This window comes from Nuphar pumila, chromosome 6 (assembly GCF_984573655.1).
Source record: "Nuphar pumila chromosome 6, dmNupPumi1.hap1.1, whole genome shotgun sequence".
Taxonomy (NCBI): Eukaryota; Viridiplantae; Streptophyta; class Magnoliopsida; order Nymphaeales; family Nymphaeaceae; genus Nuphar; species Nuphar pumila.
The window spans coordinates 119,695,965-119,818,185 of NC_143254.1; the positions used below are offsets into that span (position 1 = coordinate 119,695,965).

The 122,221-nt window shown below is 36.0% G+C and overlaps 3 protein-coding genes across 4 annotated transcripts; 1 reads left to right on the forward strand and 2 right to left on the reverse strand.

The window, feature by feature from the left end:
- Positions 1 to 5,722: 5,722 nt before the first annotated feature.
- On the reverse strand, positions 5,723 to 15,350 carry LOC149835928 (endoglucanase 24-like). The gene is made up of 6 exons (XM_090010718.1): positions 14,983 to 15,350; positions 11,284 to 11,567; positions 9,149 to 9,586; positions 8,593 to 8,740; positions 8,132 to 8,298; positions 5,723 to 6,594 (listed from the first exon to the last, which is right to left on the reverse strand). The coding sequence occupies exons 1-6, from the start codon at positions 15,191 to 15,193 to the stop codon at positions 6,265 to 6,267; spliced, it is 1,578 nt and encodes a 525-aa protein (XP_089866844.1). The 5' UTR covers positions 15,194 to 15,350; the 3' UTR covers positions 5,723 to 6,264.
- Positions 15,351 to 37,929: 22,579 nt separating this feature from the next.
- On the forward strand, positions 37,930 to 97,433 carry LOC149835929 (synaptotagmin-2-like). The gene is made up of 12 exons (XM_090010719.1): positions 37,930 to 38,083; positions 48,024 to 48,122; positions 48,237 to 48,287; positions 48,501 to 48,624; positions 62,573 to 62,691; positions 62,919 to 63,020; positions 63,146 to 63,220; positions 63,640 to 63,716; positions 63,800 to 64,046; positions 64,152 to 64,505; positions 65,021 to 65,149; positions 97,098 to 97,433. The coding sequence occupies exons 1-12, from the start codon at positions 37,973 to 37,975 to the stop codon at positions 97,230 to 97,232; spliced, it is 1,623 nt and encodes a 540-aa protein (XP_089866845.1). The 5' UTR covers positions 37,930 to 37,972; the 3' UTR covers positions 97,233 to 97,433.
- Positions 97,434 to 107,812: 10,379 nt separating this feature from the next.
- On the reverse strand, positions 107,813 to 115,933 carry LOC149835930 (uncharacterized). Of its 2 annotated transcripts, XM_090008862.1 has the most exons (9): positions 115,831 to 115,933; positions 115,559 to 115,685; positions 113,820 to 113,900; positions 113,605 to 113,693; positions 113,237 to 113,311; positions 108,718 to 108,779; positions 108,596 to 108,646; positions 108,349 to 108,519; positions 107,813 to 108,247 (listed from the first exon to the last, which is right to left on the reverse strand). In XM_090008862.1, exons 2-9 carry the CDS (start codon positions 115,679 to 115,681, stop codon positions 108,165 to 108,167), a joined length of 735 nt encoding a protein of 244 aa, XP_089864988.1. In that variant the 5' UTR covers positions 115,682 to 115,685; positions 115,831 to 115,933; the 3' UTR covers positions 107,813 to 108,164. The 2 variants fall into 2 exon arrangements, with proteins under 2 accessions (XP_089864988.1, XP_089864989.1); XM_090008863.1 differs by lacking the exon at positions 115,831 to 115,933 and having other exon boundaries at positions 115,559 to 115,811.
- Between the last annotated feature and the right edge of the window lie 6,288 nt (positions 115,934 to 122,221).

Here is a 122,221-nt window from a genome sequence, read left to right on the forward strand (position 1 = left end):
CCTTGACACTATACACACACCACAAAGCCAATGTGCACCTACCTGAAAAATCGGCTAGAACAAGAAAGCCACATAAATTGTTGGATGTGAGGTAGGCTTCACCACCATGTCCACCTTTTTTCACAAACTGCACATTTAATACCTATGTACTCTATCTTCAGGTGCGCGAGGAAGGAGGAGGAAGAAGAACCGAGAATAAAAGAAATAACCAAAACACCGAGAAAGTAAGAAAGAGGAGTCCTATTTATTGGCCCTCACCCCCAAGCTCTTGGCTAGAGTCCCTCATCTCAAAGAGTCCTCTCTCCCAAAATTGTGTGGGAGGAGAGAGAGTCCATGATTTCTAAAAGTTTTCCCATGAAGCTCCAATTAAGACTCCATTTTCAACATGGACTCTTAATTGATTTAGGAAAGTCCATTCTAAGTTAATTTTCAACTAAACATGAAAACCAAATTATCATAAATTTAACTTTTTTGATTAATCAAATAAAATCAAAGAGGGAGGTGTGGATGACCCATCCCCTTGGGGTCTTTAAGTGTGTAGAGTTCATTCTATATGGACTCCCTCAAGCTAAGAGGGGCCAACCTAAGGGGCGTCCCACCCCAGGTCCAATTTATTTGAATTAAATATAATTTTAACAATAATTCGATCCCCAAGTTACATTAACTAAAATCCAATTAACTCTAAATTGAGTTCCAATATACTAAATTAATTCACATTAGATCCCAATTGGAATTTTAGATCCAATCTAAAATCAGATTAAATTCTAAATTAAAAATCATATAAATATTGGACATAAAAGTTCATCTTTATTTATTATGAACATGACCCATAATATTGAACCTTGTGGTGAGATGTTTCCAGTAGCATTTGTTATTGTGGGTAAGGAGTCAAATGATTCATGGATGTGGTTTTTTGAGCATATGAAAGAAGAGTTTGTTGTTTTTGATGATTATAAGGAGACATCATAGTTTATAGTTACCTCAAATAGGCATGAATGTCTAAAGTATGTTGTCCCACACACATGACCTATGCATAAAGCACTTGACAAAGAACTTTTTTAAGAAATTTGGTTCATCATTAAGTACACTTTGGTGGAGCACAGTCTGAGAGACTACAAGACGACAATATAATTATTTTCTTCAAAAAGTTCAAAATTGTAGACTTCACTGCCTATGAGTCACAAAAAATAGTCACTGAAAATTGTTGTCAAGAAAAAGCATGTTGAGGACTACATAAAACCTTAGTTTTTGCAAAAATGGTCCTGGGGTATGGCAATCATTTTTTTATACAATGCTCGTACAAAAATCTACAAATAAGAAGGAAATTCACATTGTATTCATCTCTAATATTTTTGATATATCGAAAAATATTAAATTCCTCAAGAAATCCGCATATAAAGAGAATAATCGCACTGACATGATTTGCAATATTAATACCTAATTTTCAGACTTCTTTGTTTAGTGTGAACTTTATGCAAATTTACAACATATTATTTGTGTAGATCCCCAATACTGTGCAAACTTCTTGTAGTCGAAACTTCACACATATAATACTAAGTTTGCATAACTAAATATGTGATTTTCAATAACTAAAACCTGAAGAATCTTTATAAATATTTAATAAAATTCGCATATATAAAACAAAGTTTGCACAACAGATTATGTGAACTTCTTATAACTGAAACACATGACAAACTCTGCAAATATTGCACATGAGATTCATAAATTTTCTGAAGACTTAAATGTGAACCTCCCCATATTTTTGCAAATGTCCCTACTAGCATTAAATGTGACACTTCAATATTTAAAAAAGGATGGATCATATTTTAGGTGTTGTTTTTTCCTTTAAAAAGTGATGGTAAGCATATTGTTAATGCGTGAAATAACAATGGGAGGTTGCCATGGTTGAGGTGGAGAAGTATTTTGTAGAAGATAGGAGGTGATGAATGATGTTAATGGTCTTCAACCAAAGAAGCCCCCAATTGTTAAGAGTGCATAGGAGAATACTGAGAAGGTAAAATATGAACCTTTGGAGGAGCAAGTGCATGCTCTGAGTAGGATTGCAGGATTCAAATGATTCACAGGGTTAAGAGTTGGGTTGTAGAGGAGGCAGAGGATTCAAATCATTTGCTCAAGAGAAGAGAGGGTCTACGAAAAAAACAGTAATTCAACTGGCATTAAGAAGCCATAGATCAAACTCCTTGATATGAAGCTATGTACTGTGAATGTTTGTAACATGTTCATTTTTTAATGGATGAAATAAATATATGTATAAGCAGTTTCGTTTTTGAATGACTGAAATGAATATATATGTATGAAGTTTCATATACCATACTATGTTCCGTAGACTATGTGGACCTACAGGCACAACCCAAATATCTAAACTAGACATTTTTATTTATTACCAAACTCGGATCCTGCCAGATTTGGTACAGGTTGGAATCGATCCATACCCGACAGATGACACCCCTAGTTTTTTTTTAATGACAAAGTTCCCCACCGGTAATATCCAAATTAAATGCAAGCTACATGCCATATTATACTCCTCAGATCTGAGATCCAAAACATTCAAACATGCATGTCGAACAAAGATGAATGACAAGGTGATTGTCTCAATAGATCTTGATTCAAGATTCAAGCTCACTTAAGAATCAGTCGACATTTGGCAAAAAGAGAGAAAAAGGACCCGATGAAGTCTAAGGTTGTCAATTCATGGGATTTGTATCAGATAACTGATCCGGTCCTAACTCAAATACCCAGATATGTGCATAAAAGCTTTTGACCCGGATATTATTCAAGTCAATCTGAACCCAACCAAGCAATATGTGGGTCGGGTTTGAGGTATAACTTTGCCCATATACCCAACCCAATCAAGTTGACCCGAGTATTTTATGTATTTTGCAATTTAAGTGTATATTTTAAACATCCTTTAAAATTATACGGGAGAGGTTTAGGATTTTATTTTCATGACTCGATATAATCAGGATCGGGTACCTGAACCCGATTGATTGAAATTTAGGCAGGCCCGGGCAAACTCTTATCTGACACAGACCTGACCCATTGATAGTGTCCAAGCCTAGGCACCCAGTATTTTCTGTAAATCAATGTAAAATTCCTTCCACAACAAAATTCGACCTGAACCAATTTGGCTGACTGTGCGTGGGCAGCAAGCCGCGTATGCGCAGTCAAACTGCGGACACCACGGATGGGGTTCCATGCATCCACAGTTAAATAATAATAATAATAATAATAATAACAATAAAGTCAGGGCAAGGTGTATACCCCAAACTCCTTTCCTCGCCCTTGCCTTCCATCCCTAGGCCCTCTCGCATGATACCACTTGTGAGTTCAATGTTGTTAGTATCAGTATCGACCGATATGTATCCTATCAATAGAAAACTGATACTCGATACGCTTCACCCCTGAATCAGCTAACTTTTAATAAATGCAAAAATTTATAAAAAAAAAATATATTATTTTAATAGTTTTGACATGTGTCATGTTATGATTGATACATAATATTTTTTTTTATTTTTTGGTCGATACAGAACAATTCATTTGAGTATCAAACAGCTGAATTGGTGGCCAAACGATTCAGGGCCGATGAGTCGCCCAAATTCAGCCCATCGCCCAAATTCAGACCATTTGAGTATCAGACAGTTGAGGCACTCATAATTCTTTTGGAAAATAACTATACTATCCTTATAAAAATGGCATTTTCTTTAAATGCCTCACAATTTGCCGAAATTCTTTTTATATCCAAAATATTTCATTCTTGATGTTTTAGGACATTTTTGTCTTTCTACAAATATAGCACAATGTTTACAAATCATTTTTGTGAATGTCTTTAAATGTGTGAACCTCTTTTTACTAAAATCGCATAAAGAACACAGACAAGAGGATGTTCGCAAATGTGTGAGAACATTCACAAATGTGAAAGTATTTAATTAAAGGAAGTTCGCATATTTAGGGACATTCACAAAAATGATTTGCAAATGTTGAAATATATTTATAGAGGTACATTGAAAGTATATAATTAAAGTAGCTTTGCATGTTTTGGAAACATTTGCAAACATGATTTCTTAATATCATATTATATTTGCAAACCTCTAACTAAATACTCTCACATTTGTGAATGTCTTGACCTTCACATGTGGATGTCCTCATACATTTGCAAACATCCTCCTGCATATGCCCCTTAGGTGATTTTAGTAAAAGAAGGTTCAAACATTTTGAGACATTCGTAGAAATGATTACGAAGGTATGGTGAGAGTATTTAGTTAAAGGAGCTTCACACATTTTGAAGACATTCACAAACATGATTTGTAAAGGTCACACTATATTTGTGAACCTCCTTTAACTAAATACTCACATTTGCAAATGTCATCAAATATTTGTAAACGTCCTAATATATGTGCTCCTTATGTGATTTTAGTAAACGGAGGTTTGCAAATTTAGGAAACATTCACAAACATGATTTGCAAAAGTCATAACGTCATACTATATTAAAAGCATGTCAAAAGTATTTAGTTAAAAAAGCTCCACACATTTTGAAAACATTTGCAAACATGATTTGTGAAGGTCGTACTATATTTGCAAACCTTTAACTAAATACTCTCACATTTATGAATGTCATGATCTTCACATGCAAGCGTCCTCACACATTTGTGAATATCATTTTGCCTATACCCCTTATGCAATTTTAGTAAAAAGTTCATATATTTAAGGACATTTACAAAAATGATTTATACACATTGTACTATATTTTCAAAGGTACATCAAAAGTATTTAGTTAAAAGAGCTTTGCACGTTTTGGAGACATTTGCAAACATAATTTTCAAAGGTTACTGTATTTTGTGAACTTCCTTTAACTAAATACTTGAACATTTGCGAATGTCTTGAAGTTCACATGTGAATGTCTTCACTTTTGCAAATGTCCACCTGTTTGTGCCCCTTATTCAATTTTTTTCCGACCGAGAAAGTTGGGGTTAGGCAGAACCCTACCAGTTATGCAACCATATACCATTGGGATTCGAACTTGCAATGTCCCAACACAAGGTGATATGCATTAACTGCTCGGGACAGACACGTCCCAACACAAGGTGATATGCATTACCTGCTCGGGACAGACAAACTGAGCTCATTATGCGAAAGAAAGTTTACACATTTTAGAACATTCACAAAAATGTTTGCAAACTTCTTGCTATATTTGCGAAAGAGCAAAAATGTCCTAATAAGAATCAAACAATTTAAATATGGAGAGGATTTAGGTAAATTGTGAGGCATTTTTTATATAGCAACATTTTATGAAGACTACAAAAAATCCTTTTTTTTTTTAATCCTGCACTGCCCTGTCCTCCATGTTCCATAGGAAGAAAAGGGGGGGGGGGGGGTGCTGGAACAGCGGAGGATGCTGTTTTAGCCTCCCGCGGGATGCATCGCTGGTCGTCCACACGGACAGCCATGGGGCCCACATGCCAGGGATCCTGAACAGGCAAGGACGGCAAAGTAAACACCCACAGTGATACGTGTGACAATCCCACACGGCGGGGACACTGCAGCCCCGTGCAGGATTGTCCAGAGTTTGAAAAGAGGCATTCATTTTTAAAGGACACGCACTCAACCAAATATGCCACTCCGCATTCAATCAACCTTATAAATGAGACAGCAAACTTTACCACCACACACACACACCATTATTCTTTTGCACCCAAACATATAATTCCAAGTATGTAAAAACTCTTATAGATATCTGAAACTTCAATTGGACAGAAAAGGTCCTTCCTTCAATGACGTTTACATGAATGATCTTGGCCCCCCACGGTTCAAACTGATAATACTTAAGCTATGATCTGTGACAGGTAAATTATACATGGAAATTGCTACCAATCTCCCCATCTTTGTTGTTTGACAAAATGACCAATAATCAAAAACCACCTTGAATTTTCAAGAAATCAACTGAAATGTTGATATTCAAAAATTAAGCACGGAGGGAAATCTGAATTTCAAAAACTGCATAGAATGCCCTCAGAAACAAGTTGTGCTTCAAGTAACTAAAACCTAGCAGCAAGAATTTAAAAATGATGGGGTGTAAGATCGAGGTGGTTTTCACAAACTTTCCCATTCTTGAAAGAGGCAGTGCATTTTCAATCATGGGCCCATTTGCCTGTACTGCAAGGAGATCTCAGCAATTTCCATATGATATATCACAACAAGAATAACAATAATGACAATAAGATATGCATACGAGAGGATATGATAGCCTTAGGAGAAGGACTGAACTACCGAGGAAGTGGTCACCAGCCCAGACAGTAGGCCAACCATCACGGCAGTGTTGTATGTGGTGGGTTCAGTCTGCATCGAGTTGTTCCTGAAGTCTATAAAGCTGTCATTCTGAAACGGGCCACCCACCAATGCACCAAAAGCTATGTTTGGGTTCGGATCAGTTGAGTCAAGCCACTTGAAGCCCTTGCAGCCTGTGTTTTCGCCTACAGGAATTGAGGCACCTCTGTGGTGCACCTGAACCGGGTATTTGTCGCCATATCCCACCAAGTAACTTAGTTTCATAGGATTGTCTCCCAACACATAATCTGCCTGTTCAAGATGCAAAAGATGGAATCAGGCACAAAGAGGGAAAATAAAAAGGAGAATAGAAAACAACTACATTTCTTAAACACAACAAAAAAATAATTCAGTTTTCACAAATAACAGGGAAAGGAGAAGTTCCACAATCCGTTATTTAAAAAGCGACTTGGATAACTCATCAAACTTGGAAATTTGATGAATATAGAGAAGTGATTCTTGGAAAATAATTATCCGAATTCCAAATTCCCACAAGGAAAGAAAATTGAGAATCGGTCTTTAAGAAAATGTCAAATATAGTCTACCAAGGGACATCTTTTTAAAAGCTTGAATCTTATGCGATTTTTAGAAATAGCATCAAACGCACTTTAGGAATAAGGTGTTCAAAGGATGATACTACTAAAAGGTTCATATAAAATACCCGATTTGACATAAATCAATAGAGCATGGTTTAAAGCATTATGTGATTCACAATGTTGTTGCCTTGAGAAAGGCTAGATATGTCTATACTTAGACCTTAGCCGACACAACTTGAAGAGACTTCACAAGACTATACGAGTACAAGAGGTGACCAAAACTCTACGAAGCTCATGACAGGAGCTAGGCGATAATGCAACAAAACAAAGTATGAGATACACAAAACACTCACAAGAATCATATATATGTGCTCATGAATGTGACAAATGTGCATTGCCTTAGACTAACAAACTTATGCTTGAGTTCAAAGCATACTTGTCTATGCATAGGCCAAATGCCCTATAGACATATATACTAACAAATACATGCATAAGCCGCATATGTTGCATAAATGCCAATAATACCTACATAGAATGTTAGTTCATCTATTTGCATCTAAACTACTATGCTATAAATTGATGCAATGAGGCATAATGAACATCTCTTGACTTATGTTTGAAATGAACTAACTGCGAAAGGCATTAGTGCTCTAATGAGAGCTTGGGTGGGCTGCGACCCCACGCTGTGAGAAAAAGTCTCACTGCATGTACTAACTACCACACATTAAATCTTGGATATATGCTTTCACTGATGCCTTCACTGGCAAGGTGCTTGTTTGAGAAGCACGTGAATTGGGTTGGGCATAGACCTTGTCATGACATACTTCCCTGCAGGAAGTATGGGGGAGAGCATTGGGCTATTGAGCCTTAACACCTCGTGGTGATGATGATGAGGATGATGCTTCCAAGCAAATACTACATGCATGGCCACAAAAGACGGATCTATAATTTTTCCCTATCTTTCTGCTGAACAAATTTTTCACACAAGTTCCAGAAATATTTTACAGCTTTTCTTTTTTAATTTCAATAGACATCCCATATAGTAATTAGCTATGTTCCACGCATGGAGCTCGGCAAAGGTGAATTTTGATGAAGAAAGACATGGGAATGGCATTTAACTCAGTAATGTGATGAAAATAACCCAAACTCTGCTCTTCATTGAAAGATGATGGCCAAACAGTCCATTCTTCACAAACTGTCGTATCAGAAACTAAAAATTTTCTGCTTAGTCACTTTTCTGCAACTTAAGTTACCTGAGAAGCAGCAAAGTTACGAAGGTCAGTAGGTGAGAAGGCCTTGTCATCACAGTACATGCTTGGGGTCCCTGATGTGAGCATGTAATCACTGTAAAGTACAGCAAGAAATGCAGAGGCTACTGGATGTTGCAGAGCGTCCCATTCTGAAATCCAGACAATGCCCCCTGCATTCAACAAGTTTCAAAGAACTAACATTAGAAAATTAGCAAGCACGCATTAGTTGAACTACCAAATGGTAGCAGCACCAAAGTTTCTGTAGGGAGTATCTTTTGACTTCCTAAACCAGAGATCACTGGAAACATAAACCTAACAATAACCAGATCAACTACACCAAAATGGATAAGAATTCTCATGATCTGTGGTCACTATTTTCGTGAAACTAGCTGAAAGATCTGCTTTACTCAAACCTTGAGCAAACTACAGATGCAAATGTGAATGCAATAACAATCCTTCATTACCATTGGTTCTACTGGTTGTGGCGGAGGGTGAATCTGGTAAAAGCATGCATATAACAGCCGCCGCTGCTTTCTTGTAATTCTGAAGGCCCTGGTTCTCTGCACTTGATGCCTTTCCTGAGCCAAAGAAGGCATTTCTGGATAAAAGAACCTGCATAAAAATCATTTAATTAAATCAAACTGCTATTGTAGTTACAGATTTTCGTTTCTTCTACAATAGATAGTGAATAAACGAGACCTCCACACAGAACAAAAAATTGTATGAGGCCTAAATTAACTGAATGTAACAACCACTTTAAATAATTATGGATCACAGAACAACAAAGGCTTAATAGCTCATGAAGAAAATATATAGAATAAGAGTAACAAGTTAAGGAAGAAACTTAGATGCCAATATCCGACGGCTATACTTGGTACTACTATCATTTGCATATTCCCAATAAACTTGACAAATATAATCATCAAGAAAGCAACCAACATGTTGTCAAAGGAAGGAAACAAATCGATGATGAAGGCACAAATGAGAAAAAGCAAGTCTATGTTGCATAAAAAACATTACCTGTGCTCCTGCAAGCTTATTATCCCAGCTAAACCAGCTTGGATCTCCCCACCCTGCAAATGATTGACCGTTCTGAACAGTAACGTAACTCAAATATGTGGGGTCTTGAGTTGCATGATAGAGCCATGCGGCTGCCCATAGCAATTCATCCTTGTACCCAGTAGAATTATAGAATTGCTGGACTTGAGGGATGCTAACACTATACGAAACTCTATGAGTATCAGCGAAAGTAAATAACTGCTTTGCATGCTGAAGAAGCAAAACTGAATATGTAGGATTAGTTGTTTTGAAGACCAAAGAAGCAGATGCCAAAGCAGCAGCAGTCTCTGCCGCAACTTCTGTTCCAGGAGAAGATGTGTTGACCTGTGTGAGAGGCCTTTCCTCTGTCATATCTTCAGGCCTTTCCCAACAGGCATGGTCTTTCTTTGCGTCCCCAACCTGTAAACAGAAGCAACACTTTCCTTTTATACAAGAATATTGGTATTATTGTCAGAAATTTAGTCAGATAGCCAAAGAAAAAACTTATGAAAAAATGGAGAATTTCTCATGCATGGGTAATGATGTCATAAAGCAGCAGAGGCTCCTGATCAGATCCTATGGTGGGATGATGAATTTACTGCATTTGCAAGAATTACAGCTTCAAACCCAGCCAAATGACAATCCCTAGAATGGGACTTAAAGAATAATAAATCCAAAGAGCATATATCACATCTGAGAAGTAAAATAAGCGTATGTAAGCATCAAGCACAGACAAAGTAACTCTTGAGAACTGTCAGCTGGCTATAAAAATTGAACAATAGAAAAAGGTGCTTAAAAGCTTTTATACTGTTGCACAAGAGAATAGTTGCTGCCAAAAGCTGATTCAGTAACCAAGATGCAAGCATTCAATATCAATCGCAGCTAGGAATTCAGGTTGAACAGATTAATCAGATTTGTTTCAAGAGGAACCGATCAAAGCCGTGCCAAATTTTCCATAGATTCATGTCTAACAGGTGAAAATGTAAATGATTGCGATATAGGTACAACCACATCTGATCCAATTGGATTTAAGCATAAATGGTTCAGTTCAGATTCTGATATGAGACTATTACCAGATTCAAGGTCAATTGGTTTCCCTTTGGATCTTTGTCAAATTTGAATATTTTTTGGATTTTTGTCAGATTTAAAAACCTGCATAGCACATCACACCATTTATCTTCAGATATAGAAGGGGCTTACCATATCTAAAAGAAATGTATTCAGTTTAGTCAGATATCCAAACCAAGCCCACAACATTGGCATCATTTTGAACTCACCCACTGAGGACCAGGTACACTGTGGTCTCATTAGACAGCCAGAACAAGACTCACTTTATGGCAGGCAAATTTAGAAGATTTGACAGCAACAATGGTTCACTGAACAGTAAATGTGGCAAATCGTTCTCAAATGAACTATCTTTTTCATTCAAAAGCAACCTTTTTTGTGATCAATTAAGGGCAAGGTTTTTATTATCCACTGACTCAACTAGTTAACTTGTCATAGTCCACCCAGAACTCCCATTCACTGGTCAAGGCCCAGTTCACAGTAAATTGGGAATTGTGATATTATTATTTATTATTCTTATGTTGGACTTGAAGATCTTAATTACATTAGGACTTCATACTTAACAACGTCACAAACTTAACAGTTATGAACTTTCAATTTTCAAGCTTCATGATAGTTGATTTTTTGTTTTGGATACTTATTCAAGTTGTACAATACCTTAGTTGCCCAATTCACAGTGTACAATAATGTGATTCAAGTTAAAGCATTACATTTTGCTTGATTGTTACTCAAAGTAATGTTATTTGTTGATGTTATAGATATTTTTGGCATTATACAGCTTTCTCTGCACCAATATGGTCACAATTTTACTATTTCTATATACAAATTAGAAGTTAACAAAACCTAGCTGACACTGGATTGACCTACACGAGCCCTGAGTCAAGCCTAGACAAGCCTTATCCCGAGTTTATGGGTTCTTGAACCACGAATCAGAGAAAAAAAATCCAGCTGTCCACACTCCATATCCAGCACCAGTGGCCAAGAGATAACCCAACATCCACTTGCATATTCAGTGTTATTTAAAACTAATACATGCTAAACTTTAATAATACCTGAATATACAAAACATTGTCCTTTGGATGTGCATTAATGAGATAATCAGTTATCCATTTCAGTGATTCTTGAGCAGGAGCAAGCTGTTTTGCTGCACTCATCTGATCTCCATATTCCAGAATCGCCCATGAAAGCACAGTTGCAGTAAATGCCATAGGAAAGCCAAACTTAACATGATCTCCAGCATCATACAATCCTTTTGACAGATCCAACTGTGCTTCTTGCCCGTCCTTCACTGCAGAATCGCCTCGCCAAGGAATTGAGTTACCCTGCAGCTTTCCAGCTGCATAAATTAATAAATATTAGCATAACTTAGAGACCATTTCTGTGCATATTGTTAAAATGTATTATATATATATATATATATATATATATATATATATATATATATATATATATATTTTCTTGTAATACCCTATAAAGGTAAAACTGTCATTTCCTATTTTACACATATTCCCCTTGGAATATGTTTGTAATTTTTTCCTTTTATTTTTTTCCTTTTTCTTTTCCTTTTCTTTTTCTTTTTCCTTTTCTTTTTGAGCCATTGGGGAGCCCACCATATTGACGTTGGGCCCCTCCAAAGTCTATATGGAGCCCCTCCAAGGTCTCCTCCCTTTTTGTATCATAAATAGGGGTTAACCCCCTTTGTATTCTTTAAGCTTTTGGGAAAAGTTCTTCATTATTCAATAAACATTTTATTTTATGCCCTTGTGCATTTGTGATCTATTCTATGTGTTGTGCCTTTGAGCACACTTATTTCAAGTATTCTTCTTGTGCCTTTGTGCACACATTACACCTAGTGCTTTTTGTGCACTTTGTCTCTTTGAAGACATTTTTACACATATATACACCAACCACCTAGCCATCCAAAAGGAAATGACCAGGAAAACACACACACACACACCTCTAGTTGCAGCAATAGGGATATCACATGAACCAATCATAATATTAAGTTGTCACTGTGAGGTACAAACAGCTTAACATAGAAATTGTGAATGATGCACATTGAGTGAGTAGATATAACTGGCAAGACAAGTAAAGAAGTTTACTTGATAAAAAACAATACTAGTGGTATTAGTAATAATAAAACTAGACCCAGAATATTTATTGAACCACTTCTTTTTAAATGGAAAAAAAAACACAAAAAAAAAAAATTGAAGTATGTCACGCCATGTTTGGAATGGCAAGTATAATAATCATGGTTAAGAAATATTACAAGTGGAAATCTATTTTAACTTCTAAAACTGAAAATCTGCCTTTTCTAAAGGAGTTTGGAGAAGAAAATTGAACTTCTCCAACCTCACTTTTTCATAGTGGACAAAATTAAGCAGATTTTCTCATGAAATTTTAGCATAAAATTCCACTCTGCTGAAGGGCGACAAGCATAAATTATGTCCAGAGAAAGGACAGATGGCATGAAATTTTAGCATAAAATTCCACTCTGCTGAAGGGGGGTGAGCATAAATTACATCCAGAGAAAGGACAGATGCCATGAAATTTTAGCATAAAATTCCACTCTGCTGAAGGGGGATGAGCATAAATTACGTCCAGAGAAACGACAGATGCCCATGAAATTTTAGCATAAAATTCCACTCTGATGAAGGTGGATGAGAATAAATTACTTCTAGAGAAAGGACAGATGCTTTTCAATTTAAATATCTAAGTCTGTATCCAACAAGTATAGGACATAATTGAACTTCAGTAGAGTACACTTTCTCAAATATGGACCATGTGGTGCATATCCTAAAACAGAATGTCGTGCTGAATGAGAAGGAAATTATAAAAACAAAAACAAACCCAGGAAGCAAATAAGAAATCCTGCATGTGGCACCAGTATTATTCCCCAAAACTATGGCAATATATTAAAAGAGACTAAGAAAGAAAAAAAGCAGAAGAGGAGAAGAAGAAGAAATCAGTGTAAACATAATTCTCACATAGTGAAGAACCAGAATTCAGTCCTAAACTGCTTAGTAAAGAACCACAAGATTTTGTGTATTTTTGCACTTGTGTGTGTGTGTGTGCACGCACACCCGCGTGAGAGAGAGAGAGAGAGTCTAGATCTACAAAATTAAGGGCACGCTATTGCAAAACTAAATAGAACAAAAGAAAATTAATCAAAACTTAAATACATTATGAAATATGATCTGCACGTTAAACAATTGAAATACTGCCTAACAAAGATTGGCTTAGTATCTTTCACAGGCTAGATATCAAGATTGTCGCGTTAAAAAAGAAACACTTTCAGATTTGCACATCCGAGGCTATATTTCCGAAAAAATGAGGGGAAAAAGAAGAAAATATAACTAACAAAGGTACATTTTGCAAAACTAATGTGTAACCACAAGATTTTGTGTATTTTCGCACCTGTGTGTGTGTGTGTGCGCACGAGAGAGAGAGAGAGAGAGAGAGAGAGAGAGAGAGAGAGAGTCTAGATCTACAAAATTAAAGGCATGCTTTTGCAAAACTAAATAAAACAAAAGAAAATTAATCAAAACTTAAATACATTATGAAATATGATCTGCACGTTAAACAATTGAAATGCTACCTAACAAAGATTGGCTTAGTCTCTTTCGCACGCTAGATATCAACATTGTCCCGTTAAAAAAAAAACACTTCAGATTTGCACATCCGAGGCTATATTTCCGAAAAAAATGAGGGGAAAAAGAAGAAAATATAACTAACAAAGGCACATTTGCTAATTTCTCGCAATAGAAGTATTAAAATATTTCTTTGCAGAGTTGGACAGGGATTCTGAATCCTATTCGAAAGAGAAGAAAGACAAGACCAAAAACGAACGTGATGATCTCCAAGAGGAATGGATGGATTCGAAGGAATGTAAATGCACGTCTCCCAACCAAATCATGGCAAAAAACCATCGACATTTTGAACAAAAGAGGCACGGAAAGCACAATAATCTTTTTTTTTTGCATCAAAAGAACTAAAATTGCATATTAACATATTTAAACATGCAATTGCAAAGCCGAGGAAAAAAAAGGAGTATTTCCAAGAGGGAAAGAGAAATGATACAGATCCGAAGGAACAACTTCGCAAAATGCGCCATTTCTAACTACATTATCTCAAAAAACATCCACCGAACAAAATATGAGAAATTCGAAGCACATCTGTGGATGTTCTTCACATGGAAGGATTAAAATAGATCTTCACAAAATTTCAACATAGAAACGGAAATCCTCTCAGAAAAAAAATATATATATATATATATATATATATATATATATATATATATATATATATATATATATATACATATATATATATATATATGACAACAGGAAAAGAAATATGTAACTGATAATAATACTGGATCTCCACAGAGATAAAGGAGAAATTCTACAGCTTCAAGCGAGAGATTCCATGAAAATGCGCCACGCCTAACGAATCATAGGCCAAAAGCGTGCACGTTTAGAGTTAAAGAAAAGCAAAATTAATCAAAATATGCTTTTTTTCTTCGTGTAGAATAATCAGAAGATAACTTTACAAATCTTGACTCAGAAACGCAAATCAAGTCAGGAAATACCCTAAAAACCAGTCAAAATCATCTCCAGAGAAGGAAAACACGGTAAACTCTACAGATCCGGGCGAGGACTCTCCCTAAATGCACCGAAACCGACCAAATCACCGGAGAAAACCGCCTACATTTTGATCAAGACAGGGGAAAAAGAATCACATTACGCTACATTTTTGGACGTCGAAGAATTGGAGCGCGATCCTGAGGGCGTCGGCGTATTTCTCCGAGACGGCGCCGGGAGGGCCGGGGACGGGGAGCGCGCCTGATTTGGACCGCTTCCTCGAGTGAGAAATGGTGATCACGGCGGCCGCCAAGACGAGCGCGGCGATGACGAAGGTGACGAACCACCAGAGGCAGCCCCTCGAAGACTTGGCTCCCATCGGAGTCTTCCCCTCGCGCAGAGCCGCTCCGGCGAGAGCGAGACGAAAAGGAGGAAGAAGAAGACGAGCGCTCGTAGGGTTAGGGCCTTCCGGGGAAAGATGACCGTACGGCGAGAGAGGGAGGGGGCGGAACAAAACCACCACCGCAGCCGGGCCAGCAACCGAAGGGGACGCAGAGAATGTAGAAATTTAAATAAATAAAATTTTGTTATAAATAATGGTAATTTTTCTTTCTGGGCGCTCAAGTACCAGAATATCCCTAGTCTTTCCACGTATATATTAGCGTATCGTTTTTTTTAAGTTTGACGTGGATTAACAACCGCTAATGGTCTGGAATTAGCACGTCACGTACGCGTTATGGGCTGAGAAGTAAACAGATCGGATTCGAATCAACTAAATACATAAGAGAGTCGGATCTGGATCGGGTCAAAACAGCCAAAAATCATAATAGCCCAGCACTGAATCTGACCCATTCGCGTCCTTACTGAGAAGCAGCCCGTATCTGTAATGTAAAACTCTACGAGCAGGGGCGTAGCTAGGATTCATGTGAGGGGGAGGGGGTGTTATTTGGTGTGATAGTCTGGGGTTCGTGGGCAGCGCCCCCGCTACAAATTGTTTTTGAGATAAAATAAAAAATAGCTACAATTATTAATAAAAATTTATTTTATATGAACCAATAAAACTATTTGCTGTAGTCTTTTTCAACTTCAACGGAAAGTTCTTAAACATTATATAATTAACTAAGGGCAATATATAGCATGGTGTGATAATTTGAAGTTCATAATAATGCATAAATTTTATTTATGACAAAATAAATCAAAATACAAAAATACCAACTAAAATGGACCGCGACGGTTAGCATAAAAATCATCTATAAAAGAATCTATAAGTAAAGTCATAGTATATTCCCGTTCGATGTAAAATATCATACAGTTAGCAAGAAAATAGTCTTCATTTTGGTACGAATTTCTGTCTTCACATGCTTTATCACTGAAAATGTTCGTTCTGTAGTGGTCGTAGAAACTGGTAATGTCAATACAAGAAGAAATAATCTAGTTAGCATGACATAACTTTTTTACCTTCCACTTGCAACCAACTTTTGATACAAATCAGGTAAAGTAGGTACTTGAAATCGAGGATTAGAAACCACATCAATTTGATAATGTTGTAACTCTTCTTTCAAGTAAAATATATCTTATGGTGTAAAATGTTGAGGATAGAACTTCTCTGCAAGCTTGCAAATATCAGCTATATTAAAGGATTCAAATGAGTTTCTAGGATTCAATGTCGCATTGGGAGAAAGAAGTTTGACTAAAGCTCGAAGAAGGGCTATTATCAAGAAAAAGAAAGCAATAAAAACAATATGATTTATCTTCTGTCGAAAAATACTCTAGCCAATGAAACTTATCATACCAATGTTCTTAACATCGATGCACTTGTTTACCATACTGTCTACTTGGGTATTGTGCAAGTTTTGGTTAAAAAGGTCTCGCCCTCAGATAAGCTCATCTAATTCGTTCTATTTCATTAACAGAGTGATCACACATACGCTTTCTTTTACCCGGATCTCTTTCAATATAAAAATCAGATTTTGAAGTTGGATTCGAAGATGAAATATACTCAGGTGATGAAGGAATGGTTGGAGTAGGACTTGGAGTTTCTTCAACTTGTCCATCTGAAGAGTTGTCTAACTTTAAAAAAAATGATAACAAGTTTTTTCTTTTCTTAGTGCTCGAAGATTGTTCTCTTTTCATTTCAAATTCTACAAATAAATAAGATACTACATGAGCATAACTTTGAGTGTTTCAATTTATAGAAGTATTACTTTAACTGTTCAACATAACAATTATACATAAGTACACCGAATCAGATACAATTACTGATTGGTGATAAATAATAAAAAAATAATTAAATAACATCATGTTAAGGTAGTGAAAAAAAACTAGAGAGAAGCAAGTATAAATTTTTTACCGAATCAGATACAATTATTGATTGGTGATAAAATTATTAATCAAACACGTAAACTATCAATAATCTACACAATTAATCATTACAATTCTACACAAGTACACTGAATCAGATACAGTTATTGATTGGTGATAAAATTATTAATCAAACACATAAACTATCAATAATCTACATAATTAATCATTACAATTCTACATAAGTACACCGAATCAGATACAATTACTGATTGGTGATAAAAATATTAATCAAACACGTAAACTATCAATAATCTACATAATTAATCATTACAATTCTACACAAGTACACTGAATCAGATACAGTTACTAATTGGTGATAAATGACAAAAAAATACCAATATAACACTATAAGTATATACCGATTAACAAATTAACACTATAACAATTAACACTTAACAACTATAATAAACTAATAATTGTACATAGGGTATGAATTAGGACAAATAACAACAATAAATTTGTAATTTGCAACTAGATAAGAGTTAAGTATATACTCACAAGTCACTAGGCGAGTAACTAGATAAGAATTAACACTGCTGAAACGATATTCACTAATTCACAACCTTCAAATATATCTTCTTGTCCTTTAAATAAATTCACTGATTCACAATCTTCTCCTACTGTCCAAAGATAATTAATTTGGATATGAGAACATTAAAACACAAGTTAGAAGTCAGGATTTTTCTATAATTTTATATAATTTGAATAGATAAAGTAGATAATTGATTCTATAATTCATAAATCAGGTCTTATTCTAAAATTCGGAAGTTACTGATTCACAACCTTCTCCTAGCTTTGTTCCAACTAAAATGAGTAGATAAAGTAGATTCATTTCACCAAAAAAACACAAATTACCATCAACAGTCAACATTCATCTTCCACTTTAATTTAATTTGTGAGTCAAACAATTAACATGAGATAAAAGACTAAGAGACATCTGCATATATGTATATAATATATACATATATACATAGGAATATATGCACGTGAGCTCATTCAGGAACAAAAAATAGGATTTATCCTTAAAATGGGTAAATTATTTTTTTTATTTTAAATAAAATTTGATAAAAAATAAATGCAGTGAATTGTTTCAGGTCAGGATCAACCCTACTTTGGAGTTGATTTGATTAAATCCACTCCAATCCACCTATAATTTGATTAAATCAAAATAGCACATATTTGATTAGTCAAATTACCCAAAAGATCGGTGTCTCATCGTCGTGCTCGATCGATGTCTCGTCATCTCGCTCACACAGGAGCATGGGAGCAGCGCCAGAGGCTTGGAGGAGAAGCATGGGCAGCCGGCGTCAGAGGAGAAACTCGGTCGACGTCGGAGAAGAAGCTGGGCGGCTGACGAAGTTGGATCGATCGTCGGGAGTCAGGGGATTTGGGGAAGACAAGGGCAAGGGCTAGGTCACTTAAAATCAAGATCGAAGAAGAAGAGGGACTGAGGGGTAATAAGTTAAACGGGTCAAATCCAGCACGGGCGGGTGTCTGCCCTCGCTAGGTGCTGGATATCCGACTCGGGAATCAGGGCTCTGTTAGGACTCGGCTTTTAAAAGAAAATAATTTTTTTTAACTGGGTCGGGAGGCAGGGCTGGGCTATAACCCTCACCAAAATGCACCAGCGTTTATTGTTTGAAATGACGCACACGCACTCCTTGTTGAACAAAGGTAGACTGCAGCAAAATTATTTTATTTTTTTTAACTGTGCCGGGAGCTGCCCCCCTCCCCCAGCTCTACCTTTGTCTATGAATACACCAACGGGGAGCGTGGTTGGTAGGAGCTGTCAATATGCATCTCGTTGTGGTGGGACGTTGTAGGTTCAAAACCCAGTGATACATTGAATAATAACTGGTGGAATCTGCCTAACCCCAGCTTGCTTTTCAAAACAAATAAAACTCTACTAGCACTGCCTTCCCACCCACTGATATGATAGTTTTCCATTTGGCTTTGGCCTTGTGGCCAAAAAATGCACAGCTCAGCTATCGAACTTTTATCCTGATATCCCTAAGCCGACCCACCTTGATAAGCACTTAGAGCCCATGGGCTCGTATCATAGTTATGCTTTTGCAAACCATGTCACTGATACACGCCATTTGGGGCTAAGAACATGGCACAACACAACAAACTATATATTGTTTAAATATTCATTTATATTTTTAATCATTTATATAGGTGTATATTTATGTACTTTTTGATATTTTAAATATATTTTTAAAATAAAAGGAAAATTTATAATTTTATACATTATTTTTTTTGTTACACTAAGAGAAAACCCCATTAGTGACCACTAAGGTTGCAAACGGGTAGGATTCAGGAAGCTAAATTTATAAGATTTGTCGGTCCTGAATCCGAATCCGAATGGATCCAACTTTCCAATGTATTTGGGATCCGAGATCCCTTGCAATACATTGGGAGGCCACTGGTAAAAACCCTTGAGGTCCTTCCTGCTTACAAGTTTCAATCTCGTCAACTTAAGGTACTTTCAGGTGTCCGCGTGTTTTAGGATCAGCAAATCTCAAGGCAACCCGCCCTCATCACCATGTCATTTGTGCAATGCGCTTTTTCTATATATTTCATTCAGAAATAAAAAAAAAAACTTAAAAAACTCATTTAGCACGTACCCGTTCATACTGGAAAATGTTAACATCCTGTAGAAGCAAGGTTGAAGCTAAGGGTGACAATCGGGTCGGGTCGACGGGTTGGTGGGTCGGGTTAACGGGTTGGTGGGTCAGAATACCTCAACACAAACATGACCCATTTATTAAACGGGTCGAATGTGGCAAACACAAACATGACTTATTTATTAAACAGGTAACCTGACACGACACGGTTAACCCATTTAATAAACAGGTCGGGTCGACATGACACAATTACATGACACGGCTAACCCATTTAATAAACGGGTCGGGTCAACATGACACAATTACATGACACGGCGACTCATTTATTAAATGGGTTGACCCGATAACTTGAAGCATAAAAACCCGAGTTTATCTTTCTTTTCTCCTTCTCAGTTCTCAGTGATCACACGAAGACAACGGGTCGACCCGATGACTTGTAGGTCAGCTTGCTTGAGTTCATGTTCTTTGACGGGTTTGTGTAAACGGGTTGACCCGCCTGCCTAACCTGTTTATTAAAGGAGTCAAACGGGTTGGCATACCCCTAACACAAACACGAACCGTTTAATAAATGGGTTAGGTGGGTTGACCCGTTTACAACACGAACCCGTTTAAGCCAAACCCTAACCCAGCTAAGAAGCGGGTTGGCTGGTCGGGTCAGATTTTGCCACCCCTAGTTGAAGCTGACCGATCCATTCGATGGACGGGAAACTTCCATAATTTTACCAATCGGAGGCTTATCAATGGTGAAAAGATCAGGTGATGCATTAAGCATCTGATCACCCTTGGCCTTCGGGGGATAAGCCTGTTAGGTGTGGGACCCGTGACCTGATGGAGGGTACACAATTTTTGTGCAATCATATTGCACCCGATGATTTGATGGGGTTTCTTTTCTTTTAACCGGAAAAAAAAAAATAGTGGAGCGTCAATATCTGGTCCCATAGCCACTTAGTGAATACGATCAATCTTGAGATAGACGTGCTCTCTCTGCAACACTTTATTTCTCTACCAATTTTCTATTAGTTGACATGTCTCTGTCCCTTATTTATTATAATCACAATAATTAACGTTATTAATATCATTGTTGTTGCTGATAGATATATGGAACTGAGACCAAGGATGATAGGGTAACCACCATTAATTATATTTAATCCACATATAAATTTGTCATTTTATATAATTAACGAGGAGAAACCACCATTATAGTTCAGACATCCTGTTATGGGTCAAGGTTTACCACATTGACCGTGACCTTGTTCTAATGTCCATGCTTGACACACTCACTGGGCTGAACCGGCAAACTCGGCAAGTCACTTTGACTGCGGTCCCAACCGAACGGCGTTTTGAGTTCTGCTCGTTTTTTACAGAAACTCTGTTGGGACCCGGTGTTAACTGCTTTGACCAAATACATTCAGCCGTAGGGGTGGGCATCGGGCCGGCCTGACCTGGGCCCGTTTAGAGCTCAGCACTAGGCTTAAGTGTGGCCCGGCCCGGAGATAACTCAGTCCATTTAATAACAGGTCGGGTTTTGACCCAGTTCTTAACAGATTCAGATTTAAAGATTAGCCCATGGTCTATAGCTCATTGGCCCGTTGGGCCAATGTAAAGCGGTCCGGGTCTGGCCTGGCCTGAACCAAATCTATTTATAAATAATAACAATTAACAAGTTTTCAACTTCCGGTATACCCAACTAATTATCTTTCTAGTTTTCATAAAATTAATGCAACTAATTGGGTAAAGTAGTATAGTTACTATGTAATAGTTAATTTTAAAAAAAAAATTATATTATTAAAAATAATAAATAACTCATGCCGGCCCGAGCTTAACTATGCATAGGCGACGAGTTCTCTGATTCTGAGAATGGTTTTCAGGTCCTTTATGGAAAAACAAAAAGCAGTTGGTGGGAGTAAGTGCAAAAAAAAGAAAAAGATTGAGGAAAATTTGGCAAAAAAAAAAATTTGTAGAAAATGTAGCAGTGGATGGGCTTACGACCCATTAGCAAGCCACGGGCTGGATTTTGGCCGATCTGGAAGTGGTAAGAACCTATATAATACAGGCACCCATAAAATATGGATCCGGGTCTTCATACCATATTACTGTTGGAATTAAGGGCATTAATGGAATAGACTAAGTTAGACCTATAATAGCAAAATATGAATGACAAACTCATCATATAAGTATATTTTTTATTTTTTATACTCTATCAATTTTTTGAATAGTTTAAAATTATGTTTTTTATATTTTAAAAAAATTATTTTATTTTTTGGGTTGGCAAAGAATTTTATTTTTAAAATATATAAAAAATAAAAAAATCGGTTCGATCGTTCTCTCTTGTCTATAGGAGAGGCCCTCCTCTTCACTAGCCTCAGATCGAAGCTCTCTCTCTCTCTAGAAGGCTCTCTGCATCTGTACGGAAACCCTAACCCTAAGGTTCCCAAGAAGGAAGAGAAGGAGAGGATGGTGGAAGCATAGTGACAAATATCAGGAGATTTATGAAAAATCTCGCGATAATATCGTGAGAAATTGCCTAAAAGTTTACAACAGTAATTTCTCGTGAGATTTTCAAAATATCGCAAGATTTATGAAAAAACTTAAATACCGCGACTATTTATAGTAAAAAATATGTATTCCACTGCTTAGCTGATTTGACCCTCATATGCTTGATTTGATTTCAAGACTTGGGCAAAAAATAACCATGGTTTGGACATTTATCTGTGCTGACATTGCATGCATTTTTCAGACTTCTATTTGTACTTGGCAACATAGGCTTCCTGATGTATGCATCTTTTATTGACGCATGCATGTTTCTTGGTTCTTCTATTTGATATATGCTTTGTGGCCTTGCGGTTCTTCCAAATGAAGCATTCTCTGTTTTCATGGCTTGCCGCCATAGATTTATTTGCGATTAACAATACTTACTTTTCTAATTGATTGTTGCTCTGGTAGTATTTTTATATTTAATATCCTATGTAAAAATTTAGGTAGGGTACAATAGATTTAAACAAAGAATTTTCCTTTTCGGTCTCGTATTAACATACGCCAAATCTATCTGCTCATATTCTTAAGTTCATTAGTTTTCACTACTTGACTTTATAACAGTTGTTCTCTAAGCTTACTGGGCTCGCCCAAGTGGCAGTAGGTCTTATGAGAAGTTGCTGAACCCCCTAGCCTCAAGTTCGACACCTACCGGGGGTATGCCTGTGTAATTAACTAGTGGGTTCGAACTAAATCCTCCATATTTGTTCTTTTCTTTTCTTTTTTGAACCCGAACAGGTACAGTTCCAATGGGGACTGTTCTAAGTTTCTAACCCATTCAAATTCGATTTTTAGGTCTGATCCAAAATTGGATCAGTCCTTTAAATTCATATTGTCATGCGACTATTATATATATATATATATATATATATATATATATTTTACAGAATAACGGGTTTATTGAACCGGATCAGACCCAGTCCCAATAGGGACTGTTCTGACCTATTTTGAATCCGGACTTAGGTATGATCCATAATTGGATCAGACCCATGAATCAACTTGTCTGTAATCAGTTAATCGTTCAGTTTGGGCCTTTTATTCAACATTGAGAAACAACCGAGTTGAAGTACGTGACATCTATTACTTTCAAACCTTTTGCTGGGTTCATCATGTATTGTAGTGTCTCCTTGTGCTAAAACGAATTCCAACGTTAAGTAGATCCATTTATGGCTCATGTGAGCCCAATGACCCATTTTTCAACCTACATTAGTTTTTTTTTTATGATACTTAAAACCATCAGGCCCTGTCCCAACGGGGACTGGTGTGGTCCACTTCAGCATTTTGGTGCAGGCCTAAACCGGTCAAACCCATGGATTTCACCACCAATATATATATATATATATATATATATATATATATATATATATATATATATATATATATATTACATGGGCATGATTATGGACATGCATATGCGTGAGTGCAAAAACGATAAAAACATAGTTACTATCAGCAATGTTAACATAGTTGAACATGATTTCAAATGTAAATGGTAATCCATGAAATAACTCGATTTTTATGATACCCAAATGTCTAACATGCTTTATTAAATAGAATACAATCCATTATGAGCGCATGGCCACAACGTGATATTTAGTTATCATGATTGATGGTCATGTGAGCATGCTATAGCTTACATGTCCAAAATAGGCTATGGTTACGCTCCCCCATTGGAAACCGGTAAAACCTCCAAATCAAGAGAGACATCGTGAAATAATGATGGGAAAACATACTATTAATAATAAAGACACTATTGACTTCACATGACCATTAGTTATGATGCAACATGTGTGGGCTCATATACGGGTGAACCGTGATTACATAATAAAAAAAAACATCATCTTATTTTAAATCTGAACTAATACGAGTACCAATTTTATTAGGACTGATATGCGGGTTTAATAACGGTATTTTACCCAACTTATGCTCGTGCATACGGATTCCAATTCACCCATATCAGTTTAGAACCCCTACCTTAAAAAAGCCGAAAACCATAGTGAAATCATGAGCCAGATCCCACAGTAGGTTCCTCCTCTTGCAGCCTCACCTCTTCCTTTGATGCAGGTCGACCCTCCCTTAGGGAGAAGAGAGAGGGAGAGAGAGAATAAGCCAAATAGGAAAGGAGGGCGTGTGACCTCTTTTATACTTAACTTGAGACTAGACCTATTCCCTTTCTTGCCTTTTTCATCCTATTTCCAGCGTTATTTAATGCTATCAGAAAAAAAAAATTGAGATATTTAGTCTTAGGTTTTATTTAAACTTTTAGTAACATGGTGACTTTATTTATCTTATTTTTTTTAGGTGCTCCAGCCACATAAAGAGGGCCTATTAGGGAGGGACGTCCCACCCTAGAAGTCCTCTTTCCAATCTAATAAGGCAAAGAGTTCTAAGCTTCATTTCATTGCTTAATAACCTAAATTTTTAATTAGGCAACTTTATGATATTTATTAACTTTAGGCTCAAGTAAATTTTCTTCTTAAAATTTTCAAAAATTTCAATATAGGAAGGTGCCACATAGGATGGACCCACATAGGGGGTGTCCTACCCTATTAGACTCCTACAATTCCATAAAATTTGGTTAATTTTAAAATTTTCTTTCCACTAAATTGCCTAATTAAATTTTATATGGATTTTTTTTATTTTGGATTTTAAATTTGATTGAGATCCAAATCTATTTAAGAGATTCTAAATTAGATCCATATCTAAATAATAATCCAGTTTTTTCTTAAATTTAATTTATATTAATTCCTAATGCAAATTCACTTGAAATAAATTAAATTCTAAATATAATCTAAATCCAATTTAGCATTGAATTTAAACCTAATTTCATCCCTTGATTAATTTTTTACTCTTAATACACAATTTAAATTTCAATTTAGCATTAATTAAGATTCTATATTTTACCTAAATTAAATATAAAAAATTATATTTAATTATTTATTAATTACCAAAAATCATAGCTATTACATTAAATTTCAAATTCAAATTAATGAGTAATTCAAATTCGAACTAGATTAAAACTCCAAATTCAATTCGCAACAAACTCCAAAATTAGACCTAAATTAAATCCAACATAAATTCATATTAAATCCGATTAAAAATCAAAACCTAATTCGAAATAAATTCTTAATTTAAAATTTATTTTAAATTCAAATTAAAGCTCAAATTATAATTTAATCTCATCTTAAGTTCAAATAATATTTCAACATTAAATTCACTCTTATTTTTCACAAAATATTAAAAATTTATGGGTTTTGCACATCAATATTTAAAAATACAAAAATAAGATATAATCATTACGAGGCCACAATGCTACACATACGCACAAGTGAGCACAAACTCACTTAGACATACAACTTAAACAAGCAATCACTGTTCATAAAGTATCCCTACTCAAACTACTACCCAAGTAAACAGGGTAAGGCGGTTGGCAGAATGCGGATCTCAAATTTCTGGATATGATCTTAGACTATTCTAGGAACTCTACTCTGATTCCAAGACTGTAATGCTCTAAAAAATCAGGCCATTTTTTTCGTTTTTTTTGTTCAAAACACAATAAAAGAAATACACTTCAACGGATTTTCTTTATAAAACCAACAAGATGGAAAATAACTTCATTCATAACAAGGGAATTCTTTGCACAATAGAAAAATACAAAATAATTTCATTCATTGAATACTGCAAGTTTCAAGCTATATACAAAATTCATCTTTTCTAAAAACAATGTTCACCTAAACAAAAACTTGGTGAACAATCAATATTGTTTACAAAATGAATGCACCCAACATGGGGTAACAAAACAAAAAGAAACAAGGGTCCTAATACATAATCGACCCAATATACAAAACCGTACAAAAAGGTAACTGTGGTCCCAGAAATAGAAGACTCCAGAATCAAATCCAGGGGATGATCGAGTCTTCAACATCCATCACCTCGATGCACATTTTTTCACGAGTACTTGAAAAGGAGAAAATAAGCAGGAGTGAGACTAATCACATGTCTCAGCACGAACAAGACTATTCATCCCACAATAACAGACACAGTTAGGTCACTAGACTAACCGGACTCAACCTAAGTTTGTGGCTTAACACGAGTCTAAACTTTTGACTTCCTACAAAAAATACTCGTCTCAACCTCTAAGAGATTGAAATCACACATGCATGAACATATTTTATTGATCTTTCATTTATCTTTTTCTTTTGCTCTTTACATGATGCATTAAATTTACCTTTCTCTTTATTATAATCTTCTTCACAGGGGCACCACTCTCTAGGCTGCTCTAGGCTCACCAGTCTACTTGGGGTATATATTCACACATTTGTGTTTTTAGCATATTTATTTATTATCCCTCAAGCAAAACTCGGATTCGCCAACACCAGGAGTTCAGAACCCTTCATCAAGGCATTCTTTTCCTTGAAAAGTTGTAATTTTCTATCACTAGTGTACGTAGCCAGAACTTCCAACTAAAAAGGAGTCCTCATCCCCTAAGTCATTGTGATTAGGGACTGGTCCATCCTCAGTGACCAGGACGGGGCCTAGCAGAACCACCATGGCCTCCAACACAACATCCACGAGGTTGGTGCTGACTCACTCATTGAGCTGAGTACATTAAATGGTCACCCATCTTTCAGAGCATGACTCTCAATTTTGTGTAACTTGTTTCATCTTTAATTAATATGCATTATTAATTTAATTCTCGTAATATCCCTTGGGCACACAGGGCATTACCCAACAAGTTATGTTAAGTTCTTTACTTATGAGATTCTTAATTTGAGAGCAAGAACATCTCATTGGTCCCTAGGTCATCAGAGTTAGAGGGGGTGGACTATCAATTATATCTTAGGTGGTGGGTTCATGTCTTCTACAAAATTGTTAGGATTCATCATGTTTGCCTCTACTAGTGGGGTCTCTCTCGGTCATTATATTGCTCTTAGTAGAAACCCAGTTTAGTAAGTCATTTATAGAAATTAAAATACATAGCATAATAAACACCTGAGTGATCTCCTCTGCTATAATGGTGTGTTCTGTGTTTGCTTGCAGGAGTGGTGAAAAGAGAAATAAAGACCGTACACTTGAATACATTTATTCTGTTAAAACTTATGTAAAAATATGTGTTAATAATTCAGATGGATATTCATGAGCTTGTTCTTATTTTGTGGCACATTGCATAAAAGTATTGGCTATGTATGTTCAGTTGAATGCCTTGTAATGATTATATGCGGTATACATGTTTTTAATGATGTTTGGTTCCATGTATTCTTGATTTTCATACATGCATGAGTTGTTATTGTGTTCTTACTGAGACTTGATGAATTAGCTGGAGTGATGATGAAATGAAGTCGGTATGCCCAAGAACTCAATTCTAGTGGACTATTAAACGCTAGTGTTTGTGCACAAGTTGATTCCCTATAGCTTAGTTTGGATAGAGCAATGCCATATATATGGTATTGTATAAAAAAATCATGTATTTTTGGTTTATAAATTTTAGGGTGTTACAAATTATATGTGAACTTCCTGTTAAACTTGAACAAAATGAGGAAGTCTACATATATTTTATGTGAACTTCATGTTGGAATCTAATGTAAAGAGGGCCTACCACTATCCTGGTGGTGTATATCTCAATGACCCACTACTCAAGTGGGTCATTGGATTCTATGTGAGATTCATTGGCCACACTAGATCCGTACCAGTATCCAACATCTCTCACTTGGTCATATGGGGCGAACACCCACATTATATCATAACTAATGCATTATGTATTGCACTCATGACATTATGTTATTTTATATACGCTAGTTGGATTTCTCCTTTATGATATATCCCTATCATGAGGCTATTCGCAAACAAGGTTGTTTTTCTATCATGTCATAAATTTTATCATAACCTTTAATTTGTGTATCAGTTTATTTCAAGTATTCACCATTTACTGCATACTAAGTTATGTAGTTCATAGATAAAAAATGAATATATTATAATGTGGGTTTCACATAGTCATGGGATTCTTGTGGCTCTTTCATGATTATACTATAGGCATGCACTCTAGTAGAGTACTATAAAATTTATTAACTCATAAATCCATGATTTGCTAAATATAGCAAATAGTCTCACTTTTCAATTTTTTACCATAGTTTATACTCTCACTTTACATGTGCATTATCACATGTTGATCACCACCAGTTCATTTTATATCAGTATATTCAGAACCAAATAGACATAAATGTGCATGACCAACACCATTTAGCATTTCATACATGAAATCAAATTATCCCTTCATGCACTTATACAAGCTTACCATATGAAACATTATTTATAATGATTATTTATCATCATATACAAATAAATATCCTCACATGCATATGTAAAATTATACTTCAGCTCCAACTTTTCCAATGCATTGCATTTAAGTATGTAAGCCATGACATCACGAGGGTTTTACATACACTAGCTAGACTTTTCCTTCATGATATATCACTGTCATGGTGATATTCACAAACTAAGTTGATTTTCCATCATGAAGTAAAGCATAAATCTCTATATCCAAAACCAATTTTGGATATACACCAGATCCATATCCAATAAGAGTTATCTCATTATCATTTGGATATGCCAAATATGATCAACCAATTCTAAGGCTTTAATCAAATCACAAGCTTGAACATCTAAGTTTAAATTCATTATCAGATCCACGTATATATATATATATATCCAAATTTATTAGATTTTTAGGATTCTATATCTAAATCCGACTTGAGATATTATCTATCAAGTCCAACACAATCTATATTAAAATGGATCTCTATACAAGCTTAAATAAAACCATGGACCACTCAGGATTTGATCATAATCTAAATTCATATCCAAAACTATATATTTCAAATGCAAATGGATCCATATTATACATCCAGTATTCTACTTATCTGGATCTAACTGTGTCAATCCCGAACCTATACAAAATATATGTCATTATTAGGTCTAAATATTTGAGTTGGTTCTATCCAGATTCAATATAAAACTTGGATTAAATCTAGATTCATATAATATATCTAACACTATATATATGTATATATATATATAGATTTATCTCTAGATCAATTCTGGATCCATATATCATATCCGGGCATAACACTTATCCGGATCCAATCATAAATCTTGAATCAAATCTAGATCCATATTCCATATATACTTATTTGGATCTAAATATAAATCAAATTTAGATCCATATCTCATATATACTTATCTGGATCCAAGCATGAATCAAATCTAGATCCATATCCCATATATACTTATCCAGATCCAAACATGGATCAAATCTAGATCCATATTCCATATGGTAATTATATATATATTCGGATCAAACACAAACTTGGATCAAATCTAGATCCATACAAGTTCAACAAAACCCAATAACATTGTTTGGATCTAAAACTAATTCAACTGGAACTATACTCAATCAATTTGATCTATCATGATCCATATATGTTCAATCAAATCTAATATATTTTACTAGATCCATGTCAACTTACTAGATCCAAACATCTGATCTAATACCGATCATATTGAATCTTGACCCAAACATTATATTTAATAGATCTTACAATTAAACTTGATCTAAATAAAAATTAGATGAATGCAAACCATACTGGATCCAGATATAATATGATCCAAAATATAAACATATTGTTAAGCATATAAAAAATTGCAATAACAAAAATAATTTAAGGATCCAAACATGTCTTTATGAAACTACATGTACTAACTAGATCCAAACATGTCCAGATAACGTTCTAGGAGGTATTCCGCTAACCAGAAGCATTTTTCTGCAAAATCATAAAAGTCAAAACAGTTTTGGGTAAAATCAACAATCTAGAACACTAAAACTAGAGGTGGCAAAACCTGACACGACCCGCCAACTCGCCTCTTAGGCGGGTTCGGGTTTGGAAAAAATGAACCTGTTTAATAAACGGGTCGACCCACCTAACCCGTTTATTAAATGGGTCGGGTTCGTGTTAGGGGTACGCCAACCTGGCTGACCCGTTTAATAAACAGGTTAGGCGGGTGGGTCAACCCGCCAACTCGACCCGCCAACCCGACCCGCCAACCTGACCTGCAAACCTGAGAACCCGTTTACCCGACCCAACCCATTTATTAAATGGGTTGGTGAGTCGTGTCGGGTTACCCGTTTATTAAATGGGTCGGGTTCGTGTTTGCCATAGCCGACCCGTTTAATAAATGGGTCTGGTTCGGGTTGAGGTATGCTGACCCGCCAACCCGTCGGGTCGACCCACCAACCCGACACGATTGCCACCCCTAACTAAAACATAATTTTCTTAGTTAAACAAAAAATTCTAAGTACTTTTTTGTAATTTTAAAAAAGTTCAAAAACCAGTTATGAGAAAATCCTCAAACTATAACCATGACTCTAATAATTTTCAGAGAACTGGTATGTTTCTGAAATTTCTCAGAAAGAGAGCCCTTGGTATATAAAAAAATACAAGCATAATTAATAGAAAAGAAAGAGGCATAATGGTAAAAACCACTTAAGAAAAAAGGAAAAAATGAGTGGATTCTAGATTCGTTCTTGAAACACTAACTTTTTTTTTGTTACCCTTTTCGTAAAATGACTATTTGGAGAGGAACAAAAAAAAAATAGCGGAGGGGGGGGGGGGGGGAGAGGGGGGATGGGGACGACGGTCATCGTCCTCACCGAGAGATTTAATAACTGTCGGCCTTCGACACTGGGGGATCTTCTCCACCCTCTGGCTATCGTCGACCAACATCAAAACTCCACCATCTCCCAGCGATCAGTCGACCAAAGACCTGCTGCTCGTTGGCAGTATCAACACACTTTCGTCTGCTTATTGCCGAAAGAGGACTTCTTTCTAGGGAAAATCTCCACATTGGAGCTCTCCAACCGTTCCTTCAAGTTGGGATCGTCTTTTGCGAGGATCAGACATCGTAACAGGGGAGGAAGTATGAATTCTCTGCGATGAGCTTTTCCAAATCGGCGATGGCGATGACCTCGCGCCGATGACCTCGAGCCCGCATCTTCTCCATCTCTTGGCTTCACTTCTGCATCTCCAAGTTCTTCTCGGAACCCAACTCCTCTGCTGGCACCGCCTCCCATCTCTCTATGTCGTCAAAGGAGGAGCATCAGGACAGCTGGATCCTCTGTCGAGTTTTCTAACCCCTACGGCTCGACCATGACCTGAGCAATCTAGTGGAAGTTGAGGGTGCTGGTGAGGTGTCAGAGCATCTTCTTCAGCTGTTGGATCTCGTGGATGACCCCTTGCATCATCAGCTTACACCGAAATAGGGGAATCTCCTTTGCTCTATTCTGCCAGCGTACCCGACGGGCAACAGTCACACCTTTAGTGCTACCAATCGACAGGTTGTAGGTCATCGGTTGGGGCCTCTTCCCACTAATGGCGCACAAGACCAACAAGGTCCCTTTCCATCCGATAATGAAGAAGCATCGATTGTGCCCCTTTTTAGTCTTTTTTTATTTTTTGTTTATTTCTCAGTTGGTGAGAGAAGAATTCAGGCATCCGACGACGAAAATCAATCAGACAATGATGAAGAACCTGATCAGTTGGTTCGATCACCTTGTCGGGGTGTCGTCAGGAAAAAAATTCTGCAGTGATGAGGCGAGCGACTGTATTTCACCTAAACGGTGATGGTCGGAGCGGCGACCTGGTTCAGCTTGGCACTCCACTTTTGGACCAGCATACTGCATGACCTCATCTCCCACTCCACTGAGTCAGTGGTGCTGCCACCGACAGTTCTGCTCCCGTTCATCAACACCGTCAGAGTCACGCTCTTCATCATAATTTGCATAATCTTTTTTCTTTCTTTCTTTTGAAAACTAGATAGACTCTTCTCGCCATTTCGATTCGAATACAAAAATGCTAAGTCGCTCAGGAACTCTGAGCCTTAAGCGAGATGGTAAACAACCACTACCGAGCTTGAAAAGCAAAGAAAAACCCGTAAAGATCATCTCTTTTCTATGAGAGGCACGAGAGAACTTAGAGCAACAGTCAGCAAACCAGATATCGACAATTTTTTTTGTTGCTTCATTGGCAGTAATGTCTATAGGACACTGGCATCCGACAGACGAGGCTTTTCACGTTGAACTCCCTTTCACGGTAGCCTCTTTCTGGTTGTTGCAACTGTCATGCACCATTGCACCACTACGCACATCAGAACCTTACTCTGATACCATTGAAAAACTTTAATCGTGGTGTATATAGTGAAAACAAGAGGAGAAGAGAATTGAGAAATAGATTAAACGGCCTACTTCACGAGGGATCCTCGATATGAATATCGAGTTCTCTCTTTTTCTGTAGAGTTTGGGGTTGAGATATTTATCGTTTCCTGGGTAGCTGTTACTTAGTCATAACCGTTTCATTGGATTCTCAATCATACTGAGAATCCAATGTAAAGAGGTCCCACCACTATCTTGGTGATGCAGATCTCAATGTCCCACTACTCAGGTGGGTCATTGGATTTCATGTGAGACCCATTGGCCATACTGGATCTGTACTAGGATCCAACAAGATCATCCTCTAAAACAAGAGTTCAATTCACTATGCTTGGAAATGAACAATGGTGCTGTCGTATTTTGAATATTTTGTATATGCTTCTTCAGTTAGTCAGTCATCTTCAAGGCATGCATGTTTCCAAGGAGACTGCTGACTGCTGTAGTCTTATGCATTCTCATGCTTCGCAGTTTCAAGCATGTGGATGACATTAAAGTCTATGTTTTGGCCGGGTTGCATGGATCAAGCCATCTAAAGACATTGGATAAGAAATGGACAAATTTTTCCTGCAATATTTCTGCAAACTGAATCAAGCAGCTCCCCCAACACTCTCATCCAAATTTTGTCCCAACCATAAAAAATGATGCCAACTATCAACTCCCACCATATAAGCCAAATGAACTGTACAAGTTAAGCGAAGGCTTGATAGGAAAATAAACATGGATTTAGATAGTTCAGAGTAGCCATAATTTATGAGTTGCAGTAAATAAAACACTTGCCTTCGTATAGTTTCATTGACCAGAAAAAAAATTATCAAAAATCCAGCAACAATAATCTCCAAATCCTTCTTTCTGACATGCAATAATTTATGTTGTCATGTCCATGTTGGAATACACTTCACAAGAAGCTGTCATATTATTAGAATACTATTAAGGCAATAATTCTCATATTGCATCTTCATAAGGCCAGTGGGTGGCTTCTTATCCCTTAGTTCTGAAAATCAACTTCAGGGTAAACTTCCTCTTCTTTATCTTCACCACCCTCTTCACTAGTAACCGGTGACCTATGCTGACAACATAATGAATTTTAGAAAGAAAGTTACAGCTATAACAGATTGAAAAGTTTCATTCATAAACAAAAGATAACTTTAAAAAATCCTAAAATAAGTGTTAAATAATTGAGATATGAAAGAGCATAGGAAAATCAAGCAGTAATCTCTAAAAGTTGCCACAAATTCGGGATGCACAACGAAAGGAGCCGGCTCAAGCTCGACTCAGTTAAGCTTGACTCAAAGCTTGTCTGTGCTTTTAATGAGCCGAGCTTGAACATGGTTCTAAGGCTCAGACGAGCAAACAAGCATAGCTTGATCAGCCTACCGAGCTCGGTAAAGCCCGGTAGGCTCGGATATAAGTATATATATATATATATAATATATTTGCAATTTTATACTTACTGTTAGTGCAATGGGTAGGCCATTGGGTTTTTATCAAAAGCCTTGTAGTTGGAATCTCATTTTTCACTTTTCTGCTGTTAATATAGAGTACTTTTAATATGTATATTTTATTTTTGGTGACAATGTTTAAAATATATGCTTTGGCTTAGCGGTGGGTCACTAGGGAAACTTGAGAGAGGTTTGGGTTGAAAACCCACATTCAACAATATTTTTAAAAATTGATTTTTTTTTTGGAATGCCTTTAAGCTTGGCTCAACTCAACCTCGGAACCAAGCCGAGTTTGGACAAAGCCATTCAAGTTCGGCTTTGAGCTCGAGCAAATCTTGGACAGATATATTTTGCATCGAGTCGAGTTCGAACAGCCTAGGCTCAGCTCGAGCTTGGCTTGTGTGCATCCCTAGCCATACTTAGCAACAATATCGAAGCTCTTTAGGCTTAAGTTTGAAACCCATGACACAAGACTCATAACCCCACAACATACCAGGGTCCTATAGGCACATGACCCTTGAGTAATTTGGTGGGATGGGCTTGATTTTCATGTTATCGCACGTTGAGATAGCCCACTAGATGACCAAGTTCTACACCAATCATAGTCAAAATTTAAAATTTTCATCTCTTATTCGGCATATTATGCAAATTATTTCTTGCTATTTTTTCGTACAATTGGAAAAGTTTCAAAAAAAAAAATTATCTTAGAAAGTTTTGATGATTTATTGTTTTCCACCAAAAAAGTACTTTGAAAATGTTTAGTCCCATCTCTAAGATGAAGGGATATTTTTGGTGGTTTAAATAAAGACTTTGCTCTTTATCTTATATGTGTAAGAGTGTTTGAGGTAGAATGTGACACTTTGATGGTGTATTTTGCACACTCGTAATGTCAGGAGGTGCATGTGAGGCGTTGAGGTCTACTTTAACAGCACCTTACCCATTGACCAAGCTGCTTTTGACTTTTCATTTTCTCTATTGGTTTGGTCGCTTGAAAAACTTTAAAAAGGCATTTATATGACCTTTATAAGGCGTTGTGACTATTGGATGGTTTTGAAGGTCCTTGATCATTGTGTGATCGTTCAAGATTATTTTTGTCTAATTTTCAAATCATTGAATTTATCGCTTTTAATATCATTTATCTTATAAAAATGTGTTGGCCTTCTTAAAGCCTATAAATCTCTTCATTTTCAGTTTTTTTAATATCATATCTTTTGATTCTCAATTTTTTTTTTATTCTTTTGCTTTTGTTTTGGCTTACAAAATTCACTTCGAGGAGAGGTCACTTGATCTTGAGAAACAGTGACACTTTTTAGGTCCAAACTTGGTTGTATCAAACTCAGTCGAGAACAAACCTTATTCGCACTGGGCGATTGAAGTTCTAAAGATAGCGATCCCTCTAAGCTTGGGATCTCATTTTTTTGAAATCCTGTTTTTGACCATTGTTCGTTCCAACCCTAGTTAGTATGAAATTACTTCACCATGAACAGAAAGAAAGCATGGAAAAATTTATATTGTATACGCTAGGCAAATTCTCGATTGTTCAGTTGATATTTGATTTTTCACTGGCTAGTTCCAAACCATCCACTTAGTGTCTCAAAATGTGTGGCTTCATGCTTCCCCCAAATGATTCAGACCACCAATAAACTCGTTCAATCGCTGATCGTACCAAAGCAAGTAATACAAGAAAACCAACACTCATCGACAAAAGAATTTCGGGACAGCTGAAAAAGGCACAGATTTTCAACTGGAGCTCAAACAACAAGACTCTTTGATCAGGATAGTGAGAGGTGCCAAAACTGATCTTCAGAGATTTTTTAAAATGTTCATAATTTTCAGAACGATGACATTAACTGTAGAGGCCAGGCAGTGAAGTAAACAATAGTACAAAAAGAAAGCAAAGACAAACACCAGAGTTAGATCTGGCTCGACAGCAAGTGGAAGTAAAACTCAATGACATTAATTCATACGGGGTGAAGAGCGAAAGAAATTAAACACCTCAAACAACATTGAACTAAGAACAATTGATTCCTAAAACTGAGAACGATTTCGCTGAGTTAAACCTAACTCCCACGAACTCCACCGCAAATGAACACATTGGCAATCGTCGAAATGGTCGATATAGCAATTCGAATTTTCAAGATAGGGAAGAGAAGGGCATGAGAGAGAGCGAACACAATCGATTGGAAGAAGAAGAAGGGGATAACGAAGAGAAAGAGGGAGAAAGAGGGCAATGAAGAGAAGGCGGGCGATGGGGAAGGGGAAGAGGGAGGGTTCGGGGAGGGAGAAGCGGCCGTCGCTGGTGGTGGTGGAAAAGCCCTTCTGGACGATGTAGCCGACGAGCTTCGACGTTTCCGTCGGCAGCATCGCTGAAGCAGTCGGCAGCATATCCCTACCCATCACCATCGTTCAGAGAGAGAGAGAGAGAGAGCTAATCAAATAATTTTACTAATCTTAACCAGGAGTTAACTATGGTAAACACTTGAGTTAAGGGAAGCGGGTATTTGAAAATTATTTTGGTAACCTAGACGTGCATTTGTAAATATGCCAGTGGTGCATTTGTAAAATTTTCATACTAGATTTTTTCCTGCTATCTCACGAATACATGCAAACCATAAAAGTCATCTCCCAATGTAAAACTCAATGCTTTTCAAGAGAAACTAACCAAACAAATAATGATATGGATCTAAGTTTTAAAAGCAAAATTTAACCTTTGAACCATTTTTAACATATTCTATTTATTATTTTCATGTATTAAAATTGACTCAAATATAATTTTTTATACCATTTTTAAATCACCCTGATTTTTATGAATTGTGAGCAATTAATTTTCACTGTCTCAAAAATACAATCTTATGGTGGATTAAACATGATAAAACCTTCTAATCTAATAAATAAAACATATGTATGGTTAGATTTATGTAAACATAGCCTCAAAGTTTTACACAGATATAGGTATGACAGGCTGAGCCAACGTGATCAGGTCTTCATGCCTAGAGCTGTTTTTCGGGTTATAAATTCAAAAAAAAAGATGTAAACAAGAGTGTGTACCACCTATGGTATCATGGTATAAAACCACCATATATATATATATATGTTACAAGACTAATGAGATGAAAACCATAAGTTCAAGCTGCATCTATTCATAGATGTATTGAACATGGCTTGAATGTTATGGATCAAACTTTGAGAATTGTGTTTTTTTTATATAAAAATATGATTTTTTAATCATGAAATTTTGGTATATTGTGAGCAGTTGATTTTTAAAACATTTGAAAAAGCTTAAAGCCACTTGTCACCATCACATGATCCAAAGCTGCTTTTCTACTAAACCAACCTTACAGATCACATCCATAAGGTCTGATCAGCAAAAAAAATTTAAAAACATAAAAAATGTATTTTTAATTCACTAGTTTGTACCTCAATAGCACCTAATATTAACCATGTATATAATAATATATACACACACGCTAGTAATAACAATATTAGGAGAGCGAAATAACCACATTGTTCACGTCTTCCTCGTTGGCATGGCAGCAGCAGTCAGAACCATGGGATACCCGAGTAATTATGTAAACAATTAAACGAATGTATGAGCTGCCCATACTCCATAATAGGCCAGTGGACAAAGAATGGAATCCCAAGCGAAACGGAAACGCAATGGTTGATCTGCCCGTTATAAAATTTGCCCATGCAATAATGATTCCATTTACTGCACTGTCTCGTATCTCATGAGCGGGCCGAGAGGCTCTCTCTCTCTCTCTCAATCCCACGACCCTTCTTTGCGTTACCGACACCATCACGTTCTATTCTGAGGATATGATCCAATAACTCCGGAGGCCTACACGGGGGTAGAGGACAAGATGGTTCTCTAGCTAAGACTGTTTCTTTTGAGAGAGAGAGAGAGAGAGAGAGAGAGAGAGAGAGAGAGAGAGAGAGAGATGGGTTTTGTGAGTGCTTTGTTGGGTTTCATCGGTTTCGGCGTGGGGATTTCGGTAGGACTCATAATTGGGTACTATCTGTTCATCTTCTTCCAGCCAGATGACGTGAAGGTATGCCTCTGTTTTCTTTTGGCTGATTTTTGGTTTCTTTTGGCTGTTATGTTTTTTGGGGAGATGGTGTTTCTGCACGATTGGTTTGTGGTTCCTGTGAAAGGAAACTTGTGGTTCGAATTCGTGTAGTTCGTTTTGAACTTTGATGGCATGTTTGGTATGGGAATGTGGATAATTTTTTCCTTTTTTTTGGGAGGGGGAGGAAGGAAGAGAGGGGGTGAGGTTTTGAAGTGGTTAATCCGAACATGGAAAGCTATTTTGGTGGTGAATTGTGGTCTTCGATTTTTCATCTCGGAGACCACAAACAACAAAGGATTGGCATTGAAGTCAGTATGGAGAAATCGTGATTGTGTAAATTGAATTTGGCAATACATTTCGTCCATGGCGATGAATGCATTTTTATGCATTCGTACGTGCTAATCTAGCTATGTGCCGGAATTAATATTAATATTATTATTGTCCTTTTTGTTATAATTAGGGTTACCAGAAACTCTACTTACATATGGAAAACTCTAAACAGATTCCAAAACCGGAAACTAAGCATCTCAGAAACTTGTGGGATACTTGCAAAAAGGCATGGGAAACCAGTTTCCCGTCGAGCGGGAAACTCATTTCACATCACATGGGAAACCTACCTACTTTACTTAAGAGGCTCGTTCCCCTCATTTGGGAAACATGTTCCTCATAAGTTTCTTGAATATTTCTCTGGAATAAGAAATTTTATTTTCTACGGAAAAAAGTTGAGATACACGTTATTCAAAATTTTTATTATTTATTTTGAAAATTCATACGTTTTCTAAATAATTTTAATATTAAGAAGGATCTAATGTGTTGAATGAAATAGAGAAAACTCAAAATTTAATATAGCCATATTTCACTTTAGGTCTTAAATCTATTCTATCTAAACCAGATGTTGCATTTAAACACTTTGTTCATGATATTCATTATTTTATTAAAAGTAGGTTGATTGTGCATTCATCTACATAAAGTATAAACAACTTGTGTGATTGATTCATAGTTGAAATAAATATAGTATTCTTACTAGTTATCATAATATCAGTAATAAAATTTAACTTTGTGTAAAATTATAATATTTTTCATGCTTATCATTAATATTTGTACTTTTGCTATATATATGTCATCGATATCGGTGATATCTTGAAATTATCGCTATAATATCAGCAAAATAGGGTAAGCCAATAATATCGTTAAAATATTGTGATATTTTTAAATTATCGCCAGATATGAAAATTTCATGATATTATCATGATATTTTCGTGATATTTTTGGAAAAAGTTTCTTAGTTTATATATTTTAAGCTAGTTTTTTTAGTTTTTTGTTTCTTTTGTATTTTAAACCCTTTCCGAACTTATTTTCTTATATTTTTTGCAAGAAAATTTGATACAAAACCTATTATTTTCTTATCTTTCTTATTATTTATATATATTTTTTCTAGAACTCCCAATATTTTCCTGAGAAAAAATAGTTTTTGAAAATCTCTCTGAGAATAACCTTTGCTAAGAAATTACCTTGAGCGATATAGGTTACTATGACACACACACACACACACACACACACACACACACACACACACACACACACACACACACACACACACACACACACACACACACACATATATATATATATATACGAGTTTCCCATTTCACATGAATTTAAAAAGCCTTGTTTCCTATTTATGTTTCCTTTTCTGGCAATGTTGATGCTAATAGTAATAAATATTATTGTTGTTGTTGCTGTGATTATTATATGATGATGCTTGAAATCTCTCTATGGAGAACTTGGTGAGTGATTACTTTGGTAGTTTATTTTTTAAGGTCTAAAGTCTTTTTTTCTTTTTCCTTTAAAAATGTTGATTCAAGTTCTACTTAGGCCCAAATAGTTGAGGGTTGCTTGTGTGCTGTCAAAGAGGTGGAAAGTTTTGGCCAGGGTTTGTTTGCTCATTGGTACATTGGTTGTGTGTGCTCAAGGGTTTCTCTCCTTTTGTTTCTTTGGGCAGTTGGAAGTGATCAGGGACTGGGGGTGGCAGCTTGAGCGCATAATCATGGAGCTTCCCTTTCGAGTTGTTACTTTTTTATGCATTTGATGTTAGTGGATTGAAATGATTGATATTTGAGGAGATGAATGTTGACAAACATTTGGAGGATATTGGGGATGAATAAGAGGATTTCTATTAGGCACTCACCTAGACGCCTAGATGACCAAGTCACTAGCCTAATGCCTAGCAGTGCCTAGGTGGTTAGACGAGCACCTAGATAGGAGGCATCTAAGATATACCTGTGTATTTTTTATAATATTGAAAAATATGATCTTAAAATAAGTATAGATCTTTTTAGATTTTTCTTAATGTTTTTAATTATTTTGATGTATTTTATTTTCAAGGATATGTAGCTGACATCTAATGCTTGGGTGGGCAATGCCCAAGCATTGCCTAGCACTTTTAACTACCAAGGTAGGTAGAAACCGTGTTGTGGATACTCTCCCTTTTGTTAGTAATGATGGTACTTAGATATTGGTGAACATGTTAAGGATAATTTGGCCTTTCAGCTCCTCAAGCATTTGGAAAGGTGCCTATCTTGTTTGTATTGGTTTAAATAGAGAGTTGCTTTGATGACTTTTTTGTTGGATTATGATGATAGTAATCTAGAATAAGTGAGGATTGTATAGAGGTGAAATTTCATTATTCTTGTTCTTGATTGGTTACCTTTTCCTGCTGTTAGGTGCCTGAGCCCACGGGGTAGGTTGGGGTTCAAGGGTAGGTCTAGGTAGATTGGATTGTGAAATTCTCAGGACTTGGAGCTGAATAAATCTTGAAACTGGGGGAGTGGGTCACATACACTTTGAAGAACCTAAGGTCCAAATTTCAGACCAAGATTCCTCATGGTTTGGCTAGCTTAGGTGGAGCTCATATTGGGAATTGGTTTTCTGAGGTAGCATTATGGTGACCAGGTTATGCTTTGATACCAAGTTGTTGCATGCCGGGGCCTATGGGGTAGGTCTAGATTCAAGGGTAGGTCTAGGTAGGTTGGCTAGGTTAGAAACATGGTTAGGTTTTGTTTGTGTTTTGACAGGTTTTTAGAAAAATTACAGAACACTCAAATTACAACAGATAAAATGTAATCTTTTGAAATTGGGTGTCATTTGGAGAAATATTTTATAGTGAGGAAGAAGTCATTCTATTTATTAAATATGTTGAAATCAAAACGGCTTCGGCCTAAATTTTCTTAGGAATATTCTTGCAAATAAGGTTCTAGCGGTTTCCATGATATTTCAATGTTTTCTTTCCGCCAACCCATTCTATTGAGGAATTCTAGGGCAAGATCTTTGATGACAATTTTTATTTTTTAAGTAATTTTGAAATTTTTGTGACATATATTCTCCTCCCGAGTCGGACCTAAGAATAGAGATATCATTTTGAAATTGATTTTTAACCATCACGTGGAATTCTTCAAAGAAAGAGAAAACATCTGATTTTAAATTAAGGAAGTAGATCCATTGCATATCTTGTGAAATCATCAATAAAAATAACATAATAAGAATATCCACCCTTTGATATGACCGAAGAGGGTCCCCATACATCCGAATGCACCAACTCAAAAGGCCATTTGGAAATAAAAGTTATAGGAGGAAACAATATATATTTCATTTTCCCAAAGATGCAATCTTTACAAATAATATCTTTTTCATTCCAACAAGTCTTATAAATGAAAAAATATTTATCTTTGAGAAATTAGAATGTCCAAGTCTCTTATGTCATGTTTCAATATCCTTTTCTTGGGCATAATTACAACATGACTTAGAATGAATAGACAAAAAATCCATGTAGTAAAGATCTCCTCTCCTATGACCTTGCCCAATCTGATTCCCGTTTCATTTGCTTTTCTAAACTTAGGTATATTGACACATATCTTAATGTCAACATTATTCATAAACCATGCAATAATCTTTGCATGATTACTCTCTCAATCTTCCACTTTAGATTTATAATCACAAATGGTTTTGACACGATCATCTCCTTCAATGGCTTTAACTTGCTCTCCTTCAATCTTGGTAAGCACTAATTAAAGCTTGGGGATAGTACCCATTACGTATCCCCAAAGCTTCTTACCTTTAAGATTGTTTTCCATGGTAGAAGCCCACATCATGTAGTTTGTGCCATTAAGTTTGAAAGAGAGGTCTATCTTGTGATCATGCTTTATTTTTAAGAAGGTAGAGAGAGAGAAAGAGAGAGATGTAAAAAAGAAGAGAGCTTCTACAAGAGTTACCACAATAAACATAAATTTTCAACAAACAAGAGTTTTCAAAGAGCAAGAGCTTCCAACGAACACTTGATTGAAAAGAAGCTCTTCCACTAGAATCACGGCAAGCCACACGAACACTTGATGATGATTTTCCACATGTCCAAGAGCGCTATGGCTTTGATACCATGTAATGAAATATGCAAAAAGGTAAATATAATGTGCACAATCCCTATCACAAGTCCAATAGCAACACGAAGCACTAAGGCACAAAAGTGCATATGCACAACTCACAAGAGTCAAGAGAAGAACACAACAATGTAAAAATATAAGGGTCACAAATGCTTAAGAGAAGCATTGAATACAAGAGAGGGGGTGATCCCCTGTTTATACAAAAAGGAGAGCCATGAGCTCCATTGGGGAGCTCTCAATAGAGGTGTTGGGAGCTCCCAACGGTCATAAATATGACCATTGGGTAGCCCCCAACTATTAAAATATATGGATATCATATATACATGTGTGTTTACACATGTATATTATGTATTTATGATATATATCTATACATATATTATATATATATATATATCTTTTGTAATGCCCAATAGGGGCAATTTAGTCTTTTTGCTCATATACAAAAGACATGTCTACTAGGGACATTTTTGGGCTTCTTTATTTTTATTTCTTCTTTTTCTTTTTCTTATTTGACCAAGGGCATAAGAGTCATCCCCCTTAGAGTCTTTGGGACCCTCCCCAATGGTCATAAATATGATCGTTAGGGAGCTCCCCTTGGTCCCCATGAGTTGTATAAATAAGGGTCAAAACCTCCTTCATTCTTAATGTTTTTTCAAGCATTTCTCAATATATTATTTCTTATATTTTTAGTTCTCTATTCTCACTTTATGTGTGTTAGGTGATTGCCCTTTGTGTCTCATTGTATTTTGTCCATTAGTGACATCTTGCTTATGTGTTTATGCCTTCTTTGTAGTCACTTTGTGACATTGTTCTTGACACTTGTATTTCATTACATGGTATCAGAGCCCCTAAGTGTTTAAACACTCTAGGGACTCCTTTCTTTTGTATTTAAGTGTGTTTAAGTTTCACGTTCTTGTTCTTCTTCAACTCTTCCACAATGGCCGATAAAGATGCAAAGATTGACCTCATTCAAATTGAATGAGATCGACTATAGAATGTGGGCGGCCGCTATGGAAAACAACCTCAAAAGCGAGAAACTTTGGGAATATGTATGTGGCACCATTCTACAACCATAATTAAAGCTCACCAAGAAGGAAGGAAACGAAGAAAAAACCTTGAAAGATGAAGAAAAAACCAAGGTCATTCAAGAATATCAATCCAAAGTTGAAGATTGAGAAAGTGAGCATGTCAAAATATTGGCATGGTTCATAAATAACGTTGATCTCAAAATTTATCCTAACCTAGCAAAATTTATGAAGGCAAATAAAGCATGGTTCTTTATGAAATATATGTATACTCAAAAGGACTTTGCTAGGCATTTCTTTTTACAAGAAAAAGTAAGACGAACCAAGTAAGAGAATATGGTATTAGAGATTATTATAGCACTTTATCCCCTCTATGGGATGAGCTTACTCTTGAACCACAATGGAAAGAAAGTGATATTGCCATGAGGCAAGAATAAATAGAAAGATTTTTTCAATTTATTCATGGGCTTCGACCCGAATTTGAGCAACTAAGAGGATCCCTTCGTCATAGGGTTTCTACTCCTCTTAGTGAAGTTCTTGCTGATTTATGCCAAGAAGAAACTCAATAATCATTTGTTTTCACGATCGATGGTACATCCTTAGATGTTAAAGGAATAAGAAACTTTGAAAAGATTTTAAGCAAAGACAAAAAATTTTATGTTTCAAAAGTTAGAATTATCCCAAAACTCAATTTAAATCTTTTTTCGGTTTCTCAAATAACCGATCTTGATTGTAACTTTTCACTTATAAATTTCTATATGTAAGATCTCTAGTGTAGGAAGCGAATTGGGCAAGGTCATGGAAGAAAAAACCTATATTATATGGAGTTTTTGTCTTTACCATCTAAATCATTTTGTAATTATGTTCAATCTAAAGATGTTATTACTTGGCAAAAAGGGCTTGGTCATCCTAGTGTCTCTAAGTTATATTTTTTTCTTTTCTTAGAAAAATTTTGTAATGAAAAGAAATTTACATGAAATGATTGTATTCTTGGAAAAATGCATTTTCTTCCTTTTCAACATAGCAACTTCATTTCTAAAAGACCTTTTGAGCTAGTTTATTCAGATATATGGGGACCGACACCCATCATGTCTAAAGAAGGATATTGATATTATGTTGTTTTTATTGTTGATTTCACTATATACACTTGAGTTTACTTTCTTAAATACAAATCCAATGTTTTTTATTTTTAAAAAAATTTATATCCTTATTCAAAATCAATTTCAAAATAGTATAGCTATCTTTAGATTTGATTATGGAGGAGAACACATGTCAGATGAATTCAAACATTACCTTAAACAAAATGACATTATTCATCAAAGATCTTATCCCAAAACTCCCAAACAAAATGGCCTTGCCGAAAGAAAGCATAGGCATCATATTGAAACCACAAAAACTCTTTTTATTTCTAAGAATGTTCCAAAGAATTTTTGGGTCGAAGCCACTCTTTCCATAATATATCTTATAAATAGTATGCCATCCTCATCTTTAAAAAATGTTTCCTCCTTTGAAAAATTATTCAAAATATCTCCGGATTTCAAAAGATTAAGAATTTTTGGTTGCAAATGTTTTGTTCTTTTTTAAGGACAAGATAAACTTTCACCAAAAGCTCTTTAATATGCTTTTATTGGCTATATTGAAAATTAAAAGGGATATAGGTGTTATGATATTAAAGATAACAAACTTTATATTTCAAGAAATGTGACTTTTCTTTTGGACCAAAATGGATTTGAACATCCAAAACCCAAGGAAGATGTTGAATATTCTTTTTCTATTTGACTTATTACCTAGAAATGAGTCTAAATTTTTTAATGATACTATTTGTAATAATGAAAATGTTTATGATAACAATTCCTATCAAAATGATGATTCTCCTAATGAGAGTCCTAATGATATTTATGGAAAAAAGGATATTGGGTGTAGATGGGTTTATAAAATCAAGATTAAAAGTGATGGGTCATTAGAAAGATATAAAGTTAGGTTAGTTGCTAAGGGATATGCACAAGAATATGAAATTGATTATGAGAAAACTTTTGCTCTGGTTGTTAGGATGACTAGTGTAAGAACATTAATATCTATTAAACAATGACCTATCTACCAATTAGATGTCAAAAATGCTTTTTTAAATGGGGATTTGTTTTAAGAAGTCTATATGGATCCCCCGTTAAGTCTTGAGATAGAGAAAGAAAAAATTCTTAAGCTTAATAAAACTCTTTATGGTGTTAAATATGCTCTAAAAGCTTGGTATGACCATTTTAGTAAAGTTGTTCTTGATAGTGGATTTACTTCTTGTTATAATGATACTGCTCTTTTTTGTTAAGAATGCAGGTGATGACATAACTATTTCATTGTTATATGTTGATGATATGATCATGGCTGAGAATGAGGCATTGAACCTATTAAAAAAGTTCTTAAAAATAATTTTGATATGTCTGACCTTGGATTTCTAAGGTATTTTTTAGGGATTGAAGTTGCATATTCTCCTAGAGGATATGGTATTTCTCAAATGAAGCTTGCATTAGATATTATTGCTAAGTTTGGTTTAAATGACAAAAAGAAAATGAAGACTCCATAAGTAATCAATGCTAAGATGAGAGTCGATAATGAAACTCTTTTAGAAAATCCTTCGTCAATTGCTTGGGTCACTAACATATTTGTCTATTACCAAGCCAGGTATTGCTCATGCCATTTAAAGTGCAAGTCAATTTCAAAATGCTCCTGCTACTATTCACAAGGCTATTGTTATGCAAATTATCAGATATTTGAAGGAAACAATAACAAAAGGATTATTCTTATCTTCTTTTTCATCTCCCAATTTAAATGCTTATACTGACTCTAATTGGGGTGGTAATCCCAAGGATCGTATTTCTAACACAGGTTGTTGTGTTTTTCTTGGAGAACAATTAATTTCTTGGAGATGTAAGAAATAACAAAAGATGTCTTTGTCTTTCACAGTAGTCGAGTAAAGGGTAATGGCCACAACTATAACTGAACTTGTCTGGTTAAGAAGTCTGCTCAAAGATATGAGAGTCGTCATCTCCATTGCTTCGAAGTTGTGTTGCGACAACAAAAGTGCTATCTACATTGCTAGCAAGCACACCTTCGTGAACAAACAAACCCTATCAAGATGGACTGTCATTATGTTCAGGATAAATTTTTGTGTGGCACCATTCAATTGCCATATGTCATTCAGAGTATCAACTTGCAATTTTTTTTACCAAAGCTTTGCCAACCCTCTATTTCTATTTTCTCCTAAGCAAACTCTCTGTGATCTCACCGTCACTTTGAGGGAGTGTGTGTGTGTGTGTGTGTATATATATATATATATATATCTTTTGTAATGCCTACTATGGGCAATTTAGTCTTTTTCTCATATGTTAACAGACATGTCCACTAGGGACATTTTTGGTTTTCTTTTTCTTATTTGACCAAGGGCATAAGAGTCATCCCCATTAAAGTCGTTGGGACCCTCCCCAACGGTCATAAGTATGACCATTTGGGAGCTCCTAACGACTCTATGGGAGCTCCCCTTGGCCCCAAGGGGTCAAAACACCCTTCTTCTCCCTTCTCACTTTATGTGTGTTTGGTGATTGCCCTTTATGGCCATTATATGTTGTTCATGAGTGAGATCTTGCATATGTGTCACCAATGACTCTATGGTCTTTTGACCATAGAGCCCATGCTCCAATACAATAATGACCAAAAAAATAAACTATAAAATATTGTTCCTTAGTACATGAGGTGAAAAGATAGGAATACCCCTAAGGGGCAATACAAACATAAATACGTATATATATAACCTATCTTAACAATCCATTTTGTGCAGATATTATTCCATTTTATATTTTGATTGTTTTTCTTCAAACTAGAAAATTTACTTAGTTTTTCTCTTTACAAGGACAGTTTGTAATTTTCTGATCTTTCAAGAGGCCTATACCTATGGTCTTATAACATGTTATGGTCTGACTAATCAAATTTCTGTTTGGTTGATGGATACATAAGTTTTGCAAGTTCACAATTTCTATTGTAAGAATCATGAATGAGCACTTCAAACATTTAAGAGCTACAACAGCTTATGAAGCTTATGTAGTTCTGTCATAAGAAAAATCTTCATGTTTATGCATGCCTACAGGCCTGTTTTTTGGTTACCCATTACAGTCTAGAAAACTCATTTTTGCGCTTGGTTCTGTCTTGTTTTTCGGTTGTTTAATTACCAGAATATGTTTATTGACATATCATTTAATATTGTACAATTACAAGTGCACTTGCCTGGATTTGTTGCAGTTGTTGGAAATTCTAAAGAGTACGAGCTATTTCCAAAACGCCTCTTGTGTGGTTTTTGTTTGTCCAATTTCCCAACCTATATAGCAGTTAACTATACTTTCATGCTTCTAGTAGGTGATGTTTTTTTATTTTGCAAGTTGCAACTGCACTAATTTGGTGCTATTCTTTTATATTGAGCAGGATCCTATAGTTCGACCTCTTATTGAAGAAGACTTGAAAACCTTGCAGCGCATGCTCCCTGAGATACCCTTATGGGTGAAAAATCCTGATTATGATAGAGTGCGTATAACTTTTATTCTGATAGCTAGCATTCCAAAGTTGAAGGTAGTGGATTGTCTGGAGCTGAATAGTATGATTGCTGATTAGTCTTCCTGAATGCTTTGTTTCATTAAGGTTGATTGGTTGAACAAATTTCTCGGAAATATGTGGCCGTATTTGGACAAGGTATTGCTGTTTGGACCATTTGTCATAAGAATGTAAGATCTTGCATAGGTTTTCCTTCTTGTTTAACTTTACCCTTTTGGTTATAGTGAAATTAAATTTCTCCCTCGTTATCATGGCCTTGTATCAATAACTTATGACCTTTTTTATGTCTTAATTTATATTTATTTACATTCTTGTGTATTACCTGTAAAAAAATGATTTTTTATTTTCTAGGCTATATGTAAGATGGCAAAGGAGATGGCAAAGCCAATTATTGCAGAGCAGATTCCGAAGTTCAAGATTGATTCAGTTGAGTTCGAAACTCTTACACTCGGCACCCTTCCACCAACTTTTCAAGGTTAGCTTGGTTTATAATTTTCATCTCGCATGACATCTTTGTGAAAGTATCTTCAATAAGATACTATGATCAAGACCTCAATATTCTTGATAACAAACACGTGCACAATAAGAACACTTAGAGCACTTATGCACAAAAGCGCAACTCATATAATATCACAAATGCATAAAGGCATAAAAATGAATAACAAACTTCATAAATCACTTGGGCTTTGACTCAAACAACAACAACAACAACAGCTACGCCTTCATCTTAAAACAATTGGGGTCGGCGATATGAACCAACAAAGAAAATCATTCTGGGTCTTCCACATGAATCCTTCTCCTCCATTCATTTCTATTCAATGCCATGTCCTCGGTGAGGTTCAAAGCATTCATATCCTTTCCTATCACCTCCATCCATGTCTTCCTAGGCCTACCCCGACCTCTTTTAACTAATATATTTTCTCATTTCTCCATCCTTCTAACTAGAGCATCATTAGGCCTTCGTCGAATATGTCCAAACCACCGTAAACGATTCTCTCTTATCTTATTTTCAATGGGTGCAACGCCTACCTTCTTACGTATCTCCTCGTTCCGAATCTTATCTTTTATTGTATTTCCACACATCCATCTCAGCATACGCATCTCAGCTACACTCAAAGCCATATAAATACAATAGGGGGAATACCCCTTTTTATAGAGGAGGTGGAAGCCTTGGAGGGGCTCCACTTCTAGTCATTCGTGCCCCTCCAACGGTCACAAATGTGATCGTTGGAAAGGGCCCAACGACTAGATGGTGGGCCCCTCCAAGGTGTACACTACCTTTTACAAAATAAAAAGAAAATAAAGAAAAAAAATAATTAAAAGAAAAATAATTACAACATATTTGAAAAAAGAATATGCGCAAAATGACTAAACTACCCTACGACTATTACAAGAAATAAATATATATACTTTATATATATATATGTATGTAGGTACATGTACATATATATGAAATATATCTGCGCATGTATCTTCTTATATATATAAAAAATATATATATAATTACATTGATTTGATATTACAACACCCCCCTCAAACTTAGGGCATGATGATCGAAAGTTTGTCAAGAAGGAAGTTGAACTGCGGAGAACATAGTGCTTTGGTGAATAAATCTGCCAACTGATATTCTGAAGTGACATACGGAAGTTCTATAATTCCTTTCAGATAGGCTTCTCGAACATAGTGACAGTCCATCTCAATGTGTTTAGTCCGTTCATGAAACCTATGATTTTTGACAATATATATTGCACTCTTATTATCACAACATAGCTTGGTGGGCCCTTCTATTGTGATCCTCATCTCTTCTAACAGTTGACGAATCCATACAATTTCCATGGTAGTAGTTACCATGACACGATATTCATCTTCAGTTGAGGATAGAGACACTTTTTGCTGCTTCTTGCATCTCCATGAGATCAGTGAGTCTCCTAAAAACATATAAAAACCAGTAGTGAAGTGACGATTATTTGGGTCACCTCCTCAGTTAGAGTCAGTATAAGCAATTAACTTTAATTCAGAAGAAAAGGACAAGAATACTCCCTTATTTAGTATGCCCTTTATGTATCTTACGACCTGCAAGATGACACTCATGTGAACTGATGTTGGTGCATGTTGAAACTGACTTGCAGTATGAACTGCATGAGAGATATCTGGTCTAGTAATACTCAGATACATGACAATCCTTGCATTGGTTTTTCTAACAAATAAGGCAGTGTCAGTGAAACAGGATGAAAATCCATTTTCTAACATTACGGAGTTAAACCTATCATACCAAGCCTTGGGGGCTTGTTTTAAACCATAAAGTGTTTTTCAAAGACGAAGTACTTTCCCTTTGGGAGTCTCCATTCTTGGTGGAGCATCCATATATACCTCTTCATTCAGATCACCATTTAGGAAGACGTTTTTAACATCAATTTGATAGATGTTTCATTTGTTGATTGAGGCGACGATAATGAGACATCAGACAGTGACCATTCGAGTCACAGGGGCAAAAGTTTCTTCATAGTTAATCCCGTATTCTTGACTATATCTCTTTGCTACTAATCGAGCCTTATATCTCTCAAGAGATCCATCGCTCTTAGTTTTTACCTTAAATACTTATCTACATCCTATGGCTTTCTTACCCTTAGAAAGATCTTGGAATTCCCAAGTTTTTGTCCTGTTGAGAGCTGAAAGCTCACATTCTATTGCTTTCAGTCATTCATCATTCTTTTTGGCTTCTTCGAAGTTTCTGGGTTCTATATAGGAATGAATGGCGCTGAGGCAGACTATGTTTAGGAGTAAAGGAATCATATGAAATAAACCTAAAGGCATCTTTCTACTTCTCTCAGTCCTTCGTAGGTTTTCATCATTTGTTGAGTTGGAACAACTAGGTTCACTGTATTTTTCAATTGCACTCCTAAAACTGTTTCTATCTCTATGAGTATATGTTACAGGATCTCTCAATGCTCCTTCATTACTATGTTGAGAGATAGGAGGATGGGAAAAACCATCTTCTTTATCATTGACATCATTATGAATGAAATCGTCATCACTATCATCATCATGTGCTAACATTTCAAATAAAAATGAGTAATCCATGTTATCTTCAAAGGGTTCACTCCTTTCAAAACCATTAACATTTTTCAGAAAACTCACATTTCTGGAAACATATAGCTTATCATTCTTAATATCATAACAACGAAACCCTTTTTGGGTTTCAGAATATCCAAGAAAGGCGCAGACAATGGCTTTTGGTGAAAGCTTGTCGTTCTTGTCAGTAAGAACGAAACATTTACAACCGAAAATTCTCAATCCACTATAGTCGGGTTCTTTGGTATACAATTTTTCAAAAGGCGAGATATTGTTCAAGCTTTTAGAAGGTAGCCGATTTATCAGATAGGCATGTGCTAAAGCCGCTTCAGCCCAAAAACCTTTTGGGATGTTTTGAGAAACAAGTAATGTTCGAGTTATCTCTATTATATGTCTATGCTTCCTTTCGGCTAATCCATTTTGTTGAGGGGTTTTCAGACAAGATCTTTGGTGAAGAATACCATAACTTTCAAGATAAATTTTTAATTCACTTGAAAGGTATTCTCCACCAGAGTCAACTCTAAAAATTTTTAGGTTCTTATTAAATTAATTTTTAATCATCATATGATAGGTTTTAAAAATCGAGAAAACTTCATATTTATGTTTAAGAAAATAAATCCAACAATATCTCGTGTAGTCGTCAACAAAAATGACATAATATGCGAAGCCTCATTTTGATAAAACGGGTGTTGATCCCCATACATCCGAATGGACAATTTCAAAAGGTCTTGTTGTAAACATAGATCTTTGACAAAAAGACAATTTTTTCATTTTCCCAAGTATACAGTCGTTACAAGTGAAATCACTTTTACATAGACTTTTAACAAAAGGTAAATGAGAAATTTTTACAATATTTGGATGTCCAAGTCTCTTGTTCCACACATTAATATCCTTTTGTTGGACAACATTACAAAACAGGTTCTTTGGAATTTGAAGGAAATCGATATAGTATAAATCGCCCTTCCTAGAGCCTTCCCCAATCAATCTCCTGGACCAGCGATCTTATATCCAACATTTGTTAGATGAAAACTTTATATCACACCCATGATCCAAGAGTTGAGAGACGGAAAACAAAGTAAAGTTTAATTTTGGTATAAATCTAATTTTTGAAATAAAGAACCCTTGTTTTTCAAAATTTCTTATTTCTTTTACTTCAAGAGATGTTTCATCTATGGTTGAAACAAAAGAATGAGATGAATTTTTTGAATATTCGGAAAAAGGACTAAAACTTGGGGTCATGTAAAAAGAAGCACCTGAATATAAAAGCCAAGAGGTCTTATCGGGAGGAGAAGAGGTTGTCATGGCGGCTCCAGAAATAACCCCTTTTAGAAGAGGCTGAAGTGCATCTACGGTTTGTTGCAATAAGAGAGCTCCATTTGAAGATGACGAGCACTCTTCCTTTTGAGGTTGGGATGTAGTAGCCATGGCTAGTAACTTTTTCCACTTTGGGCAAATAGGCTTGATGTGTCTCGGTTCCTTACAAAAGTGGCGTAAAAGCTTGCTATAATCTCTCTTCACTCTTTGACCACTTGAGTTTTGATTCTTGAAGTGAGGAGGCTTGTAGGTCTTTAAGTTACTCCCCGATCTTGAGACGACATTTACACCTTCATTTCCTTCATTATTGGAAGGTGTAGCTAGAACACTTGGGTTGTTCTTGCTTATACTCATACGAGTCTCTTCCTCACTTAGTTTAGTAATTACATCTTCAAGAGAGGGGGAAGTTAAGGCGGATAAAAGAAAAGACTTGATTTGTTCGAATTCGGGCCTAAGCCCATTCAAAAAATTGAAAAATCTATCTTCTTCCAATTGTTTATGACAAAGCTCTATGGCTTTTCCACTCCACTTGGGTTCGAGCATAGCAAGCTCGTTCCAAATAGAAGAGAGTTCGGTAAAATACTACCTTAGAGTCATCTCTTCTTGATGAAGAGTTAGCGCCTTCTTTTGGAGGTAATACTTATGGGACAAGTCCCTAGAGGTGTGCATCTTCTCAAGGTACTCCCACGCTTGAGAAACCTTCTTAAACTTAATAATATTGACGTTAATTCTTGTTTCTATGGATGAGAAAATCCATGAGAGGATTTTAAAATTCTTCATCTCCCATCCTTCATGCTTTTTGGTGTAGTCTTCAAGAGCCATGGCTCTTTCTTCGCGTTCAAGGATTTTTATTTCTCCTTTCTCCATCAAGGTTATCTTTGGATTCGGTTCGGGAATCAAGCCTTGGACATAGCCCCAAAACCCTTTTCCTTTAATATGAGTCTCCATGTTTCCGGCCCAAATGTGATAGTTGAACCCATTGAGTTTGAAGCCGAGAGAGAAATGAGTCTTTTTCACCCATTAGAGAGGAGAGATGATGAAAAAGAATACGTACCACAAAGAATTTTTAGATCTTTTTTTATAGAAGAGTCTTCTAAAATATTGGATGAACAAGCGGATCCACTTCAATCTCCAAAAAATTGAGAGCACGCTTTTTGAGGCACCAGAAAAAGAAAGAATCCACACTATCTTTCTCCAACCTTGCTTTGATACCATGTGAAAGTATCTTCAATAAGATACTATGATCAAGACCTCAATATTCTTGATAACAAACATGTGCACACATGCACAATAAAAACACTTAGAGCACTTGTGCACAAAAGCACAACTCACAAAATATCACAAATGCACAAAGTCATAAAAATGAATAACAAACTTCATAAATCACTTGGGCTTTAACTCAAAGCCATATAAATACAATAGGGGGAATACCCCTTTTTATAGAGGAGGTGGAAGCCTTGGAGGGGCTCCACTTCTAGTCGTTGGAGCCCCTCCAACGGTCACAAATGTGACCGTTGGAAGGGGCCCAACAACTAGATGGTGCCCCCCTCCAAGGTGTACACTACCTTTTACAAAATAAAAAGAAAATAAAGAATAAAAAAAATAATAAAAAAATAATAATACAACATATTCGAAAAAAGAATATGTGCAAAATGACTAAACTACCCCTACAACTATTACAAGAAATAAATATATATACTTTATATATATGTAGGTAGGTACATGTACATATATATGTGCATGTATCTTCCTATATATAATTACATTGATTTGATATTACAATTTAACAATCTTAGTAGGTGATTTAATTTGGTTGACTTCAAAATTGTCCTGGTTGAACTTGAGGCCCTTCCCTATGCAGCCTGCAACCACCTCTTCAAATTTCATCTTGCAGGATAAGTGCTTGTGCTTATACAATTTAATTTGATCAATATCTGATTATATTTTGGGAAACTGTGTTACTCTTCCTTGATAGAAAAGGTTGATTTGCAATTTCTGCCATGAAGTATTAAAAATGCAACAGCACATTGTGGAAAACATTCAGACAATAATTTATACTAAATAGCTTTTTCTGCATCTGTTTTGCATGCTTTAATTTTTTTAGCTTATTGCTCACTATTTCTTTTGGTAAATAAGCTACGATGATGCTCTTCACTGATGGTATCATCATCTTTATGGATTTAAGCTTTTCTCGTTCCTCTCTATATTAATTCCATATAAAGACACAAGGACCAATTTTGAATACTATTACTAGCTTTCTTTGTGCTTTCTTCTTCTTTTTTACTGCAAATGATGTAGGTCATTAGATTTTATATGTGCATATATTAGCACTTTTCATGTGCATTAGATTTTATCGCCGTTTCATGTGCATTACATATGCTTTAATTGCATGATGCATATATGTGTATATTTCATATTAATTAGCTTGGTTCATATAATTGTATGCATGAATTTAATTAGCTCATCTTTTTTATTATATGCATATTTGAAATGCTTAGGGTATGATTTATGCATAATTATTTATCTCTTCTTGATGATTCATTATGTCTGTTCATGATCAGATTTTCTTATGATCAATATTATATCTTCTTGAAAAATATGTTGATTTTAAGATTATGGTTTGATTTCATAAAAAATTATCCTTGAGGAATACCCTTCTTATCTTTCTTAATGATTATCTAATGTTTCTAAAAAATTTATTACTAGTTTGTTTGAAAAATTCTACTTAAGTGTTATTCTTGTTTTTAAAATATATTGGCTTTTAAAACTTTATAACTATTGGGTTAGAATGTTTTCCGTGTGTAGTTGATTTTTTTTGTTCTCTCTACATGTTCTTAAAGATGCAATGGATTGAGAAAGGATATCTTTGATGCATCATGGTATGAAGATGGAGATGGCCGATGAAGGCGTTTGGGGATGATCACCAATAAAAACATTTGAAGTCTTGTATTTGCGAAATTCTTTATGTGATAACGATGGAGAATTCCGTTAAAGACACTTGAAGACTTGAGTCCTTCCCATTGAATCTTTGTTGCATTTCAAAACTTTCGGTATATCACACTGTAAGTTTGAGGGGGAGTGTTACGTGTGTATGCATTTTCATACATATATATATTTGTTTCATATGGTACATATATATGTATATATATTATTTATAATGATGTAATAGGTAAATATCCTCTAGGAGTATTTTCGTATTTTCACTAGTCATGTAATAGGTTGTGCACATTAGGGACACAATAGTCTTTTATTTATTTTTTGTACAAACTAGATATTTAGTTTGTAGTTGAGGGCATATTGGTCAAAGCCACATAGAGTCGTTGGGACCTCCCCAATGTCTCCATTTCTAGCCGTTGGGGAGTATCCAATGGCTCTATGACTCCTTTGTGTGTATAAATAGGGGTGTTCCCCCTCCTTGAATCCAATGCTTCTCTTAAGCATTCATGCTCAATAAAGATGAATATTTTTTGCATTTTGTGTTTTTCTATTTAGTTTCTTAATGTTTTATATGCACTTAGTGCTTGTGTTGTTGCCCCTTGATGGCTATGTCACATCTATGTCACATGGGTGCGGGTGCTGGGGTGCGGCACTTTCAAAAAACTTGGGTGTGGGGGTGCGGCAATATATATATATATATATATATATATATATATATATATATATATATATATATATATATATAATTTGTGCAGGGGAGGGGTCGAGCTGATGAGTTATGGAGCTTGATTCAGAGTTTTTGCCCTTGCAGAAAGGGGGTCTGGGGGCTCACCCGGTGCGGGTCCCGTTGCGCAGTCATCGGGCGGGGGTCCAGGGGGGGTGCTGTTAAATTATGTAATCAAACTTGTAATTTCGCATATATATTTTATATATATAAGGTAATACATATACATATATATAATATATGTATATGTATTTACCAATTATATATATAAAAAATATATATTCCTAGTAAGGGTAGTTTAGGAATTTTACACATATTCTTTTTCAAGAATATGTTTTTGTATTTATTTTCTTTTTCTTTATTTATTTTCTTTTTCGCATTTAATGCATTGTACTTGCATTGGGAGGGGCCCAACCCACTAGTCGTTGGACCCCTCCAACGGTCACATTTGTGACCGTTGGAGGGGCTCCAACGACTATGTGGAGCCCCTCCCAAGGCCTCCTCCAAGCCCTATATATATGGGCAGCTCCTCTTGTATTTTCTTAAGGGATTTGGGATTATAGCCCAACCTCTTTAGTTGTTTATGAAACTTATGAGTGCTTTTGCACATTTGTGATTCAGTGTGTTGTGCTTGTTGTGCACAAGTGTTCTTGGGTGTGTATGTTCACACGTTTGTTCTCAAGGTTGTTGCGTTATCAACTAAAGTATCTTGTTGAAGATACTTTAACATGGTATCAAAGCCTCGTTGAAGAAGAAGAATTGCGATTCGCCTTCCCGTGCATTCCTCGAAAAGCGTGCCTTCAAGTTTCTTAAAATCAAAGAGGATCACCTTCTTCGAGCAATATTTTAGGGGCCTCTCTTGTCAAGAAAGACACAAAAAGTAATTAAGGTGCGTACTATCCATTGCATTCTTTCCTCTCTAATGGGCGAAAAAGACTCCCATTTTTCTCTTGGGTTTAAGCTTAATGGCTCAAACTATCATGTTTGGGCCGGTAATATGGAAGCCCATATTAAAGGAAAGGGGCTTTGGGGTTACGTTCATGGATCCATACCGGAACCGGAACCCAAAATTACCATTATTGAAGGAGGGGATATCAAGATCCTTGAAGGGGATGAAAGACAAAAGGCCCTTGAAGAGTATTCTAAGAAACATGATGATTGGGAAATGAAGAACTTCAAGATCTTATCTTGGATTTTTTCATCCGTTGAGACCAAGATAAACGCCAATATCATCAAATTTAAAAGGGCTTCCGAAGCTTGGGTATATCTTGAGAAAATGTACACCTCAAGAGATCTATCCCACAAGTACTTTCTCCAAAAGAGGGCTTTGACTCTCCAACAAAATGACATGACAATTCGGGAGTACTTTGCCGAATTATCCTCTATTTGGGACGAGCTCGCAATCCTTGAACCTAAATGGAGTGGTGAGGCAATCGAATTAAGGCACAAACAACTTGAAGAAGACCGGTTCTTCAATTTTTTAAATGGCCTTAGACCCGAATTGGAACAAGTTCGGTCCTCTCTTCTCTCCGCCTTCACATCCCCCTCACTTGAAGATGTTATCACCAAGCTAAGTGGTGAAGAAACCCGTATGGGGATTGGAAAAAATAATCCTAGCATTCTTGTTGCTTCCTCTACTCAAGAAGATGGTGAAATGGTTAATGCCGTGTCAAGACCAGGAAATAACATGAGGACCTATAGACCTCCTCATTTCAAGAATCAAGGGCAAGGAGGAAATGATCGGTATGGCAAAAGAGACTATAGCAAAGTGACTTACTATCATTGTAAAGAACCCGGACATATCAAACCTTTGTGTCCTAAATGGAAGAAATTGATTGCAACGGCTATGGCATCTCAAGTTGAAGAACGACCTTCTTCATCAAGTGAGTCCTTTTCCCTTCAACAAATCGTAGAAGCTCTACAACCTCTTCTCAAGGGAGGTACTTCCGGAGCCGCTATGTCATCCTCTTCCCCCGGTAAGTCATCTTGGCTTTTAGATTCCGGGGCATCCTTTCACATGACCCCTAGCTATTGCTCTCTTTCAAATTTTTCTAAAAATTCCTTTCCATTCTTTGTATCAACCGCGGACGGAACATCTCTTGAGATTAAAGGAATAGGTAATTTTGAAAAACAAAACTTCTTTGTTCCAAAAATTCGTTTTATCCCAAACCTTAATCTAAATCTTCTTTCCGTTTCCCAACTCACGGACCATGGTTGCGATATAAAATTTTCTTCTAATAAATGTTAGATACAGGATCGCCAGTCCGGGAGATTGATTGGGGAAGGCTCTAGAAGAGGAGACCTCTACTACATAGATTTTCTTCAAGTTCCCAAGAGTCAATTTTGCAACGTCGTCCAAAACAAAGATATTCATGTATGGCATAAGAGATTGGATCATCCCAATATTGTTAAAATCTCCTATTTGCCCTTTGTTAAACATCTTTGTAAAAGTGACTTTTTGTGTAATGAATGCATTATTGGGAAAATGAAATGTTTGCCTTTTCCTCAAAGATCCATGTTTACGACAAAACCATTTGAAATTGTCCATTCTGATGTATGGGGACCGGCTCCGGTAATGTCAAAAGGAGGATTTTCATATTATGTGATCTTTGTGGATGACTATACTAGGTTTTGTTGGATTTATTTCCTTAAACATAAACATGAAGTTTTTTCAACCTTTAAAAATTTTCACACGATGATTTCAAATCAATTCAATGGAAGTTTAAAAATCTTTAGGTCTGACTCTGGAGGAGAATATCTCTCAAATGAATTTAAGAGTTATCTTGAAAATTTTGGTATTCTTCACCAAAAATCTTGTCCGAAAACCCCTCAACAAAATGGGTTAGCCGAACGAAAGCACAGGCAGATTATTGAAACAACTAGGACTTTGCTCATTTCTCAAAACATTCCAAAAAATCTTTGGGTTGAGGCAGCCCTTACTTCTGTCTATCTCATAAACCGTCTCCCATCGAAAAATTTAAACAAAATTTCTCCTTTTGAAAAATTGTATGATAAGGAACCTGATTATAGCAGGTTAAGGGTCTTTGGGTGTAAATGTTTTGTTCTCACTGATAAGAATGACAAACTTTCTCCTAAAGCCATTCCATGTGCCTTTCTTGGCTATTCTGAAACCCAAAAAGGGTTTCGTTGTTATGATATCAAAAGTGACAAATTGTATGTTTCCAGAAATGTGAGTTTTTTGGAAAATATTAGTGGATTTGAACATTGTGACCCCCATAATAAAGAAATGGATTATTCCTTTCTATTTGATTTACTAAATAAGGACGATGATACTAGTGATAATGAGTCAGATCAAAGTAACCCAAATGAATTTGAAACCGAGGAAAACATCTCCTTGCCTCCTTTGTCACATCAATCTATTGAATTACCTAGAGATCCTATCACCTACTCTCATAGAGATCAAAACAACTTTAGGAGTGCTCTTGACAGATATAATGATGCCAGTTCCAGTGCCTCTCAGAATGAAGTGATCCCTCGTAGAACTGAGAGAAGTAGAAGGCCTCCTTCTAGGTTCATCTCCTATGACTCTTTTTTGCCAAGATATAGAGCCTCCTTAGTGCCATCCACTCTTATATAGAACCTAGAAATTTTGAAGAAGCACGAAAGTGCCCTGAATGGATTAATGCCATGGACAATGAACTTGAGGCTCTAAGAAGAGCCAAAACCTGAGAATTTCAAAATCTTCCTGTAGGCAAGAAAACAATAGGGTGCAGATGAGTTTTCAAAGTAAAAACTAAAAGTGATGGATCCCTTGAAAGGTATAAAGCTTGCTTGGTTGCAAAAGGATATAGTCAAGAATATGATATTGACTATGAAGAAACTTTTGCTCCTGTAGCTCGTATGGTCACTGTTCGATGTCTTATAACTATTGCCTCTATCAACAAATGGAACATCTATCAAATGGATGTGAAAAATGCCTTTTTAAATGGCGACTTAAGCGAAGAAGTTTACATGGATGCCCCTTCTGGAATGGAGACTCCTAAGGGAAAGGTGCTTCGTCTTCAGAAAGCACTCTATGGCCTAAAACAAGCTCCCAAGGCTTGGTATGATAGATTTAACTCTGTTATGATTGAGAATGGTTTTTCCTCTTGTTTTACTGACACTGCTCTATTTGTTAGAAAATCCAATGCAGGGATTGTAATTTTACTTCTGTATGTTGATGACATGCTCATCACTGAGAGTGATTCTAACGGGGTTAAGAGCATAAAATCTATCTTAAAAGATAAATTTGAAATGTCTGACTTGGGTTTTCTAACTTATTTTTTGGGAATTGAAGTAGCATACTCTCTTAGAGGATATTTCTTATCTCAAACTAAACTTGCTTCTGAGATCATTGACAGGTCAGGTATTACAGATGAGAAGCTTTGTGAAACTCCTGCAGTGGTAGGAGCAAAGATGAAAATTGATGATGGGGTTCCCCTTTTAGATCCTACACCCTGCAGACAACTTGTAGGATCTCTGATGTATCTGAGTATTACCAGACCAGATATATCCCATGCAGTCCATACTGCAAGTCAGTTTCAGCATGCGCCTACATCCGTTCACATGAGTGCCATCTTACGAGTCGTAAGATACATAAAGGGTACTCTAAATAAGGGAGTTTTTCTGTCCTCTTCTTCTGACTTAAAATTGATTGCGTATACTGACTCGGATTGGGGAGGTGACTCAAATAACCGTCACTCCACCACTGGCTTTTGTGTGTTCTTAGGAGACTCACTAATTTCGTGGAGATGCAAGAAGCAACAAAAGGTGTCGCTCTCCTCAACTGAAGCTGAATATCGTTCCATGGCAACTACTACCATGGAGATTGTTTGGATTCACCAATTGTTAGAAGACATGGGGATCAAAATTGAAGGACCCACCAAGCTATGCTGCGACAACAAGAGTGCAATCTACATTGCAAAGAATCACACCTTTCATGAGCGGACTAAACACATCGAAATGGACTGTCACTATGTTCGTGAAGCATATCTCCGAGGAGTTATTGATCTCCCTTATGTCACGTCCGAATATCAGTTGACAGATTTCTTTACTAAAGCCTTGTGTACTCCGCGGTTCAACTTCCTTCTTGGCAAACTTTCGGTCATCTTGCCCTAAGTTTGAGGGGGGGTGTTAAATTATGTAATCAAACTTGTAATTTCGCATATATATTTTATATATATAAGGTAATACATATACATATATATATATAATATATGTATATGTATTTACCAATTATATATATAAAATATATATATTCCTAGTAAGGGTAGTTTAGGAATTTTACACATATTCTTTTTCAAGAATATGTTTTTGTATTTATTTTCTTTTTCTTTTTCTTTATTTCTTTTCTTTTTCGCATTTAATGCATTGTACTTGCATTGGGAGGGGCCCAACCCACTAGTCGTTGGACCCCTCCAACGGTCACATTTGTGGCCGTTGGAGGGGCTCCAACGACTATGTGGAGCCCCTCCCAAGGCTTCCTCCAAGCCCTATATATATGGGCAGCTCCTCTTGTATTTTCTTAAGGGATTTGGGATTATAGCCCAACCTCTTTAGTTGTTTATGAAACTTATGAGTGCTTTTGCACATTTGTGATTCGGTGTGTTGTGCTTGTTGTGAACAAGTGTTCTTGGGTGTGTATGTTCACACGTTTGTTCTCAAGGTTGTTGCGCTATCAACTAAAGTATCTTGTTGAAGATACTTTAACAGGTGCCGCCCCGGGCGCGGGGGGGGGGGGGGGAGCAGCACCCCCTAGAACAAAAATTTTTTTAATAAAAAAATTGGACACAAATTTTTTTTTAATAAAAAATTGGACACAAATGACCTTGGGTGCGGTCAACGCACCCAGGGTCAGGTTGACCGCACCCGGTGCCGAGTCGCATCGACGCGGGTCGGCACCCTGCTAGCCGAATCCCTGTGACATAGCTTGATGGCTATTGTTTTGTCCTATAGTGGACTTGTGCTTGTGCACATTATGTTACGATCTTGTAAGCCTTGGCATTGGTTTGTGCTTATGCACTTTTGTGATTGTAATCTTGTAAAGCTCTTAGTGACATTGTTTTTGTATTTTCCGCTATTTCATTACAATTATCAAAGTTGCATTGTTTATCAGCATTTTGTTTGGGTGTCCTTAGTAAGAACTCTATTATCTCTTTTTCAGTGTCTTAATATTTTATATCTTTTCACTTTAGTCCATTAGTTTGTCTTTCTAATTTCTGTTTGTGACCCATTCTAGCCTATGCGATCAATAGTCCAAGTTTTCAGTTGCATAAAAGTTCTTTATAGTGGCTATTTTTATCTCTTGATTCACATGCCATTTAACGTTCAATATTTTTATTCAGAATTGCCACTCATGTTGTAATTTGAACATTAGGAATGAAAGTTTATACCACTGATGAGAAGGAGCTGATTATGGAGCCATCATTTAAATGGGCAGGGAATCCAAATGTTATTGTGGCAATCAAAGCTTTTGGGCTAAAAGCAACTGTGCAGGTTATTCCATTATCTTACAATACAAGTAGATTATTAGTAGCACTGCACCTGAATTTGGATAACCTTTTTTACTTTTTTAATGACCAGATGCCTTGGTAGGATTTATCTATTTATTTAAATTTTTAGGTTCATGAATGACCAGAATAAGAAAGCTTGATATGCTGATATGCTGTGAACTTTTCTGTCAAAGGATGGTTGATATTAACTGTTTTTTGGCACTATCTCAGTTGGTGGATTTGCAAGTCTTTGCTGCTCTACGAATCACCTTGAAGCCTTTGGTGCCAACATTTCCTTGTTTCGCAAAAATTCTTGTCTCTCTAATGGAGAAGGTACCTAACTCAGTTTCTTAGATACTGCTTCTGATGTATTTATCTAGATTTTATCTTGCCTTTTTCCCTTTGATCCTTTGGTTACTAAATGCATACACTTAACTGCTTATATTTTGTTGCTGTAGCCACATGTTGATTTTGGACTAAAACTTCTTGGAGCAGATGTAATGTCAATTCCTGGCCTTTACAGATTTGTTCAGGTAGGTTTACGTTTCTATTGATATTTGGGTCCTTGTTTTGGCACTCCCTGGTATTTGTGGCTTAAATTTCTTCATGAGGATCTCAATGCAAACCCTGCTGGCAGTTATCCTTATCCATTTAAAATGAACTTAATTTTGGAATCCTTAGGAATTTCTAGTGCTGGGATGCATCCGTACTTTGCCTATGATGTTGGTCAATAATTAGACCCATCAGATTTGTTTATCATACTTTTGCATGTGTGCAAAGTTCTATTGCATATTTACTGAAAGGCTCTAGTTCAGCGACCACCTTTCACGAAATATGACAACATTTGGGACCTAGAAGATAACTACTGTTGACAAAATCTTTGAGAGAAATTTTTAGTGTTCTAACATTGTGTAATTGCTGCTGTCATTTTTCTTATATCATTCTTCTGCAGGAGACCATCAAGGATCAGGTTGCCAACATGTATCTATGGCCTAAAACATTGGAAGTGCCAATCATGGATCCTGCAAAGTACATTATTCATTAACTTACTCATTCACCTTGTTATTTGTGATCGGTTGTGACTAAGATAAAGCTTTCCTATGAATATCCAGGGCGATGCAGAAACCTGTGGGCATTCTCCATGTCAAGGTTGTCAAAGCAACTAAGCTAAAAAAGAAAGACTTAATGGGTAAATCCGACCCTTATGTGAAACTGAAGCTTACAGAGGACACACTTTCATCTAAGAAAACAACTGTCAAGCATAGTAATCTAAACCCTGAATGGAATGAGGAATTTAATTTCCCTGTGAAGGACCCGCAGTCTCAAACCCTTGAGTGGTCTGTTTATGACTGGGAACAGGTATCATCATTCAATCTTTTTTGTCCTTTGTAATTTCTTGCTTTTTGTCATTCATCATATGATGAGTGCTTTCTTCAATATTTGCATTTATATAATTTTGTTTAGGTTGGTAAGCATGACAAGATGGGAATGAATGCTATTCCTTTAAAAGATCTAACTCCAGATGAGCAAAAAACGTTGACACTTGACTTGCTTAAAAATATGGATCCTAATGATCCACAAAACGAGAAGTCACGTGGACAGATCACCTTGGACGTTATGTACAAGCCTTTTAAAGCAGAGGATTTAGCAAATGAATTTAATGAAGAATTAGGAGCAGTTGAGAGAGCTCCTGAAGGAACACCTGCTGGTGGGGGTTTGCTTGTAGTAACTATACATGAAGCTCAAGATGTTGAAGGCAAGCATCACACCAATCCATATGTACGGCTTCTCTTCAAGGGAGAGGAGAAAAAAACTAAGGTATTATCAGTTACACACACACACAGACACACACACACACACACATATATATATATATACATATAAAGAGTGAGGGAAACATGCTAAATGGGGGTTTTCCAGTGCTTCTTTTGTGATTCTGACCCCAAAGATGTGTTTAACATGGTCAATTTACTAGGAATCGATGTCTGGACCATGTGTTTTTGATGAAAAAATGATATTTGGAGCCTAAAAAATTTACAAAGATTTTGGATCGTTGATTTTTCGAACCTTATAAAAAGTAAAAACCCACCCATGTGGCGGAATCGAACGCTCCAAGAGATGATCCCTATAAAATTGAGTACGTAGATCACATCTGTATGGTCAGAATAAAAAAGAGAGCCCAAATAACCCATTTATCATGTTTCATTTAGCATATTTCATTTATCATGTTTCCTTCACTCTATATATCAATATATATGTATTTGCTTACTAGTCAGTATAATCTTTGGTGTTTCTAATTATCTATTGAAAATGTTTTCCTATTGTGGCTTTAGCATATCAAGAAAAACAGAGATCCAAGGTGGGAGGAGGAGTTTTCTTTTACACTGGAAGAACCACCAACTAATGAACGAATCCATGTGGAGGTTATCAGTCGGCCACCTAGCATTGGTTTGTATTCAAAGGTAACAAAAACTTTATCATTTCAGCTCAGGATGGATGAGCCTGATAATTCTTTGGCTGTAGCAAGATGTTTGACATTTTCTTAATTGTCACTATCGTAGTTTTGAATGGCTGCAGTGGAGCTTTTTTGGCGCTATTTATTTTCATGTATTATGTTTTTGTTAGCTATCTCTATTCTCTAGTCTTGTATGGAAGTCTGCCTGATGACCATGATTAGCGATTGTTGAAATTACTGAGTTCCTAAAACGTGTACTGCTGATAACAGTGGCAATGGCGTATTTGTTTCCTAGTCTATATATATCATGTTTTGCTGTTCTTCCCACAAGCAGCAAGCATAATCATGAATGCAACATATAATGGATGAACATTTTTTAGATTCTGCTCCAGACGGTCCATTTAAATATTGGATACTCATTATTTGGTGGATAATCTGAATAGAGAAGATTTTTCATTGTTCAGCAGTATCTGTTCAGAATCCAGATGAATCATATTTTAGTTGACATTTATCACCACAGAGATGGTATTGAGTCTCTTTTATTGGCTAATGTTCTTGACATATTTTATTATTGTTGCTGGAAATTTCTCATTTTTTAATTTTCTTTCTCACGTTTCTCTTAGAATTTTCTGGCTGAAAGCAGATGTATATAGACTTAGGATTAAAAGACATTCAGAATGTTTGTATACAAAAGTTTAGCTGGACTAGCTTTCCAGTGTCTTTTATATCTTTGATACAATTAGGCAATCATCATCATAATCATAGTGTTGTCATGGAAACATATGATAAACTTGGGAAGACCCCATATGATTATGAGAACAAGCATTAGACTCATGGACAGTATGAAATCAACTGGGGATCTTCAGTTAGTTGCAGGAAAGAAAGCAAGTTTTATATTGTCACAAAATATTTGATGGGGATTATCAATTATGTTTGTCTGTTTTGATAAGAGTTTTGAAACTTTCTTTCTGGAAAAAAAGCAATGAAATGGGAGCATAATGGACTAGGGTCAGTATATTAGCTTTTTATAAAGTTTCAGCAAGCATAAAACTTTATCAAGGGTATTCTAAATCAATAATTTAATCTATATTTTCAAGAAGTTTAAAGAATATGTAGCTGTATTTAACTTCAATGAACGTGAATCTTTGATAGTCAATAATCAAGAAGAAGGATCAAGTTTTAGTATGCACTTTCCTTAACTAGGATCAAGAAATCATATCTTTGTGAATCCAGGAATCAGGAAAATCAGGAAATTATTCTACATTTTCGTATATAATGGAAACCAATAAGTCATGATTTGTGCATTATGACGGATGGAGATCAGAGATTGTAACAAATTCACAATAGAGGAGATTTAGTACTTTGACAAAATAAATCTTACAAAAAGTTAGGGAAATGGGATCACTTTTGTTGTCTAGGGTTCCTATTGAGGCTAGTTCAAGGTTCAACTGACAAATCCTGTTTGATTAATTCACACAAAATGCATCAGATTTACATGATCATTACATGGTTAACCATACAGTGGACATGAGTTAATATGTGTGCACTTAGATTAACAAATCCAAGCACTCAGAGAACCAGAATAGTGGAAATTATGAAACATGATGAAAAAAAACATTGTTCTATCAAAATGATAATGCAAACTCAAAATGGCATTTATATCCTTTGGATATGAACAAATGTGATCCCATTAAAGCATAAACAAGGTGGCTAGGATTTTGGTCTTCATTTTGATTGTGTCATTATAGGATGCCAATTTATGTGTATACCACAATGATGGGTGTGGCCGATTGCTGCATCATGTGGTTCTCCCAAATTACCTGTCCAATCCAACCATTAGAAGGCAGATGAGCTTAAGACATTGTCTTGGCCTTGGGGTGCCAAACCTTTTTTTCATTGATCTGTATTTGTGTGACTTGATTTGCTTAACTTGGTGGTTTTTTTTCAGCATGTTTGCTTTTAGTAGTTTTTTCCCATTTAGAAAAAAGAGAAGATCCGTGGTTGACTTCTGTATGAATGTGGAATTGCTGCACAAATAACATGAAGGTTTTTCTTGACCTAGGTCTTTGTACTGTCATATGAGTTAGATGTTCCATGCATAACTTGAAGCATGACTTAGTCTAGCTATATAGTGTACATTAGACAATTATGTCAGATGACCTAAGTGCATTATTTCCAGTATATTAAAAAAAACAAGGATATTGGTGTTTCTTCGTTTGCCATTTATTTCTGAATTATGAGTTGAATCTTTTTGTATCTGTTATCTGTAAAGAGTAAGGGTCTGGTTGCTAATTTTCTTACTTCACAATTTAAATGGATCTCATCGGACATTTTTAGTGGTTTAATGATGGAGATTATCTGGATCTGATGATTCATAAGATTAGGGTTTTGTATCCTAGAGAGCCAGTCTTGATGCTACACGTGCATATGCGCACATACATACATAATACATATGTTGATACTGTTAAGTTGTACATGTATATATATGTATTACCATACATATATATATATATATATATATATATATATATTGTTTCATGTTGTACATATATACATATATATTCATATATATATATATGTATATATATTTTATTTATAATGATGTAATAGGTAATACCCTCTGGGGTATTTTTGTCATTTCACAATATTATAATAGGTTGTGCCCATTATGGGTACTTTAGTTCTTTTACTTTATTTTGTGTTTTTTGTCTTTTTCTGTTTTTATAGGAACTATTTAGTCAAAGACCAAATGAAGATGTTGGGTTCTTTTTGGACTAGTCAACATAGAGTTGACTAGTCAATAGAGCTATAGGAACAATCCAACAACTATATTTATAGTTGTTGAAACAACTCAACAACTCTATTTCATACTAGCTCTTATGTATAAATAGGGGTGAACTCCCTTCTTATTCTCCAATTGTAACGCCCCAAAAATCTCGAACTTGTAACTTTTAAGAAAAATTTTGAAAGCCTTGAAATCATTTATTTATCAGAGTTTTAAATAGTAATTAAGTAAAAATGGTATTTTTGAAACAAGTCAACGGACCTTGGGAGCATTACAACGTAAACTTTCTTTCACAGACATATTTGGAACTCCGTACATTTAAGAAACCAAATAGATTATGAAAATGCAATTTATAATAGTTTAAAACTTGTACAATAGATAGATTTTTCAAAAAAAACTTTATGTAAATTTACCAAAATGTCCTCAAGAGTGAAACGTTAGGTAAAGAGTCTCATCTTGATCTTATCACGCCATTGTGTCATCGTCTCTCCTGTAAACCTAAACATCACTTGTACCCATAAAATGGATCGGTTTCATGAAAAACTGGTAAGTGCACAAGTAAAACAATATGAAACCGAAATAAACAATTTTAACAAGTAATAAGTTATGTCTAGCATGATTAGTTGACTTGTTCCAACAAACAAGCTATCTCTAGCGGGAGCAATAGATTATGCAAATGAACAATTGATTATACATGCCCGCCAGTGTTTCTAATGTAAGCAATTAATTATGAAATCAAGTGAGTTATTAACTATCACAAGGTAAGAGTTCATGCATCACAAGATATATGCAATTTCACGACAAGTAGATACATAAGATGCAAGCAATTACACAAGTAATTATATTAATCACAAGATATAAGCAGTTTGTAAGGCAAACAATTATATTAGTCATAAGTTGTAAACAGATCGTAGATTACGAATTGTAAACAATTGCACAAACAGTTCTATTAGTCATAAGAGACTCATGCCAATAAGTGTTGTGAACAAGATATTTATTGTTTCGATATTAGTTGGCCTTGCGGGTACGCACAAGGCACGACACGTAGAAACAGTTGCGACTAATCTGAGGGTTTATTATGCCATGTATTTTACATACCCTGGGTAGCTAACTGAGTCTGCTCCTAAAAGGACGACCAGTGATTGAAAGAGAATTCCCAAATTCATTTGTAGACAACGAATGCATCATACTTCTGCAGAAGTCTATGGGATCTACCACCTATGATAATTTTTGGTAGTCCCGTCTCCTAACTCTGATGACCGAGAACACCGAGTCATTTGCCTGAGAAGTGATTGTTAACAACCTGTCCATCGGAGTTTTGTACCAATCCATCATCTCCCTTGATGAACACATTGGGTCGAATGGGTGCATCAGGTGTTATTTAACTGAAGACCCATTCTATATGCTTTGGTCTTTCAACCCACTCGAGCATCTTGCCTATGAAGGCGAACATCATCATTATGTGATTTCAACAGTGTGCCATTGCATGTTTCGAGGTTACCATAGACCTCTCATCCTACTCATCGTAGTACAAACATATCATACCTATCTAAAAGTACAACCATGATGCGAGGGGTCAACTTACTTGTTAGGGTAAAAACTGAAAAAAGTGTGTTTATTGTATTTTTTGGGCCTGGATATCATATCAGACCCGGGTCCATATTATGTATAGTCTTTATTTCATTCTGGATCTGGATGTTATACCAGACTCGGACCCATATTGTACACTAACACATATTAATACATGGTTCTAGGTCACGATTTCAGCCGCAGCCTCTATTCTTCTTTTTCTTTCTCTTCTCACAAAACAGGTTCAGAGGGAAAATCTCACATGGTATCAAAGCAGAGATCCACCTAGGGTTTGAAGGGGGCTTCCAAAAGGTGCAACCAGAGGTTTGAGATCTCTTCATCTCTCTCGTTTTTCTTCACTTTCAATTTTCTTCATCTCTCTTTTCGTTTATTTCCTGGAGGATTCACATCTCACGTGAATCCCTAACATGAATCTCTAAATCATCACGTGAATCTCTTAAATATCCTACTTCTTATCCTTGTATTAAAAAAAATCACGTCTCACGTGAATCCATTGTTTCACGTGATACCCTAAAGTCAACCCATTTTCTTATTCGTCTAGTGTATTTAGATCTGATCGTGCTTTTGCACTATATCTAGAGCACTTCTCCCCTGCGCATCCTTCTACCACTTGGAATTCAGATCTGAGCGTGAAGTTGCATCAGATCTGAAATATCAAGTTTTTGCTGTCCAGATTTGATATTTGACAGCAGAATTTTAATTTGTTTTCATTTCTACTAAGTGTCTCCACCTTTCAGCCTATTTTCTTCTCACTGTCACAACTGGTACTCACATAACAGTTGTCTGTCAACGTCATCCTCATCTGTTTTTTGTCCAGATCTGAAAACACAATTAGTTTCAACTTCTGTTCAACGTGTGAGAAATTCCTATTGCGTCAATCTCAAATTTTATAAAAAAAAGGGAAGGGAAAATTCAGATCTGATCTCTCTTTGAATCTGATAGTCTCTAATCGCTAGTTTCTCGAAGGTTGCTCAACTCTAAAAAGGGGGGTGGGGGGGCGACCAGCAAACCTCTTTGGCAGTAGACTGGGCACTTTGTGAACACCCGAATATCCTTGTTCAATTCTTTTTCCTTCATGGATTCTCATTCTTCTCAATCGAGTCTTTCTTTAAGTTTTGCTCAATCAACTTGTTTTCGAAAAGTTAACCACCTTAAACTTCTTGATTTGGAAGAGACAAATCATTCCTTTTATAAGGAGCCAAGGTCTCTTAGGTCACTTGGATGGAACCACCCGAGTCCCACTAGAATTTGTTGCGAGAGAAGAGAAAGATGATAAAGGGGCAAGTTTAATTGTGTATGTCGAAAATGCCGAATATCTCAACTGGGAAAGGAAAGACCAATCAGTAGTTGCATACATTACATCTACCTTGTCTCAAAAGGTTCTTGTTGCAATTCCTGACAATTGTACAACCCTGCAACTTTGAGAGAGATTGGTTCAGACGTATTCGCAAGTTTCACAGGCGAGGATGGTTTTTCTCAAGAGGGAATTTCAGCTGCTGAGAAAAGACTCCATGACCATCATGGAATATCTAAACAAGATGAAGACTATCATAGACCAACTTGCAGTTATAGGATGTGCAGTGAGTAACGGTGATATGGTGCAACAAACTCTGAGGTCATGATAGTGCAAGGACTCAAAAATGAGCATGAGGGTCTGCAAAACCTTTTGTGGTGACACACGAGCACTTATGATATTTTGTGTGTATTATAAATTTTGTATATGGTTTAGTGGTATACTTTGTACACCTGTGTTGCCCCGTGATTGATCTTGTGGTTTAAACTGACCTACGGGGTACCATGTGTACACCCAAGGTAGCTAAATTGATAAGTTGTATGTATACAATTTTAATAAAATGTCTTGCTGGTTTAAATGTACTGAGGATTTCTTTCGACATTTGTTGGTTTTAATTCACCATGAGTTCACTTGATGGGTGATCCGAACATACCAAATAAGAATATAAATATTCTTGACAACCTCTTTCGTGTAGTTTGCATTCTGGCCAGGCTGGTATACTATGTACCCAAAGTGGTATTGGGATCCGACTATAACATGATTGTCACTTCACTGCTGTGCTTACCTGTCCTTCCTACTTTTGATGAGTTGCAAGCTAAATTAATTCGGTATGAAATGACTCTGAAGGGATTTTCTGAAGGAACCCACGCTCATGCAAATTCTCAAGAAGTTTTTGCCACATGGGTGACTTATGGTCGAAATATGTTGACCCATGCTCAGGGACAAAGATCTATCCCCACTTGCTTTCTTTGTAACAAAAGGGGGCATATCAAAGCGAATTGTTGGCACAATCCTGAAAATAAATGAAAGACTCCATAGGCAGAACCAAAAAGAAAGTTTAGCAATATCAGAAACAGTGGAGAGATTAGAGATTTGTTGATATCCTCCTTGTCAGAATTGAATTTAAAGCAGAATGATCAAGGAACCTGGTTCGTTGACTCAGGAGCAGCAACTCACGTGACTGGTGATGCAGGTAAACTTTCTAAACCTATTCCTTAATTTAGCAAAAGTAAGATTGTCACTGGAGACGGATCCTACCATCTTGTTTCTCATATTGGAAAATCTGTCATTCCCATGTCACATTCTACTCTTGAACTTTCTGATGTCTTTCATGCTCCCAATATCAAGAAAAATATTGTCTCTGTTTCTAAACTTGTTGATGATAATCATGCTTTAGTCGAATTTACTCCTTTCTTTGTACAGGTCAAGGACCTTCGCACGAGGAAAACATTCGCTAAAGGAAAGAGACGAGGCAATATGTATGTCTTTCAAGAAGCTCCATGTCATCTTGTCCAACATACTCACCTAGATTTGAAGTCTTCATTAGAGTCATGTTCTTTGTCTTCTGTAAATGTTTTTAGTATTTCTGAATGTAATAAGCCTTTCCTATGACACAGTCGGTTAGGACATTGTGGGAGTCATTTTATTGAGAAACTTGTTTCTAATAATCTCATTCCAAAAGAAAGTCTCCATGTGGATGAGAAAAGTCAGAAGTGTTTCAGTTGTCTTTTATGCAAAAGTCATGTATTGTCGTTTCACTCTGTTAATAAGAGAGCTTCAAAGCCTTTTGAGATAATATGTTCTGATGTATGGGGTCCTGCTCCAGTTGCCTCTGGATCTGGAAGCAGATACTACTTAATTTTTGTTGATAGCTACTCCCGATACACTTGGATATACTTCATAAAAAATAAGTCGGAAGTTTTCTTTTTGTTTCAAAACTTTCTTTCCTTAGTAAAAAATCAATCCTCTGAGTCCATCCTATTCTTCCAATGTGATGGAGGTGGAGAGTTCTCATCTAGTGACTATTTTTTTCCTCCAAAATAATGGGATAGGAAGAAGGGTGTCATGTTCACACACACCTCAACAAAATGGGATTGCTGAGCGAAAACACAGGCATATCGTCGAAAGTGCCATGAGATTGCTCCATGACAGTAATATTCCCATTAATCCGTGGACAAAAGCTTTTCATTCTGCCGTACATGTGATAAATAGATTGCCTATGGTTGTTTTGGAAGATAAGTCTTCTTATTACTGTCTTTTTGGAGTTCATCCTAGTTATCATGATTTACGTGCCTTCGGATGTGTTTGTTATGTGCACATTGATTGGTCCTTGAGAAACAAGTTTCAGGACAAGGCTCAGAAGTGTAGATTTGTGGGATATGCAGACGACTACAAAGGATATAGGTGTTATGATCCTGCCAACGGACGCATCAAAATCTTAAGAAATGTTGTCTTTGATGAGCAAAATTTTGATCACAAAGCTGGCACAACAGATATGTCCCCTAACACAATCGAAGTTTATTATCCTTGGTTGAATTCAGAACTTTTTGCTAATTTCAATGAAGTCTGTTCTCTAGACTGTGTGCAGCAGGAAGAAGAAATGTTTGAGACTACTGGTACATCGGGATCACAAAATTAGGAAGAAGTACCATCATCGGTACCGGGCAGATACTGTTAAAATATGTTGATCCTTAAATGTACATATATATATTTATATATATATATAAAGATACGTATACATATATATATATGTATACATATCTCTATTTATTTATATATAAATATATATATTTTATCTTCCTAAAATACCCTCAAGGGTATTCTTGTAAATTAGCATTTTACGCATATTCCAATTGGAATATGCATTGTAATTTTTGTTTTATTTTTATTTTTTTGTTTTTTATATTTTTGGATTTCGTACCACATTGGGGGCCTCCCAAAAGTGACGTTGGGAGCCCCCAAGGTGGTCCCTTTTCATGCTTATAAATAGGGGATTTCCCCTTTGTATTTGGTATTCTTGGGGGAGCTTATGCTCCATTGTAATGGGGTTTTCACCCCTTCTCCATTATTCTTCAATGATATGTAACTTATGACTAAGTCATATTTTTCCCTTTTTATGGGTTTTTATGTATTGGCACATTATGTGCGTGTGTTGTTTCCCTTTAATGGGTATATTTGCACTTTACGTGCATAAATATGGGTTCATTATTGAACCCAAGGTATTCCAAGTCACTTTCTAACATGGTATCAGAGCAAGGTCACGATGGGGTTGTCTCTTGGTGCAACGGAAAGCGTGTCGCTCAAGAAATGGTGAAGTATTCATTGCTCTTCCTAAAGTATTATGCTTTTGAAGTTATTCGGTATGTATCCCTTTTCTCAAAAAGTATTATGCATTTGAAAGTATGTTTCTTGCATATAGTTTGTTCGTTTTGATGGTCATGATAGTTGAATTATTTCTTTTCACATTTCGTGTGCTCATATATTTTGAAAATATCTCCTAAATTTGGTGAAATCGTTTGTTGTCCAAATATAAAATTCGTGTCTATTTATCGAACTACTCATAGCATATAATAGTAATTTATGTTTTTAAAAATTACCTTCAATTATGTGAGATTTATAGTTCTTAAATAAGTATTTCATGATTGACCTATAAGTTAACTTTTAAAATTATATATGATCTCTTGCTAAAATAATGATCTTTGCTTAAAATTTCTTAATTCTCATATGAACCCTAATTTGATTTGAGTTCCTCTATTGATTATGGATTTTAGTGCATTTTTTGAAAAATTTGATATAATCATTATATGAGAATCTCTCACATCTAAAATCTTTGTTGAATCCTAAAGTAGTTCTTGTTAATGATAACTTATAAGAACTCCTAAAAAGTTTTTCAATGTTTCTTTTTTGAAAAATTATTTATGATAAACCATTAGGAAAGATTGTTTTTAAAAAAAAAGGAATTTCCCACATAGAATGCATAGTTCATCTATTGCATCCTTTTTTGGTATAAATGATTTCATTTTTCATCCTTATAAACTTGTTGGTTTGTATTTTTCATAAGGTTTCGAAATCTCTTAATAATATCTTTAAAAATGCCTACATTGGCCATAATATAGTTTTAGTTGTCCTCAATTGCACTTGTCAAGCATGTAATTACATAATTAAAACTTGAGAATTTCAAGCATTGCTCTTTTTATAAAGTGCTTACTTGCTCACTTTTGTGTATTTTTGTATTTTGTGCACATTTGCTTCTCAAAATATTTGCGCTTGTATGCATTCCCTCTTTTTTATGATATACATGCCTTAGTGCATGTTTGTTTACACCTTGGTGTGTATTTGTTCAAGTATTGTATGAATGCTTTCGTGCACATCTTTTATAAAGCCTTGTGTGCTTACATGTGTATTGTCTCTTCGTAGACATTTTTGCATTATGGAGCCTTTATGCACATTTCTTATTGTGAAAAACATAATGAATTTAGATATTGAGTCCTTTTTAAATCATTGTAAGTGCTTATAGCACTTTGTACGTTTTTGCATATCTCATCTCAATCAAAGAATATTTAAAACTTGTTGTATGGGATTTAATCCCAAATCTATAAATTTTCAAGTACTTTTTCCTTGAGTATTGTGTTAAAGCCTTCTTTGTGAACCATTACGGTTCTTATGATTTCTTTGATTAAAAGCTTCTTGTGAAACATTCTATGAAGTGAAATATATTTTTTATCTCTTTTTTGTGCTTGACCACTTTTGTGGTTTATTTTGCCCTTTAGTGGCCTCTTGTGTATGTGCGTGCTTCCGTGCTTTCGCTTGGAGACGTTGCTCTTTTAAAGATTAGGCATAATTCATGTTTATGCAAAATTGTTTTTGATGGATTATATTGGACCTTTGATTCAATTTGTTAATCGGTCCTCTTTGTAAAAACTTTTTGGAAAATGATTCCTTATGTGTTTATTGCCCTTTTGTGGCATTTATATTTGTCCATCACATGTTATTTAATGCATCATTTATTTGGCCTTATTATTGTCATATTAGAGATATTTGTCGAGGTGAGTTATGGGCACCTCGTGTTGTATCATTTTAGATTGTCCACCTTCCATATTATAGATGGTTGTTGAGGTGAGTTATGGGCACCTTGGGACTCTAAAATGAGTTGTTATTTGATCTCTAATTATGAGTGTGTCACTCATTTTTTCTCTTGTGGCCATTGATATTATGGATGCTTCTATGTAAATGTGATGGACATATGGTGTTTGAAACCTTAAATGCTTTAAGGTATATTTAAAATCAAGGTGTTTTGGGATTATAGCCCAACCTTTTATTTATGAATCTTATGAGTGCATTTGCACATTTGTGATTCCGAATGTTGTGCTTATTGTGCACATGTGTTCTTGTGTTTTTTCACAAGTGTTCTTGGTGTGTGTATGTTCACACATTTGTTCTAAAGAAAATTATTTTATCATCTTGTTGAAGATACTTTTACATGCATTTATTCCAAAATGTTATTGTTATGAGTATTCATGTTTTAAAAGGAATATTGTTTCATTCGAGGTTTATTTTCATTACAAGTTTATTGCCTCAAAAGTCTTTTCCTTTTATGCCCATTATCTAAGTGTCATCATATGTAGACAAGAATTTTATTACACCTTCGTGTGTTTTTAGCCCTTTGTTGGCTTTTGCTCTCTTGGTCTAGTAGCTGAACACACTTGTCTTGAGTGTTTTTATATGTAGACAAGGCACGTTGATTCACACCATGGTGTGCGATTTTTAGCCTATGTTGGCGTTTGTGTCCTTGTTCTAGTCGCTTAAGATGTAAGCCCATGGTTGGCTTATTACTCTTGTTCTAGTAGCTGAACATACTTGGTTTTAAGTGTATTTTTTACGTAGACAAAAGATACTTTTTAGTCCATGTTGGCATGTATTCTCTTGTTCTTGTCGTAGATGCACTTATTTCAAGTATTATTATATGTAGACAAGAGGTTCTTTTACACACCTTTGTGTGTGTCTTTGGCCTTTAATGGCTTTATATTCTTGATCTAGTAGCTTATACACTTGATTTATGGTTTTTGGAGGACTAATGAGGAAGATGTTTGTAATGGATAAACTATTGTTGAAATTTGCAAAATTTCATTCATGACTTGTGTTTTTCAAGCAAATCATATTTTTGATATGCATATCAAGTTGATTTCTTAGCATTTAATCTATATATTAAGTGCTTATGGTTTTTGCCACCCTTATATGCAAAATGAGTATTATGTATGTCTTTCATAAATGATTTTAAAACCTTGTGAACTCTTGGGTTTATTTTGCCTAAAGTATGCTTGGAGACTTTGTTTCTCTTGTTTGGCACTTCATTACATGTTTGAAGCATGTTCATTAATGAGTTCTTTGAGTATTAATTCTTTTCATGATAAGTATATGCATATGCTCTTTATGGCCTTTTTGAGCCCTTATTCAATAATGTTTATGTATATCATGCATCTTCGTAGGCTTATTGTGGTGTCCCTTAGTGGACCATTTTATTATTCCCCAATATGGGGTTATATTTGTCCAACGTTGGACCTTATGAATGCATTATGTATTCTTGCAATTTATTTCTGCATAATTTGCTTCCACTCATTTTGTTTTAAACATGATATATGATTTTGAAACTTTGGTATCATTTTTGCATAATGTGCATCTCTTCTAACCTGTGCTAGTTAGAAATGTTCCATTTGAATAATAGTACAAAGATTTGTTTTACTTGTTTCTTTGTTGTTATTTCACAGGATCTTGGAGATAGGACAAAGAGAAGTACCCCCGATAGTTCGGGAAATTTGAAGACAATAGGAGGAAGGCCTTTTCAAGTTCCATTGCATCCTTGCCGGAGCCTCTTGGAGTCTTGCCCTTTGTTCAATCTTTTCGTTTCCCCGCAAAGATTGAGGGGAGGTGTTAAAATATGTTGATCCTTAAATGTACATATATATATTTATATATATATATAAAGATACGTATACATATATATATATATATGTATACATATCTCTATTTATTTATATATAAATATATATATTTTATCTTCCTAAAATACCCTCAAGGGTATTCTTGTAAATTAGCATTTTACGCATATTCCAATTGGAATATGCATTGTAATTTTTGTTTTGTTTTTATTTTTTTGTTTTTTATATTTTTGGATTTCGTACCACATTGGGGGCCTCCCAAAAGTGACGTTGGGAGCCCCCAAGGTGGTCCCTTTTCATGCTTATAAATAGGGGATTTCCCCTTTGTATTTGGTATTCTTGGGGGAGCTTATGCTCCATTGTAATGGGGTTTTCACCCCTTCTCCATTATTCTTCAATGATATGTAACTTATGACTTTAAGTCATATTTTTCCCTTTTTATGGGTTTTTATGTATTGGCACATTATGTGCGTGTGTTGTTTCCCTTTAATGGGTATATTTGCACTTTACGTGCATAAATATGGGTTCATTATTGAACCCAAGGTATTCCAAGTCACTTTCTAACAGATACAAGGGCATTTCCTTTACTAGACAGAGAACGACAACGCCAAGCCTTCTAAATTGCGCTTCAGTAGTTGATCCTACTTCCTCTCATACTCTTGAGGTCAGAAGATCCAATCGCATGCGACATCCTATTGATAGGTGGGTCAGCTATAACAACTTCTTGGATTTTCAGCTCTTTTTAACTGCCCTCAATAAGGAAGATGAACCTATTATGTACTATTAAACAACCACGTCTACCAAATGGGTAGAAGCCATGAATGATGAAATGCAAGCCTTACATGAATGTGGAACCTGGGAAATTGTTCGCAGACCACCTGACAGAAATGTTGTCGGATGCAAATGGGTCTACAAAATAAAGTATAAACCAGATGAAACCATTGAACGATACAAGGCAAGACTAGTGGCAAAAGGGTTCACTCAAGAAGCAGGGCAAGACTATGATGAGACTTTTAGCCCAGTGGTGAGAATGGGAACAATTCAAATTATTCTTTCCTTGACTGTCGAATATGGATAGAAGTTGAGTCAGCTTGATGTGAAAAATGCATTCTTGCATGGGGATTTGAAGGAGGAAGTCTACATGGAACAACCCCCTAGATATCACGAGCAAAACTGTAAAACCCATGCGTGCAGGCTAAAAAGAGCTATATATGGCCTAAAACAAGCATCTCGTTCTTGGTTTGACAACTTCTCACTTGAGATTCATAAGCATGGATTTTCACGTTCTCTACTGGATCACTCATTATTCATTTTTAGAAGTCAGAATGTGATCACCCTATTATTAATTTATGTTGACGATATTGTCATCATAGGAAACTTTGAAGCTCACATCAAAGAAGTAAAAAACCTATTAGGTCAGAGGTTCAAAATGAAAGATCTTGGTGCCTTGCGCTATTTTCTTGGTGTAGAAGTTGACAGCTAGGCTCATGGCTTGACTCTAACTCAACACAAGTATACCATAGATGTTCTCAGCAAGGTAGGTATGAAAGACTGCAAGCCTCTAGGAACTCTAAGTGTGCTCCACCAAAAACTCAGTACTCATGATGGAGATCTGTGTGAGGACTGTTAAATTATGTACATAATCATATAATGTAATATATATATTTTATATATATATATATATATGGTAATACATATACATATATTAATATATATGTATATGTATCTACTCAAATATATATATAAAATATATATTTCTATTTGTTTAGTCATAAGGGTAGTTTAGTCTTTTCCTCTATTTTTGCGCACATTCACTTTATGGATGTGATTGTAATTATTTTTATTTTTGTTTTTTTCATTTCTTTTTGTATGTGTACCAAAAAGGTACCTTGGGGGGCCCACCAACATAGTCGTTGGGCCCTCTCCAACGGTCACATTTGTGACCGTTGGAGGGGCTCCAACGACTATGGGTGGAGCCCCTCCAAGGCCCCTCTTGTGGTGTTATAAATAGGGGCTCTCCCCTTTGTATTTTCTCATGGCTTTGAGTCAAAGCCCAAGTTCTCAATAAATTGATTCCATTATTTTTTATGCCTTTGTGCATTTGTGAGTTATTTGTGGGTTGTGCTTTTTGTGCACAAGCGTTCTAAAGTGTTCTTATTGTGCTTTCGTGGTGGGTTCAATATCAAGAATATTAAGGTCTTGATATTAGTATCTTGTTGGAGATACTTTCACATGGTATCAGAGCCTCGTTGGAAGAAAGAAGATCGTGTATCTCGCCTCTTGTGAAGCATCTCGAAAATCGTGCCCTCAAGCTAGTGAAGTTTTTGAGTAAAGCATTTGCTCCGGGCAATATTTTAGAAGCAACTTTTGTCAAGAAAAGGTTGAAAATCCGTTAAGGTACGCTTTATTTTTCATCTTCTCCTCTCCATAATGGGTGAAAAAGACTCCCACTTCTCCCTTGGTTTTAAACTTAGTGGTTCAAACTACCATGTTTGGGCCGGCAACATGGAAGCCCATATCAAAGGGAAAGGTCTTTGGGGTTATGTTCAAGGTTCCATATCGGAACCCGAACCCAAGCTTTCTATTATAGAGAAAGGGGAAATCAAAATTCTTGAAGGAGAAGATAGACAAAAGGCCTTAGAAGAATATTCCAAAAGGCATGATGAGTGGGAAATGAAGAACTTCAAAATATTGTCTTGGATTTTTTCGTCCGTAGAAACCAAGATCAATGCCAACATCATCAAATTTAAAAGGGCCTCCGAAGCTTGGTTATACCTTGAAAAAATGTATACGTCAAGGGACTTGTCTCACAAATACTACCTCCAAAAGAAAGCCTTGACTCTTCAACAAAATAATTTATCTATTCGGGAATATTTTGCCGAATTATCATCTATTTGGGACGAGCTTGCCATGCTCGAACCAAAATGGAGTGGAGAAGCTATTGAGTTAAGGCACAAACAACTTGAGGAAGATCGTTTCTTCAACTTCTTAAATGGTCTTAGACCCGAATTTGAGCAAATTCGGTCCTCTCTTCTATCGGCTTTTACCTCTCCATCTATTGAAGATGTCATCACCAAGCTAAGTGGTGAGGAAACACGTACGGGGATTAGTAAAAATAACCCAAGCATTCTTGCTACACCTTCTTAAAATGACTATGAAGTGGTCAATGCCGTGTCAAGACCCGGTAATAATTTGAAGACCTACAAACCGCCCCATTTCAAAAATCAAGGGCAAAATGATCGATATGGCAAGAGAGATTATAGCAAATTAACTTGCCATTTTTGTAAAGAACCGGGACATATCAAACCCAATTGTCCCAAATGGAAGAAATTCCTCGCCGCGGCTTTAGCATCCCAATCGGAGGAACGGCCTTCAACATCAAATGAACCTCTTTCGCTTCATCAAATTATGGATGCTCTTCAACCCCTTCTCAAAGGAGGCACTTCTGGAGCCGCCATGTCATCTTCTTCCTCTCTTGGTAAGACATCTTGGCTACTTGATTCTGGTGCTTCGTTTCATATGACTCCAAGTCATTGTTTTCTTTCTAATTATTCTGAAAATCGCCTTCCATCTTTTGTCTCAACCGCGGATGGAACCCCTCTTGAAATTAAATGAATGGGCAATTTTGAAAAACAAGATTTTTTTATCCCAAAAATTCGTCTTATTCCAAAACTAAACTTAAATTTACTTTCCGTTTCTCAACTCTCGGACTATGGTTGCGATATAAAGTTCTCTTCTAATAAATGTTGGGTACAGGATCGCCAGTCCGGGAAATTGATTGGGGAAGGCTCTAGGAGAGGAGACCTCTACTATGTTGATTTTCTTAAAATTCCCAAGAATCAATTTTGTAATGTTGCTCAAAACAAAGATATTCATGTATGGCATAAGAGATTGGGTCATCCCAACATTGTTAAAATCTCTTATTTGCCTTTTATTAAGCATCTTTGTAATGAAATTTTTGTTTGTAATGAATGTATTCTTGGAAAAATGAGAAGTCTTCCTTTTCCTCAAAGATCCATGTTTACAACAAAACCTTTTGAAATCGTTCACTCCGATGTATGGGGTCCAGCTCCGGTGATATCCAAGGGAGGCTTTTCTTACTATGTTATCTTTGTGGATGATTTCACTAGGTTTAGTTGGATATATTTTCTTAAACATAAATATGAAGTTTTTTCAACCTTTAAAACATTTCATATGATGGTTTTAAATCAATTCAATGGAAATTTTAAAATTTTTAGAACCGATTCGGGTGGCGAATACCTTTCCAATGAATTTAAAAGCTATCTTGAAAACTATGGAATTCTTCATCAAAAGTCTTGTCCCAAAACCCCCCAACAAAATGGGTTGGCTGAACGGAAACATAGGCATATTATTGAAACCACACGAACTTTGCTCATTTCTTAAAATATACCGAAAAAACTTTGGGCGGAGGCCGCTCTTACTTCTGTCTATCTCATAAATAGACTTCCATCTAAAAACTTGAACAAGATTTCCCCGTTTGAAAAATTATACGAAAAAGAACCTGATTATAGCAGGTTAAGGGTTTTTGGATGTAAATGTTTTGTCCTTACTGATAAAAATGACAAACTCTCCCCTAAGGTCATTCCTTGTGCCTTTCTTGGTTACTCTGAAACTCATAAAGGTTTTCGCTGTTATGATGTTAAGAGTGATAAACTTTATGTTTCCAGAAATGTAAGCTTCTTGGAAAATGTTAGTGGTTTCGAAAAACTTGAAACTAATGATGAGAATATAGATTATTCTTTTCTGTTTGATTTATTAACTGAAGATGATGATACTAGCGATGATGAAACAAATCAAAATGATGAAACTCATACTGATCAACCCATTAATGAAGAACCACATAGAGATCCTATAACCTACTCTCATAGAGATAGGAGTACTTTTAGAAGTGCCCTCGAAAGATATGATAGTGAGTCTACCCCTTCAAGTGAAGGAAATCTTCGTAGGACCGAAAGATCAAGAAAACCCCCTTCTAGGTTCATCTCATATGAGTCTTTTTCACCAAAATATAGAGCCTGTCTAAGCGCCATTCACTCATACATAGAACCTAGGGATTTTGAGGAAGCACGAAAATACCCAGAATGGATAGTTGCTATGAATAATGAACTTGAAGCCCTAAAGAAAGCAAAAACCTGGGAGTTTCAAGACCTTCCTAAAGATAAGAAAGCAATAGGGTGTAGATGGGTGTTTAAAGTCAAAACTAAGAGTGATGGGTCTCTTGAGAGATATAAGGCCCGCTTAGTTGCAAAAGGATATGGTCAAAAATATGGGATTGATTATGAGGAGACTTTTGCCCCCGTTGCTCGGATGGTCACCGTCTGATGTCTTATAACCGTTGCTTCAATAAATAAATGGAACATCTATCAGATGGATGTTAAGAATGCGTTTTTAAACGGAGATCTAAACGAAGAAGTATATATGGATGCTCCTCCTGGAATGGAGTATCCTAAAGGGAAAGTGCTTCGTCTTTGGAAAACAGTGTATGGTTTAAAACAAGCTCCCAAAGCTTGGTATGATAGGTTTAACTCTGTGATGTTAGATAATGGTTTTTCATCATGCTTTACTGATACTGCTTTGTTTGTTAGAAAGTCTAATGTAGGGATTGTTATTCTGTTGCTATATGTGGATGACATGCTTATTACTGGGAGTGATTCTAAAGGGATTAAAAGCATAAAATCCATGTTAAAGGATAAGTTTGAAATGTCTGACTTGGGTTTCTTAACTTATTTTTTGGGTATTGAGGTTGCATACTCTCATAGAGGGTATTTTTTGTCTCAAACTAAGCTTGCATCTGAGATTATTGACAGGTCAGGTATTACAGATGATAAAGTTTGTGAAACTCCTGCTATAGTAGGAGCAAAAATGAAGATTGATGATGGTGTTCCTCTCTCCGATCCTACTCCCTACAGGCAACTAGTAGGCTCGTTGATGTATCTAAGTATCACCAGACCAGATATCTCACATGCGGTGCATACGGCAAGTCAATTTCAGCATGCACCAACTTCTGTTCACATGGGTGCTATCTTGCGTGTCGTGAGATACCTAAAGCACACTATTAATAAGGGAGTTTTTCTGTCTTCCTTTTCTGAGTTAAAATTAATTGCTTATACTGACTCTGATTGGGGAGGTGACCCAAATAACCGTCACTCTATCACTGGTTTTTGTGTATTCTTAGGGGACTCATTGATCTCATGGAGATGCAAGAAGCAGCAAAAGGTATCTCTATCATCAACTGAAGCTGAATATCGTGCCATGGCGACTACTACCATGGAAATTGTTTGGATTCATCAGTTGCTGGAAGATATGGGAATCAAAATTGAAGGGCCTACCAAGCTTTGCTGTGACAACAAAAGTGCGATTTATATTGCTAAAAATCACACTTTTCATGAGCGGACCAAACATATAGAGATGGACTGTCACTATGTTCGGGAGGCGTATCTCCAAGGAATCATTGACCTTCCATATGTCACGTCCGAGTATCAGTTGGCGGACTTCTTCACTAAAGCCTTGTGTGCTCCGCGCTTCAACTTCCTTCTTAGCAAACTCTCGGTCATCCTGCCCTAAGTTTGAGGGGGGGTGTTAAATTATGTACATAATCATATAATGTAATATATATATTTTATATATATATATATGGTAATACATATACATATATTAATATATATGTATATGTATCTACTCAAATATATATATAAAATATATATTTCTATTTGTTTAGTCATAAGGGTAGTTTAGTCTTTTCCTCTATTTTTGCGCACATTCACTTTATGGATGTGATTGTAATTATTTTTATTTTTGTTTTTTTCATTTCTATTTGTATGTGTACCAAAAAGGTACCTTGGGGGGCCCACCAACATAGTCGTTGGGCCCTCTCCAACGGACACATTTGTGACCGTTGGAGGGGCTCCAACGACTATGGGTGGAGCCCCTCCAAGGCCCCTCTTGTGGTGTTATAAATAGGGGCTCTCCCCTTTGTATTTTCTCATGACTTTGAGTCAAAGCCCAAGTTCTCAATAAATTGATTCCATTATTTTTTATGCCTTTGTGCATTTGTGAGTTATTTGTGGGTTGTGCTTTTTGTGCACAAGCGTTCTAAAGTGTTCTTATTGTGCTTTCGTGGTGGGTTCAATATCAAGAATATTAAGGTCTTGATATTAGTATCTTGTTGGAGATACTTTCACAAGGACCCCACCAGGTATCGCAGTCTAATAGTGATGTTATAATATCTCACATTCACTGGTCCTGATATTGTTTATTCAGTCAATCAAGTGTCTTAGTTTATGCATGCACCACGTACTGGACATAGGGAGGCGGTTAAGAGGATACTCAGATATCTAAAAGGGACCATTGGGGACGGGTTGATATATTCTCCACAGTCGTCTGGCAAGGATGTGCGTGAACTTATTATATATTGTGATGCAGACTGGGCAGGGGATCCTGATGAACGAATATCTACATCAGGATATTGTGTCTTTATTGGAAGAAACTTAGTCTCTTGGAGTAGTAGAAAACAAAGGTTGTTACTAGATAAAGCACTGAGGCTGAGTATAGATCCATGGCTGCCGCTACTGCCGAAGTCACCTGGGTCAGGCATCTACTAACTGAAGTGGGAGAAACGATCTCTCGGTTTACCTTGTTGTGTGACAATCAAAGTGCTCTCAACATGTCATTCAATCCAGTACATCATAGTCGTGCTAAGCATATTGAGATCGACCAACATTTTGTAAGACAAAAAGTTGAAGAAAAAGAGGTCGAGCCTGAGTTTGTTAATACTGAAAGACAAGTTGCAGATATATTTACAAAGGGCTTGACAAAAGATCGCTTTTGGATGCTTAAAGGCAAGTTGTTCATGGTTCAAGACCATGATCAACTTGAGGGGAGGTGAAAAAAGTGTGTTTATTGTATTTTTTGGGTCTGGATATCATATCAGACCCGGGTCCATATTATGTATAGTCTTTATTTCATTCTGGGTCTGGATGTTATACCAAACCCGGACCCATATTGTACACTAACACATATTAATACATGGTTCTAGGTCACTATTTCATTATTGAAATCGTGACAGCCGCAACCTCTATTCTTCTTTTTCTTTCTCTTCTCACAAAACAAGTTCAGAGGGAAAATCTCACAAAAACAACACCATTATGTGATTTCAATTATGTGTCATTGCACGTTCGAGGTAATCATAGACCTCTCATCCTACTCATCGTAGTACGTAACGTACCTGTCTAAAAGTACAACCACGATGATAGAGGTCAACTTATGAGGGTGAAAACATCACCATTATATAATTTCAATCACGTGCCATTGCACGTTCGAGGTAATCATAGACCTCTCATCCTACTCATCGTAGTACGCAACGTACATGTCTAAAAGTACAACCACGATGAGAGGGGTGTAGGTTTCTCGAAGACAATCTAGCACAAAGTTTTGCAACAATATAATGTACAACAGGTAAGTCTGACATGCTAAAACTTTGCGAAACAGATAACATCATACGTGTTCTACGATCGCCACAGATCTGACATATTTCTCCCAAGTGCATCGACTCGGGGTGGGGCCAAATGCTAGAACCTGCTCAACTGTGCTCGAGAAGTTGAAGTCCTGTACGGAAACTCTCTTCTCGAGACTAAAGCACATGTACGCAACTTTACGTCTTTCTTGAAAAGAGCGAAATTGGTAGGTGTCCCTGCGAGTCTTGCATGGGAGGAGTTACAAGAAGCAAGTCTATGCCCAAGGTAGGGCAGCAAGAAAAGAGGTGGAAAATAACAGTACAAAAGCAATGCGGCAACAAGCAACGGTAAAGTCAGGAAAGTAAAGACAAGTAAAACAGGAATGTAAAGACAGGAACTAAATGCGAAAAGAGCTTGTGCACATCAAGTGTAATGGCAAAGAAATGACAAGAACAGTAGAAAGCAGTAGAGACAGAAAAATAAATACAACAAGGAAAAGCTTGAGCATATAAAGCGCGGCGGCAACAGAAAGCAGTAAAAGACAAGAAAATAAATGCAGAAAGAAAAATCTAGGCACATTAAGCGCGGCGACGACAGAAAACAATAAAAAACAGGAAAGTAAAAGGACAAGGATCGCAAAACTGCATCCTAGAGTTAAATTCATACATATATAGATATACGTATATTGTCCTTAGTCCTTTCTTTTCCCATTTTAGGTTGTAATTACTTAATTTAAGTTTGTCCATTGTTCTTTATGCAACTTTCCCCTACCTTGGGGGTTTCGGGGGTTGCGCACGTCTTGGGTGTACGAGCTAAAGGTCTCGGGCCGTGAGCGAGCTCCGTTGTGCAAGCTACAAAAAATAAATTGTTAGCATGGTAAAAACAGAATGAAAGAAAGATAAGGGGCAGGGGATATGCCCCTGTCGGTCTGAGAAAACGAAAAGGGGGCAAGGGGCGAAGCTTTTTTGCCAGAAACCTAAATGCAGCAGGGGGGCTCGCCTCTGCCTGCTGAATGCGTAAATGAGGTAGGGGCTCGCCCCTACCGAAAAAATCCGAGAAGGTAGGGTCTCGGCCCTTGCCTGCTGAAAATCAAAGCAGGCAGGGGTCTTGCCCCTGACGACTTGACTGCGCTGAAAGGATAACCGGAGCAGGGGCGAGGCCTCTGCTAGAAAATCCTAGGAGGCAGGGGCCTCTTCTAAAACATTCTAACTCACTTTGTGTGTATATTATGAATAAAATGTTTATTTTATTCTTGATTTTGTGCTTTAATGCATGCTATTGCCCTTAATGGATGTTTGTATTGCCGATGTTGGCACCTTGTATTATCCCATGGTGGACTTGTGCATGTGGACATTGTGTTTGTGTTATTGTAAGCCGTTTGTGGTTTTTGCTTTTGTTTTTTCATATTCCGTGACATGATATCAGAGCGAGAGATTCTTGATCTTGGTATCTTGTTCGAGTTCGTGCTTTGAAAGAAAATTTTGGATTGATATATATATATATATATAACTTGGACTCTCATATTTTGGTACATATCTCTTGTTTAATTAGAAAAATGTATTTATAATATATATTTCCTTTCTTTTCTTTTCAAAATTTGTTTATAATATTATGGTTATTTATTGGGTATGTAAAATGTGTTTTTTGAATCAATTGGAATTAGAGTTTTGTGAAATGTCTTTTAATGAAATATTATTTTAATGGCTCTTGTGTTTGTTTCTTTTGACTCCTTATGGTAAGTTCTCCATGTCATCGTTATTTTTAATACAAAAAATATATAATTTTATGATCTCATATACGTATATATATTGGGTTTCTTGGACATCATTATGATTATTGGTGACTTTATGCAAGTGTCAAAATATGTTCTTTGAATTCTATTTAGTGTTTTCATTGAGATGTGCTCATTAAGAATTTTAAATTATTGTATATTTTATATCTTGAGTCATCATAATTTTAAGTCCATTAGTCATGCCATGGATGTTTTGTATGCTACCATGAGATTTCTCTATCGGCATATCATCTTCATATTTATTAGTTATGGACATATGTCTATGCATGTTTTATGTATCATTAATGATTATGTGCCATTTCAAAATTGTTTTGGTATTTTGGGTTAAAAAAATAGACATTTTGGGTATTGTTTTATGGTCTCAAATTAAATTGAAATTAAAGTTTTATCTTAAAATGTAACGCCCCAAAATTTCAAACTTGCAAACCTTTAAGAAAACATGCAAGAGACTAGAAGAAAATCTATTTCCTTTCAGAGTTTGTTTATGTAATCAACGGAAGATAATTCTTTTGTTGAATTTAGAAAGGCAAGCTGACAACTTTGGGCACGTTAGCTAAAAGAACCAAAAAGTACAAAATTCGGATATCCAAAGGAAAATTCGTGACAAAACCCAAAAACGTCCAGGACGCGAGCTAAGAGCAGGAAAAAGGAAATCTTGAAGTCATCTTGTCATCGTGCCATCGCCCGTGGTATACCTAATCATCACTTGTACCCATAGAATGTGTTAGTTTTGCGAAAAACTAGTAGGTGCACAGAGACTACAGGAAACTGAATTAAGATAATTTAATTCAGCATGCTAAGCAGTTTAAAGCAGATCAATAGTTATTTAGGTAAGCTGTTCAAAGCAAGTAAGCAGTGCAACTGTCAAACGCAACATGACGATTCATTTGATCATAAGTTGTGAACTATCACGCAACTAGCAAGTTTTATGATCCATCAATCAGTGTGAACAGACTTATGTTTCGATATTACTGGCCTGCGGGTATGAGCAGACAAATCGTAGAAACAACTGAGACTAGTTCGGGCGTCTGTTATTCTATGTATTTTCAATAACCCGAATAACTAGTTGAGTCCGCTCCTAAGGAGACGACTTTAGCCGAGAGAGGATTCCCCAAAGGCAGGTACTTGGCAACGGATGCATCCAACTTCTGTAGAAGTCCATGGGATCTACTACCTAGGATAATGTCTGGTAGTCCCTTCCTCTAACTCCAATGACTGGGGAGGTCGGATCTTTGCCCGTGGGGTGGTTATTAACAACCTGTCCATTGGAGTGTGTATCGCTCTGTCCTCTCTCTTGACAGACTACAAGAAGCGAATGAGTGTGTCATTGATAAATTAACTGACGGCTCATTCTATATGCTCTGGTCTTTTGACTAAATGGGCATCTTACCTGTGAAGGCGATCCCATGTTTATTTGTTTACAACATTGTGCATTTAGCACCGTTCGAGGTCGCACGACCGTCTCATCCGATCATCGCAGTACTGTAATGAAAAAGGGCGGAAGCACCAATAAAGCAAACCACTCTTGAAGAGTGATCTCAAGAGCCAAGAACACAAACACTAAAAGTGTATACAAAACCCACTAAAGGGAAAAATGACTAAAAGTCATAAGTAGGATATTATTGAAGAAAGAAAGAAGAGGGTGAAAAACCCTTGCAAATACAAGAGAAAGCCTCCTCTATTTATAGAGGAGGAAACCAAAGAGGAGGGACCACAAGGGGGCTCCCATCTAGTCGTTAGGAGCCCCAACGGTCATAAATATGACTGTTGAGGCCCCAACGACAAGATGAGTGGGGCCCCTTGTAGTCTTACAATATGCAAAACAAAAAAGAAAAAAAGAAAAAGTAAAAAAGAAGAGAAAAGGAAAAGGGGAAGGATTACATGGGGATTTACCAAAATACCCCTATCAGGTATTTGGAGAAAAAGAAAACAAAAAAGGAAATATGTATATATATACTTATATATATATATATATACTTTAACAAGTACTAGCGTGTAGTGCATGACTACAAGTACTCTAGGATGAAAAGGGTATAGTTCCTCAATAGGAGCCTCAACAAAAGTGTTTCACAAAGATGTAATGTTTCTCAAACTTTACTTTTGACATTATTTATCTTTTGAAACAACTAACAGCTTGTGCCAACATTTGACATGCAATTTTCTAGAATCTCATCCGCTATCGTGGTATCTACATGCCTCGCATGACTCAATGAATGGGATACGGGTTTCTCAACAGAACCCTCGCTATGAAGTTCGCTCAAGCCCCAATTCGGGGTTTCCCGAGATATGTCGAATAGACGAACAAAACCAGCCAATCACATCCTTTCAAATACTTCAATTTGGGCAGTCTTTGATACTTTTGCGCAGCTCCCAAAATTCTCAAGTCTACTTTGCAGGACTGCTCACTCTAAAACCCAGGATCCCTGCTAGGAATCCCTCTTCTTAGACGATGATGTATCGTTAAGCTCCTGACTCAACTCTTGTGGTAAGAGGGAGAGTACTAAATGCCTCTTGCATCCTCCACGAAGATGCCTTTTATAGAACATGCAATGAGCGAAAACTTGAGTGTCATTTGTAATGGCTAGGCAAAAACGAAACATTTGCAAAAGCAGGAGTCTGGGCGCAAAGCGTGATGGCAAAGTAAAGACACGACAGAAAGTAAAGGACAAGGATCGCGAAACCGCGTCCTTAAGTTAAATACGTACTCGTATAAATATATATATATATATATATATATATTTATTTAATTATCCTTTTTAGTTAATTGAACTCAATTCAATTGTCCAAGTCCTCCGTGCAATTTTTTCCTACTTTGGAGAGTTGCGCTCTGCGACTATAAGCGATTGACGGCCCGGGTCGCGGGCGCGAGCGGGATCCATCGTACGAGTTGCAAAAGCGAGACGTCAACATGCTATCTCAATCAGAAAGGTAGAGAGGACAGGGGCGTTGCCGTTGTCCTGACGTGAAAGAAGCAGATGTAGGGGCATCGTGCCCCTGCTAACCTGCTGAACACGTAAAACGGGGAGGCATGGGTTTGCACCCCTGCCTAACGATGGTTCATACAGAGGCAGGGGTTGCGCCCCTGCCTTTCGAAAAATCGGACAAAGGCAGGAGTTGCGCCCCTGCCTTTCGAAAGCGAGAGTAGGCAGGGGTTGTGCCCCTGCCTGACAAGGTGACAAAAACAAGGGAGGAAGGGGGCTTCACCCCTGCCTGCCGAAGGAGCAAGGAGGTAGGGGCGAGACCCCTGGCCGTCGATCACAAAGGGGGAGGCAGGGGGCTTCACCCCTGCCTGCCAAAGTTAGTGGAGGCAGGGGCGATGCCCCTGCCTACTAGAAGAAGAAGGCACAGGGAGGGGGCTCGACCCCTCCCCTGCTAAACTAAGGGTGCAGGGAGGGGGCTCGGCCCCTCCTCTGCAAAACGAGTGCACAAGGAGGGGCTTGGCCCCATCCCTGCCAAAGGGTACGCAGGGAGCATTAAGGAGGCTGGGCCCCTCCCCTGCTAAAGGTGGTGCAGGGAGGGGGTTCGACCCCTCCCTTGGTTGCAGGGAGCACAGGGAGGGCTCGGCCCCTCCCTTGCCGAAAGGCGACACAAGGAAGGGGCTTGGCCCCTCCCTTGCCTACAAGGGTGTAGGGAGGGGCTCGACCCCTCCCCTGCAAACAGAGGCCACCGTGAGGGGGCTCGGCCCCTCACTTTCAAAATACGGCACAGGGAGGGGCTCAACCCCTCTCTAGCTAAAAGGAGTCGCAGGGAGGGGGCTCTGCCCCTCCCTTGCGATTTAGGGCAGCAGGGAGGCGGCTCAGCCCCCCTCTTTGCGCAACAGAAAGGTGAGGGAGAGAAAAATGAACGAAGGAGAGGAGGAGGAGGTGCGTACCTGGAGGGTCGTCGGCGTGCTAGCGTCGCCGGAGGCCGCTGCTCAACAAACACAAGGAGAGTGGGAGAGAGGGTCGGGTACCGAGAGAGCGAGAGGCGGTGGCGAGGGTGCAGAGAGAGAGAAAACGGGAGAACAGAGGGGAAGGAGGTTTCGAGAAACCTCCCCCCCTTGCCGCTATGTGCTTTTATAAGCACACAGCCGACTAACACCTGACGGATCCAGGACGGGTCTGGGTTCGGCTCGGGTCCAAATAATTTTATTTTTATTTTTTTTGTGGGTTTTACATAAAAACCTTTTTTTAAGTGACCTATTATTTTATTAGATCTTGTCTAAGCATGATAAGTCAAAATATATTTTGGGTATGTTAATATCTTATGTGAAATCATGGTGTTCATATGCATATCTTATGTGTTCCTTCATAATTTTTTATGGCTTTAAAGTTATTAGATTATTGCATATACATGAATTTTGATCTCTTTGAGAGTATTCATGATTAGTTGTACTTATGTATACTCTTGGTTTTCCATATGGTTTTTTAAAAATCTCTACATATTTTTTTGGCCATCTTTATTGTTGTATGCCATTGTTGTCTCATGGTAGACTTGCTTATATTGACCATACATATAATTGCATATGTTTGCATCATTTGATATCTTGTTATGCATATGATTGCACTATACTCATTCTAAAGTTTTCACTTTGTTTTTTCAAATTGGTTCGTGTATATGAACTCACTTATTTGGAAACTGATTTTCGTAAGTATGTATTGCCTTCTTATAGCATTTTTTTTGTCTATCACAAATTTTTATATGATGCATCATTTATTGTTGGCCTTGTTGTTGTTGAACCAAAGTTGTTTGTAGGGGTGAGTTATGTGCACCTCAATTTTTTGTCAGTTTAGATTGTCAGTTTATAGTTTGGCTCTAACTGACGGTTGTTTTGATCTTTGATTTTGTGGGTATGTTGTATCATTCATTTGTTTGTTTGGCCATTGTTATTACGGATGCTTATAATTATGTTTATCTGTGATGATTATCTATTTTGAAATCATGGTGTTCCGAAAGATTGTTAAAATTGATAATTTTATTCTTCTTGATGACATTAGTTTATTTTTATTACAAGTTCTCTTACCTCGTGTGTTGCTCCTATTGTACCTATCATTTAAGTGTCATTATATGTAGATAAGAGATGTTTGTTCATACCTTCGTGTGTGTTTTTAGCCCATTGTTGGCATTGTGATTATACTCTTGATATAGCGCTGATACACTTAATTTTTTAGTGTCATTATATGTAGACAAACGATGTTTATTCACATCTTCGTGTGTGATTTTAGCTCATCGTTGGCATTGTGATTATGCTCTTGTTATAGTCGTTGATACACTTGTTTTGAGTGTCATTATATGTAGACAAAAGATGTTTATACACACATTCGGGTATATCTTTGTCCCTTTAGTGACATTATATCTATGCTCTTGTTCTGGTCGCTGATATACTTGATTTTTGAGGTTTAGAGGCCTAGTGAGGTGATTGCTTGTGGTGGTCGAACTATTGTTGAGATTTGCAAAATATCATTTTTTGATATTTGTGGGATTTAAATCTCTTCACATCTTTCGCAAATTGGTGTTGATTTGCATATATCATTCCCTTTGTTATGTCGGATTTTTTTAAATCTTTCCATGAATAAACTTTTATTAGTTTTTCCTTGTATGAAAAAATGTTTATTGATAAAATTTCATGCATTTCATTCGTAACATATATATGTTTTAAAATTGTTATTTGGTCCTCTGTACTTGAACTCATTCTAGGATGTGTGAGTGAATTTTAATGGGTTGTGATTTATGAGATTGATCTCATTCATTATTATGTGCATTATATATATATATATATATATATATATATATATATATATATATATATATATATATATGCTTCTAATTGATTATCTTGTCCACATTGTTGTATGCATAAATTTAATTAAGTCCTCTTTTAGGGTTCTTTTTTGAAGTGTTATACTTTATATGCATGTTATTTTTAGTATAAATTGATGATTTGTTCTATTTGAAGTGTTTTTCTAAAAAATTGGGATATTATTAGTATATGATTGTTTATCTCTTCTTGATAATTTAAATGTTTTTTAAGTGATTAAATTCTCTTGTAATCAATATTTATATTTTCTTGAAAAATATGTTGATTATGGGCTTATGCTTGTCTAAAATTATTTTTATAAATTTTATATTTGAGGTATGCTCCTCTTATCTTGCTTGAATTGTTGCTAATGTTTCTAAAAATCTTAAAGTTATTACTTTGTTCTATTTGAGTGTTATTTTTGTTCAAAATATACATATTAATTTTTTTTAAACTATATAACTATTTGGTTAAGATATCTTCTTTTTTTGTAGTTGGAATCTGTGTTTTGTTCTCTTTGCATGTTCTTAAAGATACGATGGATTGAGAAGGGAATATTTTTGATACATCATATCATAAAGATGGAGATAGCCGATGAAGGCATTTGGGGATGATCACCAATGAAGACATTTAAAGACTTATATTTGCAAAATTATCTGTTGTGTCATAAAGATGGAAACTCTCAATAAAAACACTTGAAGACTTGGATCCTCTCCATTGATTCTTTTTTGTATTTCCAAACTTTTGCTATATCACATCGTAAGTTTAAGGAGTGTTAAGTTGTACATGTATATATATGTATTACTAGTGTTATCAAAAACGCGCCTTGAGGCGCAAAAGGCGCGCCTCGCCTTGAGGCGCGGCCCTCTGTGCCTCAAGGCGCAAGCCTGAGGTGCATTTTTTTTTTTTTACAACAAGATTTCTGAAGCATATGTTTATTCTTTTGAAAGTTTTCTGCTGCAAAGTTGGTTAGTCCAGCTTATGCTATTAGTTACATTAGGGTTATTTCACTGCAGTCTATACAACTGTAACAGTTGAACTGTTCTTGCTTTCTCAATAGCATCCACACTGGGAGTGTTGTATTTTGCACGCTGTCTCATAAAAAGATGCAAATCACAGTTGGATCAGTAAAGAGAACCATAGCTTCACTGGTTACTTAGCTTATAGAAACGTAGTTTTCAACACATAATTTGACAAGTATAACTAATTCAGGAATTAAATCCAATAGTCTAACTTCAAGCACATGGTATAGGTTTGGGAATATATAGGATTCTGGCTAATTGTATTGGATCGCTTCTTATGTCATAAAAAAATATCAGATCTCTTTTCATGTTGGGGATCCCTCTCATGTCTTCTTTACCTTTTTACTTTACTTTATTTAGAGTTTCCATTCATTGGCCAGAACACTGTGTGCACATGCAAACAAACTTATTTTATGGCATAATAATGTAAATGCTCTTGATACTAAGTATTTAATCAATTTTATCAATCTTTAATTATTCCACAATACAATAACTAAGTTCTTTGTGGCTAAATTTACATCTACTGTCATGGTTTGATGTTAGGTGTATGATATACTGTCATGGTTTGATGTTAGGTTTTATATGTTAATCTCATATTTTCACACTATACCGTTGTTCATATTCCTTAACAAAACATTTAACACTCATTTATGAATTACGCATGCTAGATATGCGTTGAGTAATACGAGTGTATAATATAAGTTGTGTGTGGTGTCTACTACTTATGTCACCAATAGGTCTTCTTTAACAACATTAGATAGGATCCATAATATTATAGTTTCAAACTCCTGTTGATTACTTCAATTTGAAGATATTTAGTTGTGATGCTCATGTTGTGGTTCCAAAATAAGGGTGACCCTAAGTCCAAGAAATGTATATCGTTGACTAGATCATATTGTACGCAAATTAATCATAAGCCAATATGTGCATTTTGATCTTAGGCACCTTTCAAGATTAATGAGAAGTAGATCATTTAGAATTTAATCCTGAGTTTCTTAGTTCGAAAGTTGTTGATTTCAATCAATGAACACATAGCCAATGAGAATGATCATGAAATCAGATAACTTAATGGTTAGGATCTTCAAGCACCATTACCATTATTGAATAGACCAAGTCATGAAAGCTAGTTGCTAGCACGTCTTAAAGTGTCTGTAGATCCTAATCGATAAGTTATCATGAAGCATCTCTCCATTCAGTTCGTTTTCATTTAGAAGAAAAACAGAATTTGTGTTTTCATGTTTTCATTATGGTTTGATGGAGCGACTACTTTGATATGTTTGTATAGCTGGAAAAGCAAACGGTTCAACAGGCCAGGTTTTACTCCAACTACTTGAGATGCATTTGGATAACATCCTTTTTCAATTGGGTATGGCTTCAACTAGTCTTGGAGCCAGGCAATTAGTTAACCGTGGACATATTTTAATTAATGGTCGTCTAGTAGATATACCAAGTTATTGCTGCAAACCTCAAGTTATTATCACTTTGTCTTCTCTATGTATCAAATTGAGATGAACTTGATGGTTTGCCAATGACAAGTGGATGATTTTCTATCAAGGTGTATGGAGATTGTTGGGTTAGGTAATATCAAATCAGCAATCTTTTGTCTCTTGAGGTTGCTAGGTCTTTTTCCTTTTATATGAGTATTTTGATCATTGGGTCATTAGTAACATTTAGAAAAAGGTCAGTCCTCTTGCTTAAGGTGGCTTCTCATTGTATAGATGATGGAAAAAGATGGTTTTCTCTTGTAAACCTTTTCACATTTAGACCTTATGGCCCAAAGGTGTTCTGTGGATGCTTGCCGTCACAGCGCTTTCTTGAATTGTGTATACAAATGTGAAACAGATTGTGTGTTCTCTTTTTTCTGGAGTTTTGGTTGCTAGTGTTGGGGGTTCTCACTAGATTGAGAAGGTAAGGTTTTTTATCCTTAATCTTATGATTTTTTGGAATCTCATTGTTGATAATGGATCATTGCTTACCGGCATTGCTGATTGATGTGGCCCCTTTGTGGGTGAACTGCACAAAACCCTCATGTTATTGTTTGTGCTCTCTTGAATCTCTATTCCTCTGATACTAGTGTGCATGCGTCTTGGAATCTTTCAATGGTTTACTTGACTTGATTCATAGATTGATTCTTTGTGATGTATTCTCTTTTCTTCTTTTTTCCTTTCTAATGATCTTGGCTCTTCTTGAACAGTCTCAAGCATTACATTTGTTGACATTTTTATTATGGTTTTCATATAAATGGACACTAGTATCTTACTTGGAAGTATTTCCGTCTTTTTATCAGGAGGCACTGGGTTATGTAGATATCAATCTCTCAGATGTTGTCAGCAACAGAAGAATCAATGCGAAATACCACCTTATTGATTCAAAGAATGGAAGAATTCAGATCGAGTTGCAATGGAGAACCGTAGGTGTCTAAGTTTCGGTCATCAATGGGTCTTTAGTCCATTGTCAAATTAGTTGTTTTATTGGGTTGTTTTCTGTTTCTTTTAGTTCCTTTTGTTTTTGGACATGGATAAAATGGTTTTTGCATCCACCAATAATTGGAAGGTAAACCCTTGTAAATACAGATCTCTGATTTGTTAATTCTATTGCTAAGCATTTGCCTGCTCTTCTCTAATGTCTCTGCTTTTATGAATGAGATAGAGGTGGACTAGATGTTGTAGCACCGTTCAGAATTTTATGTCATCATGTCGTGTCGGAAACCAGCTTCCGTCCACTTAATAGAGAACAGTTTAACAAATTACATAAAGAAAGCATATGTAGGAAAAAAGCATTCATTAAGTGCTGTGAGAAGTTAATTATTGTGTCTTTGCAATTGAAATGCATGCTGTGCATCTAAAAAGAAACTTCTGCAGTAGAAAGGAAGAGTCATTTGTTGAGGAGCATAACAGCACACGCTCTAGCTTTCATCAGTCTGGATGAACTTGGCTTTTGGTGATGTACATGATGCTGGCTGAACATTGAGCACACCAAATTTTTTTCTAGCATGAATTATGTGGCTGGACTTTGCTTAATCGGGTGCAGCTGGACCATACCAGCCCCTTTCAACAATCATTGATATACTCAAAATGTGTTCAAGATGTTCGCATTTTATCTGCACAATTCATACGACCAGGTTTAAGGTTTTGTTTATGAGTATAACGGGCCGTTCGCATTCGAGTCCGCCACCCGATCCATGATGCACAAGCTGATCCAGACCGTCCAAGCAACAGAATTGGTAGTCCTGGCCATGCACTGAGCTCATGCCATCTTAAGAAATTTTTGAATGCCTCGTGGGTGGGGACTGTTTGGACAATCTGCAACTGCATCTGTTTTCGCCAGAGCAGGTGCAAATTTTGACCTGACCTGGGTTTGGTGATAAAGATTTGACCCAGGATTTGTGATATACTAGGTCAGGTCAAAATGGGTTAAGCATGACTTATCACTACTGCTCTTGCATGTAGAAAGATAGTGGTCCGATTCTGACCCGGATCTATTTGCACCAGATCTGACCTGAATTCTGTAAGGGGCTACCTAGATCTGTTAATAGGGACAAAGATCTGATCTGACCCACATGCTCTTCTTTTGCCATTGTGCTTAGCATCCTCGTGTATAATTATTCTAAGCCTGCATATCTGAATAATATGAGAGAGTATTGAGGGGGGTTGAGCTGTGGACGTATGTTCCTGAGAACCGAACCACGTATACTGGTGTCTCTTTTGTGCACGTGCATTTCTCTCCTCACTTGTGTCATTGTGTGGAGGACGTCTTGCTTTGTATGCCTGCCAAAGTTTGTCTGTGTGCGTGTGCGTGTCTCGGTTTGCTTTATAAGAGTTTTTGTTTCTTGGATAAACAAGCTGGAGTTGTAATATCCACAATTTTTTTTTTATTATGGTTGAGACATTAATGAAAAAAAAAAGAGAGAGGCTTTGCTGACTATTGAGTGGGTTTCTTCTCATGAAATTCGGTTTGTTCTAGCTAGTAATTTTAAGATATGATTACCTTGATATTTGATTAAGTTCTTCATGTGGCTAATTAAGCTTGTGAAATTGAGGTAATGTCTAGTTAATATCTACGATATATCATGATTGGAGTTGCTTATTTCAAAATTATTATGACATTCTTCCTTTGATTACAATTTAGTCGATTTTATGGTTGTTTTGTTTTGGTAAGATAATTGTTGTTTTAAATGAAGCAATATTAACTATGTTGATATGGATCCATGGTCTTTTAGATACACGGCTCATAGATGGACCTAAGTTAGGGTTTATTTTGTAAGCCAAAGACTCAAGCCATGGTGATTTACCAAAATTTAGTAATTATGGCAAAATATCTATTCTTTTAGGCTATGGTGATGGTAGAAATTTTATTCACCTAAGCTTTATAACAAATTCTTCGGTATTGTAATTATCAAACTTATTTAGACAAAAACTTGGGTTTTGACGTATGAGTAATTGACCATGTGCTACATTTTCTTTTTAAGAAACTTAAAAAAAAACGAGTTTTGTCTTTTATGAGCTTTTAGAGAATTTGAATTCTAAATAGAAGCCTCCATTTGTGAAAACAGTTTCGAGTGTGCCCCCATTTGGAAGGCCTCTACACTCCCAAGCTCTTGGGAAGAGAGAAGCACGATGAGATATGCTCATCATGCAAGATTTTTAGATAAAAAGAGAAGCTGCCAATATTTTGCCCAATAGACAGAGTAGAGCATATTGTGAGGAGATCTCCTTTTGGAATGGGTGTTGGATTAGATCCTCACCATTCATTTTCTTCTTTTTTGATCTCCACCCTCCATCTCTACTTCCTAGGGGGTTTAAGACCACTTCTCATTTTGTGTAGTTCTTCTCTCCCCTTAGCCCAGTCCTCTTAGAAGGGCTTCTTCAAGGCAAATAGATTTTTTTTTGGTGCAGTGACTGGAGCTTTATCACTACAAGTTCAAGTGTATAGGGTGAGGAACCATTTAGGGACTTCACTCTATACTTTTGAAGGACAAGAATCTCATTCTTTCCCACCTTTTTCTCTATCTTTTTCAAAAACAATATAAGTTGTTCTAAACCAAATCTATAGTTATGTAGTTGTAGAATGCTCCAACCGTGGCCCATGGTTGTGTGGTTCTTATACACACCAGCAATGAGACACCTCTATGTTTGTGGAGGGAAAAAAATAAGTATTTTCTACTTGTTTAAAAAAGAAGAAGGGAACCTATGTTTAGATGCTTGAATCTTGGTGGGTAGTATTTTGAGAAAGTTTTGTATAGTGAGTATTGACTCTCGCTTGGAGTCGCAAGGCACCTCTATGTTTGTGGAGGCGTTCTCTAGTATTTTTGTAAGAATTAAATGTTTTTGCAAGAGGTAAAGGTTTTTTTAAATTTCACACATACATGATTCATTTAATTTCATGGTTTACGTTTTATGGGTTTTTTTCTAAGAAACATTCATGTGTAAATATGAAGTTTAGTTCTAAGTAGAAGCTTCCCGTGGAGTTGAATCTTGTGCTAAGGAGGTATCTTGTTTTAGTGTTCCATTAAAAAGAAAAATGTGTGTATATATATATATATATATATATATATATATATATATGTGCATATGCTTTGGATTATCCTTAAAATTTTAGTAGCCATTCCTTGTTTTGAAAGAAAATACATAGTTTTCATGTGACATATATATATCATCCATAGTTTTCATGTATGAATGATGATGAAATGCCTATGTCTATATGTTTTTAGATGATACACATGCGGAAACTCGGTTCCCTTATCCACCGTTTTGCTTTGGTAATAAGTTATTCTCTAACCTTACCTATGAATGGAAACAATAAGTAGATATATTTCAAATATCAAATGCAATGTCTTAGGCAAAATTTACGTGAGCTTATAGCCATCGTTTTTACTTCAGTTTTGACTACCACGAATTCCTCAAGAAACTCTATATGAATCTATAAACCGGTTGTTCTTGTAAATGAAAAAAAAAAAAACTGTTTGAAAAATGTGATCCAGATCCTGTCTTTTTTTTTTAAAACCTGTTTTTTTTATTAAGACTTGGTGTTGGTCTGGCAGACCAGGTCGGTCTGACCAGACTGACGTGACCCTGATCTGATCCCATTTGGGTCAGACCCAGGTTCGTTCTAGTGACCGAGCAGCTGCCAAGCGGAAAACACACCCACTCGGCTGGGCCGAGTTGGGTGCAGTCCATGAAACTGAACCATTAAAAAGGGTCTGCCTGAATATACATATGTATATATTTATTGAAAAATATATATATTAAAATATCTTTATCACTTGATCTGGTTGGAACAGACCAGTTTTAGTCAATGTTTGGTTTGGATTAGGTCTAACCAAACTAGATGGGACTCGAACCCAGTCCAGGTGTAAACCTCAGCTGAAAGCTGACTGGACTCATTTGGTCACACTTATGTTGGACCCAAGGTGAGGTGTAGACCCAAATTGCCTCTTGCCGGATATATATATATATATATATATATATATATATATATATATATATATATATATATATATATAAAATTTGTGAAGGGTTTTTATGGTTAAGAGCTTGGTCGACCACCTCTTGTTGTAACACTCCAATAGGTGAGCTAGCTCAGCCGCCCAAAAATTTCTTTTATCAACCAAAAGATATATATATATATATAACCTTCACTTCCTTAAAGCAAACTGATTGTATATGTATATATACACACATGGTGTATGTATATGTGATAAATTCAAGTGATTCTGTTGGTAATGAATCCTTGTATGATAAAATTTAGTTTTGACAATCGGTTAAGCCTGCTTTAAACTTATGAAGGCAGACAGCTATTTAAATTATGCTTGAGTGTTCAAATATGAATGCATACTATATGGATGAGCTCACTTATTATGCTTATATATATTGACACATGCTAACCTCATCACTTAAATATCTTAGTTCTAGCACAATAAAGAATTGGGTGAGTGTATACATAATTGACACGGCCTACTTATAGAGGTAGGTGGTACAACCTCGAGTGGCAATTGAATGTGTGTGAGTTGCAACCATATGACATATCATTCAATTGTTCTTTGGAGCGAGAGCGTCCAATAGCCTGCAACTACTTAAAGTTAGGAAGACAGGGTTTATCGATGTCTCTTAGGTGATAAACCTCAAACCATCTATAGTGGTTAAAATTTTTGGGATATCCTATTGTTGTTAGCCCATTGAGATTTTCTGCCAGTTGAACGGACCGTCTCTTTGGGATACTTAGCCATTTGAATGGCTTCAAATAATTAAGATGGCATGGCATAATAGACCCCGAAGTACCTTGGTGGCGCACCCTTCGTACCAAAGGATTATAATGAAAGTGAAAACTTAAGTGATGCATGCACAAAATTTGTGAAAAATCTTCTTGAATATTAAATATATTCTCACCTTGTGACACATTTTTGTGATACACTTTAATAATCTTGTCATATTGATTGATTGATCATTGTTATGCACAAAATTGATGAGAATTCTTCTTGAATATTGAATATATGTGAATGTTTATATTCTCACCTTATTGTTTGTAATATTCTTGAATAATCGTGTCATATTAATTGATTGATTGATCACTGTTATGTACATAAATTTTTCTTAAATATTTAATACATGTGAATGTTTATATTCTCACCTTATGACACGTAGTTGTGGTATCTCTTGAATGATTTTGTTATATTGATTGATTGATCATTGCTATGACCACGGTATGGTATGGTGAATGTTCTACATAGCACTTCTATATTTTTGGTTTTCAACTTACTGACTATTTGCATAGCTGACCCCGTATTATGGGGCAGGAAATGAGGAATGCTAGCAATGGTGGATGTGATGCGATGATGGAGTCACGGACCCTTTATGGAAGTTGGAACCATGCATGTTTTTGGGTTTTTGCTTTTTAGGTATCATTATTATTATAAACTCTGAAAATTTTAATGGTTGGGTTGTAATTATATTCTACCATATTATCCTAAATCCTTTTTGAATGATCGCTACTTTTGATGATGTCTTTGATGATAAATTTGATTATATGTTGTCATTTCGCATGTAACCCACCCAGGATCATCTAGCTTTTAAAACAAGTTTTTCGGGTTTTGTTTTTCTAAAGTTACTTATAAAAATAAAAAAAATCCTTAAAATTCTGAGGCGTTACAGGAGTTGGGCAGACCCTTATCGGTACAAAAAGAAAAGAATGAAAAGAAAAAGATCATAAAAATAAAATCTCAAACCCAGATCCATGTAATTTCAGAAGTATACTTTTACTTAAAATGCATATAAAACACTCAGGTTGGGTACCCATCCAAAAAACCGGGTCGAGCATCCCACAAAAATAATAACCCAAACCCAGCTCGCATATTGCTCAGGTCAGGTTCAGGTCAGTTTTTTTTTTTTTTTTGCCCATACTTGGGAATTCAGGTTCGGGTAAGGTTGGGTAGCCGGTACAAACCCGACCCATTGGCTGCCCTAAGTAAATTTACCAGCTCAAGCTCATTTTGTTTAGCTCAGGCTCGTCATGAGTGCAAGCGCGGCTACACTTGCCATAAACATAAGCCAAACTTAAACACCTCAAGCCCAGCCCGTTCGGCTAGTTTACCCGCCCTTCTAGCAATGAAAGAAAGATACCAAAGGAGATGAACCAATATGTTGTTTGTGCTCATGCAAACAATCAAGTAACTTTGGACCATTCTGACTGCCATCTTTAGCCTATCACCTGAAATTATACATGGTTTAATTAATGGACTATAGAATGTAACTGGCCAACTCAGTCAAGCCAAGAACCAACTGTGGTGTGTTACCGAGTGACTCGAGACTCGAGGCAGGCCGAGCCTGACAGTGTCCAGAACAAGGCTCTGTGCATGTTGTAGCTAGGGCTACAGTTGCTTGTTACTTGCCCTAACCCCTCATTAGAGAAGCAAAATGAAAGTGGCCCTTAGAACCAAATTTTGTTCCCGTACAAAATGTCACTGATCTCAGTAGTGGGGGTTTTTCAACAAGGTAAAATCTAATGGCAAATTAATAAATACAAAAAAAAATTGTTTTTTACATCAGCATATAGAAAAATGTAAATATTTAGCAAACATTTAAAGCATAAAAAAAAAAAAAAACTGAAACAGGTGTTAATAGCATATGATTAATTTGCAATAAAATCAAGTTTTTATAAATAAGCAGCATGCACAACACAGTGGGCATCGATTGGCCATAGGCTGAAGTCGGTCTTGAGTTAATAGGCGATCCTCACATGCCAGATATAGCGTCCAAGCTGCTAGAGGAAGGTGGTGTTATGTTGAGGCAATCTTTCTCCTTCCATCTCAGCATACTGAAGATTGATGGGATGTGCATCGATGCCCAAAGAAGAATCCAACAGCAAATGTCATCACTATTTCAGTAAAGGAAAGTGGCCTCAAATGCCATGAGATGAAACTCAATGGCCATATTGTTCCGGTGTGATGGCATCAACAAGGAGCTGTGATGACTCCATTACCAATATGTCATTTCACATCTTTTGCCATACAATTCCAGCTCCAATTGAGTCCCTTCCATGGATAAGACCCTCTAGAAACAGTTTTATGACACCAGCCCTTGCTCCATTACCAATATGCCATTTCACATCTTTTGCTATGCAATTCCAGCTCTAATTGAGTCCCTTCCATGGATAAGACCCTCTAGAAACAGTTTTATAACACCACATACTTTTCCTTTTTAAGTACTTGTTGCTAATAAATCTTGCCTTTGAAAGTAATGCATTGAATGCCTATATAGGAAATATTTGCTTAATTAACTTTTGAAATTTTTTCTTAGGCTAACATAATTGATTTCATTTTATCAAATGAAGTTTCGGGTTGAATCCAGCACCATCACATAAAAAATTGCTGAAGATTCTCTTTAAGTCCTTTTATAAGAGAGATAAGGTGGAGACCACCCAATTAGGGCAACCATGGAGGGAAGGAAGGAGAAGCTTCTCACTTCCTCTCCCCTAGCAGCCACCCACTCTCTACCCCAAAACTCGAGTTGCCCTCTTCCCTTCTCATTTTCAAAAAAAAAAAAAATGAACTATTTCTAGCCTTCCATCTCCCATCTCATCTCCATCACTCAAGCCAAACCCCTATTCATGATTTTTGGAGTCCCTCTCTTGGGAAGAAATCCCATCACCAGTCTCTTGAGGATATGAATTGGGAGTTAAGTGGGTTGAGTTTCATCTTAGCAAATTGTTCAAACTCAATCAATATGTTTTTGAAAAGGCTAATAGAGGTCTTATTAGACTCGCAAAAAAACAAAGCATCGTCAGCAAACATGAGGGAGGTAACGTCTTACTTGACCAGAATCAAAGAGATCCTTGTTCCGAGATAAGTGTGCTGCTTGTTTCCATACTCATTTCTTATGTACTTTATGGATTTGATTTGGCGCAGAAGGATTTGAACCTCTATGTAACAGGACCAAAACCCGTTGCATTACCACCTCGCCATGCCCCCCCATTTCTCTTTCTAATCGAAACAAAGAAAGACAGGTGGTTGCCCTTCATTCTTTGGAAGAAGTTGTAATTGTTTTATGTTATCATTTTATGACTAGAATCCACATAATTATATTTATCTTTATTTTTAGTTTCTTTTAGCTTTTTTGATATTTAAATATATTTTTATTTACATAAAATTTTATTTTTTAAATGTATAAAAAAAATCAAGTTTGTTGAGTCATCTGAGTTGATTCACCAACTCACGAGTTAGACTCGTAACGGTTTTGCCCGTCATCGGTCTGGCCAACCATGGTCGTTTATTTTGGTGATGATTAATGACTTTAAGGAGTAGAAAACCATCGTAATATATTATTTTTGCCATAATAGTGTATGATTATCAATTTTAGGAAAATAAATAATAACTATTAATAACAACAATAATAGTGTTAATATAGGGAAGCTAGGGGATAATTCCCATATATGAGTACTTTGAGATCCCATAGTTATGATATGTCAGTGTTTTGCTTTGCTAAGATGCTGATTTTTAAGATTCTTTTACTTTTACTAGACCAAGGGAAAACGCCTCATCACCCAACGCACATTGACCGGTTGGTAAAATCTTTAAGTTCAGATCCAGACCCGAACCATATAGTTTATCGCCAGTTGGGGTGACCATCCATATGAATCTGGATTCATTTTTGTGTCAGATTTCATCTGATCCAGATGCGGTCCATATAGCTAGTCACAAGTTGGCCAACTGGCGACAATCCATATGGATTTGGGTCTCGTTCAGGTAAAAAACCCAATTTGGTTTTGGATCCATTATGACACGTCCTAGGAAAAATGCATATATCTCAAGTTTTATAAGTTTATTTGACAAATTATTTGATGTATTGAAAAGCTAACATCATGCTCTATAATTGGTCTTCAGACAAGCTTGCATGTTTATTTTATATCATTTTATACTTGTATTTATATCATTTCTTATTTGCTTCTTTTTGCGCAAAATATTGTTTTCTATGTGTTTCCTTTTTATTTTTCATGCACTTGCATAATCACTTCAAAACCATATCCTGCTTCATACTATTTTTTAACATACTTCTCTGCTTCCACTTCACGCATCACTTCTTGTATCCATTTTGGTTTCTTGGTAACTATGTTCCAAACAGGGGCGTAGCTAGGATTCATGTGTGTGTTTGTGTTTGGGGGGGAGGGGGGCAGATAGGGGTGTAGCAAAAAAAAAATTGGTGTGATACTCGGGGGTTCTGCCTGAAAAAAAAAATCTATAAAAGACCAAGTGTGCATGTTTTTGATCACTTGCAGGAGTTGCTTAAATAACAGGACAACTGATTTTGTCAACCCACCCAAAGGATAGGCGACTACCACAGTAGGGATGGCAGTGGACCGGGGAAAAATGGAGCCCTGTCCCGCCTCACCCTGTTTGGACCAGGATGGAGGACATGAGGCCGGGATGGAGGTTAAAATCAAAACCCGTGTGGGGATGGACATACGCCTTTCCCCGCCCCGTCCCGATCTTCAATCCCCACTTTGCCATGCCCCTTCCCCCTCTTCAATCCCCACCTTGCCCTGCCCCACCCCATCTCATCCCCATCCCCGATCCTTCTTTAGGGATGGCAGTGGACTGAGGGGGAAACGTGTCCCACCCCACCTCACCACCATTTGAACTGGGGATGAAGGACATGAAATGAGCAAGAATAGAATTTAAAATCAAAACCGTGCAGAGATGAAGGGCAGGATTTTGAGACGGGGCAGGGGTGGAGACCCACCTTGCCCCAGTCCACTGCCATCCCTATACTGCTGAAACAAGAGCATAAGTTTTGGAAGTCTGTAGTAGTCGACTGAACAATAGGCAACATCCATAAGGTGACTCCAGCGAAGTGGACCAAAAAGGGAGGGGCACATAAATTAAAAATTAGTGAAGTTACCGACTGGGCTCCGCTTGTAAGGCAGGAGCAGTTAGTGCACGCCTTGTGTTGGGGACGTTGCAAGTTCGAACCTCAATGGTATATGGTTATATAACTGGTAGGAGTCTGACTACAGCTTTCTCTGTCAAACAATTTTAAAAGAAAAGCTCGCTATTCGGCTTCTATCACCGTTTACCAGACTTTCCAGGCGAGAAGGGCAAAAGTTTCAAACAAAACAAAAACCAAAATTTTCGTTATACTCGATAAACTTTACTGAAGCTATGATTTTTATAAAATACTAATATTTCGATGGCTATTGGCTTGTGCAGTCATGTTCCCTTTATTTTATAAGCACAACATTCAAGCTAATTAGTTAATACTGTTTTCAGCTACTAAATCTTCTATTGTTAGATACATTGGGATATTGGCTAACAAACAGGGATAAGAGCCAAACAGCCGTACTATCTTGGATTAAAAAGGAGAGAGAGAGAGTATGACATTATGTCATATTGCCATGCACAAACCCCTTTAGGAGGCCCCTAAATCTCCAAAGTTCACCGACCTATTGTGATGAGAGTTGAAGGTCCCCCCCCCCCCTGTCAAACATGGTTCTCTTCGATAGGATCCGAGCAAGTATCTCAAACAAAAATTTATCCATTAAAAAGCCACTGTGTTGTTGCATGTAACAACTAAAGAATCAACATGGCAAAAAAATGAAAAAATGTACTGCTCTGTTAGGTTAGTTCTAGAATGGGTTGTATGCAAATCAGACCAATTGCAACTCCAACACTACAACCTGCCTACCTAGAAAAGAACACAAGCCACAAAGGCAAAATGGCTAGGACCGGAATGAAAATACACCAATTTTGGGTTGGATTAAAAATGGAAACGGTAACTAACATAACTAACAACGATAAGAACTCAGGAGCAGGCATCCAATAAAAGCATAAAGCAGAGAGACCATGCACTCAAACATGACCAACCAGCTAGGCAGATACAGTGTCTGCAGTTGCCCTGACTATACCATTCGATCTAAAATCTCGACCCCTTCCGCGACCACGACCACGCCCTGCAATCACATGACAAGTTCAGGCACCAAAAGAATACACAACCAAAACAATTAAAAAAAAAAAACTAGTTGGACAGAAAATTGTTGGCTGAATGCACCACCTCGGCCTCGGGTAGGTGCTTCATCATTGTAACCACCAGATTCATGGTGGGTATCTGCTGGGCCACCATAACTTCTTCCACGGCCACGAAAGCCACGGCCCCTACCACGGTTATAACCTCGTCCCCTGTCCCAGTCACCATCTCCGTGATCACCACCAACATTACCATTTCCTGCAATGCATAACTTAATTAACAGACTTTAAAGTGAAAGCCTGCATACACGATTAAAATTCAACGTCCAACTTACCTCTAGCTCTCCCCCTCCCACGGCCTCTGCCCCTCGCACCAGGAGAGCCCTCTAAACATTGAGAGATGTCAGAGGTTTGTATTTAGCAGGTGTGGCTAAAGACAGAAAGACTGCTAAATTACCTGCTCCATAGTCAAAATCATTCAACGGCTTGACCTGTTCTGCGGGTAAAGGTGGTTGGTATCTGCATGAAGAACACAATTGTATCAAGAATTAGAAGAATCTACTCTAATCATCATATAACTACCCTAGAGGTTGTAAAACAGAAACACTTGCCAAGCCAATGAACAAAGGCAAAAAAAATGAGTTCAGAGAAAATACAGGTAAAAATTTATTTCATCATTGGAACTAAAATACATGGTTGGTCTCAAGATTCATCCCATAGAATTTCTCCTAGAAAAATGGGGACTATAGGTACCAAGTACCACAACAGCAATATAGCATGAATACAAATCAACAGACAAGTTCGGAAAATTTTTGTGTGTATTCTAACAGTAAAACAATGCTTAGCAAATGTATAAACATAGGAGAAAAATTATGGAAGTATCAAAAAAGATTTAATGCACATTCAAAATCTAACTTTTTCATATAACGCTGAATGTATTTTCTAGAGAATCAGTATCATCTGTTACCGATAGATTTAAAGTAATAGAAGTCTCAGTGTGATCCCAAGAGAGGAGAGGGGGAAAGGGTTCTGATAATCAAATGGACAGCCAAACTAAAAAAAATCAGCATTATTTATTTACCTTCCAATAGAGAAAGTTAAGGCAAGAATCTAATTACATTTTCTTATGAGACCAGAATCTGACAGTGAGCAATAGGCGTACGAGTAGCAAGTATCACTATTGCCAAAGACACTGCTGCAAGGATTTGAAACATCATTTATTGCCATAGAAGGTGCTGGAGTTGGTCATAGTTGAAGCTCGGAATAAGCAACAATCTTACCCAAGAACACATCCATCTCACCAACAAAAGGCTCAATTTCCATGATTAAAAGGAAGAAAAGGTGACATGCAGATCCTTGGAGAAGCAGGCACTTGACAAAGGCCTTTGTCAAAGCATATTAGGAAAAGCTATCAATTGCCACTATGTAAGCCTCCAGCAAAAGCACCCAACCATCTAATAGGAACAATGGTCATTAGCTTTCATATCATGCCAAAAAATGAATCAAGCAAGCAATAAACCCTTTTTCTGGAGGTGGTTGAACAAAAGTTACCAGCTATTTTTGGGAAAAATTACAAAGTGGGTCCAAAAAATGGACTTTCAATATTTCTAACAATCTAAAAACAAAACAACGTAGAAAGAGTTGCAAAAGGTGTGGCTGATGAACCATATTAACAGTTATAACTTATAACAGTAATTTCTCATCGCAACAAACTAGGGAAAGGGGAAGCAAGAAGATTATTTTTTAGGGGAACATAAAAAATAAACAACAAAGAAAAATAGAGAAAATGTTGAATAGTTCAATAATCTATAATACAGGTCATTCCCCAGCATAATGTTCATGCTAGCTCTAATTTACATGTGAGAACACCCACAATAAGCAACACTCTTGACAATCACATCCTAGTGAAAAGCAAAGCAAGCAAACATGGACAGACTCCCGACAAGCGACCGCAGAAGAGTGATGCCCAATATTTTGGGCATGACATCAAGAAATAACAGAAAAAGAGTGCCAGGTGGGCAGAAGTAATGAGGAACAAAAGTAAATATAATGCAGGTTAAGAGGTAAAAAGAAAAAACAAGAACGCAAGGGATAACAAGGATGGGATGAAGATTTGGTATACAAGAAAAGAGTAATTTATTTTATTAAAAAAATATAAAAGAATAGAGAGTTTAGTTGATAATACTTGAAAGTAATAGCATAGATATGCTTGAAAATATTTAATATGGAATTATTTCAAGAATACTAGCACACAACCTCAAACCAAGTTACGAACTTACGAAGGACTGGAAGAAGAATTTTGGCACCAGAAGAACATGAGAGCTATCAATTTACAGATAGCATACTACAAAGTAATGATGTAAATGGGAAAGAAAGAAATGGCAAGAAGCAGAGATAGGAGGATAGATGGAAGACACAGATTAGGGATAGAAATGAAACATGCAAACAATTCTTGGTTTCTTCTTTTTTTAAGACAAAAAAAGGTGGTATATTGGCAAATATTTAAATGAAAAAGGAACAGAAGTATGACCAGTTTCTAGATACATAAAATAGCAAAAAGAAAGATCAAAAGACTATATGGAACACTAAACACAAAGTATGCATTACACTCCATATCAAAGACGTAAAGAAAGAAAGATGCCTGATCACCAAGGTTAAAGAAATGAAAACCATTAGCATCCTAGGTGTTGTCCAGACAAAGATCAAAGTATAATGACATTAATGAGATATTGATAAAGTATGGCCTAATAAATGAAAACACAAGGGAAATGAAAATGAAAATGGCATATTGAATACTTGGTGGAAATTCAACAATATTTCAACAAGAAAAATGTCCAAATATTGCAACATGAACACCTAGATTCTTCTGTTTGTGTGCATAAGCATGCACTTTCTAGAATGTGCACGTCAAGCTTCTCCTCCCTCTCTTTCCCCTTGTCCTCTCCATGAATCACAAGAGAAACATCCAAATGAGCGTACACAATCTTCCACATTAAGAGCTATGTTACTTGGACACTGACACGGGTGTTGGTGTCGAACACAGGAAGAAGTGTGAGACACGGCGGGTCTTAAAAAACTAGATACTTGGACACAGCAATATATATAAGAGATAAAAGAGAGATTTAAAGAATTATGCAAACAAAATCATAAAATATAAAATGCACATTCCTTTCCCATTTGTAATTTCATCTTTGATAATTTACAGTTTTATGAACATGTAAGATTGTAAGTACAAAAAGTAAAAAACAAATCATCAAAACTAATGGGAGTGTCAATGTGTGATGGATACTTCCCAGATAAGTATCTTCCACACCCTAGAATAGTGTCCATAAAGCTGGACACCCCTGTCCTTTATGCAAGAAACTGCACACTCCTTGGACACGGCATGTCCAAACACAATTTAAGGTGTCTGACCCCACATGGGTGTCCAAGTTTTTGGACACTTCTAATTTTAAAATCGGCGTGTCGGTGTCGTGTCGAAGAATGTCGGTGTCGGAAAGTCTCTAACACTGACACTTCAGCTTAGATGAAGTGTCCATGTAACATAGATTAGGAGTCTACGAAATTGAGAAAAACCACTTGAAGCCTTTCCATCCTTTTTTGTTCCATAACCCTAACTTGGTCCATATTCCTCTCCCTCTCCCTCTCCTTCTCTAACTGCCCACAAAAATATGAGAAAAAACTCCAAAGTACATACAATTCCTTACATTCACTTTCTAGGGCAAAGAAGAATTTCTGAAAGAAAAAAAAGGGCATAAAATATACTTTTTGGAAAGATGATTCTTTTGTTTGAATATAGAGATGGGTTTCAAATTTCTGATTTTTCATTCAAATACCCGAACCAGGTCATTTTACTCCTAGAAAAATGAAGGTACACAGACTGAAAAAAGAAAATCTAACAAAAACCCTCATTATATAGCAACTGAAAATCTAAATCCATCATTAACCTAAAATATGGGTCATCAATCGTCATGCTTCATTTCCCCATTCTATTAATTTATTAAAGAATGTGAAGGATAGTTGCAGCAATGGATTCTCATTCCCCTAACCTCCCATCAGCGACAACACAGTAGAATCATAGAGGAAAAGAAAATATAAGTTATTCATCAAACAAACATCACTCAACTCACTACGAAATGCAGAAAACATACATTTAAAGAGTTCAAAAGAAAATGCACATAACTTGTGAAACTAGTAATTATTAATACTTTCAACTACAAGAGACATCCTCGGAAGTGCTATAATGCACTGGCAAAAATGTGTAGATAACGTACATTACACATTAAACTTGTAAATGTATATTGTAACTTCAATGTATATATTATACCTTTTCAATATTGCACAAGGATTTTTTTTAATGATACATGTGATGATAATACTAATTATGAAGATAATTAGCAAGACAAAAGCCAGCATAGACAAGTCTTTGTAAATAACTGAATGCTACACATAGAATCATCTGAACACTTAAGTAGAAGCCACTAGAGTAAAAAAAAACTAAGCATCAAAAAGCCATAACCTAGATATGCAAGTAAAAAAAGTTTCTGGCTCCATTATTAAGTACTAGATTTATTGAAGCCCCATCCCCAACCTTTAGAGAAGCAGTAAAACCTCAATAAAACTTAAGGTGGCCATAATAAACATACAGGTTACCAACTGATTCTGATAGATGCATGTCCAAAACACACACACAGAGAGAGAGAGAGGATAAATCAAATACGCATTCAAACCAATAAATGTGCTGGTGTCATTCCTTGAACATTTGCAATAAAACAACCATAAAGATAAGATATTTAAATGCATATTTTATGTATTTCTTCCAAGATAAGCAGATAAACTTTAGAGACATTTTATATCATCTTGAGAACATTACTGAGATTAATGGGGAAAAGAAATCTGCAGCCAGCTCTTGCAATGATCCAACATTCAATAGCTCATAAACATCATACACAAAGAAAAGAAGGGAATGCACTCACCCAACAGCTGATTTATCCAATTCCTTTTTCGACAAGACTACTGTAATCATTGAGACATGCCGAGTAGTTTCCAACCTAAGAAAACAAGAGTAATTACAGGTAAAAATACAGGAAAAATAACAAGCTTTAGTAAGATTTAACATTTCTTGCATGACTGTAAACCCCCATAAAAGCAGGGTGGATGAGCTAAGCTGCACTGCTCCACAGGATTTACCTGGGATGCCAGCTTGGAGACCACTTTCTTGTAAAAACACTTTCAGTGATTCACTTGAAATCCTGGCAACCAAGGGTTCCTAAATTTTAGCAGTCCACTAAGCCAAGTTCCCATCATCAAAAAATAAAGGAAAGATGGTGTAACGCCTTCTTACGGAAGGAGGCCTTCTTCTAGTGGCTCCCATGTATCTGTTATGTCAATTGACCCAATTGATGTATTTTGATGAAGACCAACAATCCTTCTCTACAAGTAGAAGCATCCTCAACTTATATACATTGCCATGCAAATAACTATTGACAGATGAAGAACGAAGGATGATAATTTGAAAAATGACCACAGGAATATCTTGACAGACCAATCATAACCTACCTTAATCAGCTCAACAATCATCACAGTCTTGTTGATTGCCCTTCCCATTGCCTTTAAGACGATTTCATTCGAACCTTTTTCCTTTATAAATCAGAGTTGCAAGGCATTTAGTTATGACGATGCAATAGAATGAAGACCAGATATAGATAGAAGTAAAAATAAGGTCGTTACAATCAAAATAAGCCAATATAGAATGATACAAATGAAAATATTTTAAGAAAAATAACCAACAGAGGCATAAATAAGCAAGTTCAATCATAGCATTGCTTTCTTCAGAACAGAAGTTTAGAAGAGCATTAAATGCATACATAGCAAACTAGAAATTTAAATATCAAGGATGCTACTAATAAGAAGAAATTTAATGAAACCATTATCCTTACTACAAAAGTTAAATTTGTATAAGTTCAGTGGAAAAAACAACAATGTGGGACCCTTATATTGGATAAATGCTCTTCCTCACAAATATATTGGATAAATGCTAAAGTGCTGCCCTTTTAGAAGCATCTCCATCATGTGTTTAAGATGGTTAATTGAAAGAGCAGGATCACATTTAAAACATTAACAGCATGCATGGCTGCAGACATATGCATGTATACCTACATGATAAAATTTACAAGCACGGGAACCATCAGGATAACATTAACATAACAATTTTTGGTCAAAATGCCTAGAAGACACTATAAGAATGGAATGATATGAAAATGATAACCATATAAACATCATCAGAGCATAATCATGATGGATCAAGTGGTTCCGTGATATGCAGAAAGAACTTCACATGGACCCATGGTGGAGCTGCATCTGACTAAGGACCATAGCTAATTAAATTATTCTTCAGCTTTTCTCCTAGATTCTTTGGTTTTTTTACAGTTTATATTTAAAACAATCTTTGACAACTGCCAGGTGCTGACTAGACTTTAACTAGATAGTCCATAATAAGCATATGCAAATTATCAGAAAGACAAACTTGATCAAGGATCAAAAATCACTAAAAAGCTGCAAGATTTCAAATTGCTAACACAAGTATGAAGCTTTCCTGAAACTTTGAAGATAGAGAAGTAATTATTGGCGGAAGAATCAGATGTATAATTGAGATTTGACCAACAACATATGAAGCCAACCTTTTCATGTGAATAAGAGTGAAAGCACGTGGAAACGAGGAGAGTATAGTTAACATCCTTTCCTATACATGCCTTCATTGCGAGCAGAAGCATGTAAATTTTCACCAAAACCATGTTGGAAATAAAATACATATCAGTGACCATCAAAAATCTCAGGTTGTCCCTTTTCCTCAATCCCATCCATGAAGCTGGGATATTGATAGAATCCCCGTCAAGAGGATGAAGATTTAGATCATTTGAAGGGTTTCTTATTATTTCTCTGGAAGAATTATGGAGTACTGCTTCTGATGGCAACATACTACTGTGTGGTGGCCCCACTTATGGGGTCACCCAAAAACAGTTTACCAACAACGCTGATTCATCAAAACTACTTTTCCCTTTCATTATCTGTGTTTCCTATGTCGCTTTAAACTCCTATTCTGCGATATAAATCCATTAATTTCAATCACCGACTCAATTTCTCAAAAAAAAAACAGAAAAAATACTAATGAACGAGAACAAAAGACGCCATTTTGGGACATAAACAATCGAATAAATCGCTAACAAACAACACAAAACCGACATCGGATTCACTAACAAACATCAGCCAGAAGAAAGTCAGGATTTTGGGAAGCTTACCTGAAGCAAAGTAGTTGCGTACGTGATGTAGCTCCGCATTCTCCCTTGTGTGGTGATCCTGATCTCGTTCTCGCTTATCGGCGTATCCTGCCGTGGCTTCTCCACCCTCTGATACCGATCCATCTTCCTAAACCCAGCAAAATCACAAAAATTGAACCAAACTAAAGAAAATAAACAGATCCCCCAACACAATCACGGTGGCAGACGAGAACAATCCCCAAATTAGAAAAACAAAGGAAATTTGAGGGAGAAAATATGAAGATTTTGCCTACCTTCGTTCCTCTCCTTTTTAGCCCTAGAACGGCTACGTTTGTCTCTTCCGCCCTAAAACCCTAATTTCCCTCCTAACCCGCTTTTGCAGATGACACATGCCCTATTTTCTTTTAAAAAATTTATTAGTTTTTTATTGGTAGAAACTAGAAAATAAAGAGGTAAAAAATGGGGCTTTCTGCTGATTTTTTGAATTAATTAATTGGTTTAATTTAGATTATTGGGGGATCTTATCCCTTGCAAAGGGCTGGCTTGTCCCTTTCTCTCCAGGCTTGGGCTCCACGTATTATCCAACGGTCAAGGGAAGGGAAGGTCTCTAGGGTTGAAAAACATGATTTGCCCTGCTCATGGCTTTGCGCATTAAGCACTATTTGGATTCAGGGAATTTGGGAGTTCTCAAGGACTCGAATTCTTTCATTTGAATTCTGTGGTGAAATTTCAACTTGATCATGATTCTTCCTTGTAATTCAATTGTGGAAGCCAAATCCAAATTCCAATTTCAGTTTTCTAATTTTATATTTGGCCTCAGCCCAACCTTTTTTTTTTTTAGAAAGGCAAGCTGGGGTTAGGCAGTCCCCTACCAGTTATACAACTGTATCATTGGGTTTTGAACCTGCAACATCCCAACACAAGGTGACTTGCACTCACTGTTCCTAGCAGACAAGCCGATGAATAAGCCAATAAGGTCTAAAAGCTCTCTCTCTCTCTCTCTCTCTCCAACAAAAAAAAATCATGATCATGTGCATATGGGATATAATAAATAAATTTCATAAAACAAATTTTCAATAATAAATTGAAATGTTACTCTCTTTCTTGATACAAATTTTTTTATACACATACCTTAAGGCCTTGTTTGGATGACAAGGTTGCAACTTGGGTTTTGAGATTGTATCTGAACCTAGGGGTGGCAAAATCTGTCACGACCTACCAACCCGCTTCTTAGCTGGGTTCGGGTTTGGCTTAAACGTGTTCGTGTCATAAAGGGGTCGACCCTCCTAACATGTTTATTAAACGGGTCGGGTTTGTGTTAGGGGTATGCCAACCCGCCAACCCGACTCACCCGTTTAATAAACGGGTTAGGCGGGCGGGTCAACCTGTTTACCCAACCCCGACCCACCAACCCGTTTACCCAACCCCGACCCGCCCGCCAACCCGTTTACCTGAACCCGACCCACCAACCCGCCCGCTAACTTGTCAACTTATTTACCCGACCCGACCCATTTATTAAACGGGTTAACCGTGTCGTGTCGGGTTACCCGTTTAATAAATGGGTCGGGTTCGTGTTTGCCACAGCCGACCCATTTAATAAACGGGTTGGGCTTGTGTTGAGGTATGCTGACCCGCCAACCCAACCCGATTGCCACCCCTCTTTGAACCAGACTCCGAATGACTTAGCTCCACTTAGAACATTAAAATTTGAATTTTCAACTGCGAATCACACTTCACTACTCGACAAATGTTGTTATTCGAACCTGAAACCAACAAAGGTTAAATTTTTATTATTATATTATATATTCATATGTACCAATATTTTAGAAAAAAAACTTATAGAAAAATTTTACTTTTCAAAATAATGCAAGATTTTCTTTGTCGATATTTTCTAACAAGGAGGTTTTTGAGTGTGACTATGATTCATATTGCACAACACAAATATCACCTCATCTCCAAGAGTTGGTGTTTTATCATAAATTATAAAGGCAATCTTTTGTAAATATCATTAACTTACGAAAATATGGATTAATATGATAAAAATCATTTTAACTTTCAAAATATTTTCAGATATTTTATTATTGGAGAATTCTTTTACTATGGTTTAACCCATAATGTTTGTTTTATTATTATTAATTTAATGGTTATGCCACACAAATCAATACATTAGTTACATTAATTTTGCTTGAAAAAACAACAATTGATTGGGTTTTAAAAACTAAAAAAAGAAAACCAACAACCTCTTGAATTTTTAAAAATGTAGTGTAAAAGGAGATATAGGAAGCTTATTATGATAATAACATGAATAGAAGTAAATAATTTACAACTAATTTAATATATTGAATTAAGAAATATAATGTAAACTCAAAATAAAATTAAATCATAGTGTAAACCATGCTAAACACTTGTCTATTTTCTACTAATTTTGAGATATTATTAGATTGAGTTCTTCCACATGTTGTGGGTTATGGAAGTAACATAACATTGTGTTATTTAATTATGTTTCTATTATATATTTTTTCATGTTTTATGCATAGTGGAATCTAATATACCTAAACAAAATAAATAAGTTGGCATAATCTAAGTATAGATTAAATTATGTTGGCATATATTAAGTTGGTATAATTAAGTTAGCATTATTAAGTTTATATGTCTAATGATTTACATATTTAAGACTAACTTTTTAGCTAGCTAAAAAGATCGGTAGGAATATGACATTACAAATACTTTATACAAGTTCGTACTTATTTGTTTTTTTACTTATAATTGCATTAGGTAAAGCAAACTAATTATTCGAAAAAGGTTTACAATATTTCATGCCCATTTTATTTAGGAGATCCATCGTGTATTTGTGTTAAGTTAAAATAAGGGAATCAACATGTCGATCTACCTCTATCCCAAGAAAATACCATAATAGACCAAGATCTTTCATTTTATTTTATTTTTGCAAGAACCACTTCACTTCTTAATATGTTCACTACCTATCAGTAACAATTATATCGTCAATATAAATTAGTAACATAATGATAAAATTGTTACCTTTGTAAATTAAAAGTGAATGATCTAACAGGGATCAAGTAAAATCATAGCCTTGAATTACAACAAAAAAACTCTTAAATCAAGCCCTTAAAGCTTGCTTCAATCCATAAATAACTATTTTTAACCTGTAGAAGTAAATATACTTTGGTGGCTGCTCTATATAAACTTTCTTCTTAAGATGCCAATGTAAGAACACATTCTTTACATCCAACTAACTTAGTTGTCACCCATGATCAAATACTAGAGAAAGGGTGATTCGTATAATGCCTATTTTGACAACAGGATTGGAGGTCTCGTCATAATCATGCCCATATTCTTGATTGAATGCTTTTGGTACTAGGCAAACTTTATATCTCTCGATAGTTTCATCTGGTTTATATTTTATTTTATACACTGATTTCGAACCAACTATATTTTTATTAGGCAATCTTTTCACTATATCTCATGTCTAGTATTCATGCAAGGCATGCATTTCTTCATTCATAGCTTCTATCCACCTATTTGACTACTATGCATGCTAAAATATTTTGAGTTATTGTTGCTATCTGATTTGAGTAAGGAAGCACTAAAATTCTATGATGAAATTTTCCTAACTCACCCATCTTTCAATTGAATGTCTCACCCTGCTTGATCTTCTTATTGACTGAAGTTGTCTCTCTTGATTTGACGTTTGTTGTTGTCCTTGAAGAATCTTATGGCTTTGATTATGCCTTATATAAATGCATTCCTCTTTGAATATTCATGATGTGCTTTTTACATTGCATGAATCGGTTTTTGTGTTACAATCTAATTTGGCTGGTGGATCTTCTATGACATCTTGGCTTTGATCAGAAAAAAGATCAAGATGTTGTACCCTATCATTCATAGCTGAAAATAGGTTATTATCCAACCAAGGCTAATATACTTCAATATTATTCTTGTCCTACAAAACATAATGGTTGCACTGATCATTAGAAAAGTTGCACTCATAAAAAATAACATTTCTATATATTTTAATTATGCCTAACTTGGAATCATATTTAATAGCCTCAACCCCTATATCAATTCAAATCCCAAAAAACCTAAGATATACAAGACATGATAAGTTGTTGAATATTCAAAATTAGCCCTATACATACACACGCATATAACACATTCCCATGTATCTTTCTTTTTAATCATTTTTATCTTATAGTTAGAACATTATATTTTTTTATTGACTAAATCTGTATTTTATAATCTTGCATCTTACAATTTTTGTGTAAGTAATTAATATTACGTGTGATCATGTTTCGTCATCTTTTCCTTTCCTTTGCTATTTATTTTTACTTTATCTAAGTACGCAACATGAACATTTCTTTTTCTTTTTGTTTATTACATTTATACTCTTAGTGCTTATAGTTTTATTGGATTTTTTAGTATTAAATAAAAGAGAAAATTTGTTTTATCATGTTTTGATTCTTTTATTTTATATTATTGTGCAATTTTGTATTGTAAGTAAAAATGATTTATTATGTAAGGTTGTGTTTGTGCATGTATATATGTATGTATATACACAAACTCAATATTAGTGTACTACTCAATTTATGCTTTTACTTTTGTTGTATGTTTCATACTTTTGTCATCTCTATTATAAAATAAGTGCATTAATTTTGTCTATCAACAAAAGTCTATGTTGTAATAATTTTTTATGCTAGTTTAAAATTATGTGATATTTTTATTTGTTATTTTTTAAAGTAAAAGTTTACTTAATTTCTTAAAAGTTTTTGACATATGCAGTTTTAGGATTTGCTATGTCTAGTGCTAATATATCTAACCTAACATCTAAAATCTCTTTATTTCTCTCTCATGCAATAAGTAGCATAAGTTTTTTGAAAAATAAGAAATTAGCAACATCAATTTTAAAAAATGTTTTAAGATCTTTCTACTTCTAATATAAATTACATGTTTGAACAAATGTATGTATTTCTAAACATTTTAATATTTTTGTTTACAAGAATAACAATGTAATACTTGAAAAAATCATCCTACCACCAAAGATCAAGTCAAATACACTATCAATGATGTTTTATATATTGTTTATACTGAAAAGATACTAAGAAGCATTCTAGCTAATAAAATTAGTATTTCAACATTCTTAGCATAATTTAAATGCCAAAGTTGTTTTTTTGTGACTAATATTTCAATACTAATATATATATTTTCAACTTTTAAGATAAAAATCTTATCGTATAAAAAATACATGTAAATATCATATGCACTTGAAATTCATATACTTATCATCATTTTAAGGATCCACTTAGAGAATTTAAGATAAACTTAATCGATACAAAGTGAAAACCAAAGAATCTTCTTTAATACATCAAATAGTGTGAGCATTCACATTATAATCTAGCAAGAAAAATGACTTGTTACTTTCTTCTTTTACCTATATATAATACACAATAAATTTATTAATATAATAATTATGATACTTTAAGAATATTCTCTAGGCAAGATGAAAAGATATCTATATAACATAAAGAAGATGTATGCTAACAACCAATGAGGCAATAGATTGATTATTATAGCACATCAATAAAAATGTAGTATATCAAAAAAATATAATTTAATAATTAAAATTATGTAACTCAATTTCTTATAATATTTTTCAATAATATATAATACATTATTAAAACTAGAAAAATGACTTGTCTTTATGAATGGGTTACAATTTTTTGTATTAAGAAAATATATCTGCTTATAAAAAATATTAATAATTAAAGATGAATTATAAACAGAATCCAATGTTCATTATGCTTAATAACTTATTTGACTAATCTTCATTTTGTTTAAGTTTCTTTTGTAACCAAATTTTTTTCATCCTCATAAGTTGTCATCCAAGCCTGAAATGGGAGCGAAGTGTGGAATCATAAAACAAAAAAAAAATATAACAATTGATGAAGGAAAAAAATATATTCATAATTCATTACTCAGCAAAACTAAAAGATGATGGATAAAGTTTAAAACAACAAAATAATATGGAATTTTTTTTAAAAAAAAGATGCTAGTGATATAGTTTCGAAAAAATGTTAAACATGATCAATAATTAAACTAGAAATTAGCCACCAAGTAATACAATGTTTGGTGCATCTTGCAAGTATATCAATTTTTTAAAACAATCAAGCTAAATTAACATGGTTTCAAGCATCTAAGTGATAGAATGCATATCAATCAATGAAAATGAGTTTCAATATGCAATATGCGGAATGGAGAGTCATTTAATTTGTAATAACCAACCATGGATAACGTAAAAGTAAAATAGACATTGAGGACTACATAATAGTGAAAACACAAGACTTAATAGCTTAATAGATTAATTTGTCTAAAGTGGAAGAGGTTTAAACCCATATCTATCCAAGACAATAAATAATGCACCAAAGAAAATATATCTATAAAGTACTTGTTATTCACAACAATATCTATAACATAGTTAAATAAACAATTAAAAAAAATATTTTCTTAATCTCAATTGTCCATATAAAAAAAATACATGGAACTATTTTACTTCCCAAAACGCAAAAGCCAATGAAATCTATATATCTGGAAAACATAAAGCAATGTTGGTGTTGTATTCATAGACACTTTCATTAGGTAAGTGACGACATAACTTTTGAAAATTAGAAG

Coding starts and splice junctions, on each gene's coding strand:
- LOC149835930 (XM_090008862.1), bottom strand. CDS start 115,681: ATGGATCGGTATCAGAGGGTGGAGAAGCCACGGCAGGATACGCCGATA. Junction 113,694..113,819: donor TGATTGTTGAGCTGATTAAG/GTAGGTTATGAT, acceptor TTCTACTTGTAG/AGAAGGATTGTTGGTCTTCA. Junction 108,780..113,236: donor TTGGATAAATCAGCTGTTGG/GTGAGTGCATTC, acceptor TTCTTCATGCAG/ATACCAACCACCTTTACCCG.
- LOC149835928 (XM_090010718.1), bottom strand. CDS start 15,193: ATGGGAGCCAAGTCTTCGAGGGGCTGCCTCTGGTGGTTCGTCACCTTC. Junction 9,587..11,283: donor ACAATGTTTTGTATATTCAG/GTATTATTAAAG, acceptor TTCTGTTTACAG/GTTGGGGACGCAAAGAAAGA. Junction 6,595..8,131: donor GTAACTTTGCTGCTTCTCAG/GTAACTTAAGTT, acceptor CATCTTGAACAG/GCAGATTATGTGTTGGGAGA.
- LOC149835929 (XM_090010719.1), top strand. CDS start 37,973: ATGGGTTTTGTGAGTGCTTTGTTGGGTTTCATCGGTTTCGGCGTGGGG. Junction 63,021..63,145: donor TTGTCTCTCTAATGGAGAAG/GTACCTAACTCA, acceptor TTGTTGCTGTAG/CCACATGTTGATTTTGGACT. Junction 63,221..63,639: donor GCCTTTACAGATTTGTTCAG/GTAGGTTTACGT, acceptor ATTCTTCTGCAG/GAGACCATCAAGGATCAGGT.